General features: G+C 36.0%; 3 protein-coding genes across 3 annotated transcripts; all 3 read left to right on the top strand.

Annotated features, from left to right (window-relative positions):
* The first annotated feature begins 14,426 nt into the window (after nt 1-14,426).
* LOC140150457 (uncharacterized) lies at nt 14,427-21,121 on the top strand. Its single transcript, XM_072172475.1, has 5 exons — nt 14,427-14,679; nt 15,246-15,419; nt 16,447-16,753; nt 17,099-17,251; nt 17,796-21,121. The coding sequence occupies exons 1-5, from the start codon at nt 14,614-14,616 to the stop codon at nt 21,044-21,046; spliced, it is 3,951 nt and encodes a 1,316-aa protein (XP_072028576.1). The 5' UTR covers nt 14,427-14,613; the 3' UTR covers nt 21,047-21,121.
* Nucleotides 21,122-56,442: 35,321 nt separating this feature from the next.
* LOC140149617 (bombesin receptor subtype-3-like) lies at nt 56,443-57,653 on the top strand. The gene has a single exon (XM_072171697.1). It carries the CDS (start codon nt 56,443-56,445, stop codon nt 57,637-57,639), a length of 1,197 nt encoding a protein of 398 aa, XP_072027798.1. The 3' UTR covers nt 57,640-57,653.
* A 7,725-nt stretch (nt 57,654-65,378) lies between these two features.
* LOC140149616 (polycystin-1-like protein 2) lies at nt 65,379-100,783 on the top strand. Its single transcript, XM_072171696.1, has 30 exons — nt 65,379-65,555; nt 66,684-66,741; nt 67,656-67,683; nt 69,218-69,747; nt 70,389-70,479; nt 70,633-70,804; nt 71,672-71,859; nt 72,998-73,255; nt 73,731-73,888; nt 76,074-76,196; nt 76,888-77,013; nt 77,804-77,836; nt 81,996-82,256; nt 83,584-83,876; nt 85,117-85,414; nt 86,263-86,490; nt 86,982-87,083; nt 87,301-87,416; nt 87,844-88,009; nt 88,331-88,609; nt 89,211-89,405; nt 90,045-90,314; nt 90,915-91,044; nt 91,487-91,731; nt 92,498-92,675; nt 93,434-93,762; nt 94,226-94,558; nt 94,915-95,242; nt 96,691-96,803; nt 98,371-100,783. The coding sequence occupies exons 2-30, from the start codon at nt 66,700-66,702 to the stop codon at nt 98,647-98,649; spliced, it is 5,892 nt and encodes a 1,963-aa protein (XP_072027797.1). The 5' UTR covers nt 65,379-65,555; nt 66,684-66,699; the 3' UTR covers nt 98,650-100,783.
* The last annotated feature ends 9,469 nt before the right edge of the window (nt 100,784-110,252 follow it).

Here is a 110,252-nt window from a genome sequence, read left to right as displayed (position 1 = left end):
TACCTTAAAATATCCACAATTTTGGTCAAAATTAAAAAAAAAAGTTAAATTTTGATTCATTTTGAAAAGTAGAAAAACTGTATGATATAAATCGCCACAGTCTTAGGTGACCTGTTCAGTGATTCTTCCCGTTTTAGTGATCGCTCCCGTTTATATTATACGGCTGATTGTTTTCCTTATAAACATGATAAATAAACGTTTCTGGGCAAAAATTATGTTATAACGTCCAATTAATGTCAGATTTGCATTTCTTGAGGTCGACTTACCCGAAAAAGTTTCTTTGTACACGATTTTAGGTACTCTGGTTCAAAACTTATTTTTTCAAGATTGCGCCGGCGGCCACCATCTTGGATTTCTGGGTAAAAATGAGGTCGTAATGTTAAAGTAATGTCAGATTTGAAATCCTTGTGGTCGATTTATCCAAAAAAGTGTCTTTGTACACGATTTTAGGTCCTCTGGTTCAAAACTAAATTTTTCAAGATGGGGCCGGCCACCATCTTGGATTTCTGGGTGAAAATGATGCCGTAATGTCAAACTAATGTCAGAATCGGAATCCTTGTGCTCGACACACCCGAAAAGTGTCTTTCTACATGATTATAGGTGCTCTGGTTCAAAACTTAATTTTTTTTTTTTTTTGGCGGCGGCCATTTTGTATTTTGGCCTCTAGCGAAAAATGCCGGGATTTTCGCGAGGGACATGGGGGCTAATTTTTTTCTAAATAGTCCATAGAAGTCAAATCAATCGTCAAACCTTACTAGTCAGAATGGTCACGGAATTGAGATTTTTGACTACACTATTCTATTTTACTTTTGATTTTATTTTAACTCGGTTTTATTTGTTATTTTTTCTTAATCCTAGGTTTTATAATTTCGTTAAAGCCTTAGTATTTCAATTTTGTTATTTTGTGCCATGAAGTTTTTCTGGTCATTTGAAGCAGATAAAATGAAAGAAAAAGAAAACACCAATTATGTTGACCACTGCAGCTGTTCTACGGGGAATTTAATGTCTTAATAAGACATCAAAGAGGCTCTCAAATTTGGCTGATTCCAAGAAATGACAAATATGCCATAAAATCAGATTTGAAAGGAAAAATCATTCGTGCATTTATGGCTGAATCTCATGATTTGATAAAAGCATAGTAAAAATTGAAGGGAAGACAGTGTTAAAAAATGTATTGCATTGATATTGCAAAATAATTATAAATGACACCCACCCACCCTCAACCCATTAACAAAACAAGAGAGAAAAAAGATTCCAAACCAAAACGGTAGGGGTTCGAACCTTCAACCTCTGGCACTAAAGGCAAAAGTGTCAACCACTTCACCACAACAGCCTGCTACAAAATATTGGTGCTTTTTTGCAACCCTGTTTCTTATTCAGAGTCTCACACAATAACAATCCTTTTAAAACTGATTTCACTTCCGTGTAATGAGGTGATATAATTTTTGCTTTTTATATTGACTTCAATATTTTGCAAGACAAAGCAGTGTTTTGCATTAATAGATAAACATCACTAGATGATTATTATTCGATACATGGACAGGGCCGGCTGCTAATATTAGCTAATTTTCCTGGTGACATGACACTGCACTGGTCACCAATGATCACGCATGATTACGACACGAAGCCTCTTTGAAAGCAACTTTTCAGACTACGACTCGATTATACCATGATTACAGCAATAATTTTCGCTGAAAATTTAGTACAAGCTGAAGTTAGAAAAGTTACAGAAAAGCGTTTGCCCGCGTTTGCGCACAGTTGTAGATATAACCATTTTAGTGATCGTGACATACATTTTTCTCAGTTTTAAGCTATTCGCGCACCATTAACATTAATGTTTTCCGCAATAATTCAACTTTTATAAGTTATTGTTAGGTTTATACTCATGTTTCAAATTTTATCTATGGGCTCAATACGGGAATTAAGCGAGAAATGACTCGCGTATTCCATTTTGTGAGGTCAACCGGTAAAAAATACCGGAAGTGAGCTAAGTTGACGTTGTACTGGTATACATGCCAAATAAAACTAGAGCCACATATATCGTAGGTTTTTTCTGTGATGGCTGTTGTAACTCTGGATGGGGCGGGGATGAGGTGGGGTTGGGGCTTGGTTGTTAGGATGTTGGTGGTTAGTTGTGCCTAATGCCCTACCAAAGGCTGATATCCTTCCCAAAACCTTTCCTATTGCACCACCAACTGCAAATTAGTGTGTTTAGACGGTAGCCTACTTACAAGCAAGCCGGCAATTAAATTATGTCAGGGAAGTCAGACTAGGCTGCAAGGGAGTGTGTGTCCACACGGGACTTACTTGTAAGCCAACATGGTATATGAGCCAACTCAAAAGTAAGAGTGACCTTCACTGGTAAATTATGCCATGATTATGCACAATCAGAATAGAATTGGGTCATCAAGGTCATGCTTACATGCGAGTTTACAAGCAAGTCTTGTTCACACTGGCCTTACATTCGAATGTACTTCGCTACCCCGGGGGGGCACTTCAATATGAAATGGATATAGGTGTAGGGCTGGCACTTTCGCAGTAAGGGGCATTCGGTGAGAGCAAAATGTAAACAATATGGGGTCATTGGGTGAGAACATGACTTTTGGAACCTTTGGGTGAGAGCCAAAACAGTGTCAAAAAACCCTCAAAAATCAAATTTTTAGTTCAAAAAGGCTTCAAATTTCTTTGTTTTGTCAAATAATAGGTAACAAAATCAGTGATAAATGAAAATTGCTGTTCAAATTGAAAAATAAGGGTCTTTGGGTGACAGATCAAATGGAAAAATAAGGGCCTTCGGGTGACAGAACATGTGTTCGTAAAAAATATGGGGTTTTTGGGTAGAGCGACGCTGAAAAATGGGGTCTTAACAGCCCTACATACACGTGACCTCCAAAGTGGGAGTGCCCCCCGGGCTCGTTACATGTAAGATATCATACATGTAAAATCGTCACTTGTAACTTGCATCATAGACTCTGAATGCTTGCATGTAGCTACATGCGAGTGCGTTTAGACGGGCACTACATGCAAGTTTACATTTGAATGTAGTTACAAGCGACTTTACAAGCGATCGTCTGAACAAGCATATAGATGGGCAGTCGAGTGCCACAATAGCTTTGTTATTATATGGTTTACTTAGGGGCCAGAAACCAATCACTCCAGTGATGACCTATTATTAACTTGTTGCTTGTTTATAAATACCATTTTTTGTGGCTATATGCCCAAACCTGAGATATTTTCCCCAATATTCAGAACTTATGACTCTTATGAGTTCGTTCTGTCAATAAGAACTAGCGATCTTGATTGTACTTATCATTTCCCCCATTTCATTCTGATCAATAGGCCTACTGCTGAAAATTCTGATCAATTGACAATTTTTAGAATGATTCCCTCAATTCATACTACATGTTCCATTGGGGCAGCACACCACTAAGGGGCTGTGCAATAATTATGAGCCCTGGGGAGGGTAAAATTGGGGGGGCAAGAAATTTTGGCGAGCCGAAAGGGGGGGGCAAGCAATTTTGGCCAGCCGAGAGGGGGGGGCAAGCGATTTTTGGCACACATTCATGGGGCGCCTTTTAGATAAAACGCTCTAAAAAGGCTTAGGAAAACAGTACGGAAACGCTTTAATATGCAAATTTTCCTGCTCGCTACGCTCGCAACATATATCTAGACCATTTCCCCTTGGAGTTGAAGTCAAGCCAAAAACTTGGTTCCGCAAGCTGATTTGGTGTACGTCATGAGCACACACACATTTATATATCAAGTGTGACGTTTTGAACAAAATTTATTTTGATTTAATTCAATCAGTAATTTTCAGCAACATGTAGCATGTTTTTTACCCAAACCAAATTAGATTTCCAATAATTGGTCTATTAACTAGATAATACATAAGTGGTAATTATGTAGTCTATGAGGAAATAGGCAAACTATTGTTCTAAAGTATGACGTATTTCATCATAATTTACGGCACACTATAGATTCTCGCGTTAACTTTAACTTCAAGCGGCTTTAATGGCAGAGTGGTTTTGAATACATAATCCTCTATAATCCTCTAGACGTTAAAGTTAAAGTTAAAGTAACTTCATTCCGCAAGCTCTCTATTAAGAAGTTGTCCCGGGACGTTGTAAGCTCCAGTAAGTTTATGGGTCCTTGTTTAAGTCACCAGCAAACACAGAACGTTTTATACAGAAAACGTGTAAATGTTGAGTTATATAAAGGGTATGAAACGTTTTAATAACATTCAGGAAACCTAGTGCAAAACATTCTAACATTATGTTATTAAGATTTGACAAAACATTTTCCAAAAAGGTTTACCAAAAACTATTTTGCTATGATATTTTGACAACATTTTTAAAAAGTTGTTGCAGTGGGTTTTTTTTAAGTTTCAAACGTTTTTAAAAATGCTTTCACTTCTTCTTCAATTTCACTGTATATGCCTATCTACCATGCTACATCCTGATAGTGTCGCTTTAAATTGAACTGTTGAAGTACATGAACTTTAAACTATGACTCAGGCTGAATAGAACATCCTAACGTACATGTATCGTGCACATGATTCGTATCATAATTAATTTCATATACGCAATAGTCGTGATCATATAGGAATCGTCAATCAAGTGCCATGGAAATAATTACATGTTCATTGTCATGATATATATTACCATAACCGAGCAATTTTGAACATTTTAATTAAAACAAGGTAAGTGTCTAGTCAGAGAAGATTAGAATATTCGCATCATCTCTGGTTTAGTATATGCTACGTTACACAACGGTAGTTCTATACTGCAATGCTTTAGGCCAATGAAAGTCAATTCCGAGTTTATCGTCACTTTTTTTTTTCCAGGTTGGTGAGGTGACTTTTTCATTTTTCATTTTTCATTATTTCATCAGATTTCATTATTGACCTAAAATGCGTGTTGATTTAAAGCCAGACTCATACATGTGATTTATAAACATGTTTTTTATATGGGTAAGGACTAGAAAAGTTAAAAAGAGCCTGGTTTTGCTTCCAAGTTATGAATATATGTGACCCGGCAGCACAAACGAGCCGTAAATTCCCTAAATTGTATTCTGAGTTATGGTGCAAAATGTGTACGAAGGTCGTATTCATCGGTCACTTAAGCTGACGCGACATCTGTCTTATTTTGATAGTCACAACACCAATCAATAATCCTATTATTGAAGTGGATAATAAGCTTCTACCTTAGATGGCTATAGAACTTTTAATAGCTCTGGTCTTTGTTTGCTTTTGCTAAATCCTTTTCAAGTGGTGGGTTATTTGTATAGGCATGCATAACCAACAATTAACAATGAGAGAACCCTTAAACCTCGTTGACTTGTGGATGATTTGAAATGACCGCCAATTATGACTGTTTGATATTTATTGCCAGTAATGTGGAAAAAGAGACACACATAGAAACGAAAAAACTATAATTTTGTTGAAGGAGCAAAGTTTAACTAACCATAACTCCGCTTCTGGATATCGTTTGAAGTCAAATTATATACCATTTTTAAGTTTATGATGTTTATTTTTTAAACACGAAATAAAACAAAATTGACCGGGGAGGAATTTACGGCTCATTCGCCGTGGACGGTCACATATGTTTTACAAAGAAAAATATTATATGTTTCCAATTGCTAAAACTGGAGAAAATACTGATACCTTGAAAATAATGAATTATTTTGGCATTTTTGAACATTTGACGCGGGTATTTTTGGTTTCCAAAAAGTGACGCGGGCGGGGGACGATAAACTCGGAATCGACTTTCACGCGCCTTATCAAAGGGAGAAAGGGTAAGATTTGGCAAAATGAACGAGAACAAATAGCCCCGGGGGGGCACTCACATTTCCCAGCTATACGGGTATGTGCCGCGGCGACGACCCCCTTTTTCAGAGCCACTGGCCGTTCCTTAGACCCTCTGAATTCATTGTTTGCCCGCTCTGAAGCCCCAAAATTTTTCTAGCCGTTCCATAGACCCTCAGATCGTTGATTTCCGCTCTCATCGGCATCTTGAGAGACGTGTTTTCTGTCCTACTATTTCAAGCCCAAAAGCAGACCCAAAAGCTACTTTTGCGAGCCCAAAAACTTCAAAGGGAATTTTCCATTAATTTCTTCCCCATTGAAGCACATTGTAAGGAATAAGGTGAACTTTGGGTGGGATTTTGGGCTCCTTTAGTAGTGGCAACACTGGTTGACTGATAATAAATAAACATTGCAGCAATGCCGATCGCGAGAGTCCAGCTGGTGAACATTTAGCTAGAAATAAATGATTTTGAGATCTCTTTTTGGAATAAAATTGCCAAATATGAGGAAAAGTACCTTAATAATTATGTACACATCCTTGCAGCTCTCCATAAACAATGAATTAAAAGGTAATTTACGATCTACTGGTCTAGTAAAATCGGGAGTGGAATGGCTGTCAAATTCTGCACACTTCACTCAATCATCTCATGGTATAAAGCATGACAGTTCAATGTAGTCTAAATGTTTTTCTATTCGGCACTGAAAAAAATAATTCTTGTGGGTTTGTTTTTATGGTGGGCTTTTGTAATGCTGCTATAATTATCAGTAGGCTAATAGCATAGATTGTAGGTCTACAGGGTCTAGTAATTTTGATTTGAATGCTGTTTTGCTTTGTTGAGGTTTCCATCGTATGGGCCAAACCAGACCTATTTTGCATTAATGATTTTCCTGATTAATAATTTAATGCACAATTCAAAGTGAAATCGATTCCTTCAAAAATCTGTGGCAAAACGCAACAAAATTGAACCCTGGTTTGGCCTGCGGGTTTAGTTTCCGAGATTTTTTAGATTTTGGCGGCCGATCAGTTCCCAAGACCCCCCTTTTGGCCAGTCAATCAGTTCCCAAGACCCCCCTTTTTGACCGGCCAATCAGTTCCCTAGACCCTCCTTTTTGGCTGGCCGATCAGTTCCTTAGACCTCAAGTTCGAAACTGGCGGTGGCACACCCTACCAAAAAAATTCAGTGCCCCCCCCCGGGCAAATAGCCTACGTACGAGGGTGGTTCAGTATGTAATAAGAGTTTACCTTTTACCCCATATATTGAATATTTGGATGGAATTTCTTTTTGATCACATAAAGACTGTACCTTTGTCTTTCAAACCATTACGTGTAAGTGTAAATGATACCGTATACTTGATTACGTAATGGCATTGGCATACAATCAATAGACTCGGGACATTGCCAAATCACGCAAAAAGGCGGACCTTTTAAATTACATCAAAGGCACGTATTTAAAATGTCCGAGAACAGCAAAAATACAAGGTGCATATGGCTAGTTTTTGGCAGGAATAAACACTAGGTCCCCTGCAGTTTGTTTATGGTAAAATATGAGACTTGCCATTAAACTTGGGTGGAAATGGGACGTCTGGGAACTTCAACAACTTTAGGGCTTGAATGACATTAATTATCTCCAAAATGAAACAGATTAAAATATAATGACCTGACTTGTACCCGAGTCCAGCTTGTCAGAGTCCGAGCCGAGCCGAGTCCATTTGTATCCGAGTCCGAGCCAAGTCCGAATCCTTTTGTGTCCGAGTCCGGACTCGAGTCCAAGTCCAGGGGTGCCGAGTCCGAGCCAAGTCCGAGTCCAACAAAAATAAGACCCGTGTCCGGACTCGAGTCCGGACTCGGTCAGAGTCCATGCCCGGAGGTAGGGGGTGTGATGTGACAGGTATCTGCCTACTGGCATTGCTTTAAGGAGCCTATTTATATAAAAATGGGTCGTTGGGTATAATTTTATGGCATGTTGATGATACAATTGTAGAAAGTGAAGGTCAATGGTCAAAGTTCACTCACTACACTACACCACACACCGCTCTCCCTATACACACCCACCCTACCAAACCCCACCCCACACAGTTGACATTTCAAAGACTCAACCCAACTCAACCAACCAACCGTACACTTTACTGCAAAGACCCATACCCCATGAACATGTAACTCCTGAAGGTAAAAACTACATGTATCAGACCACCTGTATCAGACAGCAGTCATGTGGGGGTATTTGTGTGTGTGTGACACACTACATGTAAACCCGGAATGTAAACTCACAGTTAACTTGCGCCACTAGAGAAGTGTCACTAGTGTAACGGGATTTCCCCTCTATAAATAGCGTGTTTTTCCATTATTTTGCAAGCCAAATTATCACGTGTTTTGCGGCCACATCAAGGTATTTTTTGTACCACACTTAAGTTGTTATTGTAAAGTTCTCCATTGTATTCAGCGCGTATAAGCACCGTCAGTCAGGAAGCTGATTGGTTCGGAAAGTCAACTGATCAGGATTTTCAGGTGCGCGGTTTGAGAAACTTGTCCGACGGAGAGACCGACCGACTGAGTGCAGACCGTGTGACGTGATGGACAGGGGAGTGGAGGACGACAAAGATGAAGACCTTTTCGACAAATGGACAGATAATTTGCCTTTGTGTGCTTTTCTGAAAGAAAGACGAGAGTTTAGAAGAGATGGAAATTACTGGCAATATTTTCGTGTGGAATTGGAAAAGACCAAGTAAATTGACAGCAGCGAATGGACGATACAAATTACCCAGTTGACGAGTTTTAATTATGACGACATTTCACTTCAAAGTATGCTGAGAAATGGAGAAAGATTCACATATTTGAGTGGATATTATCGCCTAGATTGGAGTTATATCTTCAATGGAGTTTTGGCAGCTCATGACGTACGCAATGGACATGATGTTTTCAAGTGATTTAGCGAAGACGCCATTTTTCTTCCATCGCATGTATTTCTGCAATGGACATTTCGCAATTAAAAAGCTGGCCAGCAAAATGTCGGATTTTATTCAGTGCACTGCGCGACAACGGCAGACAAGCAAGATCGACAGGCGACGACATGGGACATTGTGTGTATATTTTTAATGTGAGTTTATGATTTTGATATGCATATCTAAATGTAAACAAACAATTTGTGCTTCTTGAGGGGGGATGAGTGAAACAAATGTTTGCCAAATTGGGATGTGTTTTGTGCAATGTTTTGGGTTGTATTTGTTTTGAACATTGTTTTGAGAGTCAAAATATCTGAAATTGGGTCAGAGTTCAAGTTTAGGTCATTGTTTGACAGGGATTGGGACAAAACCTTGTGGAAAGTAAATTGCATTAAAATATTATGTTTTGTAAAACAAGCAGCACAGATGATTGGAAATTGTCATGACATTTTGTGTACAGGAAGTCAAACTTTATGTAAATAAATATTTGAAGCTATTTCATCATGTTGATTGACATTTGTGGCAAAAGTATGGTGCGCCAAAAGCGTCATAATTGCGATTGTGAGCATGGTTCAGATATTGTGCACTTTGCGTAAAAGTAGGCCAGTGGCGTAACTTTGGGTCAGGGTGCCCGGGGGCGAAAGTAGTTCGGGTGCCCCTGACCAACATGGTGCAGAGCTAATCAATTTTAGTATCGAAATAACTTACCTACCGAATAACTTACATGAAGTGTTTCAGATTAAATTTATATCATGTTTCAATGCAGTTCATGTTAATAAAACAAAATGTTTTCATATTCTCTAATGTCTTTACTTTGGAGACTCGTCACTCGCTGCAGTGACGCAGCACACAGCACCCAGGGGCAAGAATACAAAATGCCCCCTCTTCCTAAAACAATTGCGTGCGGGCGCGCGAAAATGTGCATAAATACCACTAATTTGGTATTTAATAAAGTTGAATTTAGGTCTTTAAAATGACAATTTATATGTTGCAATGCGCGCGAAGCGCGCGAAACATTTTGTGTTGAAGGGGCACCCAAATGAAGAGTAATTCAATGCATGGTGGGTAAAGGTTTCCACTTCTTTCCTATAACAAAGTACTATCGTGTCAAAGGCTATCCAGGCTTGGGTGCCCCTTAGCCCGGGTGCCCGGGGGCACGCCCCCCCAGAGCCCATAGGAGTTACGCCACTGAAGTAGGCCAGGGTAAAATAATGTGTGACTTTAAATAACATGTAGTTGCATAATTTACCAAATTTGTGCATGCTGATTGCGTAATCATATTTCAGGTTTGGCTAAATGCTTTGTGTAGAGGTATATAGTGCACCAGAAGATTTGTAGGCCTATAAAAATGTTTTGATAAAAATGTGTATTCATGCTTTGTAAATAACTTGTGTACAAGTAAGAAACCATGTGTACTTTGGCAAAACACTGGTAAATACAATTGTGTATTTATAACTTGGTTATGGCAAGCCATTGCTGACAAAATTAGCATTGAAATTGATGATTGGTGTGTGACAAAAATAGATCATTAAAACTGTGATAAATGATGCAGCCATTGTTGAAATATTGTACAAGTGTGTGTTATATTAAAAAGATTGTCTTTCAAGTGAAATCTGCGCAGTGGTGCAGAATGTGTTGATGTGGCTCCCAGCATCAACTCCCGAAGGTTGTGCGCAACATAGATTTCCATGAGGACATTCGCTAAACATGTGTTCAGTGTGTAGGCGTAATATGGTTTCAAAAATAATGCTTGCAGTGTGCATTCATGTCATTTTTGTGAAATAATTGTAAAATGTAATATTAATGTTGGCAATTGCGCTTTTGTGGTTTATGCATTTAGGAGTTGCAGATTAGGCGAGTTGTGAGAGAGCTTTAGTGAGAGTTTAGAGACGCGAAGGTTTGAGGCCCTCCAATTGCGAGTTAACATGTACGTGAAAGAGTCGTAATGTTATTGCATGGATTGTGTGGTATTAAAGGATTTTACATGTACGTGAAAGAGTCGTAATGTAAATGTATTGCATGGGATTGTGGATTAAAACAGTTATCGCGGGTACGGATTTAATAAGTGAAAAATGGTTTGATTCATGTGTTCGGCAAACTTTCGGGTCATGTGACCATTAAAATGATTCAACCTACGTGTTTTAATTAACTTTCAGGTGTGACATTAAACATGGTTCGACCCATGTATTTTTGCCAACTTTCGGGTGAGACCATTAAAATAGTTTAGGCCCAGGTGTTGCGGGTAAAATTATTTAAGGAAAGAAAGGTGATGAAGTTTCGAAACAAGGGTTTCGGGCGAGAATATTGGGAAACGAGAAGTACAGTTGTAGTGAAGCCATATTGAGTATAAGAGCAAGGTAAAAATCAATTGTGAGGTTTGGCATTTTAAATAGTTTGTGCATGAAGTTAATAGTGCAGTGACCTTTGTTTATGTATTTACTTGTGTCAGATGCTTTGATGAATCCTAAAAAAAAGGTACCATGTATTACTTGTCATTGTGTGGGATGCTTTGATGAAACTCAAATAAAAAGTATTCTTTGTAATGTTAATTGTGAAACTGTATGTAAAATGATGTAATGTGTCATAAAAGAGCTCATAAAATAAAGTATGGCAGGCCATTTGCATCATAACAAAGTATGGTAGGCCATTTGCGTCATAACAGCAGATAAAAACACACTGTTGCTAATTGTTTAATTAAACAGCTGTGCATTGAAAAATCAAATCATTTCTTTCAGTCAGGTATGGTAAGCCATTAGTGACATAACTGATGTTGTTCATGTAGTAGATTAAGATGCATTTTGTAGAGTAAGAACTTCAATAAAACTTGTTAACAAATTAATAATATTCATTGTTGTTGTCTTTATAAGCCTGACCAGGATTCCTTTGACGGATACCTCGGTGTGTTCTGCCACACCAACTTACCCTGATGGTGGCAGTATTTCTGTTCGCATAAATCTGCGCTTTTAGAAACCAGTTTTCGCTACTTTATATTTTTCCCCTAAAAGGAGGGGTGGCGCTGCTCCAATTAATTTGGCAAATCCGCTCGGCCATAAAAAAAATGGGTCAGCCAGCGACCAACCCCCCGTTCCTTTCACACTAGGCTGCATGCAGCATACAATTAAATGAATTGTAATGTATTCAAATACATAGAAAAATAACATCATCATCATAGTTATCATCATCGTCGTCATCATTATCATCATCGTCATAATAATAATAATACTAACAGAAATTCACCTTTATAATTCTAAACATCTTTTCAAAATTGTCCCACACAAATGTGCATTGAGTAGTGAGCACACACAAACTACAGACACCCTGTAGCCGTATGGATGAGTACCAATTTACTGAGTGGGAGCTGAGATGTATGGTCCAGTGTGCATATTTGTCTCTTTCAAGAGTTTAATGAATTGGAAGAACTCTCAGATATTTTTATATAGTCCAAATACTTTAATAAAATTATGAACTGTATTAAAATTATTATAAACTGTTTCATTAATGATAACAATAATATGATTATGCTAGTGACAGATAGATCTAAATAATTTGGTGGATATGTGGGATATATGACAGATTACAAATTTGACAGCCCCCAATTAATTTGGAAAATGGCCAAATAAGTAAAGTCAACAAATCTGATATCTATTTTGACATTATAAGATACTCATTTTACATGGATTTAATTGGACTGGACTCGGTCGACCGGACTCGGCTTCGAGTCCGAGACCTTTTGTGTCCGAGTCCGAGCCGAGCCGAGTCTTTTTGTGTCCGAGTCCGAGCCAAGTCCGAGTCCAACAAAAAGTGGACTCGAGTCAGGACTGATACATCACTGATAATGACTGGTCACGCGTGAGAGCTGGTACTCAGTACGATGATAACTGGTGCAAATCAAACAACAATCTGCACATGCGTAGGTGGGATGACCGCTACAACATGCTAGAAATGCACGAAAATTGCAAAATTCCATGTAAATAGGGCATAAAATATTACAAAATATTCATATGAATTTTTATGGATGATCTCAACCTCAAATGAACAGAAAAAATAAATTTCTCCTTCAAACGATGGCCTCTCTCTCTCTCTGTACCACTACTTTTTGTATAAATGTAACAATAGTAGAATTAACAGTTATATTTTAATCACGGATTAAAATATTTTCTAGGGAAACTCTCGTTTTAATGTTTGGGGATTAGTCAACAGAACTGGCAAAAAACCTTAAATTTCCACGTTTGCTATTGTTGGCAATATCAAAATGTTTATAGAAAGAAAAGCCTTGTTTTTGTTTAAAAAAATAAAACATATTTGACCACGCATTTTAAATAAACTAAAACCTTTACGAAATTACAGCCCAACAAACAAGGTTCAATGAACTGGAAGTTTGTGTTCTATTACTGTTCCAAAAGGCAGCATTCTTCGTACTTTAATTCTTGAGAAAATAAGCCCAATCGCCATTGTGACTTCCGGTTTTTGAGAGCACTTTTAGGACACTTTGACCTCTGACATTTCGGGAAAATTACTCTAATTATTATTTATTTTTTTATTATTCTAATAATGTTACAATTAAAAATATTTAAATAATTAATTTATATAATAAATATATTTTTCGGATTTGTTTTTATTCAAGTAAAACTTTTTTGATTATATTTTGTATGTACAAAAACAATTTTTGTGAAAGGTCAAAGGACAAAGTGTCCTAAAAATGCAAAAACTGTCCCACAATGCATTGCAAACTTCTAATGCCGATTTGGCTTATATACAACAATACCTCTTATTTCCCTTAACAAAAACGACTAATTTTCAGACAGTGCCTCTGGACCATTGATTTTATGCTAATACTGTTACGTAATTATGTGTATGATATAATTTTTACATGTGTTGTTTAAAAGACAAAGGTACAGTGTTTATGTGATCATTGAGAAATGCCACGAAAACAATCCATACGGTATATGGCGTCACAAGTCAACTCTTATCATATACCGTACTGATCGACCCTCGTGAGTTATTTTGGACGATTCAAGGCTGATATGACTGGTTGTACAACACGGTATTATTATTATTATTATTTATTATTATTATTATTATTTATTATTATTATTATTATTATTATTATTATTATTATTATTATTATTATTATTATTATTATTATTATTATTATTATTATTATTATTATTATTATTATTATTATTATTAGTAGTAGTAGTAGTAGTAGTAGTAGGCCTAGTAGTAGTAGTAGTAGTAGTAGTAGTAGTAGTAGTAGTAGTAGTAGTAGTAGTAGTAGTAGTAGTAGTAGTAGTAGTAGTAGTAGTAGTAGTAGTAGTATCATCGTTATTATTATTGTTATGTTCTTGTTATTGCAGCTACTTTCTAGAACTGACGCAATCATGGCAATGGCGGCCAATATTCCAGTGACTGTTGATCCTCAAGCATATTGCCGGTGTTTTAAAGCTCTGCACTTAGTTGTCAACGCGGTTTTACCGTGTGTAGATTCTTGTCTCAAAAACTGGCATGCTACTAAAAGGCAGTCAATACCCCTTTGTACTGGCAATTGTCCTTCTGGAAAAAAACCAAAGATAACGAAAGCTGGCGTGTCATCATGTCAGAGCTGTGTTGATTGGGCGAATGAAATAGAAGCAGTATTTTTCCAAACTCCATTTCCACTTGCAAGTGGTTTGTCAGCGTCAGCGAGTACCCGTGGTCTAGTAGCTACAACAAGCCCACAACAAAAACCGATTCCTTGGGCAAATGTAAATCCATCTGTACTAGGTAAAAGTCATGTAGAGGTTGCAAAGGCTTTTATCTTAAGACTTCAAAAGGGGCAGTCAGTTCAGAACTACACCACACTTTCGGATTTTGATTCTGCTGGAATTTTCATGATTATGGCGAGATTTTCTGAGTTCCACAAAGGAGACAAAACTTGTTATCACCTGGTTGAAAAGGTAGGACTAAGTTTATTGCTGTTAATGATACCAATAGACCTTTGACCCCGCCTTTGACTAAATGAAGGGGACAATATGGGAATGGTGGCCCAATGGTTAGGGCGCGAGCTTCATGATCGGAAGGTTGCGGGTTCGAGCCCCACCACGGCCAGTGTGTTGCGTCCCTGAGCAAGATAGCTTAATTCCCAATTGCCTCACTCCACCCAGGTGTAAAATGGGGAGCTGCTGGGGTAATCACAATCTAAGTCGCTGAGAGTACCTGCGCATCAGTTGCGGACTTGGTGAAGCGGAAATGATTCTGATATATCCTAATGGCAGCGGAATAATTGTTGAAGTGTGCTGATAATTAGGCCATGCCTAGCTGAAGCGCACGTTAAATCAAACAACATTTATTTATTTTTTTTTTTTATTTTTAATATTATACAGCAGACGTTTCGAACTTTAATTCTAAAGCAAATTTAATACTTTGTTTGTTAAACCGTATGTAATTGAAGACATACCATACTGTTTATCTTATTTTATTTGAATTTAGACAAGGGTTACTGATCAAACTAATATTTATTTAGCTTGCAGCTATCAGAAATGACCTCTGTCACATGGCAGTGAAAAGCAGCCTGAACATTGATCCTGCTACACTTGATGACTATTTCAAGAAAATCAACGATTTCGTGAGTTGGCTTCAGAAAGCATACTCTAACTTTTTCTCATCAAGTCCGGATTTGCCACAAGAGTTACGAAAGGTAAGAAATAAATTGTGTCGGGTGCATCAATTATTGTTGTAAAATGCTAGTTCTTTGGTGCTACGTTTGGAATTTGAGAGATGCTACTTACCCATGCGGCTTATGCCATGCAATTAATTTGAGTTTAGGAGGGTGCTGTCGCGTGTCGTAATGCCAAATCTTAATCTCTGCACTACACAATCTTAATCTCTGCACTACACTACTGATGTAACAGTATGCTTATATTTATAAATACGTATTTACAGTGGCGTAGCCATGATTTTTGAACCGAGGGGGGCACAACTTGACCCAAACTTTTTTTGCATGGTTTGAAAAAGTGAAGATCAAAAATATGCGGTACCAACGTAAAAAAACAAAAAAAGTTATGTCAAATTCAATTTCATTCACAATTTTTCATCATTTTTTTTATAATTCTCCCCTTTTTTCTGTCACCCTGGGTAAAAAATAGTCTATTGTTAACCCAATTTTTTTTTCACCAACGCCTTCCGCGAGATACATGTACAGGTATGGCTTTCTGCACACGGGACCGACGGTTTAACGTCCCCTCCGAAGGACGGAGTACTTTCATGATTCATTTACCCAATTCTAAATGACCCATGGGGAGAGCGGATGTCTGAATTTAATCTACAGGGGTTGCCAATTAAATTCAGACTTTTTTCCAAGTCAATATCCCAGCAAATCGCCACTGCCGGGAATTGAACCAGGACCTCATGCACTAAAGGCAAGTACCCTAACCATTCCGCCACGCTCCCCCTGTGTGTAATCATTTTGCTATTCAATTATTAGTAATACTTACATTTGATGATATTTATCTACAGAGTTCCTATCCTTTTCTGTATAGTGGCCAGTTGCATGACGAGTTGGTCACACTTGCTTGTCTTGGTATGTCGTGCCCATGGGTCACGTGCGTATTTATAAATACGTATTTATAAATATGGTTGAAGGTAGCTGTGTTATATGTTTGCCAGACTTTGGACCCTATTGGTAGCGGCAATTACACACAATTGCTGTTTTTTAATTGTTACAGATACAACTTGAACCTGTCACAGAAAACATGTGGAAAGAAATTTTGAAGGACATTTCAGAAGAATTTGAAACGATTGCAGAAGATGTCATGGTAATTGCAGAAAAAGTTACGCACGTTGATGAAAAATTAGACGAAATCACTCAAGACGCTCAACATACAGAGGAAAGATTGGATGCTGTTGAAAAAAATATCATTCAGCTTGATAGAGAACAGCTTGGTGAGAAGGTAGAAGAAATATCTACTGCAACAAAGGTTTTTCAGGAAGATCTAGCTACATTGAAACTTGAAGCTGCAAGAAGTACTGATGGTAATTCATTTTTTATAGAATTTCTTGTTTATAATATTGATTATAACTTTGTGAGTTGTTTTCCAAGCGCTCCACAAAATGGCAGGATTATTGGTTTTGATTAGTTACAGCACACATATTTATATTTAAACACGTGTATTACTATAGGTAGAAAAGCTTATATGGTACACAATGTTTAACCAATTTTAACCAAAAACGGTTAAATGTGTTTGAAATGTTGATATTTGACACACCGTTGGGCGCAGTTCAATTTGTAGCGAAGAGCGCTGGACTTGATACATTAAGTATAACTGGTTCGACTCCGGAATTAATTTCTCCTTTCTTTCTTCTATTGTTCTTCTATAGTTGTGAAAGTAGAGGAAAAGGTGAAAGAATTATCAAGGACACAAGAAGGTGCTTGTGGAAAACTGGAAGCTGTCGAAGAAGTCGTTGAAAAGTTATTTGAGGTTTCTAGAGAGTTTGAGGAATTGAAAGTGGACAGAACAGAAAAAGAAGATGGTAAATATTGTTGTTCTTTTTATTATGAATTGCTGGTGATAAATACGTGTACGGTTCTGCATAATATGAGAGATGAATGAGTGTTGAGAATTATCATGATTAACGTGTACGGTATTGTACTAGCTCTATTGAACAATTTCCCCCCAAAGGTGACAATTTTTTGTATCACCCAAGAATAATAAATATCTGAAATAAGTGCCAACTGGCAAAACCATACCATTAAGAATAAGCTATTAGAATTCGGTAATATTGTGACTTAATGGTCCTCTTCTAATACATTGGTGGTGTCAAAAAGACTTTTGGTTTGTGAATACAAATTCGAATATAATTTGTCCGCTTTTAATTCCAGTTCACAAATATTGTTTTCTTTATTGGTGTGTTTCATTTACTTACGACAAAGCCTGAACATGCAGGAAGTTTCAAAACAATGCAATTGTGATCCACTTCATAATCGTACCTGAATTTTCAAAACGAAACTTATAGTTGATATTTAATATCAATAATCTAATGACGCAAATATATCAATACTGTTTTATTTTGCCAGATGAACTCCCATTTAACGAGGATGACTGCAGAGATCAACTAATGAACTATTATAGAGATTCGCGTGGGAAAATACCATTACTTCCAGGTATGCCAGAAAAGTTCAGACAAATTAAGGACCTCTTTGTTAATCTTCAAATGTTATACGAAGACAAGTCATCAAGGGAGATTAAGAAGAGAAGATTGGAATCATATATTGACCTACTTTCACTTAAAGATAATGATAAACACGAGTTAAACCGTGTTCTAATACGAGGAGACCCAGGAGGAGGGAAAACAATTACCTTATCCAAGATTGCATATGATTGGGCAAGTCCAGATCAGAACAATGAAAGTCTATCAAAGTACCGTTTGTTATTTTTTCTCGAGTTACGCAAAGTTCAGCCACAAATGACATTAGCTGATGCAATTCAAGCTCAGCTGCTGCCACGTGTATCAAAAAAGAAACTGCTGGCCTATATTGAATCGAATGCAAGTTCGATTGTTTTTCTCCTTGACGGATTTGACGAAGCGCTTTGGCTTGGAGAAAGATCACTCGCAGAACAAAATCAATTCAAGATTTTGCTGAGTAACAGGTGGCTCTATAAAAGCTGTGTGTTGGTCACGACCCGACGGCATAGAGTCTCTAATTACCTTGACCATTTTGGTTCTTGCGCTCAAGTGGAACTTATGCAATTTTCTTTTTGGGATGTTCAAAAATTTATAGCGAGGTTTTTTGAGTTTGATGAGAAATATTTGTACGGAGCCGAACTAAATGAATTTACCAGAATTGATGATAAAGTTGAGGCATATTTTACAAGATATATGCTTTCGGAATCAGTTTTATCGCAATTATCACCAGTAGACTATTTTTATCGTGGACTCTGTCTTGGTGGTCATGAGCTAACTGTCCAGAGATTAAACGTATTGGTTTTCCCGTTTTTACGAGAGTTACTAAATAAACCGGTTATGAAAGGAATGTCGAAACGACCAATCTTACTAACTATGATGTGCATGTTGTGGGATGAATCCCGATATTTGCCAGATAAAACAACTGATGTTTTTGAGGAAGCGATGCGATATCTTGACCTTAATTCTATCATGCGCCTATTTGAAGGAGACATAAAAAATCGAAGTCATGAAATGAACGAAATCGTAGTCGCAGTTGGCGAAGTTGCACTTACAGGTTTGCTAGCAGATACTTCAGAGCCAAGATTATTGTTTGAAAAAGATGACTTTCCAAAAGAAATTTTAAATGAAGCATTGCACATTGGAATCTTAGTGATGGAAAGAATTTACTATAATCGTCGAGTTCAGTACAGAGTGACGTTTGTACACAGAGATTTTCAGGAATTTTGTGCGGCAAAATACATGATCGGATTATTGAAAAGTAATACGGACAAGTTTAGAAGCTTTCTGGACTTAATAACAGGTTCAAATATCAAAGACATGTGCTGTCTTATGCAGTATTGCTGTGGTTTAAGCGCTAAAGCGGCAGAAATGATTATACCTCATTGTGTTGACACGATCCTTAGATGTTATCCGAAATCAGATTTACATCCATGCTTGGACTTTACTGTAAGCAGTACTGATCCTTGGATTTTGTGTCTTTTATTATTGGCGGAGTCGCGATCAGAAACCTTATGCAAACATACGAAGCCACTTTTTCAAAGAAGACCATTTTGGATCAAGTTAGGCGAGAATAAGGACTATTTACCTGCACTTGATTTCTTTATTAACTGTCAGAAGACGTTGGGAGATGATGGTATACTTTGCGATATTGAAACAGCAAAAATCACCGTCAAAATACTTGCGACAAATGTCCACTCTGTTCTTATTAATTTATTGCAAAATGTGCCGAAGTTATATTCCCTTGACCTAGAGCTACCTGTTGGTACCTTAAAAATGAGGATTGGAGGAAGTATATCACGGCTTAAACATTTGAAACATTTAATTCTTAGAGGACCAGGAGGATACACCGAAATATTTCGTTGTTTATATACGCCAAATATCACACATCTAACACTAGCATGCACAAATGGTCGTGCCGATAAACTGCGAGGATATTTACATAAAATGACTAAAATATCGCATTTCTCACTAGTTGGAGATGGGGAATTTGACTGGCCTAACATGCGTAGGTTTGACGATCATTGGTCTAAGATAAAAGTATTGCCCTTTTTCGCTGACAATGTATTGAGCTGCTTAAAATCAAAGGAACTGAGGAATCTGTCAATTGTCAACTATAATATTTCTCCTTACTATTTGCGACCGCATCTTTCAATTTTGAATACATTACATCTGGAATTACTTGCAGTCAAAGATGCCAAAGAGGTAATTTCAGTACTTTATGATGAGGCTAGAAAAGCATCAAAGATTTCCACGAAACACAAGCAAAAATCACCACTGCCATTGAAACATTTACGACTGAATTCTATGACATCTGAGGTGTCAGTAGGAAGCGTTAGGTTGTTGATAAATGCGTTCAAATATCTGCCACACCTTACAGTTCTGAATCTTCGTGAGTCACAAATAACTGAAGATGGTTTTATGCTGTTAGGAAAAGGTCTGTATCATCTTTCAAAATTGAAAGAGTTAAATCTGTCGAACAATAGGATTGGCAGAGCTACTAAGGATATCTGCGAAAACCTTCTCCAACTTCCTTGGTTAGAAAAACTGCTTCTTCGAAGAGTAAGTCTTGAGAAAGAAGGGATTGCGATATTGAGCATCTCATTGAATAATTTAAAGAAACTTCAGGTGCTAAATCTGCATGGGAATCATATAGGAAATGCAATGGTCAAACTTTGCCCTTCTATTCAAAGTTGTGAGCATCTACGAGAGCTCAATCTGAATGATAGTGAGCTTTCGGATAATGGAATATCGAAATTGCCGTTCAAACACATGAAAAATCTCACAACTTTGCTAATAAGTGGAAAACATATGATGCGAACTTATGATGACAATAATGATGATAATGGTGCAGATATACCCAAATGGGCTGAAGGCGTATCACAATGTTATGGTCCGCGCGGTATCAAGACGCTATTTGAAAATCTTCATCATTTACAGAAATTAGCGAACTTGGAAATCAAATACAACGGAGGATGGAACAGAAATGACGACTTTCTTCAAATGTGCTGTAATAATTGCTTGGTTGACTTTGAAAAATTTCAACACATGCATTTGAGAAAACTTAGTTTGAAACGAAAAGAAATCGACGCTATTATTGCGTTTGTTGATAATTACACAAAGAACTGTGATCAACCACCGTAGGTGCGAGAGATGTAAAAATGACTGTCTTTCAAACATTTTCCACACTGACATGACTGAAGCGCTAGCGTACATATGCCCCGGACATACGCACAAGATATCAAGATGGAAAATGCTTCAGATGAAATAGCTTCAGCAATGGTTCGCTAGTAAATAGTAAACACTATTGATTGCAGTTGTTTCTGTCGATCATTACACTACAATATTTACTCCAAGGGCTCTTTGATTTCTTCAAATAATTTTTCATAATGACAGAGTGACAGATGACCCCTTACAATTACGCAGAAATGATCCGGGGAAATGATCCGGTAACCAGTTTGCAATCATTTTAAATTATATACAGCATACTAAAACATAATAATTGTATCAAAGGAAGGCACATTATAAATTGTTACTGTATTTCAATTTCTACTTTTAATGATTTATTGTTGTTATATGTAATGTTTACTGGAATTATTTTTAAATGTTATAGTTGATGTATGTGTATTATAAGGGTTCCATATAGTATACAGACTGTAAAAACAAAACAAATAGGGCACCAGTTATGTTCACCCTGTCTTCAACAAAGACAAATATGTCACAATCAAAACCAGCAGCTATTACCTGTACCACAATAGCTCTGCTTTAAGATCTGCAACTTTTGAATCCACTTCATTCTTTGGCATTCATTTCTTTGTCCATTGTCTTCATTTCTTTTCCGATTTCAACGAATGAGGTTTTAAATCCGAACTATAAATTATATTGACTGGCTGCTGGTTCTTATTATCACATGTCTGTCATTGTGTAGAATATACAGGCATGACAGGGGTGAAAATAACTGGTACCTTAATTCTTTTGTGGTCTGTAACGCCTAATACTATATTTTGCTATGGCACCTATGTTTGCTCCGAACTAAATACACTAATTGGGCTATCCTGGCTAAAGAAGACTGAATAAATAAACCACTTCTTATTATATACGAGTGGATATTCATACGTAGTGGTAGATAATATAATAGAAGAGTTTAACTTCAACACTACACTATTTTTCGCTCACCTGGATCGTTTTCACTAGTTCGACTAGCGTCTTCATCAGATGGTGATGCTGTGATGATATCTTGTGACAAAGGACTAGAAATAGACCCTATCTGGGATAACCTGCTGATGCCCAGGGGGCGGCACTATATCGTAACATCCTATGACGTCATTCTGTCAATCAAATGGCGTCATCAGGGAGGGATATCCCGATTGTAGACAAGATATCATCACAGCATCACCATCTGTTGAAGACGCTAGTCGAACTATTGAAAACGTTCCAGGTGAGCGAAAGATAGTGTAGTGTTGAGGTTAAAATTGGTACCAATCAATTTTGATGTTTACTGAAACGGCTGCCTCTTCCAAATACAACATTGGATACTCTTAAAATATCCAGAATGTATAGTTTATGACTTGTTACACAATTTATTATACAAATTATTTGGATCTTATATTGAATCTGATGTGTCAGGCTCATCCATTTAATATCAATGAAAACTGATGGGTACCAATCATTTTGATACAGCTTGTATTACTTATTGTTGAGGATACGTACAATATTGAACTTGTCAACTTTATGTTTAAAGAAAGAACAGGTCTTTTACTGAATATATTTTGATTACCATTTCAAGACAATCTGATAGCCACTCCCTAAACACAACTTCATGGCAACACAATAACTTGCGAAGAAGCTTTCTGCCAGAAAGCGATTACCTATTTTGGTTTTAAAATTCGAATGATATTGATGATTATTATTAAAGGACAACCACTTTTCCAATCATAATATGTGACGTGTCATGTCAAAAGGAGACACTTTTGGGCAGGTTATCAATTTTGAGGTTTTTACATATCTAAGAGATATTGTGCTCCACAACGCCGTTGAAATCGGACATTCCTAAGTTCGTAAGTTACATGGTATTACAGAATTTGAAATTGAGATATCGGCCTATTATTGACAATGTTGAGAGTAGGAATTACCTTGAAAATGTCTCAAAAAGTACAAAATGCCACTTATATTCCGATCAGAAACTATCAGACAATATTTTAAACATTAATAACATCACAAATTCGCAACAAACCCAAATTGTGAAAAAATCACCCCGGCAGATTTTTGGCTATTTCTCCATTTACTATACTGCCCAAAAGTGTCTGCATTTGACAAGGGACGTCACGAGGAATATCTCATAATATCTCATATAAATATTTTCCCTTCTCATTTGGTATTCACAAAGCAGCTTTTGCTTACTTAGCCATGAACTTAGCATACTCGACTTCTTTGACGTTTTGATTGTATTATTTATTTGCATTTATAGTTTTGATTGTATTATTTATTTGCATTTATCATCCATAAAATTTGTGTAGTTGTTTAAAGGATACTAATCAGTAATCAGCTTCCATTATATTTATAAGAATGTATTTATAAATACACACGTGACCACCTTCGCGCTGCCATCACAGCTAGACAATAAGTCTCGAAGTGGCCTTCTACATAGTGGATGGTCTTCAGGTACACTTAAACAACGCGAGACTGTGCAGCAAAATTGTCTATTTTGTTCAAATTTGTGATTATTTATAAACGTTTGCATCGATAAATATCTTTTCCGTCGGCATATATTTTCAAAATGTTATTTTAATAACATATTAAATGCAAAATGTGTAATAATTTTGCTATTCGATTAATACTTAGAGGTAGCCTCTAATGAATATGATGTGTTAATAACGTTGCTTTCGTTCTTACTAATGTCCATTATATTCCCCCGTATTAGGTTTACAGAAACTGCCTCACTCACGTTGCATCTATATTAATTTACGATTATTATTTTTTTTTTGTATTCGTTGAGTGAAAATACAATAAATCTGAATCTGAAACAGAAATGAATGAAGTTATTACTGACTCAAAGAGTATCTCCACCGAGTTCAACCATTTGTCAATAAACATTGGGCCAAAGCTTGCCTCAAAATACAACATGACTACTAAAATTCTGTTGATTACCTCACTGATAGTCCAGTCAATGTATGGTTTGACCTGAACATAATTGCGACAGAAATATGTTTTGTTGTACATGTACAAACTCTCTTGAACAAAATATGCCCATCAAAGTTTAAACCCATTCCAATGCATTTCTCTCATCATAAGTATTCAGAAAATGTATAGTTTGACCTGTATATTCGCAGTACAGTTCTTAAGCTATAAGGGAAAGGTCAAAGGTCAAATGTTGGTTTCCACAGGGTCAAAAATTGAGACATGCTCTGATTTTGATTGGTCTGAAATTGTTCAGCTTGAAAAAAAAATAAGCAAAGAATACCCCAGTTCGTTTGTTATCAGTGTAACAGGGCAAAGGAGCCCATTGAACCCTGTTGACCCATTTGTGATGTTGCCTATGTAACAATACATTTAAAACAACGCAAACTAAAGTAATATTCAGATTTCCTTTTACAAATTAAGCGTACTGCTAGCCGTCCAGCGCGTATTATTTTGCACAAGGTCCAATGCACGCGCTTGACGTCGCGCGCGTATACGCGATGGTTATGCTGTCAAAGGAAATCTGAATATGTGTATAATCTTGTTTTGATTTAATTTTGCCAAAGGAACAATTTGAGACCATTTTATTTAAAATAATATAAGTTTTGACCCTTGTGGTGCTCAAAATTTTACCTTCGGTGTAAATATCCAGCAACAATGTAACAAACCAGAACTCTACCATGCAGATCTAAATGATCTAAAATGATTAGGAAGCAGTGTCAGTTGCCTGTCATCAGCCTCATCCAAGATTGGATCAACTCATTCTCAGAAAAGCAGGACCTCACAAGGATCTCTACAGCAATGAAAGCCCCAGATAATTGACTCTGATCTGATGATGGCGTATGAGATTGGAGAGCAAATCTATTCCACCTTCAAGGATGAGAGAGATTAGCGAAAGACCCGCCAGCAAAGAAATTCCATCAGCTGAAGACCAATATGAGTAAGAAGAAAGTTTTTTAATCACGTGGGAAGGAAATCATCTACAAAACAGATAGATCTCCGTTTGGCAGCAAGATAGTTATGGTATAACGGCGCAGTTTGCAAGTGGAAGAAATTCTCTCTCTTCCACTGGGGTTATTGCCTTGGTGGTTCCTGTCAATACCAGACAAATTACACAGGGAGACTAACAAAACTGCCTGAGCCATAAATTTGCAGAAGATTATGACAGTGTTATGTCAATTCCCAGAACATTCTGCTTTTGTGACCGATGGAGTAAAGGGTCAAAGAGTAAAGGGTTACCAAACAACTTTTTGAGATATTTCCAGTACAATTTTGTCTATGGCAATGACTGAAGGAAGTCAGAGTTGATTTTGTGGTTGATACATTACATATCGAGGGAACCCTATCAGAACAGTGAAAGATCAGCACAAGGTGGAGAGACCGGGCAGAGTCCATGTAAAGACGACACAAAAAGTAACGCAGCTGTCATAAAAACACCTATAGCTTTAGAACTAATAATTGTTTCCACAATATTTCAACATAGAGGGATGGATGATTTATTTACGCTCATTTGTCATTCAACATTAACAACACAGAAGTGCTTTTAAAGAAAAATACCCGGGTTTAAAAGTTGCAGTTTACATCGATCAATGGTTATTATGCAAGCAATGATTATTTTACGTGCTACAATGCTTGCATAATAACCATTGATCGATGTAAACTGCAACTTTTAAACCCGGGTATTTTTCTTTAAAAGCACTTCTGTGTTGTTAATGTTGAATGACAATAGACAAATGGGGTATCAAAATGCGCGTAAATACACCATCCTTCTTTCTATGTTGTAATATTGTGAAAACAACTACTAATTCCTAAACTATAGGTGTATTTATAACAGCTGCGTTACTTTTTGTGTAGACTTTAGTTAGTGCACTTGAAGTTTGAAGTTGCTGAGGTAAGTCAATATCACTGAGAATGTTGATACAACATGGATTCATATCCAAGTCATTAGTATTACTAGTATTCAAATTAATCAAAAACCCCGAATAGACACGTCATGCTACACTGTACATGGCAATTGACCATTTCGTGACACAGTAACGAAATGTGCAAATGGCGAACGATAGTCGTTAAGCATATACAATGCAAAAAAAAAAAAAAAACAATTCTAGGCAAATTGACAAGGAATCTTCGACAAAGAAATATTCTAAGAAATTTACATTTACATTTGACCTTAAGGAGGATTGAGGTCAATTAGCCTGCCAATCTGTTTTTAATTGCACTTCCTCTCTTTTAAATTTATTTATTTTCATATTTATTTTCCTCATTCTACAGTTGGTGAAAATAACATGGGGAAATTGTCCTCTTGTCTTTGTCATTGTTGTTTTGTGTTGTTTGTGTTCGTTCTGTTTTGTCCTTTTGGTTTAAAAAGTTTTGTCAGAAAATCAGCCATCTGTCTTTTGTGTGGAAATGTTGAATAAATAATAGACAGTAACACCATGGCTGTCGAAAGATAAAAAAAAGTTTCATAATGCGTAAAGGAGAATTTTGTGATCCTAGCATCCTCTTTTTATGACATTTTTCAGTAGATATCCACGAAAAAGCTTACTCCCAAAATTTCAGTTGATTCCGATTTTGCGTTCGCGAGTTATGCATGATCATGTGTATTACACTGCCCCATAGGCCAGTGTTGTAATTTCGTTCTGGTATACCCACAGAATTACAAATGGGGACTTTGCCTTTAAAATTAGGTTATAGTGATCAAATTTCGCAATCGTAGTGCATTGTAGGAATGCCTTTAAGCCTCATCAGAACGAAATTCAATTTTGGCGATATTTTTGCTAAAGGAATTAATCTGCAAAAAATTTTTGGTACATAAACATTATGTAGCCAGAGTTATCCAGTGGTATAAAAATCTCAACTTTTTTTGAGAAAAGTGGGGGGGATGAGGCTGTGGATCACGAAATGCCCTTTTAACACAATGTTTAACCTAACTTTTAATCCGTTTTGTGACCCGAAAGTGCAACACTATAACTACCAGGCACGCAGTTTTAATATCACTGCCGCATTCAATTCGAAAAAAAGATCGTAAACAGATGTTTTAAATCGCTCCACTGCAGTATATCGCTAGTGCTTTCAAGATTTATTACATATTTGTTATGTAACATCGACGCATGTTGTGGAATCAGTACACCATGATCGCAAAGACCGCATGGTGATGATCAGTTGCACACTATTTACGAGGTTAATATACTTCCTCATACACTAGAAAAGTGCAAGATGAATAATATGCAAAGTACATTCAATTAACATTAACAAAACATTAACAAAATGTTTTATAACAAAACATTAACAGAAAATTCAAAGTACTTTAACAAAACATATGAGGGACGGTCATATACTCATCTCCGCTCAAGCTGTTACGATAAATACAAGTTCGTACCTTTGTCTTTCAGAACAAAATGTGTATTAGCGAAGTTGAATCCTTGATAAGGTAATGACATTAGCATAAACAAAACAGTGTATGGACACTGGCTGAAAAATAGTTTAGAAATTAAGGAACCGAATTGAGGTATCGTTACAGAATTCCAGATATCCCGAGAATAAAAGTATGGAATCTGGTGAGGTTTCGCAATTTGGTAGACCGATAACACAAGGCTGATGTTAAACTCTTTTTAGACTTATACCATTTTTATTAGAGATAAGGGATCATCACAGCAAACACAAAACGTTTTCGACATCATTCGCAAAAGGTTATAAAAGGTTGTCAGAAAACGTTTAAATGTCGGGTTATATAAAGGGTATATTAAGAGTATAAAACGGTTTCATAACCTTAAAAAACATTTTTGATAATCTACTGCTCAGCAAACAAAAATGTTTTACAGACAATGTTTAAATGTCGGGTTATATAAAGGGTATAAAACGTTTTGATAACATTCCAAAAACATTCTTCAAAACTTGATACAAAACATTCTAAACAGAATGTTATTTTAGGGTTGACAAAATATTTGGCGAAAAATGTTTGCCCAAAATATTTGCAATAACATTTTAAAAACATTTTCATGACCTTTATATAACCCGACATTTAAATGTTATTAAAATGTTTTGAGAAAAAACATTTTAAAAACATTTCTGTGTTTGCTGGGTTCAAATATTTTAACATTATGTTATTTAAGTATTGACAAAATATTTTAATGTGTTAAAATGTTTAAAAAATAGTTTACAATAACATTTTTGAAAACATTTAAAAATATTGTTGTAGTGTGTTTTCATACAAAACGTTTTAAAACGTTATCATGACCTTTATATAATCCGGCATTTTAATGTTATTAAAACGTTTTTACCTAAACCAAAAGCCAAAATATAACTTATTTAAAACGTTTTTAAAACGTTTTTCTGTTTGCTGGGCTGTTGAATAGGCTTTATCATCCATTGTTCTTTACATAATAAGAGATAGCAAGATTAGTTCGATTAGGTAATTACTGATTATTAAAAAGGGAGGTCCCGGTGGTGAATTCGCAAACATTTCTTCCTATTTGAGCTCTTTGTACAATGGCTTTATGCAAATGAGATTACGTAATGCAAGGTACTCTAATAATAACTGTTGGGTGTTTTGAAAGAAAAAGATACATATCAATTTGTAAGCGCTCTTTAGCAAAGCCATAGTTGATTGAAGTTACAACCGTATGACAAAACAGGCGAAAATAGTCACTTTTTGCACAAGATTTAAAGAGAACTGGCCATTGACCATTCTAGTGACGCAGTGTATGGACAATATAAGTGTGATGTTTCATTTAATGACATAAAATTTGACAAATATTGTAAGGAACACCTGAGATTTTGACTTTTAAAACCTACATTTTGGTCAAAAATGTGCTTGGATAGGTAGTTTTCAACAGATTTACCACATTCGCCTTGCTATAACATTGAATTGCGTTATCTGTTGACCTAGTGACGAAAAGTGTTTTTAGGGGGAAGTGTTAGCTTTCGTTTGATATAAAAAAATTCTGATTGTATGAAGGGAACATTTGAGGTTTCGACAAAAACCAATTATATAACCCGGCATTTTAATGTTATTAACACGTTTTTACCTAAACCAAAAGCCAAAATATAACTTATTTAAAACGTTTTTAAAACGTTTTTCTGTTTGCTGGGCTGTTGTTTTTAGGGGGAAGTGTTAGCTTTCGTTTGATATAAAAAAAATTCTGATTGTATGAAGGGAACATTTGAGGTTTCGACAAAAACCAATTACAGAGGCCCATTTCCAGCTAGAAGCTCCACAGCTCATATGCTATGCATTCTAGTGTAATCAAAGACTGTGATGGAGACAATTCACTGCTTGCTGTTCTCTGCTTGGAAGGTCTTGGACGAAAATGTGTGCTCAGGTGTATCGAGGTGGAAACTGTGCGTAGATGGTTTATAAGAGAATCGTTTTTGTATATAAACCTTTCAATATGCAAACTTGTGTTTGTCATATAAGTAACAGTCATCAAAGTCATGCTTGAGCGGAGATCAATAATAGTTGCGGGAATATATTGACTGTGCCTCGTATGTCATGATTTCTACATACTTTGAATTTCTATAGCATAGCTTATATGCTAATTAACAAGATTCGTTTTTTCTTTTAATGCTGCCCCTGTAGCTTGGAATTCCCTTCCCAACAACATCCGCAATATCACTTCTCTTGCTCAATTCAAATGTAGTCTAAAAACTCATTTTTTCCAACATGCCTTCCCTGATTCCTAAGGGTTTTTGTGTTTCACTGTGTTTCACTGTGTTTCACTGTGTGTCCTTTGGTTCTTTTTTTCTTTTCGCGCCCTGAGATCTCTGGGCCTCAAGGAAGAACAGATGATTAATTGTGGTTTCAACTGATTGAGTGTCCCAGGTTAAAGAAGAAATAAAACGAACAAACAAACAAACAAAAAAGATATTTTTGATGATTTTTGCGCGGTATAAATACGCTACATTATTATTATTATTATTATTATTATTGTTATTATTATTATTTATGTTTCTCATGTGCTGACATTTGGAACCAAATATGTGTCATAACTTCTGCATATTTCTAGCAAAGCTTATATCAACTAACGAGACTCATTTGTCTTTTAATGAATGTGGTGACATTTGGAACCAAACTCAATTAAATCTCTCTAATCATATCAACCTCTAATCGCACGTTTTCATTTTATGCCCTCAAATCTGAAAACTGATTTTGCACTTCATACAGACATTCCTCGTCACCCCAAAGGTTATTTCATAAAACAATAGATCAGATTATACCATAAAAACAAAAGAATACTTTCTAGTGGGAATATCCCGGTAACTCAATCTCCTAACGTTTTCAAAAAGTATAAAAATTGAAAAAGCAGTTATATCCACTGTACTGTAATATATATTCACGTGACATGCCTCTTCTGCGAGCAAAACACTTAGCATTTTTGCCCAAATTTGACCTCAAGAATTAGATTATACTAGATTTAGGATGTGGTCGCATCCCTTTAAAGCAATATTATAACATTATCATACAAAATAGATTAGCATTTCTTTGACATAAAATGTTAGTTTTTACTGTCAGATATATCCCCTTTATTTTTGAGCCGAACAACTACGGCAAAGCAAAGAAAATTGGAATTTACTACCAGCGCGTATGTCGCCAATACGTACCACTCCTTCGGTCATGTTGTGGTACGACCCTTTGTTAATGTAGATCACCGTCCCGCATGCCATGTAACGTACTGGCATGACTGTGTGTTATGAACATCGTGTATGCGTTCGACTAATAATTCCATCGTAATAATAAGACGCCGGTTCCGGCGCTTTATTCAAAATCTCGGATTTTCACAAAACTACAGCACCTAGAGTCTTGATTTTTGCAGGGTATATTGGTTTAATAAAGTACAATATAATCGTGTAAAAAATGAATTTTAAAAAATCAGTGAGGGCGTCCTCAATAGCAAATGTTATAATATGGCTTTAATTTAGCAATAATTACATAAAATGAGGATATACACTGGAAAATGTTAATGCGTATAAATACAGAAATTGCTCAACTATGTATCTATGCACAAAAGAGTAGATCTCTTGGCTAATTTGATAATTGTGGTGCGCTTTTGGAACCGTGTTTTATTTCATAGCGGGCAATTCATGGTTTGATTTATAAAGAACCGGCAAGAAGCAACCTTGAGCAGACGACTCATCGGTTCGGCGAGCAGGGCGCTCTACCTTTATTTATTGTATATACATGATACGTCACAAAACAACACGCAACATATAGACTTTCCATTTTGGAAAAATCGCGTTCCTAGCGGCAAGTTTGCGTAACAGTTGGCAACCAGCTTATTTTTGTTAATTTGGGTAAGCTGAACTCGAATATGTTGTCTGCCAAACAATATTTTGAGACTATGATCCTCAAAAAGCTCCCTCAATGACCCCATAGGATTGTATAAGGGGCAAAAGTCAATTTTATTCCAATGACACCATAAGGGATCTGGAATGAGCGTTTTGAGCGTTAGGACAGTATTTTTTTGTGGGGCATGAGAGCACATCAGACATATCGAATTGCATTCTGAATACGCAGAATGTCTTTCTGATATCAAATAATTTATATTTTTTGATATTCACGATATAATACAAATTTTATGACAAATTATTAAAATTTGATATTTTTCACATTTTTGATATATAACAGTCCTCGAAGTAAATTCTATAAATCTAATGATACATTCTTAAAGTGTATGTAGCTGGGAGGAAAAGCCGACGATCAATTGAAAATTTGGACCTTTCATATTGAAGATATGGATTTTTTCCCCCAAAAGACCTAATACGAAAGGTCAAAATTTTCAATTGATCGTCGGCTTTTCATCCCACCTACATACACTTCAAGTATAAATCATCAGTTGTATAAAGTTTACTTCGAGTACTGTTAAATATCAAAAATATCAATTTTTAATGATTTGCCATAAAATGTGTAATGTGTGTCAAAATTATTTGATATCAGAAGGACATTCTTCGTATTCAGAATTCAATTCGATATGTCTGATGTGCTCTAATGTCCCACAATAAATACTGTCCAAACATTCATACCCCGTCCCTTAAACACGTCAAATTATAGTTCTGGCCTAACGTGGATCCTATCGTTAAGAAGTTATGGGGCACAACAGGTCACAGGTCGATTTGCTTATTGTGTATGGGTCAAAAGTCACAGTTGCTCCAAGTTTTGTAAAAGTTGAGGCAAATTGTTCGCCTAGCTTAGAGGTTTCAGAAAAAGAATAGTTTGCACTATCTGCGATGTCTAGTTAGCATAGTGTCACGGCAATGAGTCAAAGATATGTTGGATTCCATATGATTCAATGGAATTTTTATTTATTTATCATCTATGTTCTGAAATAACATCGCAGATAGTAAAAACTAGTCTTTTCTGAATTTTTGACCTTGAGGAACAGATTGCACCAATTTTTACGAAAATCGGAGCACCTTACATTTTTCACCCCTGTATAACATGCAAATTGACCTTGGACCTTTTGAGCCTCAAAGCTTGGTAACTATGTGTCCTACGCGCAAATATGTTACATTTTTGTGAACCTTAGATAAAAACAAATAATTTGACATGTTTTTAATGAATTTGGAGTATGTTTAATTTTTGCCCCCTGTATGAGTATGTAGGGGGTTTGGGGTCTTTTTTAGGGTCACGGGGTTCCAATATAAATTTAGCTTGGCAGACAAATGTTTGAATTCAGCATACCCGGATTAACCAAAATAGTTTGGTTGCCAGCTTTTGCGCAAACTTGCCGCTTGATGCTTAAATAAGCACATTATTTCCAAAATAGAACCAGTCTAATATATACTCCATACAATAACGGCAATGACGCTGTGCTAAGAATAATTGATATGATAGCAATATACATTCTCCGCCTCCACCAAACCAACATAGTAGGTGACATTTAAATGTATAATCATGTTAAATTTGATGAAGCTACCATTTACATAACCAAAGTTATTATGAACGACCCTGGTATATTATCGAGACTGTAATGTTATCAACATCTAAAACGTACCTGCACACACAGAGCTTTTGCACTCATTCACTCGCTGGCTATTGTAATACAAGGCTCACTCATTCATTTAATTTTTGCATTGGAACCCGATCGAATTCGGTGTTGAAATGAGCAAAATTGTGTGCTACACCTCTTCACGTTAAGATAAATTTTCTCTGCCAAATGAAAAGCAATGATTTTCATTTTTCAACAAATATCAGGAGAAAACCACAATGCTTGATACTATATTATATCTTGTCTTAATCTGGGTGTTAAACGTAGGCGCGAAATTGAGTCTTCTAGTGTAAAATTTTCGATTTTGGCAGGCTTCAACTTCGTCAGTGAGTCTTTTTGGGTCAACTTTTTATGTAGTTTGCTGATGAAAGATTTTCCCCAACGTGTGATCCCATACTGCAAATGAATGAGAAAAACAACTTTCAGCTCTGCTATAGTACAATATCATCGGTTGGCGAAAAAAAAATCTGATATGTACCTTTAAAAATAACAATGGACTTTAAGAGGAAGGAGACTGATTTGGTACCTTAAGTGTTTTGAAATATTGGATTGGATTACGTACGAAACTGAAGTAATGTCGGTTTGAAAGTAGAAAAGTCAGATATAATTGTTATGCGACACAAAAAGAACGTATTGTTGAACAAAACTGTTGATATCTGCAACTATTTGTATCCCATGCTCTACACGTATTATTATCATCAATGGTAAAATCTGATTTCACAAGGATTCTGTCATAATTGTGTGACAAGCAGAATCATTACGCCTATACCATTGTGTCTTTTACTTTACTTGATGTGTTAAGGGCTGGGGTATGAACGTTTGGACAGTATTTATTGTGGGACATTAGAGCACATCAGACATATCGAATTGCATTCTGAATACGAAGAATGTCATTCTGATATCAAATAATTTTGATTTTTGAAATTCGCAATTTAATACACATTTTATGGCAAATCATTAAAATTGATATTTTGATATTTAACAGTACTTGAAGTGAACATTATAAATCTGATGATTTATACTTAAAGTGTATGTAGGTGGGATGAAAAGCCGACGATCAGTTGAAAATTTTGACCTTTCGTATTGAAGATATGGATTTTTTTTCCCCAAAACACCAAAAAAAATTAGGTCTTTTTGGGAAAAAACCCATATCTTCAATATGAAAGGTCAAAATTTTCAATTGACCGTCGGCTTTTTCCTCCTGCTACATACACTTTAAAATATGTCATTAGATTTATATAATTTACTTCGAGGACTGTTATATATCAAAATTTGAAAAATATCAAATTTTTATAATTTATCATAACATTTGTATTATATTGTGATTTTCAAAAAATGAAAATTATTTGATATCAGAAAGACATGCTTCGTATTCAGAATGCAATTCGATAGGTCTAAGGTGCTCTCATGTCCCACAAAAAATACTGTCGAAACGCAATAAACGCTCAGTTTAGATCCCTTAAAGTAAGGCATTATTGGACAGAACTGTAGGTATCCGGAATTATTTTATTATACACTATGGAAGACTCGAAGTCGTGACAGGAATGGTTATCATTTCATCAGTGGCACGTCTGATTTCATGAAACGGATAAATGGATCCTTATTGATATTGATAGAGTTAACTACTGTTTTGTCATAAACTTACTTTTTCTGATTTCTTTATCAGAGCAAACGCATTTTTGTTACTCAGTTAAGTATAGGTTATACGTATCGTCAAAGATCACATTTAAAAAGAAATGATGATATACATTTTGTTCTGCCTCAGTGGACCATCGTTTTAATAATGGAGGTATTTTATAACACCACATTCGATGACAACATTTCCGAATATAGTTACGAGTTGGACAACACAAGTTATAACGACCTCACGAACGATATCTTAAAACACATCTGCGCTATTCGAGAAGACTCTATTTGGCGACTAGTAATGTTTGTAATTTTTAGTGCATTTGGATTTGTTGGAAATGTAGCCCTGTTGATCATAATATTGAAGAACACAACTCTGCGGAATGCTCCAAACATTCTAATCAGTAACCTTGCAATCGCAGACCTTTTGTATATAGTGGTAACCGGGCCAATCAAATTTGAGCATGAAATACACCCTTGCTGGTTGAGTGGTAGGATACCATGCGCCCTAAGAAATTATGTTCCGGTAGTTTGTCAATGTGCTTACGCATATTCATTAGTCGCTTTGAGTCGCGAGCGATATTCAGCGATAGTTCACGGGGTGCATTCCCGTAAGTCTGGTAACATACGTGTATCGTTATGCTGGGCAATACTTGCATGGGTTTTAGGGTTTATAGTTGCTTCACCGATTTTGACGACATATTTCACAACGGTAAAAGAGATTTTTAACATCACCATTAGCTGCCAAACAGTAGAGCGAGCCAGTAGGAGAGCTCAAATATTTGAATGTTGTAAATTGCTCATTGTCTTCATAATTCCTTTAATGTTAGTTACCATACATTATACCAAAATGGCATACTTTCTCATATCAAGCACAAACATATTTAGACAGCGAAATGAAACCTATAAGAAACAAAGGAAAGCGCGTAAGAGGCTGGCTTACATAGCCATCACAATTACAATATTTTTCTGTCTATTCTCGCTTCCAAGTTTTATATACAGTTTGATGTTTCATTTCAAACCAATGAATGAATTTCACGGTGAGCCCGTTACCAAGTTTCGACATTTTTGTTATTTTATGTCTTTAGCAAATTCAACTTTGAACCCATGGTTGGTGTTTGTCCTTAGTTCGACACACCGTGAACGCCTAGCGCAATGCTTCGGTTGTCTAAAACGTTCTAGCAACTCCGACCCTAGCAATACGCAGCGCACCTATCTAAAAAGATATCCTACACCTCATTATTCTCAACATCTAACCGCTCACAGCCAGAATTATGTGTCAGTGATACAGAGACAGACAGTAGACACACGTTCAACCCTATGTAAAAGTGTGATGGAACATCAACTCTAGTGATATTCAAGAAAATAGTGAAAGAAGCACAAGTTGAATTGTGACTTATAGTAGTACAGGAGCAGCAACCTCAAAAAAATGACTTCGTTCACCCTCCACTACATACAAGGTTTGACACCATAGGTAGTTAGTATGGACCCTCTAGATCACTGCTAGGTAGGTAGTGGACTCAAATTGTGGTATCACTTTTTTTTACAGGTCATTTTATGTGTGGACAAAATTAGGGGTAGGGGAGATATAAATTCTCATAACTCAACTTTTACTCATAATAATGAATTTATTTTGGTATGAATATGTAGCTAATTGATTGTTCTAACTGCCTAGTATTATTTGAAAGCAAACCTAGGTTTCATTTGATCATGATTGGAAGTGGCCAGTCCATACACTAGTGAAAAATCAGATTTTTCACAACAATGCGTAGGGTGGGTGTTTTTGTGACATCGGCTTCAAATTTTACTATTGTGCCAATTTCTATTTTCAAAATTAATTAAGTTTCCTTTTTTAATTTTGTTTTTGTTTTAATATCAAGCATATCTAGGCAAACTTTGATGTTCTGGTTCAAATATTTATGTATGTGCATGTTTGCTTCCATGTTGGTTTGTGTTGTGTGGGTTTGGGGTAGGTGTGTGTGGGGGTGTGTTTTAATATGTCACTCGGCTGAACTATATAAGTTCTATTAACAAAATTTGTTTTTAAGTTGCCATTCATGTAATATTTTGAATATTTATATGTGTGGGGTGAGATCAACCGCTGTTTGTCAGGAAAATAGACTGAAATGTAAAAAAAAAAGTTACTTTTCCACATGTAGCAGCGTGTGTAACAATATTAAGGGGTAGGGGAAATATAAACCATCATAACTCAACTTCAACTCATGATAATGAATTCATTTTGGAATTAATTAATTGTTCAAATGTGTTAGTATTATTTTAAAGCAAAGCAAACATTAATTGTCAGGTAGATAGCCATAAAATGTGAGAAAAGGTTACTTTTCTATGTATAACCATGTCAAATATGGCATTATTAAGGGTAGGGGAAATAAAAACCACCATAACTCAACCTTTACTCATAATAATTAATTCATTTTGGTATCAACATGTAGCTAATTGATTGTTCTAACTTTCCAGTATTATTTTTAACAGAAAAACCATAAGATAGACATAAAATATGATAAAATGTTAATTTTCCAATGTGTAACAGCGTAAAATTTGACAATATTAAAGGTTAGGGGACGTACAAACCAACGTAACTCGACATTTATTCATTATAATTCATTCATTTTGGCATTAATATATAGCTATTTGGTTGTTGTAATCTTTTAAAGCAAAATAACCATTAATTGTTAGCTGGAAAGACATAAAATGTTAAAAAAATGTCAATTTTTCATGTGTAGTACCGTAAAATATGACAATATTAAGGTGTAGGGGACATTCAAATCACCAAAACTCAAGTTTTACTGATGAAAATGAATTCATTTTGGTAACAATATGTAGTTAACTGTTAGTTCTAACTTTCTAAAATTATTTAAAAGCAATTAAACCATTAGTTGTGAGGTAGATAGACATAAAATGTACGAATATGTTAATATTCAATGTCTAACAGCGTAAAATATGACAATATTAAGGGGTAAGGGGACATACAAATCACCAAAACACAGGTTTCACTGACGAAAATGAATTCCATTTTGGTATCAATATGTAGCTATTTGATTGTTCTCATTTTCTGGCATTATTTTAAAAACAATTAAACCATTAGTTATCAGGTAGTTAAACATACAATATGAGAAAAATGTTAATATTCAATGTCTAACAGCGTAAAATATGACAATATTAAGGGGTAGGGGACATACAAATCACCAAAACTCAAGTTTAACCAATGAAAATGAATTCATTTTGGCATCAATATGTAGCTATTTGATAGTTCTAACCTTTAGTATTATTTTAAAAGCAATTAAGCCATTAGTTGTCCGGTAGATAGACATAAAATGTATGAAAATGTTAATATTCAATGTCTAACAGCGTAAAATATGACAATTATTAAGGGGTAAGGGGACATACAAATCACCAAAACTCAAGTTTTACTGATGAAAAGGAATTCATTTTGATATCAATATGTAGCTATTTGATAGTTCTAACCTTCTAGTATTATTTTAAAAGCAATTAAGCTATTAGTTGTCCGGTAGATAGACATAAAATGTATGAAAATGTTAATATTCAATGTCTAACAGCGTAAAATATGACAATTATTAAGGGGTAAGGGGACATACAAATCACCAAAACTCAAGTTTTACTGATGAAAAGGAATTCATTTTGATATCAATATGTAGCTATTTGATAGTTCTAACCTTCTAGTATTATTTTAAAAGCAATTAAGCTATTAGTTGTCCGGTAGATAGACATAAAATGTATGAAAATGTTAATATTCAATGTCTAACAGCGTAAAATATGACACTATTAAGGGGTAATGGAACATACAAATTACCCAAACTCAAGTTTTACTGATGAAAATGAATTCATTTTGGTATCAATATGTAGCTATTTGATAGTTCTAACTTTCTAGTATTATTTTAAAAAGCAATTAAGCCATTAGTTGTCCGGTAGATAGACATAAAATGTATGAAAATGTTAATATTCAATGTCTAACAGCGTAAAATATGACAATTATTAAGGGGTAAGGACATACAAATCACCAAAACTCAAGTTTTACTGATGAAAAGGAATTCATTTTGATATCAATATGTAGCTATTTGATAGTTCTAACCTTCTAGTATTATTTTAAAAGCAATTAAGCTATTAGTTGTCCGGTAGATAGACATAAAATGTATGAAAATGTTAATATTCAATGTCTAACAGCGTAAAATATGACAATTATTAAGGGTAAGGGGACATACAAATCACCAAAACTCAAGTTTTACTGATGAAAAGGAATTCATTTTGATATCAATATGTAGCTATTTGATAGTTCTAACCTTCTAGTATTATTTTAAAAGCAATTAAGCTATTAGTTGTCCGGTAGATAGACATAAAATGTATGAAAATGTTAATATTCAATGTCTAACAGCGTAAAATATGACACTATTAAGGGGTAATGGAACATACAAATTACCCAAACTCAAGTTTTACTGATGAAAATGAATTCATTTTGGTATCAATATGTAGCTATTTGATAGTTCTAACTTTCTAGTATTATTTTAAAAAGCAATTAAGCCATTAGTTGTCCGGTAGATAGACATAAAATGTATGAAAATGTTAATATTCAATGTCTAACAGCGTAAAATATGACAATTATTAAGGGGTAAGGGGACATACAAATCACCAAAACTCAAGTTTTACTGATGAAAATGAATTCATTTTGGTATCAATATGTAGCTATTCGATAGTTCTAACCTTCTAGTATTATTTTAAAAGCAATTAAGCCATTAGTTGTCCGGTAGATAGACATAAAATGTATGAAAATGTTAATATTCAATGTCTAACAGCGTAAAATATGACAATATTAAGGGTAAGGGACATACAAATCACCCAAACTCAAGTTTTACTGATGAAAATGAATTCATTTTGGTATCAATATGTAGCTATTTGATAGTTCTAACCTTCTAGTATTATTTTAAAAGCAATTAAGCCATTAGGTGTCCTGTAGATAGACATAAAATGTAAGAAAATGTTAATATTCAATGTCTAACAGCGTAAAATATGACAATATTAAGGGGTAAGGGGACATACAAATCACCCAAACTCAAGTTTTACTGATGAAAATGAATTCATTTTGGTATCAATATGTAGCTATTTGATAGTTCTAACCTTCTAGTATTATTTTAAAAGCAATTAAGCTATTAGTTGTCCGGTAGATAGACATAAAATGTATGAAAATGTAATATTCAATGTCTAACAGCGTAAAATATGACAATATTAAGGGGTAAGGGAACATACAAATCACCAAAACACAGGTTTCACTGACGAAAATTAATTCCATTTTGGCATCAATATGTAGCTATTTGATAGTTCTAACTTTCTAGTATTATTTTAAAAAGCAACTTAAAATTCATTAGTTGTCAGGTAGATAGACATAAAATGTATGAAAATGTTAATATTCAATGTCTAACAGCGTAAAATATGACAATATTAAGGGTAAGGGGACATACAAATCACCAAAACACAAGTTTCATTGACGAAAATGAATTCCATTTTGGCATCAATATGTAGCTATTTGATTGTTCTCATTTTCTGGCATTATTTTAAAAGCAATTAAGTTTCCCACGAGGGGTTGAAGGTCATAATGGGGCCAATACTAAAAATTATCCTATCATGTTGTAATGTTGTAATCTCAAATTGTTCCTCTCATCGCTAAGAATTTAAAAAGACAATTGTCATAGTTCTACGAAGCTTAGTTCAGGGGTTATAACGTCGAATATATCAATATCATAAATAAAGGTCAAATTTTTAAAATGGTCCAATTGCACCAAGTAACGTAAGAAACCTCAATCGTATACTACATTCAAATTTTGGTGCAACGATTTGTATTCCTGTGTTCCCCTTCACAGTTAATGCAGCCAAAGTTGAGTTATGGTAATATTTCCCCTACCCTTAATATTATCATATTTGACACTGTTACACATGGAAGTTTTTCTCACATTTCCTTTGTATCTACATAACAACTAATGATACCAGAACGTTCGATGAATTCATTATCAAGAGTAAAAGTTGAGTTATGGGAGTTTCCCTACCTTGATATTGTCATATTTAGGGACCGTTCACAAACACTTGTAAGGGGGCCTGATGCAAAAGGGGAGTTTGAAATTTTTGACCCTCCTAACGGGGGGGCTGAAAAAATGATCAAAAATTTTCCTGGAAAAATTGAGTTTATATGATTTTCTATGGGGTTGACCCATAATTTTCATGTCAAAAAGGGGCCCTACAATTGTTGAGGTCTGTAAAGGGGGGGGGGGCTTGAAAGAATATTTTGCGATGAAATTTTTTTGCATCAGGCCCCTCCCCCTTACAAGTGTTTGTGAACGGTCTAATACGCTGCTAGATATAGAAAATGACTTCTTCTGACAGTTTCTGTGTATCTACCTGACAACTAATGATCGCTTTGTTTATAGAAAGTTAGAACAGCCAATCAGATACATTTTGATACCAAGATGAATTCATTTTCATGAGTAAAAGTTGAGTTATGGCAGTTATATATTTCCCCTACCCCTTAATATTGTCATTTTACGCTGTTAGACATAGAAAAATTACCTTTTCCCCACAGTTTCTGTATATACTGCCTGACAAATAATGGTCGCTTTGCTTTAAAATAATACTAGAAATCTAGACCAATCACTTGGATATATTTTGATACCAAGATGAATTCATTTTCATGAGTAAAAGTTGAGTTGTGGCAGTTTATATTTCCCTACCCCTTAATATTGTCATATTTATTTATGCTGTTAGACATAGAATAGTTACCTTTTCCTCACAAATACTGTGTATCTACCTGACAAATAATGGTCGCTTTGCTTTAAATAATACTAGAAAGTTAGAACAATCACTTAGATACATTTTGATACCAAGATTAATTCATTTTCATGAGTAAAAGTTGAGTTATGGCAGTTATAAATTTCCCCTACCCCCTTAATATTGTCATTTTACGCTGTTAGACATAGAAAATTTACCTTTTCCTCACAGTTTCTGTATATCTGCCTGACAAATAATGGTCGCTTTGCTTTAAGATAATACTAGAAAGCTAGACCAATAACTTGGATATATTTTGATACCAAGATGAATTCATTTTCATGAGTAAAAGTTGAGTTATGACAGTTTACATTTCCCCTACCCCGTAATACTGTCATCTTCACGCTGTTAGACATAGAAAAGTTACCTTTTCCTCACAGTTTCTGTATATCTGTCTGACAACTAATGGTTGCTGTGCTTTAAAATGATACTAGAAAGTTAGAACAATCACTTAGATACATTTTGATACCAAGATGAATTCATTTTCATGAGTAAAAGTTGAGTTATGGCAGTTTATATTTCCCCTACCCCTTAATATTGTCATATTACGCTGTTAGACATAGAAAACGTACCCTTTTCTCACAGTTTCTGTGTATCTACCTGACAACTAATGGTCGCTTTGCTTTAAAATAATACAAAAAAGTTAGAACAATCAATTAGATATACATATTAAATTGAATTGAATAGAATGAATACCAAGATGAAGTCAATATCATGAGTAAAATATTGAGTTCTGATGATTTATTTTCCCCTACCCCTTAATATTTTTCTATGTTATGCTGATATACGAGGGAAATCAACATCAGTTTTTGTTGGGTTTTTTGGTTTTTTAAACATTTTTTGTCTTTTTCCCAGTGGTTACTCACGTCCTACACATAAATATTCACATCAATGGAAACTTAACGGATTTTGTAAATGGAAGTTGGTGCAGTGAAGTGACATATTAAGACATGTACACACACATTCATCCCTCACCCCCACACATACCCTATGTACACCCCGCCCCCCCCACACACACACACCCCCACCTCGTCCCACAGACACCCCAACGAACTCATACATATTATAATGATTGGAACTGTTACAATAATGTTTCCCTTGATATGCTTAACATTAAAAACAAAATTAAACATTAAAATTTAAATTAAAAAATTAAAAATGGAAACTGAATCAATTTTGAAAATATAAAGTGGTATAGTTGTGAGATTTGAGGCCAATGTCAAACTTTACGTATATGGTTTAAAAAATCAGATGAGCACTCATTTATGGACTATATACTTCCAAATATGCTCAAATGAAACCTGTTTTTGTTTAAAAATAATACTAGAAAGTTAGGAAAATCATTTAGCTACATATTGATACCAAAATGAATTCAAAATCACGAGTAAAAGTTGAGTTATGGGAATTTATATCTCCCCTACCCCTTAATTTTGTCCTATTTTTGGTGATTTTATGCGATTATACGTCCATACATAAAATGACCTGTAAAAAAAAGTGATACCACAATTTGAGTCCACTACCTACCTAGCAGTGATCTAGAGGGTCCATACTAACTACCTATGGTGTCAAACCTTGTATGTAGTGGAGGGTGAACCAAGTCCTTATTTAGGCCCCCTGTGGGATCTTGCTCCTGGACTATAGGAAATTCAGAACCATTCACGAAAGACATACTGCAGAATACTGTCCGTTTTCCTATACACAATACACAGTGCTCTTTCCCATTGACGCGTGACCTCCACAAATAGCCCTACGTTAAAAGTATGGGGATATGACTAGTTAACGTCGCTGTGTGAAAATAACCGGCCAATATTAAAAGTACTCTTCTAAAGTTCTAGAAAATATAGTTTTTTAAGATGTCCTAAATTTTTAGCTAATTTAGATGTTTGGAAATATTCGTACTTTGGTGTTTTAGTTAATGTTATAGGTAATAGTACATTGCCTAGTTAACGTCGCTGTGTGAAAAATAACCGGCCAATATTAAAAGTACTCTTCTAAAATTCTAGACAATATAGTTTTGTAACATGTCCTAAATTTTTAGCTAATTTAGGTGTTTGGAGAGGGTCGTACTTTTGTGTTTTAGGAAGGACATGTAAACGACAGATAACACCAAAAATATGAAGAAATTATTTCCAAACCGTGTTAAGTCAACAATCATTATGTTGCTCATTTTCAAGAATGCTGGTTTACAAAAAGCACGCCATTGTCTCATTTCGTGAACAAAGGTACACATACCATTGTTTCCTTTCGTTTCCTTTATAATCGGTTACCCAACTGAAGCTATGAATACCAGCTTTATTGCGATATCGCACATGAAAACAGACATTTGTGCACAACCAGAGAAGATCCGATTTAATCAGTTGAGCTGTTTCAATGAGTGTTATCTTGGTTTAATAGCTTTTAATGGGGTTAAGTCCTGCAAAGGTCGAGATGAATTCTACTGTAGACATGACTGCATCATGAGTAAAATAAATAAGTGACAAAAGATAAACAACTGTGAAAACATTCTGACATTTTAAATAACCCAGACAACGGCGAGGACGAGAAATGAATAAACAAAATAAGGGATGAAATCAAACCTCGACCGGCGGTAGGCCGGCGGTTCCGTCCGGTTCCGCCCGGTTGCCATTGTTTAGACCCGCCGGTCAACCGCCGGTTGAGGTTTGATTTCATCCCTAAGTAAACAGTAATAATAATGCAGTCAGAGTTTTATCTTATAGACGAATCCAACGAGCCAAGTCATGGTCAGGATTTGGCCATTACTGGGTCCCCGCAGCACCAAACTGGTGTTGTGACTGCCCAATCGGGTGGAATAAAGCCGCTTAAAAATCGATATTAGATTCTTTTGTGTTGCAAACTGTCATCACTCTTTTGTCTGACGTGTAACACGGGTGATAGAATGCAGTTTAAAATACCCTCCAATGCCGCATCATTTCACATTTTAGGTGAAATGGAGCCGACGGGGACCCAGCTATGGCTGCCATTGAGGTGTAGGAATGCGTGAAATTGGATTCGTCTATAGCAGAGAAGCAGATAGGAAAGAGATCGGGAAATCAACACGGACGCTTACACAAATAAATCAATGCGATTGAATGGTGACAAGTAGACATTTTAGATATATTTTGTCAGAATGACAAAAGTTAAATTTTCGTCAACTGTTACTCAAAGGAATTTGGTCTTATTCACCCTTTCTAGAAATTACCGTGTGTTATTATTGGTAACATTGTATAATACTTATACGTAATGTTGTATTATTTGTACCAAGCACCATATAATTTGTCTTGCTTGCATTCCTGGATAGCTTATTAGCTTTAAGGGTAGACTAGGTATTGTTGGTCGAATATATATCTAAATATATTATCTAAATATTATCTAAATATATTATTGAAAAATAACACTTTGATGTTTTGTAAATTTATTTATTCTACAAATCACAAACTTTGAAAACTTACTTGTTTATTGTTGTTGATGAGTTATGTGCGTCTTACAAAAGTGTTGTTGTTTCAGTCCTCTTTACAACATAACTCAAGAAACTACAAAAGTATATCTATGAAATATTTGACAAAGCTCACTACCATTCGCATGATGCTGTGAAATACCAAATCGCAACATTTTAAAATAGTTGCTAACCTTAAACCAATTATTAACTTCTTTCAATTCATTGTTGACAAGATCATCAGGATTGCAACGAGTCACAAAAAATCGGGTCGAGTCAAGTCATCTGAGATTCGGGTAACACTTAAGGAATTGGATAGCAACGTTTGCACAGTACTTTTGTGGGACTTGAGAGTATATCAGACATATCAAATTGCATTCTGAATACAAGGAATATCCTTCTGATATCAAATACATGTAATTTTGATTTTGTTTGATATTCGCGATATAATACAAATTTTATGGCAAATTATTAAAATTTGATATTTATTTATATGTGCCTGGACACCTCGAATAAGCCGTAAAGTCCCCCTCTGGTCATTTTTACTTTTTTACATATTTGCAAAGATAATGTTTCAGGGATTAAAATGACACCTCAATAAACTTCATATGACAATCCGAAGCGAAGTTATGGCTTGTTATAGGTTGTCATGAATCAAAACGCGAAACCGAGAAAAACGCGTTCAAAGTTAGGGAAGCATAATGACCATTCATCAGATGGGCCTCAGAAAATGTAGATTATTTCATATTTCCACTTATTTCTTTAAAATAAAACTTTGTATGTGTTTAGAAGAAAGCTTAAACATTTCAAATCTGCAAAATCTCAACTTCGCCAAAATACGAGATTTGCATATATTTTCACCTGTAGCTCGAAATGAAGTTTGCCGAGTTTACGGCTCATTCGCCGCGTCCAGCCACATATTTCTGATATTTAACACACGCAAACAACACAACATTTATTAAGCAAACTTTATAAACGTGATGATATGTACTTAAAGTGTATGTAGCTGGGATGAAATTCAAAATTCAAAATTTTACCTTTCATATTGAAGACATACATTTTTTCCCCAAAATTGTTTGGTGTTTTAGGGGGAAAATCTATATCTTCAATACGAATGGTCATATAATGGCTTTTCATCCCAGCTACATACACTTTTTAAGTATATATTATTAGATTTATAAAGTTTACTTCGAAGACTGTTAAATTTTAAAATATACGTTTTTAATCATTTGCCATAGAAAATGATTTACATCGCAAATTTCAAATTCAAAATTATTTGATATCAGAAGGACATTCGTTTTCAAAATGCAATTCGATATTTATTTATTTTACCACTAAAGCAACAATATAAGGGAGGACGGTTTTTATGGTCTACTTAGCTCAGCAATGCTTTGCTGTCTTCGATAATGGTTCATGTACGCTAGAGCGTTCGATAGGAACAAGCGAACACTATACGAGTTTGCTGATATCTATCGGAGCGTTCAGCAGAGCAGCAGGATTCCCGGGGCAGGATTATAAACACGGTCGATGGTAAAACCAAAATCAATTTCCTTAAGTAAGTACATAACGACCCACTTATCAACTACTCAAGTGGTCATTAAATAAGCATGTCTCTGGTCGTGTCTGCGCTCAATAGAAAGTAAATAATGTGTGTAAGTTTATGTTTACATAAAGTGGTGTAATTAGGTTAAAGACCACTAATAGGCCTGGGCGATACATTGAAATACGACGAGGAACTATTTGTTTTCATGGCATTCGAAAAGACTGCATTAAAATCGCTGAAATTGATCAAGTTATATAGCCAACAAAGTACTTTTTAGAGTTTGATGCTTCAAAATGGTACATTTTCTCTCATTATATGACATTTTTGTTGTAATAGTACCAAAATTCATACGCACGGCTTCGGTTTTTAGTAAACATTCGCCCTATCATATTGTAACTATCAGCTCCGAGGGCGCACTGTCATTTTAAGGTGTTTACGGTTCAGTGCGTTAAAACAAGAAAAGTCTCAGGTCAACCTATGTTGAATTTTTGATCATTTGGCATCTAAATCATATAGTTTCACCTGATATTAGTGGCATTGAACTGTGAGAGTTCTGAATATGAGAAAATTCCACCCGAAATTAGGCATTTTCCCATTGAAACCCGTGTAATACATAATTAGTGGTCTTTAACCATTAGGTTTCAAGGGGTTGTTAATTCAAGCATGGTCGTAAAATTGATTCGATCGATATTTTGGTCAATGCTTTGTATCGGAGCAGAGTTGTCAATTGAGCGGAGCCTAAAAGAGTTTGCTACAGGCTTTAATGGGTTTGGGCTTTGATAAAAGCCAGGTACCTCTCCGATACAATGCGCTATCGAAGACAGCAGAGCATTGCTGAGCTCAGTAGACCATAAAAACTGTCCTCCCTAAATAAAGACATGAAAAACAAAGTCATGTTGATGTGATTTGTTCCTTTTATGATATTGTGTAATATTTGATGTAACTTATGTGCAATATTATATGTTTGTTATTCTGTGCCAGTGATAAAGTGTAATAAATAAATATCTAAAAACATCGACACAATGGTCTTGTGTGAATAAGTAATAGTGGTGTCATCTGCAAAGCAGACGAATTTTATAATGGTGGATGTATTCATGATGCCATTAACAATGAATAATAATGGGCCTCGGATGCAACCTTTCCCTTGACTACTATACTTGCATGGGTTTTAGGGCTCTCCGATTTTTACAACTCATTTCACGACAGTAAAAGAGATTTTTAACATCACCATTAGCTGCCAATCAGCAGAGCGAGCCAGTAGGAGAGCTCAAATATTCGAATGTTGTAAATTGCTCATTGTCTACATCATGCCTTTAATGTTAGTTACCCTACAAAATAGGATACTTTCTCATTTCAAGCACAAACATATTTAGAGAGCAAAATGAAACATTTAGGAAGCAAACGAAAGCGCGTAAAAGGCTGGCTTACATAACCATTACAATATTTTTCTGTCTATTCTCGCTTCCAAGTTTTATATACAGTTTGATGTTCCATTTCAAACCAATGAATGAATTTCACGGTGAGCCCGTTACCAAGTTGCGACATTTTTGTTATTTTATGTCTTTAGCAAATTCAAGTTTGAACCCATGATTGATGTTTATTCTTAGTTCGACACACCGTGAACGCCTAGCGCAGTGCTTCGGATGTCTAAAACGTTCTAGCAACTCCGACCCTAGAAATTCGCACCGCATCGATCTCTAAAAATAATCAACAACTTATCAGTGTCAACATATAACCGCTCACAGACAGAATTATGTGTTTACAGAGACAGTAGACACACATCCAAACCTCTATAAAAGTGTGATAGAACATCAATTCTAGCGATATTCAAGTTACTGGTGAAAGAAACACAAGTTGAATCGTGACTTACAGGAAATTCAGAATCAATCACGAAAGAGTGAAATAAAGTAGTGACAAAAGAGAGATAAACAACGGTGAAACAATATCTGACACGTTAAATAACCCAGAAAACGGCTATGACTAGAACCCAGTAAACACACAAAACGTTTTCGACATTATTCGCAAAAGGTTGCCAGAAAAATGTCGGGTTATATAAAGGGTATAAAACGTTTTCATAACATTCAAAAACGCATTTTGACATAAAGTTATGTGTTGTCAAAATATTTGGCAAAAATGTTTGCAACAAATATTTTACAATAACATTTTGACATAATTTTAAAAATGTTGTTGTAGAGTGTTGTCATACAAAACATTTTAAAACGTTTACCATTATATAACCCGACATTTAATGTTATTTATCAAAGCTAAAACCCAAAATATATATCCTGTTTAAAACGTTTTTAAAACGTGCTATGTTTACTGTGAAATAAATAGACAAACAGTAAACAGAGATAATAATACAGTCAGGGTTTATAGCAGAGAAACAGTTAAGACAGGGAGCGGGAAATCAACACCGACGCTTACACAAACAAATCAATATGATTTAAGGTTATTAATTATTTTAAACTGTTGTGATTTGGTAGTTCACAGCATCTTACGAATGGTAGTGAGCTATGGCAAAAACTGCATTGCTCAATTCATAGCGAGCGTGTAGAAGAATTAAAATATCACAGATATACTTTTATAGGTGCTGCGGTTCTTGAGTTACGTTGTAAAGAGGTCTGAAACAACAACACTTTTGTAAAACGTACATAACTCATTAACAACAATAAATTAAGCAAGTTTGCAAAGTATACGATTTGTAGAAGGAACTTTTGCAAAGCATCAAGGTGTTAATTTTCAATAATATATTGATCTAGATAATGAAAATCGATTTTTAGGTTGCTTCGACCAACAATACCTCGTCTACCCTTAATGGTGACAAGTAAACATTTTCGATATATTTTGTCAGTACTGTATGTGAATAAGTAATAGTAGTGTCATCTGCAAAGCAGGCAAATTTGATAATGGTTGAAGTATTCATGATGTCATTAACAATGAATAATATTATGGCCCTATGATTTAACAGTTACCTTGCCCTTTTTGTATTCACACAGCTGTTGTTGCTGGGTTTCCATTTCGTGTTCTCAGTTTATAGCAGTTATTAATGCTCTGCGTGCTAGCCATGCGTTTTAACGGAAAAAGTTCAAGTTTTGAAATATTTTCTCAAAATATCAAGAGCTATCTTAAGAACTACTGAATCAATACTAGGCTTGTTTGTACTCATTTTAATGCATTTTTCATGCTGATTCCAAATATGGTCATGAAAATTTACATTTCTGAAATTTTTGAATTTCTAAACTTTTTTTGAAACTTGTCGTCTGCAGTCGACACCCGCGTGAAGAGAGTTAAGGGTTGGTCGAAACAGCCAAAAACTCGATTTTCATGATCTAAATCGATATAACATTGAAAAATAACACTTTGATGTTGTGCAAATATTCATTCTACAAATCATATACTTTGAAAACTTCCTTGATTTATTGTTATTATTATGAGTTTTGTACGTTATACAAAAGTGTTATTGTTTCAGCCCTAATACAACATAACTGAAGAACCACAGGACCTACAATAGTATTTCTGTGATATTTAAATACTTCTCGCTATGAAATGATCAATGCAATTTTTGCAAAAGCTCACTACCATTCGCAAAATAGTTGCTAATCTTAAGAGAAGTTTAAACCATGAACATCCCAGTAGAAGGTTAGAAAACAGTTAATGTCGGGTTATATGTATTAAGGATATGACGTTTTCATAACGTTCAAAAACACTTTTTAATTACAAAATACAAACTACAATTATTCTAACATAATGTTATTGGTGTTGACAAACTATTAGGCAAAAATATTACATTTTACAATATAACATTTTGACAACATTTAAAACATTATTGTTGCAGTGTATTTTTATGCAAAACATTCTAAAAACGTTTTCAAGACGTTTATATAGCCCAACATATTATTAAAACGTTTTTACCAAAACCAAAGCCCAAAATATAACCTGGAATGTGATACTCGATTATATGTGATTTGATTGTATTATTCATTTGCATTTATCATTATGCAAATGAATAATACAATCAAATCACAAATGGTCGAGTATGACATATTTGTATTCGGCGATAGTTATGTTTGGTAACTGGCCGCATTTGACACAACTTCATATTTAAAAAAAGAAAAGGTCTTTTCTACGTGTGGACGGACTTTTCAAGTAATAATAATAAAACAAATTCTCCAAAACACAAATTCCGGGGTGTCGGGCCCGTAGATCAGGGTTTTTGATTTTTGATGATTTTTTTTAACAATCTACTCCCTAAACATATAAAGCCAACACAATAACCTGCGGCTCCCTCAGGATAAAAGGCTTTCTGCCAGAAATCGAATACCTGTATCAAACTTTCGAATTCGGGCTATATCTGATATTAAAAGGGCAACCACTATTCCGAGCACAATAAGAAATATCATGGAGAGGGTTCTCCCTGGTTGAAGGTGTACGGAGATGTGCCACGGTTTTGAGGCAGCTTGTCAGCGATTTTGGTATTTCGATGGGTGGGTTGTCAATAAAGACCGGGCGCATTTGGGCAAAAGTTTCCTTTAAAGCACAACATTTTGGGCAGATTTGGATGAGTTTTTTTCAGAAAAATGTGTATACTGATGGGTTGCAAAAACAGCAAAGAACACTACTCCGACGAGCCAAGTGATGGTCAGAATTCATTCCGCAATTTCAGAGGGTATCCGCACCAAACTATTGTAACTGCCCATTTGGGTGGAAAAGCGCTGCTTCAAAATCAATCTTATATTGTATTGCATTGTAACTTTCAGCATGCACGGGTGATGGAACACAGTTTAAAATTCCTGCAAAGCCTGCATCATTTCACATTTCAGGTGGGATGGCCCACTTCAATGGCTGCAGCCTGCCATTAAGGTGTAGGAATGAGTGGAATCGGATATGTCTATAGGTAAAGGGGGAGAGTAGGGGTAAATGGTCCGTGGGGTAAGCGGTCCGTGGGGTGAGTGGTCCATGGGGTAAGCCGTCCACTTTTTCATATTATTGCCTCAAGTAAGTATTATATAGAACGTGAGGGTAGCATATACTATGGCTGCTCTTGCTAATACTAATACTGGCACATTACCTTGTCTCTAATTTCTTGTAGTGTATTGGGTCTAACGTTGCATTGGAGTTACAGGGTGTGACAAAATCAAATTTGAACCCAATTAATACCCATTTGCTATAAAATAATTTGCCATAAAATTTGTATGATAGGCCTATTGCAAATTTCAAAAAATTAAAATTATTTGATATCAGCAGGATATTCCTCGTATTCAGAATGCAATATGGTGCGTCTGGTGTGCTCTTATGTCCCACAAAAAATCTGTACAAAGGTGGTTGACCGAGCCCGTTCTATTGATTGCTTCTCTTTCCCTTCCTTTCCTTCCCGGGTTTTGTTTACTTTAATAGCCATGGGCATATCCATATCAGACTCGACTATCTTCGTGATTTGATTGTATTATTGCATTTATCATCCATATATGTGATGCGATCAAGCAAAATCAGTCGGAACTCGGAAATATTAAATTTTCAGTTTCTTATAGGATAGTAAAAAGCATTTAGAAAGCTGCATTTTGCTGAAAACTACATTGGAATTGAACAACCGGTTTCAAAGGTGTGAGCAATTAAAGATTTTCCAAAACAACAGAAAACAAAAGGAAATATTTCATTTGTTTGGCTATATCTCCAAATCAATATTTCCGAGTTCCGACTGATTTTGATTACATATGTGATGCGATCAAACAAAATAAGTCGGAACTCACAAATATTGATTTTGAGATATAGTCAAACAAAGGAAATATTTCCTTTTGTTTCCTATTGTTTTGGAAACTCTTTAATTGCTCATATCTTTGGAACTGGTTGTTCAATGTCAATGGGGTTTTCGTAAAATGCTTTTTACTATCCTTTAACATGTTTAAGAAACTGAAAATTTGATATTTCCGAGTTCCGACTGATTTTGCTTGATCGCATCACATATTTGTGTAGTGTTTGAAAGGTTACTGGTGAATATGACGTTTTAATTCTGGACAATTATGTGGCTTGCCTTGCTTGTATTTTTATGGCCATAATTTCTTTCCTTAGATCGGATCTGTATAATGATCAGATGCTTACAGACTATCATTAGCCTTATCTATAAACTCCCTTAACACTGTAATGATGTTGGAAGCGTTGATACATTAGTTACTAAGTTAAAGCCATGTGTGATTTGCTTCACAGCTACGCCCTCAATTTTACTCGGATTTCTACTTTTTGCATAATTATAATGCCCAGTGGTATACTAAAATACCACGTAAAAGACTAAGCCTGAAGTGCTTTAATAACAGTAAAATTTAACTTTTTGTTTTAAAAAGGGATCGACCCGGTTTTATTCAGAGTTCAACGATCGAGTGCTTGCTAACATGTACCGTGGATGTCAGCTTGCATGTACACACGTCGAGCGCGATGCTCCGTGCAGTTACATGTAATACGATCGGCGAGCGAAGTACACGCATTGTAGGCGTTGGAATGAAATCTTCGTTTCTTCGTTATACCTCATTTGTTTGGCTCGAAATTAAAAGGGGATAATGCAATCAGTGAAAACAAACATTTAAATAAGAATCTATTCTTTTTGCAAATCACACATTATTACTTTAATTATTTAGACATCGGAATGATCGGATCTTCGATTTTAAGTAAGGCAACCGACACACATGCAAGACAATGAACTTAAAAAGAGGTCAGGTATAGATTGTGGCCGTGACCGTCTCACCATCATGGCGATTCCACGCACTGCAGGGGTTTATTCGCAGCTGTTATGTAATACATTTGAAGTAAATAAAAATCATGTTATTATCGCGATCGGGTATTATCCTATCGTGTCTGTAATGTCGTCAAAATCTAAAACGCAGCTGCATACAGAGTGGTTCTGGTTAGTTTAATAGTGAAAAATCATTAAAAACACGAAGCGTATTAAACATGGAGACTTTGGTTGGCGACGAAGAAAGTCTGATTATGTGCCGTACATGGACTCTAAGGACGACTGATTTGGTAACTTTATCTAAAGTACACATACAACTTTAAAAGTGATTTATAATACGTACTAAACTGAAGTAATGTTGGTTTTGAATGTCTTCAAGCATTTATCTAAAGTGTTTGCGAATTTATAATTGCAAGTTGTTGAGAAAGTGATGCCATATGCAAATGTAGAGAAAGGCACAGCTTTGCTATTGAACAATTTCATTACAAATAAACACAGCATAACATGCAAGAAGCAAACAAATGTGGTAAGTTTGTTACGGATTTTCACTGGGGAAATTAATATAATTGCACGCTCTCTATACATGTAGTGTAATGTTTTATCACGCATTTAGGTATCTAAGTAAGGTTTTACAGCCATGGATATTGCACCGCTACAAGTCTATTGAATACCATTACGTAATATGTATTGTAACATCTTCCGTCCACAAAAGAAGTAACTATGCTTTCATCTAAAATTATCATGTGTGCCGCCAAAGTTACCTGTTGATTTAGCTAATTCAAATCAAGGCGTCAAAATAAATATTACTTAACTTAAGAATGTATAGTATAGGCCTAATCATCAGTTACTTGACAGAAATAAATTATGCATTATAATGCGAAAAACAGATAACAAGCAACAAACTAAAAATTTACATTATTTGCTGAAAATACACTATTCTAAATAAAACTTCCTAAAATATATTTTACACCGTAAAGCGTTAATCAGGGTAGTCAAAATAGTATTGTTTCATGGAGATAGAATACCAAATTAACGAAATTCACTGATAATATAATTGCCCGGAATCGCCCGAATTTTCTATCTAATAACAAAATATATGAAATATTCTTCCCATTAATCTATTATAGATGACAAACCATTTATATCTTTTGAACGTTCGTGAGAAGCCAGAATCATCAGAAAATTCCCCAATATTATTCAATGGACTTGAATTTCTACCATTTAATAATTTTGAAGTTTTTCTATTAACATATTTATAAGGATTTTCAAACAAGAAAGTATGTGGGTATTGTGAGGCAACGGGAATAGAGATACTAGTCATACATGATGAATTGATAATACGCGGCGTATTCAATTGTTAGTTTGAGACACATGTTGAAAAGAATGATCCTTTGTGAAGTAAGGCCTCATGATAAGGCAAACAAAATATTTGCTTACCCTCCACCGACCGACCCAAAATTGGCCAAAATCAGGGTCGGCCCTTTTTTTATTTATTTTTTTACTTTTTCTGTGTGCAAATTTCATTTCAAAGCTAAATTTGGCCAACAGCATTTTGTTAAGAAGAAAATCGCTACTGTAAACGCACAAAACATTTCATAACTGTCCATTCCTGTATCCATGTTTCCGATAAACTTTGCGTCCTGTGCCTACCCTAATCGGATCTATTTCTATGGTGTGTCATGCGTATTGACGGTGTGAAGTATTGATCTATCTTACCACATGACCAATACTCATTGCCTAGGGCTATACAGTAGTGTGCCATTAAAACAATTATAAAAACAATCCGACCTACCTAGCTTTGTTTTCATATGTTTTCCTGATTACTTTTTATTTATCTCTTTTTTTACTGTTGAACTTATTGCACAGAAGAAACATGTGTTGCATTATGTCATGTAAACACCTTGCTCAGGAATGCGGGCTAAGTGTCAAAATTATGAACTTGACATTCACAGAGATACTAGTAGAGGGTACATAGATTATGTCATGAAAAGGACATTATTTTATATTTATTAACATTTATCTTTTTGGGACACCCGGTACAAATCAATGAAAGAAACACGCATGCGTGATGTTATCTTTCTGCAGACGTTGTTCGTTTCAAACCACAATCTTCCGATTCTACAGTTTGCAGCATTTTTGTTCAACGTAATCTGCTCTGACTTTTCATCTGTCACACGGCAATATCTCGTTGGAGTATAGACGAATCCAACGAGCCAAGTCATGGTCAGGATTTGGTCGGACATATTTGGGTCCCCGCATGCACCAAACAGGTGTTGTGAGTGCCCAATTGAGTGGATTAAACCCGCTTAAAATTCGATGTTAGATTCTTTTGTGTTGTAAACTGTCAACATTCTTTTGTCTACGTGTAACACGGGTGATAGAATGCAGTTTAAAATACCCTCCAAGGCCGCATCATTTCACATTTTAGGTGAGATAGAGCCGACGGCTGCCATTGAGGTGTAGGAATGCGTGAAATTGGATTCGTCTATAGATACACACAAGTAAAGATAAGAAGTTTAAACTAAAGGAAACTTACCACTTTATTACTCACGGCAACATTTCGTTGGAGTATAGATACACGTAAGTAAAGATTAAGGAACGGAGTACACATACGGCTTTATTACTTACGAAAATGACATAATGCCGCCTTGGAAGTGGAAGTGCCAGTACGGATTCATGCGACACGAAAAGAAGGTATCGGTGACACAACTTGATATCTGAAACTATGTATTGTGCCCAATGCTTTACACGTATTCGTGATAGTTATCATCAATGGTAAAGTGTGATTTTACAAGGATTCTGTCATTATATGAAAAGCAGAATATTATTATACCATTTTGTCTTTTGCCTTACTCAGGCATTGGTGGACACAACTGTCGATATCCGGAATTATTCTATTACAATATGATGATGATGGACTCGTTGTCCTGCATGACATTAATGCTTATTACTAATCCTTTCATCAGTCTGATTTCATGAGGCTGATATGGATCCTAATTAATAAGGAGAATTAACTACTATTTTGTCATAAACTTACTTTCTGATTTCTTTATCAGAGCAAACGCATTTTTGTTATTCAATTGAATTGATATATGTATCGACTAAAATCACATTGAAGAAACTTGATGATACAACTTTGATGATACTAAAATCACATTGAAGAAACTTGATGATACAACTTTTGTTCTGCTCCAGTGGACCATCGTTTTAATAATGGAGGCAATATATAACACCACATTCGATGTTAACTTTTCTGAATACAGTTACGAGTTGGACAAGACAAGTCAACTGAGTTACAATGACATCATAAACGTCTTAAAAGACATTTGTGCTATTCGAGACGACTCTATTTGGCGACTAGTTATGTTTGTAATTTTTATTGCATTTGGGTTTGTTGGAAATGTAGCTCTGTTAATAATAATCTTGAAGAACAAAAATCTGCGCAATGCTCCAAACATTCTAATCGGTAACCTTACAGTCGCGGACCTTTTGTATATAGTGGTGACTGGGCCAATCAAATTTGAGCATGAGTTACACCCTTGCTGGTTAAGTGGTAGAATGCCATGCGCCCTAAGAAACTATGCGCCTGTGGTTTGTCAATGCGCTTGCGCATATTCATTAGTCGCGTTGAGTCGCGAGCGATATTCGGCGATAGTTCATGGGGTGCATTCCCGTAAGTCTCGTACTAAACGTGATTCGTTATGCTTTGCAATAATTGCATGGGTTCTAGGGTTTATAGTTGCTTCACCAATTTTGACGACGTATTTCACGACAGTAAAAGAAATCTTTAACATCACCATTAGCTGCCAATCAGTAGAGCGAGGTAGTAGGAGAGCTCAAATATTTGAATGTTGTAAATTGCTCATTGTGTACATAATTCCTTTCATGTTAGTTACCATACATTATACCAAAATGGCATACTTTCTCATATCAAGCACAAACACATTTAGAGAGCAAAATGAAACATTTAAGAAGCAAACAAAAGCCCGTAAGAGGCTGGCTTACATAACCATTACAATTACAATATTTTTCTGTCTCTTCTCGCTTCCAAGTTTTATATACAGTTTCATGTTCCATTTCAAACCAATTAATGAATTTCACGGTGAGCCCGTTACCAAGTTTCGACATTTTTATTATTTTATGTCTTTAGCTAATTCAAGTTTGAACCCATGGTTGGTGTTTGTTCTTAGTTCGGCACACCGTGAATGCCTAGCGCAGTGCTTCGGATGTCTTAAATGTTCTAGTAACTCCAACCTCGGGAATTCGCAGCGCACTAAATTGTTGACAATATTCAACAACTCATCAGGTTCCACATCTATCCGCTCTCGGCCAGAATTATGTGTCAGTGATACAGAGACAGTAGACACACGTTCGAGCATCAGTAAAAGTGTGATAGAATATCAACTCTAGCGATATTCAAGATGATGTTGAAAAAAAAAACACAAGTTGAATCGTGACTTAGTAAAGGATATTCAGAATCAATCACGAAAGAGTAAAATAAATTAGTGGCAAACAACGGTAAAACAATTCTGATAGGTTAAATAACCTAGAGAACGGCTAGGACTAGAAATAACTAAACATAATTAATAATCCAGGTAGAGTTTAGGGATACTGGAATCAACACGGACGTTAATTCAATTGAATAGTATACAAATATTAACTGTCTATGAGTGTGATGGTCGAAATATACCGGCTCGTGGAATGGAACAATACATCTTTCACCGAGTGATTATATTTCGACCATTACACGAATTTAAGACAGCTAATATTTGTTTTATATCACTTCTACTACTAAAATACTATTTAAGGTAGGAAATACATTTTTCATCAACATAACACCATGTTTTGCCGTGAAATACTTCACATTTTGGGGTCCACTCCATAACTAAATCGGCGAGTCTAAGAGTCAGCACACGGCTTGGCGCAGACGCACTACGGCGCAGCACTATGATGGTAAAGACTATCACACGGAGAGGCTGATGGTAAAAATGATAAATGATAATCAACCAATGAACTGTCTAGAATTTATGTATAAGTGATAATAATAACAACTAGACATTTAAGGGGTGGTGCAATAATTATGTGTACCCGGGGGTGAATTCTCAAAATGGTCTGCCAAAAATCGCTTGCCCCCCCTTTGGCCGTGCCAAAAACCTTTGCCCCCCCTTTCGACGTGCCAAAAACCTTTGCCCCCCTTTGACGTGCCAAAAATCTTTGCCCCCCCTACACATGCCAGATTTTGGGGAACCCGAATTTAAAACCTTAAATTGTCTTAACATATAATGCGAGCGCAGCGAGCAGGAAATTTTGCATATTTGAACGTGTTCGTAACGTTTTCCTACGCCTTTTTAGGGCGTAATATAGAAACGGTGCCCAAAATATCTGTGCCAAAAATTGCTTGCCCTCCTTTCGACCTGCCAAAATCGCTTGACCCCCCTTTCGACCTGCCAAAAATGCTTGCCCCCCTTTTGGCCTGCCAAAAATCTTTGCCCCCCTATAATTCACCCCGGGGTACACATAATTATTGCACCACCCCTAAGATGTTTTGTTAATATGAAATATCCAAGTTAGATTTTCGTCAATTATTACTCCAAGGAATGGTCTATATTCGTCCTTTCCAGAACTACATTAATATCCAATATGATTATGATACTATCGATAACATTGTGTGATGCGATCAAGCAAAATCAGTCGGAACTCGGAAATATTAAATTTTCAGTTTCTTATAGCATAGTAAAAAGCATTTACAAGGCTGCATTTTGCAGTAAACCACAATGAAATTGAAACGGGAGAGAAAAACTGGATTTTCCTACTTAGAACTAATTTGGGACTACACCAGAAGTAATAGAGAGATTGCGATTTCCCTCGTGCAAGCACGTTTGGTAGTTGTTGTGATTTTGCATGTCGTTTTTCTCTGAATTTTGCTGTGTTGTAACTAATCTTGCTTGACTTTATCTTGTCTTACTCTACTGCGTTTTTAAATTTGTAGTATATCTTGGGAGTTATATTTTTCTATTTGTGAAGCGAAATGAGAAACTGTTTTGCTTGTAACGCGCTCTAAAAGTGGTTATTATTATTATTATTATTATTATTATTATTATTATTATTATTATTATTATTATTATTATTATCATTAGTGTTATTATTATTATTATTATTATTATTATTATTATTATTATTATTATTATTAATGGAATGGATCTACGATTAGCTTAGGTCGTTTGGGCGTAAAACGCGTTTTTTATGACAGATAAAAATCTTAGGGGTGGTACAACCCCGCCTTCGTAGTTCTAGGGTTAAGGAGTAAAAACGTCAATGGACATATATCTCTAGAATGCCTAATTAATGAGATATATAAATGTCAAAATAGGTCAAAGGGTAAAAACAAAATTGTACCTTGGTAACATTTTCAAAATGCTCCAATTGCAATGAAAATGGTCTCAACTTATCCGTCTTTACCAAATAAAATCCAAAATATATTAAATTTGCCATATTATACTGTACTGTATAGGATATAATTTATTGGAGCCATGATTCTAGAATAAGACGACTTCTCAGATATAGCTATGCCTTTTTTGTATTAATTTGTGAACACGAATAATTTAAGGTGGTATTACACATCTTGATAAATTTGTGACTATTTTTGCATTTTTCTCAAAACATAATAACACACTGGTAACAAACGTTATGTACATTATAGCGGCAAGGAATCCAGTTACTACACTGGAATTTCAGTGACTCAAGACAAGCGGAACGTTATTAATGATAAGAAAACAGGTACCGCTAGAATGTACCTCATTTCTTAACATAGATAATGAACCACTTGTCTTGAATCACTGACATTTCAGTGATGAAAGTTGATTCCTTGCCCCTATAATACATATACTTTTGTTACCAGTGTGTAGTTATTTTTTGAGAAAAACGCCAAAATAGTCACAACGTTTATCTGGGGGTGTAGAACCACCTTAATACAATTTTTATTCAATTTGGAGCATTTTGAAAATTTGATCTATGTATAAACATTAAACGTTTACATTGTATTTAGTCATATTTTAGCGCTGCTTTGATGCAATTTTCTTTTTATATACATTTATGATTTTTAATCATGCATGCCACCAACACATGGGCACATTTCTCCTTTCATACTTAAATATACCTCATACCAAACATAAGGTCCATAAGGTCTTTAAACTGTGTTTGCACTTACTTCTGCTTATTCGTATTACTTGTGCATTACTGCAATTCAAATTTCCCGCAAATTTTGACAATTTTCAGTGTACATATATTAATGGTTTTATGCAAATGAGATTCGTACTTTAAGGTATTATGGTTGTTATTATTGTAAATAAATGTCACTAGAGTCACGCCTGAGTCGAAATACATATATAATTGTTCCGGGAATTGTTGTCCACCCCTCGTATGCATAATTTTTATAATGTCCTCATACAGGTATTTGGTTTCATCTACGTGCTTAATGGGTTTTTTAATAATCATTTGTTGTAGTCATGGAAGAAAATTTAAGTCCGCGATGGTACATTCATTTGAAATCATCCTCTGGGGGTTTGACACTGTTTCACCTTAGGCATTTTTAATAATAATTGAGCTTGCATATTTCTGTTATTATTACGTTCAATAATGCTATTTCTTATTTTCAAGTTTTTCGTAGATTGTGTTCAACAGATTCAAATATCCTTTTATATAATGTCCTTAACTTCCGTATTAATGTGTATAACTTATTAGTTCAAGTTTCTAATCACATGGATTTGTAATCGCTCAACATTGCTGAAATTCCCAACGTTGCTGAAATTCCCAACGTTGGGCAATGATCGATGTCATAAATTGTGCATTTGTTGAATTTACCAACACATTATCGCCCAATATAAAATCGCCCATATTTTGCAGTGAAGGAAACTTGGGTTCTGTTTTACATAGTAGTACACTTGCATTTTGTTATAGGCACACATTCATCATACACATTATTGATTATGTACAAATTTATTGTAACTATCAAACATTATCTTGTTACATGCATGATAATTCCTCTTATACTAGAAATGGTTTCTTTCATCAGGCGATGTTTTTCTTACTGTCTGATTCTCGATCAGTATTTAGATAAAATTGATGATCACTAACATAAGTAACGATTTATTTGTGATTTTACATCATTGCGGTTATTTGACAGTAATATATATGTGATGCGATCAAGCAAAATCAGTCGGAAATCGGAAATATTAAATTTTTCAGTTTCTTATAAGATAGCAAAAGCTGCATTTTGCATAAAACCATATTGAAATTGAACAACCAGTTCCAAAGATATGAGCAATTAAAGAGTTTTCAAAACAGCAGGAAACAAAAGGAAATATTGCCTTTGTTTTTCTTTATCTCAAAATCAACATTTCCGAGTTCCGACTGATTTTACTTGATCGCATCACATAATCAATAATAGTATATAGCACCCATGTTCATTAATTCTCGTTTTATTTGGAAAAAGTTGGCAAGAACGAATATGAATAAACAAGATACTCATGCGTTTGTTTGTTGCAGTCATCCTTTAACAAGTCTATGTTAAGTCTCCCGCTAGGTAGCATTCCTTAATTTCGTTTGTATTTTATTCAATATAGGACCAATGTCTTAAAGGGCTCTAGTAACAACGTTTGCACAGCATTTTTATGGGACATGAGAGCACATCAGACATAAATTATCAAATTGCATTTTGAATACGAGGACTGTCATTCGATATCAAATAATTTTTAAAAATTGATTTTTTTTATTTATCATATTTAACAGTCCTCGAAGTAAAATTTATAAACACAATGATATGTACTTAACGTATATGTAGCTAGGAGGAAACACCGACGATCATTTGAAAATTTTGACATTTCGTATTGATGAAACACATATTTTTTAGGTGTTTTGGGAAAAAAATATATATCTTCAATACAAAAGATCAATTTACTTCGACTGTTACCCAGCTAACAATTTTACGTTGTTAAAACGTCGTCTAAAAGTTATATAAAGTGGAATAAACGTAACATATGGACGTTGTAAGTACGTAAATCTGTGAACTCGTATTCGTGTAATAACAACGTTATTCACGGACGTTAATGTAACGTCATTTTGACGTTGTTTCGACGTCAAGTTGTGAACGTCGAAACAACGTCACTACGACGTTACAGCTACGTCCGATAATAACGTTATCACAACGCGAATACGAGTTCACAAATTAACGTAATTTTGACGTCCGTAGATTACGTTGTATCAGGGTCAGACCGTGACATTTATACGGCGTTGTAATTACGTGCTTTATACGTCGAAACAACGTCATAAATTTGCGTACTAACGACGTCCGTAGATGACGTTGTATCTGGGTCAGTTCATGACTTTTTAACCACGTTTTAACCACGTGCTTTATACGTCGAGACAACTTGATTATGATATTATATTACATCCGGCAACAATGATGCTCAATCCCAAAAATGTAGAGCTTATGAAAATTCAAGTTAAGAACTTCAGGAATAGAAGTCTTTACTCTGAGTTTCACGCCTAAAGGCAAATCGTCAGACGACACGATAGAGAAATTTTGGCTGGATAACCATCCCCTTGTAATGGAAGAATTTACATTCCATGGTGTCAACATCCAAACTATTCCATGTCGTTTCAGATACGTATTTTTGTAACGTTTTCTGAACGTATTATTCAAACGTTGTCACCAGGACTGGTCAAACACATTGCATCAACGTCGAAACAACGTCATTACAACGTAATAATGACGTTATATTAACGTTCAAAAGTCAACGTCGAAAATAACGTAGTCACAACACGAATACGAGTTCACATATTTACGTCTTTACAACGTTGATGAAAACCCAAGTGTATAAATATCAATTTTATTAATTTGCCATAAAATGTGTATTATATCGCGAATTTAAAAAAAAAATCAAAATCATTTGATATCAGAAGGACATTCAGGATGCAATTCCACTTAGTATGTCTGATCATGATGTGCTCTCATGTCCCACAAAAAATACTGCGCAAACGTATGTATTGTCATATTGCATATTGCGTATATATTTGCGATTTATTATGTTAAAAGGAGTAATTTGACACCAGTTTAGATGAAATCGGACCATTTTAAAATTTGACCTCATCGGCATATAGTCCGGCTGCCAGTGGATATGACGTTGTTTTGGTGTCCATAGTTTTGTTTGTGATGGATATTGCTTCTCAAGGCCACCAACCACAAAAATAGGTTTACTAGACCTAGTTCATACAGAGGTCAAAATTCAAACTGTTCGAAGGCTGTTGAAAATTTCTCCAAAGTATTAACTCTAAGGGAGACGTGACAATACAAATTGCACCAATATTTGGAGAATTGGGGAACGTTTCATTCAGCATTTGAGCAGTTTGAATTTTGACCTCTGTGTGAACTTTGACCCGCCATATCTCAAAATGCTCAATACTGACAGAGGTCCAGAAAACTTATTTTTGAAGTTGGTGCAATATCAATCAAAAACAAAACTATGGACACAAAAACAACGTCATACCCACTGGCAGCCGGACTATATGCCAATGAAGTCAAATTAAAAAATGGTCCGATCTCATCTAAACTGGTGTCAAATTACTCCTTTTAACATAATAAATCGCAAACATATATACTTCATTCACAATTTTGGTGCAAAATTGCGTTTGGCAACCGAACCAATACAATAACAATCTAAATATCGCACATGAAAAGTGATGTCCATATAATTCAAAGTAATAATTATTTAACATTTGTATTTCAAAAGAGATATTCACTCACACAAACGAATGCCAGTGTATTTTTACAGTATAGTGCATTGTATATTTCAAGGTACCCTTGCGCATGCAAAATCGGTCCCCTGCACTTGTTTTCATATCTTAATGGCATTATTTCTAATAACCACATAAAACCAATTAGGAGCATCTTTTGCAATTCATTACCTTGGTCGTTAGCTATACCCACATGAATTTGTTTTTCAAATAAATTGCCAGACGCAATGAAGGGATACTTCATTTGCGTTGGCAAAGTAGAGCCGACGAAATGTTATATCGACGACAAAACAGGAGTTGGTAATGGCTATAATTGTCTGGCGGCTTCATTTAAGGAAACTGACATATTTGCAAAGACGAAGGACGATTCTTTGTAATGACGGGTACACATTTGAAATATTTCAGATTTCTTTCTGCCGATTAGTAAACTTTGTCCATCATGAATCGCTGATATAGCTGACTTAGCTTTCAAAGCCCAAAATAATACAAGCTAATGCAGACGGGTAATCGCCAAATGCAACCATTTGATTGTTATGCTTTCTAATATTATACCCATGGCTGACATATTGAAACGAGAACAGCGTGTCACGTGCTTAAGGCCTTTGACTCCACTTTATTTGAATTATAGGGCAGATGCAGTTAATTAATGACAAATACCTCGCAACCAGTTCCAATCAGGGTAACGCATGGCTATTATTACACTACGCTGTGAGAACAGTGTTTAACATTGAATCCCAGGTTACATAAGGCCAAGATTACGGGGAGACGTATTTGGTTGATAATAAGTGTAAATCGCTCAGACAAAATGAGAAAGTGCGAAAACTCAATACCGTATATTAAATAATGTTATAAAAAAAGATAAATAATATAATCTTTTGCTTACAAATGTTTTTTTAGGTCTCAGGAGAATGAGATGAGTGAACTTAATGACATTATGTTCAACATGGTAACCTTTCAGTTGTATGACGTATTTCCAAAGACTGTAGCTATGATATGACTATGACTTCAGTTTTCCAAACATTGTTATGTTTCATGATTCATATGATTGTTATGATTCGTAATTGGTTCAGGTAATTTGTACGCTTAATTTAAGCAATTGAATCTATTATTGATTTTGTATCAAGCGAAGGAAAAAAGAAACAAAACATGACATATATATTAATTAGCTTGTTTATTACCACTTAGTGGCTAATTTAAGTATTTTAATTGACCCATTAAAGTATGTTTATTACGCTTCATTGCTTCACGCAACTTTGTCGGGAATACGACTATGACTCTATTTTGTACTAAAGAGCATAATTGAAAAACGAAAGTTTTCACAAAAGGCAACCTGTCAGCCAGTCAATCTTCAGCCTGCATAGTGTAAGGTTTCAGATAATCGAAGCGCGTGTGTTTCTGTTTATTCGTATACTTATTCGTATTCGTAACATTATTGGATTTCACAAGACAGTGATTCTGAAATCACAGGAAGGCAAGTCTCAAAATGGTAACTACGTTAGAAAGTATTGTTTATGGCGTTTGAAGTCGAACCTCCGGTAAGTTTTTATTTTAATTTTTAATTAATAAAAAACATGTAAAGAACTTGAAAAAAAGAAAAGGAAAAACGTTTGTATTTTACCTTGATACTTCCGTTTAGTTGTGTAAGAAGCGACAAAAACAGACTAATAACACCAGTAAATATGCGTCATACATTACATTGTTAATACAGTACCGTTACCATACGCTGTCGAAGTTACGTAATACTCGGATTAACTACCATAGCAATAGAGGAATTCAATTTTTGATTAGATTGCCCTGCACTACAAGCATATTGCACTAATCAACTGTGTATGTATGCAATGTTCAATGCATAGGTAGCGCGTGAACGTTGTAGTGCTGGGTGATCTATTCAAAAATTGTATTCCTCTATTGCTATGGTAATTAATCATATTATATCATCACTTCGACAGCGTATACTCAGCGGCTTCTTCCAAAAAGATCTCTGATCATACAGATCAAGTCGTATGCTGGCGAAGTTATGTAATAATCGAATTAACTACCATAGAAATAGGTGGACACAATTTTTGAATATATCGCGCTGCACTGGTACGTTCACGCGGTACCTCATTTAACCATATCACGCATTTAACCATATCATGCTGATCACTCGCACCTGTAAGATTAGTATCTTTAAAAAAGACCGGTATTGTATTCAATCTATGATTGTAGACATACATAGGTGATGAGTGCAACCTGCTTGTAGTGCAGCGCGATATATTCAAAATTGTTTTCACCTATTGCTATGGTAGGTAATCCGATTTATTACGTCACTTTGCCAGCGTATTGTGCCAACTAAGGTAACGCAGAAACGCACTTAAACAAAGAAACGTATTTTATACGTAGATTGATTTTGAGCCTTCAAATAGAGGTTGTGCATATGACGTATCATACCGTAAATATGGCGGACTACTCAAATGCATTCAACAAAAGCATGATTGCAATCGTCTCACATACATAACAAATACACTACGATCAAATAAGTTGATGACAAGATTTGTTTGAATGGACTGCACTGCGCCATGATTACGGTGAAGGACACCGGTTCAAATCCTTTGTTTCAATAGTTTCACGCACAACCTATATTTACTGTGGCAACAATAATGGTTATTATGATTCTTTACCAGAAGTAAATCAACCATCATGGCTAACAAGGATTCTATCCGAATAATTGGAGTCTTCCTGGTAAGTCAATTGTTTTTACGTGAACTCTAACATGGACCACGTTTACACAGAGCCTGAATTCGACTTTGGTTGAATTTGAAAAATTTCGTGTGTAAACAGGGTTCAGGGGCGTAGCCAGCTTTTTTTGTCAGGGGGGGGGCAAAATAAAATTTCGGGGCACAGACAAAAAAATTACAGATGCATCATACAATACATGGACGATGTTGGTATTTTACACTATTTTTGTCCATTATCAGGATGGAAATGGACTTTATTTTTACACTGATTTGCGCGCGTAAAAATGTTTGCATTTTACACTATAATTTGGCCCATGATCGGGCTGAAAAGGGGCTCCTAGTGCCCCTTTTCTTTTCTTTTGCCCTTCTGATTTTCTCTTTTATTTTTTGTCACAGGGGCACTTTTTTCTTTCATTTTTGTCAGGGCTGCCCCCCCTGCCCCCCTGGCTACGTTACTGACAGGGTTGCCACGTTTTGAACTCGATTTCTAATGACGACTCGGAGCAACTTTTGTCGAATTCAAACTTGACGCTTGCTGTGTAAACGAACACGCAATTAGAAGTCTATACTTCATAATGGTTATTTGAAGCATGAGCAAATGATGGCGTAAAAGTCGAATTCACAATTTGTTTTTAAATCGACTACCGTGTAAACACCCCGTAAACAAATAATTAAATTAATCTGAATTCGATGACGCAATTGAAGTCGACTTCTTCCTGTGTAAACGGGTCCTAATTTATACAGTCTATCAAAATTTAGTTTCATTTGATGGGAATGGGCAAACAAGTCTTTGATTCTGTAGTTCCATTTCAAAATCATTGCCAAAGGTTAAAATGGTACAATTCAAATATTTGTAAAAAGTAGATCAAATTCAACAACAATAGTAATAATTGTTATGTTTTTTAATTTTTGCTGTAGATGTTGTTGACATTCATCAAGGCACAGAGTGAGTGTATGTTTTGTTCTTTATTGATTCACCTTACAAATTAAATGTGACGTGTCATGTCAAAAGGAGACACTTTTGGGCAGGTTATCAATTTTGAGGTTTTTACATAGCTTTTAAAAATATAGAGATATTTTGCTCCACAATGCCGTTTTCCCCAATGAAATCGGACATTCCTAAGCGAAGATATTGAGTTGGTAAGTTGTGGTATTATAAAATTGGAAATTGAGATATCGGCCTTTAAAAATATTATTGACAATGTTGAGAGTAGGATTTATCTTGAAAACTGTCTCAAAAAATACAAGATGCCAGTTATATTCCGGTCTGTAACTATTAGACAATATTTTTAACATTAATAACATCACAAATTCGCAACAAACCCAAATTGTGAAAAAAATACTCTCCGGGCAGCTTTTTAGGTTTTTCTCCATTTACGATCCTGCCCAAAAGTGTCTCCTTTGACATGACACGTCACAAATAACAAGATAAAATACAAACTTATTATTATGTCATATACTTCTAGTGCCTATTTTTATTCACCGTTATTATATGTATTCATCTCCCGTGAATTATATTTTACGAACTACCCTTCATAGCGTAGTCGTAGTGCGAAGTCAAAAGCGATCGTTACCATGTCAACTGGTTCACACTCTCTGTGTTCGGAACCACGATCAAAATGATCACAAAAAGTCAATTGGTTGCTGACAGGTATGCAAATCAAGCGTGAACCAGTTACAAAGGTATGATGTATGACAATCGATATCATTGATATACACTGTAGTTAACTTATACAGTGATTGGTTTTGCGGACCAGGTCAATGGCCTGACAGTGCTTTAATTCAAAATATTTTCTTAAATGTTCAAAGTAAAATAATGAATGCAGAAATTAATATTGCCTATTATTATTTTAAAATATAACTGATATCATCGAAGTATATGACGCATAATGCACTCGTGCAAATACATTCGTCAGGATAATCGCACTCGCGTTTAGCTCTCGAGCCTAACGGCTCCACAGCGCGTGCAATTATCTAGTATCTATTAACATTATTATGCAACTATCAAATTCTAAATAAAATATATTTTTTGTGTCTTACTGCTTAATTTCATACTTAAAAATTCTGGCAATTTCATTAAAAAATCGAAACTTTTTTAATTTCTACTTTTGTTTTCAAATAATTATACAACAAAAAAATTTCATCTTGGCCGGATTGGTTGGGAGCGCGACCAGGGGTGTTCTCAATATAAGACAAATAAAGCTGACACACAGGAGGAATGCTTTGGTTTCTATAAAGAAGATCCCAACGCTTGATATCAGGGGTGTCATATCCACCCCTTGTGCATAATTTGTCTCAGGAGGGAGAAAACGCCCGAAATTTTAGTTTAATCGTTTTGATACATTATTGGCCATAATTTAACTATTTAATGTACCCCTTACTTCTGTTTGTACGTACTATGGACCCCATTGAACTATTTGAACACTTATTACAATAACATATACAGCCAACGTTTCATGACGCTACTGTGTTATTTGCAGCCACATCTATTCCGTGCAACGAACCAGATATATCAATCTACGGCAACAGTTCATATTGGTGGGAGCCTCGGATTTTAAACCGAGACAATGCGATCGCGATCCGCGGACTGATCAATGAGTTTCGATGTCCTGATGCAACCGGACATTCGACCATTTGGATTTTAGAAAAGTATGATTGCCTTAATGAGGCAATATTAAGTGAATCTAAAATAACTCTGACAGATCTTGACCTTAACCATGCTTTGTATATCTCTGCCTTAAGTTCAAACTTAATGTTGAAGCCGTATGCTCTTGAAATCGGCTGCTATAGGTTCACTTACGGTGTCCTAATGGATGTGAGCAAAACAGATGAAGACGAAATAAAGTCCGAAGTTTATGAGTACATCAAGATAACATCGGTTGATTTAAGGCTGGCGATTGTTGAAGGACATACAACATCTTTGAAGAAAGGTTTCGGTCAGACATTACTACTTCAGCCGTCTGCGTTTAGCGTGGACTTGGACCAACCAACGCAACGATTAACCGACGCGGTAAGAAGTAATTATTAGTCTATGCATATTCCTAGTGTTTGTACGATTGAACACAAAATGTCACATAATGACTGAAATTTGTCTCAGGTCCCAAGACAGTTTTTTTTGTATCAAATAGCCAAGGAAAGTATAAGATTCAGTTGTGGAATGAGTTACCTTACCCTTGGGCGTTATAGCTTGAAAGAGAGAGTGATATGATTAAATCGCCAATACACATTCAACTGAGACAATTGAAAGACTCAATATATTCTTTTTGCATCTGTTTTACCGTTGCAACAACGCTGACATGTCAGCTGCTGTGTTTTCGGTTCTCTATTCTCTCCGCTGCGATGTTCTGCTCAAATGATTTACCTGCAGGGGTTTCTTCTTCTTCTGAACGTTTTGTATAAATCGAAAAAAAGGCGAATTATACTGCCCTAACGTTGGCCGACAGCTAACTTGGTTAGTATTTCGCTAGGGGGAACTGCTTGACTACAGTATAATGTTCTGATAATGAAATGAGCTGTATTACCACATTTATGTGCCCGTTACGAAGTGAATTACCGTAACGTGCGCTAGTGTATCATGTCTGCTCGAGTAATAATATTTCAACTTCAGTATACTCTGTATATTAATGATCATTATGTTTTGATTTTCTCTAGACCTATTACTATTTTTGTCGACACAAATATGATACCTTGTTTGAGCCGTGGCCAACAGCAGATGATGGAAGCCTTGGATGCTTTGGAACTGGTAATATTATCATGAGTGTAATTAGTCTGTAATTATTGTGCAAAGGATCTCAAAACTGTCACCTGGTCGTAGTCCCGGATCGCAATGCGTTACCAAGTTTTTGAATTTCATTGAAGTCCGAATGTCATTGTAACCACCGTTTAATTCCTGCAGGTCCTGTGCAACTTGACCATAAAGGTGATGAATATCTTCTGGATACTTCGCTTATGGATATAGATACAACCTACGAGATCATGGTAAAGGCAGTGTCTGGCGAACGGAGTGGAAATGTCTCCTTATTGCTTATGATAGTCGATGAGGGCGCCCTGCCGGAACCTGTTATTATGTGAGTTTACCATGCATTCTTGAGATGAAGCAATAGTGGTCCCCGTAAAAGTATTGAAAAGAAATTTAATAATGAATGAGTACTATTTTAATTAATTGAAAGTGATCTAAACACAAAATTAAGACGTACCTCAAACTTTCGGTCACAACTTTGACCTTCATCTGGAGACTGGCAACCCAAGTTCGGGATCAGTTACCTTGTGGACATTTGACCCCCAAAACTCGGTCTTTCACTCTTGGTAACTTGTATTGGCCCCGTCGCGGTTGACTGATGGTTAGTCTTGACTCTGATGTAAAGATGTCTCCAGATGAAGGTCAGATGAACCTGTGACCGGAAATTTAAGGTACTTCTTAATTTTGTGTTGATATCAAAAGTTTAAACCTTCAATTATGAAGTTTACCAACACAGATGAACTTTCATGCTAGAATCCATACTTGTTTTTTTATTGAATATTTGAGAGCTTAATAGTGTTATTTTAGTTCCATTCAATTACGCGGAACTAGCTGTAGGGACACTTAAATATCACCTTACACTTCCGGTCTTTTTTCACTTGCAAACGGGGGTAGTGGTTGTGATTGTAGTGGAGGTGGGGATGTTAGTAGGTGGTGGTTGTGGAGAGTGGTGAGATTTTGAATTTAAGTATAAAAGCAATTGACCTTTTCGGTAAATCCCATAAGCCTTTGCGAGTACACCTGAGAACTCGCCGACTTGCAATGCGCAGTAACGATGTACGATAAACGATGTGCGCATCGGCGCAGATCGGCGGCGTGACGTCAAATGGCGAGTTTTCAGGTGTACTCGCAAAGGCTTATGGGATTTACCGAAAAGGAAAATTCAAAATTGTTGTTTCTATAAACAATTTTGTAGATTGAGTAGTGGATCTGATTTCTATCCGGATTATCTTGCTCATATCTTTAATCCAACGGAGGATATCCGAGCTATAGGATCCTGTAGACAAAACTGCGATGGAGTGACATATAAATGGACTCTGAAATACTTTGATGGATCTGACTTTGTCGAATTTCCTGAGTACGAGTGGCAACCATTTGTTACAGGTGAGATATGAGATAATGCACATGTGATTTGAATCACCACGCATGTCAAAATTAAAGTTAATCTGTTTTTGATTATTGTCGGTGTCTATGTTTTCATATATCTATGAAAATGACACGATCTTAATGCCCAGTGCTCAATCTCGCCGATTAACTCTGCGGCGTCTCGGAGCATTTCGATGGCTCTCCTGGGACTTGCAGTTTCAAGTTTCTTGTTCTGCGGTTTGTCATTCATTACTCGAAACCTTTTTTCCTTCAACCACTTGGCGTGTTTTTCTAATGTTTCCGGGTTTTCGCGGCCTGCTGTTTGCGTTGTTTTTGCCTTTCCCCCATTCAACACTGCGAAAGCACGTCTGGTGGTGGTTGTGATTTCGTTGTTCTCGGAATTAGCATTTATGCTGTGTTGTAATAATCTTGCTTGATTTTATCTTGTTTTTGCTCTATTGGGCTTTTTTAATTTGTAGTATATCTTGTAGTTAAGATTTTTCTGTCAAGCGCATTGAGAACTGTTTTGTTTATAACGCGCTCTATAAGTGTATATTATTATTATTATTATTATATTAATGTTTATTGTAGTACATGGCTTTTCATCGAGCAGACACACATTTTGTTAGTATATTATCGCAACAGTATTTTATTTCTCAGCATATGTACATCGTCGTGGGTCTGCGGCTTAGGTTCCGGGTACGCCAAAGAGTTAGTCGGCGAGATTGAGCACCCAGGCCTAACACAAAAGTAATGTTAAGACATATGTAAGGTTTTATTCGCGACATTGTCTTGATCAATATTGGTATAGAGGTTGTGCATATGACGTATCATACCGTATATATGAGGAACTACTCAAATGCATTCAACAAAAGCATGATTGCAATGTACCGCGACAGTTCGTCTCACACACATAACAAATGCACTACGATCAAATAAGTTGATGACAACATTTGATTGAACGAACTGCACTGCGCCATGATTACGGTGAAGGACACCGGTTCAAATCCTTTGTTTGGAGTCAATCAATAATTTCACGCACAACCTCTATAGAAAACTATCAGCCCATGTTAATATTTGAGATGAGCAAATCACTGAATAGGCATTTTGTTTAACAATATGTCTCATAATGTCTTTTATTTGTGTTAATTAACAGGAGAGGAAAGTAACGCAATGTATGTCAGCAAGGAAATATTGGAACAGGTTCCAGGAACAACTCGACTAGAATTTACTCTACAAGTAACCAATAGCTTTGGTCTTGTTGGCCAAGCAAAAGTGTCCCTACGAATCAATCCACCACCGGAAGGAGGCTACTGTACAGCAGATAATGATACTGTGTTCTTTCTTCAACCCACTGCCATCGAATGCTTTGATTGGTCAGACGACGACGGGGTCATGAACTACGAATATTTTGGTAAATTATTATTGTGTTAATCCTCATCTAACGAAGTGTGTGTGCGGTTATAAGTTGTAACCACTTAAGGGTTTTCCGATCCAGCCGGGAATGCTGAAACTCTTAAATTACCACCAAATGACTTAGCCTGATTGTGGGGCCATCCTTCGCATTCATTTTAGCCATATTTTGACATACCGCGGTTAACGCTATTGGTGAAATCACGAGGGCTGGGGGGATTGGGTGAATCCCAGCTAGTTTTAAATTAGCTCTTTTGGTAATAGGCATATGGAATAATTATTTATATTGTAACGGTAATTTTCTTTCGAATTTCTCAAAACCTTTTGTAAAATTGCATTTTTGTACAATTTAAAAAAAAACTTATGTTCAATTTTGGACAATATTATTGAGTAAAGCCAAACGTAGAGGGTGGTGTGCTTTGAAGGGTGGGTATGTTTGAGTGATAACCTAATAATGAATTATTCGTTTTGCGTAGTTTCGGTGAATGACGATGCCTACTATTGGCCGGTGTCATCATCAAGGTATCCATCCGCCACTATCTATCCACCCGTTGGCAATGGATCGATGATAATCCGCGTTAAAATTCGAGATACGCTTGGTTCTTACACTATGTACGATACAGAGGATATTACGGTAAGCCATGCTATCTTTGCTGTGTAACATTTGCAATCAAATGTTCTTCACATGTGAAAGCACTTCTATCGTATTTAAAACCACAGACTAAGATCTTTAAGCAGTAAGCGGAAATTTTAGAAGTTACGAATGGTTGTAATAATAACTACGAGAATTGACCTTTTCGGTAAATCCCATGATTCTTTGCGGTTAGACCTGAGATGTGGTCACGCCGATGCGCACATCGTTACTGCACATTTCACGGCGGCTTCAAATGCGCAGTAACGATGATGATCGCTAAACGATGTACACATCAGGGTGACGTCAAATGTCGACATCCCAGGGCTAACCGCAAAGAATTATGGGATTAAGGTCAATAAGCCGTTCGATGGAATCTACATAGGTTAAGTGACATCACTGATGCAAGTAATAATCATAAATGCGTTTCAATGGTGGTTTTTAGTTTAAAACATATGCTGTAGTAGACTATGCCATAGTCGATTTTTGATAAATAAAAATATGTTATTAAATCATTATGAACGCATTCAGTTGCACTTGAAATTATACTGATATTATTTTATTACATCAAAATACTAGTAAATGGTTATGAAAAAGTTTATATAATTATATCAGTGACAGTAACAGTAAAGTATACGTAGGCTTATTGAATGCAACATATTATAATACTTATAGCACTTCAATACTGAACAGTTCTGATTTTAGAATCTACCAGTTTGATAATCGCGAAAGCCCGAGTTAAAAATCGACTAACACACACTGTCAATCATATTTGTTTATCAATCCAATTAACCGCAAGCTCAAAGCCTGTACGTACAAGACGCGCTCATGCACCTAGTACACAAAGCGCCGCATAGTTGTGTATAATGTAGTTATCAATGGTAATGCCACATGCCCGGAGGATTTAAACCATAACGAGATATGGGCGACCAATCACAAGCCAGATCCATTTAAAGATGAATTACATAATGGCCAATTTTAGTAGGCTAGAAATCTCATCCATAGACAACCATGTTAAACTTGTTAACCGCAATCGAAAGTAAGTAGTCCACTTGGTAAGCCAACAAACAGAGGGAGTAAGGTGACTAAAAAGATCAGATGTGAAAATCGATGTGCACAAATTAATTAAATCATAGTTTTAAGACTATGCGTAATGGGCAAGTGGACTACGGAGAAGTCTAATGCTGTAGTTACCATGTGCTTCCTGGTGTTGCTGTATAAGTGACATCGGGAATGAACCATTCGATGGAATCTGTATAGATTAATTGACATCATTAATGTAAGTAATGATCATAAAAATGGTGCTTTAGTGCCCTTTTAACACACTTCATGGGAACATTACAGTATAATCAATACAATTTTATCTTTACCATTCAAAGTTGTACCACAACATCTTTGAGGTGAGAGATGTTTCTTCTCCCGAATGGACTCCAACTTATGCAGATCTGGAGTTGACTGGTAACCCATCGGAAATTACACAGAGAATCTTTCTTGATGAATCTAGTTACCAATGTCTGAAGTGTCTTCTAGTTGGTATGTTATAATGTTATTGCAGACATTTAGGTTATGTTATTGCTATATGATTTCTTCACTATTTTGTTTCTTGCAATTAGTGTTATGTTCTAGACTTGCTGACTCTACATTGATAGAATATTACCCCTCGTATCAGTTATGCTATTGTAACACTTGTAACATCTTATAGCGTGTTTCTGGAAGACAGGGGTTTGTTGTATCATCTGATCATCATATCCTTTACCATTATCCTGGTTGTTTCCAAAGTACTTACCAGTAAACTTGCAGGTCCTTTAGTGACTAATTAATATTGAAACTAATTATAGCTTTGTCTAATTTTTAATCAGAGTGGAATTATAACGGAACCAATGGAACATATGAAGGTGTGAAACTGGAACCAATAAAAGTAAGGACATGTAATGTACGTTAGTTACAGAATTAGAGAAAACAATGACGTAGAAAACAGTATTTTTGAAATAATCTAAATATGTAGCATACAAGAGCAACTGCTTGTTTCGCATTCGCACGCACTTTGATCATTATCATCGTCATCGTCGTCGTTGCCATCGTCATGGAAGTAAGAGACTTTTAGTTTTACGTAAGAAACTGACTTTTAGTTCCATGCATCGTTGTAGTTGTAATATTGTTGACGTTACTTTGACTTTAATATTTGCAGAAAAAGGAGATGCTGTCCTTGTTGAAATCGGTTACAGCTTTGTCAATTGAGGACGTTCATCTCATTGCGAGTGTATCTAGCATGATGACGAGAACCATTGAAGATCTGTTCTTAACAGAATTGGTATGATATCTGTATATTACGTGTTTATTCCGAAAGTTTATGGGGTTTGCATCTTTCTGGCGTTGGTGACACAATGATAATATCCCCCTATTTAGCTTATTCTATTGATTGGGCTGTATGTCAGTGTTTATGGTGGTGTATGATGGGAATGTTGCAGAGGTAGGGTGTTGGTACTGATAAGGGTGTGACGGACTATAATGGGGAAGACAGTGTGCGTGAATGTACATTTGGATGGACCGATAATAGAATATAATATAATAGGAAAATACTGAGGAATATAAAAGGAAACATCTGAACACGCATGCATCCTGGAAATTTAATTAAAACAAATACTTGTCGAAGCCTCATTCATATGCAAATGAAAAAAAACACGGATTTATACAGCGTATTTACATATGATCATTGCGCTTTGTAGCTGAACACTATGGCCAAAGACAAACCTTATAAACCATTTAGTATCATTCAAGGACGCAGCTCTATAGGCCTACATGAACAGAACCCTAATCAGCCTTCATATATAATAACCATCGCAGCCCGGTTCAGCTCCTCGAGTTTCGTACGGGTAGACCGGGACAATTAGCAGGAAGTTCTTTGTCCAGGGGAATTTCAAGCTATAGCTAACTTTTCCAGGGGGCACGAACGAGTTCCTTGCCAATTGAACTATTCATACTGACATCTTTTGGTTCTATAGGAGAGTCTCCGATCAATCGTAGAATCTACCTGGGAATTTGTACAAGATAGTGCTCACCTTCTGGAACAAGGAGTTATTGTCAATGTCGCTGATGCCAAAATGACTGTACTAGGAGTTTTGCTTGAAGTGAGTATTGCCATATGGCTGTATCTTTTATACATCAGCCTTGATTGTAAGTCTTGATACATAAGTCTAAAATACCCAACCTTGTACTCTTAGAAAAAAGGTTCCAAGTAGAACTAAAACGGTTCGTAAGCTGTCCTGTATGTAGAACCTAAAATAGTTCTTCAAAGAACTAAAAAGGTTCTGCAAAGGCCAGAATGAACCAATTTAGACATGAAAATGTCTTAAACCCTAGCTGTCATGTATGTAGAACCAGAACTCTATATTACTAAGCGTGAAACGTGTAATAATTTCACAGAGCTGCTTTTTAACTATACGCCGATTACAACAGTGGCGTAGCCAGTGGGGGCGCCAGGGGCCGATGCCCCCCCGCTCGTCATGGCCGTCGGTTCATGTAAGGCCGTCGGTAGACGGAAAAGGTTGATGAAAAAAAATTGGGTTAACAATAGACTATTTTTTACCCAGGGTGACAGAAAAAAGGGGAGAATTATACAAAAAAATTGTGAATTATGTATAAAAATTATGTGTTTTTTTGTTGGTACCGCCTAATATTCTTTTTTTTTTTTTTTTTTTTTTTTTCTCTTCACTTTTTCAAACTATTCAAAACAAATTTGGGTCAACAAATCACAACTTCCGTCGGCCAAAAATATTTCCGTCGGTACATTTACAAGTTGTGCCCCTCCGGTTTCCAAATCCTGGCTACGCCACTGGATTACAATAATTAATTTGATTTGTTTTGGAAGCATATGAAGTTTGCTTATTACTACTTGGATTTGTTTTAACATCTATGCAGGCTTTTGCACGTTTAGAGACAACTGCCGATCAGGTAATGTACTATTTTATCAAAACAGTTATTTTATTTATATCATAGTTACCATGGATATAAAAGGATGTGCACCAAAGTGGTTTCATCTCTAATTGCATAATTCAATGACTACTATTCAACAATTATAGCTCAAAAGTTGAACTGTGACAGAAGTATGATATTTTTGATAAAATAAATTCAGATGTCGTTTTTATAGTACAGTTGGCTTCCTCGAGAGAGTGACGTCAGTACTTTGTCGGAGCTACTTCGCTTGTGTACATGTAGGGGTGTACTGTCTTTGATCGTGTATGTAAACACGCAAAGCCTATTAGAGTCAACGCGCGCTATTTAATAATACGCACACTGGAGCTAGCACTGACGTCATTCTCTCGAGGAAGCCAAATGAACTATAGGAGTAGCATAGAAGAACTGTACCCAGTCAGATGGGGGTAGTTCATACTGCAGTTACTGTTCATTTTCCTATATACAGTACTATCACCATTGACGCGTGACCTCTACAAACAGTGTATGTTATAGGTATAGGGCATTGCCTAGTTACCGTCACTGTGTGAAAAATAAAGGCCAATTTTTAAAGTACTCTCTGAAATTCTAGAAAATATAGTTTTGTAACATGTCCTAAATTTTTAGCTAATTTAGGTGTTTGGAAATATTCGCACTTTGGTGTTTTAGGTAGGAAGGGCACGGCACGGCCTGCAAAATTTTCTGTGTAAATCTTTTACTGACTATCACTCACTTGTGTACCGCTCTCTTGCGAAGGGCATTAAAGCTACACCACTTGGCGGATATTTTTTGTACTTGATGTCAATCAAGAATAATGAATACATTACGTGTAGGTCCACACAGTATTGTTACCTTGCGTTTGCTTTATAATCGTTCACCCAACTGAAACTATAATACCAGCTCATTGCAATATCGCACAGGTAAAACAGAAACATGTGTAGTGTGGATTTGACCAGAGAAGATCTGATTTAACATAGTTTTCAATTAGTGTTATCTTGGTTTAATAGCTTTTAATGGGGTTTAAGTCGTGGTGAATTCTACTGTAGATATAACTGCATCATGTTGAGATCATAGTGTATGGCACAAAGAGCTATTTCAGTTGAAATCCATACACCTCCTATGTAAGACATGACCTTAATCTACAAAGAGGGTGTAGATTTCAAATGGTGTCACTCATTCGGTAAACCAATTTGAAATTCACACTCCCTGTGTGGAAGATTAAGGTCATGTCTTGCATAGCCCAAATTGTACATGGTATTAATATAACTTTACAATACCTCACATTCTCAATATTATAAATTGGTGTCACATTGATTGGAGCATTATTCATTTGTATATTTTTGTGGAGGGGATGTTGTCGATTGAGAGGCCCATTAACTCTAAATTATTCAGTTGTTCTCAGTGTTGTGATGACTCGAATCAATGACTCGACTCGAGTCCGTCTCTAGTCACTCACGACTGTGAAGTGACTTGACTTAACTGGGCAAATGACTCGAATTGACTCGAGTCACTTTCTGCAATTTGTTAAAATGACTCGACTTGACTCGATTCCAAAGCCCAACTGACCACTGCTGACATAAGTATTCAAATAATTATTAAAAGAAATGATTTTTTTTGTGTCAGTTCCTGCAGAACTGACACCTTTAGTACAGGTTTGACGATCACGTGACAATTCGAATCATCATATCGAAATATCACGTGGGTAAAAATATCAATATCGATATCAATACTATTCGTCAATTCAGCCCCAAACCAATTCGCCCACATGCTAATTCGAACCCTGTATATTGATGTACAAAAAAAGTTGGCCAAAACTATTTCGTGATTTTCTCCATAACCGTTGTTTTTACACCAAATCTGTATTTATTTAGATGCCTTGATGTGTTGCATTCGGTCACAAACCAATTCGTTGTACTTTGTGCACTTAACCCTCTATCTTTTAAACCAAATATCCTAAAGAGTCGTGTGATATGTCGAACTTTTCCTCAGGTCATAAAGAACAAAAAAGTCAGCGTTCGCGTATCTATACGTAGCCCGGGTACGTAGCCGCAGTTATTGTGGCCCTCACAACACGGGCTTCCGGTGAGCTGCCGGTCCTAGGAAATGGAATATTACTGATTAATATATAAAGATGGCAAAATCAGTAAACCAGTTTAAGTTACAAATAAAGAAAAGTCTAATAAAAAATTACATCTAATATTTAGGCATTATTTAATGACCTCACCCATCCCCACCCATCTCCACCCCAACTATCAATTTCTTCTGTGAACTGTGGAATGTCTATATAAAATGTTATAAATATTTATATTGCTTCTTTCTTTGCATGTTCTTCTCCTCTTTCTTTTATTTGTTAGCTTTGTGTAATTGTATGTTGTAACTTAAGGCAGTGAAAGGGGGCGCTCGCTTCAGGCCTTTTGAGCATCTCCTCATTCAAATGTTGTGTCTTTTATATATATTTTGTATGTCGATTTGTATGAAAATGAAATGATGATGTATGATGATGATGATGTACATCATTTCCTACAGAGTCGTGAGATATGTCAAACTTTTCCCTTAGTCATAAGGAACAAAAAAAAGTCAGTGATCGCATATCTGTAGGATCATTGGTTAATAAGATATAGTCACTTTTTTTAAATTTTTAACCAAATATCTTAGAGAGTCGTGCCATATGTCAAAAAGGAACAGAAAAGGAACAAAAAAAAAGTCAGTGGTCGCATATCTGTAGGATCATCGGTTAATGAGATATAGTCACTTTTTTGTACGTTGTGCACTTAACCCCCTTGTTTTTTACTTCTGGATATCGTTTGAGTCAAATGATTTTTCATTTTAAAGCTTATGATATATTTTCTAAACACGAAATAAAACAAAATTGACCGCCAGCCGACTTTACAACTGTTTCGTGATGGACGGTCACATATATTCATTAACATATTAAATCGTTTATCCCTTTTGGTCGATATCGAATTGGTTTGTGGCGGACTTAGCTTGGGGCCAATGCATGAATTGGCATATGGCCAAGTCAACTGTGGACGAATTGGTTTGGGCCGAATCGACCTGATACCAGGAAATGCCGAAAAATTACGTACTTTACAAGGCAAAAAGCAACTTTTCTAGGCATTGTTGACATGGTGCCCCCCCGCTAAAGAAAGTTTCCTACTATAAAGACCTAACTTTTGAGATGGTTTGTACGGTTTGAAGGTGCAAAATTAACAATAAGCTTAAAATAAGACGCCGTTACCGCCGGTTCATCATAAACGACTTTGACAGATGACGTCATCAGACGCAATCTCTGTCTTGATAATATCGACATGGACTAATATATAGAGCACGTAGTGTGATGGACTGGAAACTTCACGCATCGATCTGAGGACAGCTTTCAAACATAAGTCTTGATAGTAATACGCTGTTTTAATTAGCCTATATCTGGTGGCAACAGCATTTTTCTACAGTCACGTGATAATGGCACCGGCCGATAATACACGGGGAAGCCGACGGTGTCCACATCTTTTTTTTTTTTTTTCCTTTTTCAGCTTTTTGTATTTTATCTGTACTTGGAGCTGATGGGGGAGAGAAAGCATAAAATACATTCAGGAAAAAATACAACTCGAACCAAAGATCAAGGCTCCATTTCAAATTTAAACCTAAAAAATCACTCATTTTTGAAACCGGACGTTGTTCAAATTTGCGCCAAAACTTCACCTCTGAAATAAAATATTGGGATTTTTTCTCAGATTCCTTCATGTAAACACTTGCCAGAAGCAAATGAGCTGAAAACGGGCGAATTTTGACAATTATCTTTTGAAAATAAAGCCACAACAAGCTCAAATAAGCGGTGGACTATTTTAACCGAATTTCACTGGTACATAAATCGTGGAGTGATTTGGTGGTGCGCCCTCTGAAAAGATTTGAAGAATAGAAGGCTGACGTTGCGCCAAAACATGTGGGCCTATTTAATGATATATGAACTACCCACTCATGTTCTTGTCAGCGCTACAGTGCAAAACTTCTCTTTAACATTACATTCAAATAATAATTACATTGTAAATTGGAACTGACACCAATTTTTTTCAGGAATACTTGTTTATCCACATTTCAGGCGATGATCGATCATGTACGTGAAATGTATAACGATTTTATACAATTTTGGTGTTCTATTTAGAAAGCAGCGTTTTCTGCTTCAGTGATGACAATAATGGACACCATAAGCGCTACCTTACTAACAAACAAACTCCCAGAGGAACCCGCTACCGAAGTAACTACACCATACTTAACCAAGTCTTGGCAAACGATACGAAATGATGGACTTCAGGACAGGACGTTTCGAAATAGCAAAACTGAGGTTGCTGTTCCGAAAAATATCAAATTCCTATTTAAAGATGAGTCACCATGCGATGAAAATTGTGCTACCGTCAGTGTTAATGTAAGTTGAATAGATTGATTATATTTATCATATAATGTTATTGAATGTGGAAATACAGCATCTTTTTCTAAAACGTGCCGTAATGTCATCAGAGATCAGTAGCGTAGAAAGAAAAAGTGCCCCTCTGACAAAAAATGAAAGAGAAAATCAAGAGGGCAAAGGAAAAGAAAAAGGGCAAGGAGCCCCATTTCTAGCAAAATTCAGGGCCAAAATAGTGTAAAATACAAAAATTTTCCGAGCTACGCGCGCACATTGTAACAATAAAGCCCTTTTTAGCCGGATAATGGGCGAAAATAGTGTAAAATACCTTTTTTTTTCGCGCTACGCGCGCACATCATCCCAATAAGGCCCTTTTCGGGAAGCTCGAAGACATACAGTCTCTCTGTATTGTATGATGCAACTGCAAGTTTTTTCGTCTGTGCCCAAAAAATTTTATTTTGCCCCCCCTGACCAAGAAAGCTGGCTACGCCCCTGTCAGAGATGCTCGAAGTTCCTGCAATGTGTCGTTGGGTGTAAGGGTGTTATTGTTTTGTATCACGGGGAACACAAAGACAGTAGTTAAGCTGATGAATGTAACCTACAAAGACATTCGAAATTTAAGAAACTTTCTCTATAGTAGTACACCATTTTTCAATGGTAGACAGGTCGTCTTTGAAATGTTGCACAGATCATGAGATGTGTTGTTGGAAATCGGTTTGTTATATATACATTGCTGCGTTGTTCAGGAAGAGCTGATACCGACATTCCAAGTAAAGAACAACACAGGATAAGAAACGAACACATCCGAAAACACTTGACTTGGATACATCAATTCTTAGCTAAATTCACACCAGGTGACTATCATACTATATAGCCACATCACACGCATGAATGACACCGGCTTCCCAAAACTTTAATTGTTTAATGGCTATACGTGCCTACGTCGCAGGCAACAGACCGAAATGAAGACCATCTAAGCGTTGGACCGACTTTCTCATGGAAAACTGCCTGACGAAGGGAGCGGGAACACTTTGAAGCCCAGAGACTTGCCTAAGACCGGAATCTGTGGAGAACTTTGATTCGTGGCTGGCTGCCACCTTGGCAGATCCTATATTCACAAGAAAGAAATATTAAGGGAATAATTTAAAACTCGACCGCCGGTTGACCGACGGTTGTACCGCGTTCCATTGTTTAGAACTACAGAAACCGGAACCGCCCGGAACCGGCGGCCGATTGCCGGTAGAGTTTTGCTTTCATCCCTAAGTCGAAGAAACTTGGTCGGTGGTGTAAAATAAATATGATTGGTTTTATTTCTAGTGTGAGTTTTTCTTTTCAAATACTTCTATAGATATTATACACACATTCTAACACGTTTAACTATGGAGTTCAGAGTGATCGTTTGGAGGTACAGGCTTCGATAATTACCATAACCTTTACCACCGATGACAACACGCCACTTATTGTGACAGATACACCAGATATGATACTACGAATGCCGAGAGAAACATCAGATACGTCAGATGTGGATAACGTATTCACTCCCACATATAACAGCACTATGATGCACACTGTGAACAATACGCATGGTGATCAAATTATCTTTGTTTCACTGACATCATCATCATCAGAGAGGAACATGTCGTACGTAGTATTGGTTGGCTTTGATGTTTATCCAACTGCAGATAAATACGATGAAGTTGTGGTGTTTTCTGGCGATATATCATGTACAGGTGTGTAACAGTTTAATTTCCTATTGAGTCCCATTTAAAACACAGATTTATTCACCATTTGCACGCTCCACTTAGAGCCTAGAATCGACAACAGACGTGAAAGGAAAGAATTACGTAACTATACACAATGTCAAGTGACTGGTTCAATTTTTCCATTCACGTGTGCTCCCAGTTCGAAAACCGTCTAACTTAGGCAATATAATCAAATTTGTTCGATCTGTCGATCGACCTTCGATGCTTGGTCGATCGTTGTTATTTTTCAAATCAATTAGTTACTTATTATTAATTGTGATTATGAATCTGTGTATGTTGCCCAATACACGTTGCTTAATAAATATTTACCAGTAATTCTGATTACTTAGTCGATAGTTCATCGATGCAGCATAGACGGTTGATCCAAAGATCGAATAAATTTGATTCTGGTGCCTTAATAGGGAGTTTTCGATTTCCACGACGGATGGCTCTGCGACGGTAAAACACCAAACATTGTCGTTGTCGTCACCACGACGGTTGTCAGACTCTTGGAATCTCAGAATTTGGACGACGACGCATTGCGAAGTCGACGACGACAACATTTGGTGTTTTACCGTCGCAGAACCAACCGTCATGGAAATCGAAAACTTCCGAATGACCGTGGAAGGAACGAAGTTATGACAATTTGTCTCAAGTTGAAGTTACATCAGTATGTGTTTGGCCCAGAATATAGTTTGACATTTGCCGTTGCAACAAACGCAGCAGCTTTGTTCCTGCCGCTACAACAATGTGCCGACATTTGTCGAAGATATAAATGAAGTTCCGAACAAAGCTATTCACTTGAGCGCAGAGGAATTCTAACCAAAATTGAGCCCGGAAATGCGACGGAGAAAGGAACGTCGGATTATGGACTGGTCCTCTGTACTACTAAGATTGTTACTGAAATCATCATAACTTATTTCACAAAGAGTCACATTTTGGTGGCATGGTGTCCAATATTTAATGAAGCAAAGTGATCTGGTGGGTTTCCATACAAAATTAACCACATAACGCGCCGCGCCGAAGGCTTTATATTGGAATGTCATAGAAGTGAGGTGAAAGAGTGTATAGAACTATAGCAGGTCAACTATCAACAAGGATTATCGTAATTATTATTGAAATGTGTTTTTTTCTCCAAGATGCCCCTCTCCTAATCTTGAGGCCACAGTGACACCAGGAGACAGAGCAATAATAACCGGACGAAAAGGAATGGTATACCTTCGAATATTGGAACTAAGTGAAGACGTAGAGGCAACGTACTTGTGTGATCCAACTGATGAAGCTTTGTTTGGCGATGACGACAAATTATCACCAGATATTCTCACTAATTATGTTGCTAATTTTAGCGGTGGTTATATTCTTGATGTGGCTATGTCCAGCTGTTTGTTTTGGGACTTTTATCTGGACAGTGATGAATGGAGTTCTGAAGGGTGTAGAGTAAGTCTTTGACAATGATTGATCTTTAATGTTGTGCCGCTCACTAATAATGCTAATGTTGCACTGGAGGACTACACATTATGCAGTATACCCGGGTGTATTCCCAGCATCCTGTCCAATAGAACATTTAGGCGTAAGATGAGGTAGCCGATGTTCTTGGTACTCTGTTGGGCACACTGTATACTGGGTGTAGGCTCCTACTTATTGACTTCTATGCGATGAGTTAAGTGGTTGATATTTTTGTGGAACATCATTACCATATTAATGAATATTACTATAATTATTATTTACAAATAATTGTACCTACGTTTCTCTGGCATAGTATCTATAGGGTGGGAGCATAAGACATGTAAGCGGACTAACACTGTAGTTTCTTTTATAACTGCTTCATTATGTTGCGCTAATCGGTCCGACCGACTCAGATTTTGCGTTTTGGGAGAATTTTTTTTCTAAAATCATGTAAAACCAGCCGTTTGGGGGCCAATATTTATTGATTTTGACTGAAAAGATTTGAAAAACATTCAGATCGAACATTTTAAAAATATATTTGCAAAAAAAATCATCAATTTTTGCCAACATTTCAAGCTTTCGGTGATGTTTGACGGTCATTTTAGCCTACAGAAAGAAATAAGAAAAATCCCGACAGACCGACCCCACTTGAAAAGTCCATCCGCACGTAAAATAGGGTATGTTTGTTCGTCGCCTAATGCGGAGACCCATTTCAACTTAAATATGTTCTTAAGAATATATCAAATATGCATGAAATCAGACGGTATGTTGAATTCATTAACCTAGAATTACTTTTTTCAAATACTTAGTAAGAGGCAATGCAATTTTATCTTGTGCAGCCTGGGCCAGGTTCGACTTCAAGTGTCACAGAGATCCTGACAAACCACATGACATCATTTGCTAGTACATGGATAGTGCCACCTGCACCTCTGGATTTCGATTACATTTGGGCTAATGCGAGCTTCTATCAGAACCCGACCATCTATATATCAACTATCGTCATTTATGTCGTATTCTTTATGTTGTTTCTTTGGGCAAGAAGGAAGGACAAAAAGGATTTATTCCGGGTATGAAAATTAACTCTAATTAAATCAAAGTAGACCGATTCTTAGGCATATAGTTTACTTAATTGCCTGTGTCAAAAGCTATTTTCCTCCTTTTTCTAAAATTGTCTCTTATTTTATTAGGAGCCATAGTTTATTCCATATAGCCCAATACCCAACCACTTTATACGTATGCAACGTATATTTTTCAACATGGTCGACACCAAATGCCCTAATATATACCTTTGTACATTTAATTATACCATGATTAGAAAGAAAGAATAGTTTACCAACCCAAAGTGTTACAATTAAACAAAGACAACAAATAAACACAAATCCCGACCGCCACACATCCCACATCCCAAAAAAAAGCAAGGGAATGTGCCGGCATGGGAATCAAACCCACGACCTCACGGAAGGGTATGAAACATAAGTAATAGTATAGGTATCTCGGTAAATTTAACAAAGCCATGTTCTTAAAAGACGATACCCGTATTATCTTTTTCTTATTACAGTTAGGTGTGACAGCATTGAAAGGTAACAACCCGAGACACAACTACTTGTACGAAGTGGTGGTGGTAACTGGGAAAAGATCACATTCAGGAACAAAGTCGAAGGTAACAAATAATTTGAATCTGAAACACTATTTGTACGTTATTTGGTAGGTCTATGGCTTTCTATACCAAAATTGATTAGCTCTGCACCATGCACACTCTTGGTCAGGAGCACCCGGTCTACTTTCGCCCCCGGGAACCCTGACCCAAAGTTACGCCACTGAATAGTATATCAAACTTAACAATCCTCTATCTAACACACCATATTATTCTGTACCAGGTTAGTTTTATTTTGTCTGGAGATGAAGACGAGACAGATCCAAGGACATTTGAAGACGACAAGCGACCAATTCTTGAGCGTGGTACTGCAGATAGATTTCTATTGGCAGTTCCAAGGTAAATATCTAGTTATCTTGGAAGGGAAGATCAGTAATAACCAAATATCAGAACTCCTATTTGAATATTCACATCCATGCAATAACAAAGCGCGGTGATTTACGGTGCGCTACGCACGGCCTAGGCATAAGCTGTGATCATGATCACTGAGGCACAAGACACATCATAATTTTTATAAATCATTCAGCAACTATCAGGGAGTTACAGCTAAGAAGCTCACACACCGTACATACCACAATAAACCATCGCAGCCATGACCAGTTCCCCACGTTTTCGTACGGGTAACCGCGAGCATCAGCTATAGGTCCTTGCAAAAAGGAATTTTTTCAAGTTAGCTCAATTAGCTCAGGACCAATGAGGCTCAAAAGTTTCCATAATTCCATGTTAAGATAAACTTTAATTTGTTTGCAATACTTTTTGTTTACAGATCTTTGGGCGTATTAAACTACATGCGCATATGGCATGACAATTCTGGAAAAGGTAACAAACAGAGTTGGTACCTGCAGTACATTGCTATTCGGGATATTCAGACGAGACAGCGGTTCTTTTTCATCTCTAATCAGTGGTTTTCACTCGTGGATGGAGATGGGCAGGTAAAGCTTTGTTGAAATAAGATTTGCAAGTGTATAATACATTATGTTTCAGTAAGAATGTATATTTTTTTAATAAAAAATATATTTGAATTATAGTTCAAATGGATGAACGTTACTGCACAATTTACAGACAAACACACTTCACACACACCCCCACACACCCCAGTTGCATAATAATAATGATTTTAAGCGAAAGATTACGGTTTAGTACATCTCAGCGGCGCTTGTAATAAGTGACGTCAACGTCGTCAATTGCTAAATTTACACTTTTTCTGAATAGAAAACTTATAATAAGCTTACGGATTTTCTTCTTCTGTGCAGGTGGACCGATTGTTACCTGTCGCCGGCAAAGAACAGATGCAGGATTACAGTCTTATATTTGAATCCACGGCCGGCAAAAATCTACGCGATGGACATTTGTGGTTCTCAATATTTTCCCGCCCAGCTGGAAGTCGATTTACATGCGTACAACGAGTTGCCTGTGGTCTGCTAATACTTTGGCTGGAGCTACTTGTTAACATCATGTGGTATAAAGTTGCGGCTCCTCCAGCCTCGACGGCTATGATCTTGATTGGACCGTTCGCTATTTCCCCAGCTCAAGTAAGGCAACATGTCATAACGACAATATTTCGTGAACATTTATGACGCATCCATTGTATGTATAACAAAAATAGATACGTTAAAAGCCTAATTTGTACCTAAAGGCCAAACTAGCTGTGAAGCTTTGAAAAGTATTTAATTCCTAATAAGTCATAATAAATAAGAAACAATGCTGTAACGAGCACAGGGACATGGAGAAACTTATCCCCATTAGCTCAGAATACTGTGACGAAATCAAATTTGTTTGTTTGTTAGGCCTGTTAAAGACATAAATTTACCTTAATCATGTATCAGAGTAGTGCAATTGCTGCAAATGCAAATATACTGGAGCTGCTCATCCGTCCTAAATTTTGTTTAGCAAGATACAGCTTTCGAAATAAGCGGATACGTGCAGTTGGCCTACACCCTTAAGTGTGTGATTATTACGTAGTCAATTCACCACACACGGGTGAATGGGAGATGTCCACCAACTTTTTCTAATGTTGTGCTCGGTACGCCATGCACTGATAACAGTTTAACTTATTCCTTAATTGTGTACTATAAATCATTAAGAGTGTTAGTAAATTAACGACTTGTTTTAACGAGTTTGGTTTATTTTCAGATAAGTATTGGCGTTCAAACCACAATTATCATATTACCTGTGACAATCTTTGTAATGCAACTTTTCCGTAAATCCCGACTTCGACGCAAGCGACCGTCGCGATATGCTGTCGCTCAGCGAGACAATCGAAAACGTGATAATCCGTATGTCGTGAAGAGCAGCGCATCCATCAATGAAGATCAACGTACTGAAGAGGCAAGTATATCGCACATAGATGATAAGCTAATGAGAGATTGGCATATTTCATCAACTATATCGTAGTCAGTGTCGGGGTGTTCAGAGATTTTGAGCCAAAGGTCATTAAGGGGTATTTTCCGGCCTGAGGCCAAATATCTTTAAAATGCCTCTTGTGAAAATGTGTAAGTTGCGTTCGTCACGATTTTGGGTTTAGTCGTCCTGGTAGCGTCCTTTTTTAGATTATCTGAGTGGATGCATTTTTTTACATAATAAAGTAATTGGTGACATAATAAAAGTCAGAGAAAAATAAACTAGTTCTCGTCTGACACCACGTGTCAATCAAACTCAGGAACGACATGTATACGATTTGACGTGATGAATTAAATTTCTAATAATAGCGTGCCCTAGGATTAGTTTTTCACTTTCAAACATAACCGTCTCAAAAGTTCCTTATCACTGTTGACGGTTGAAACGTTGGTGGGTAATATGTACCAAATGTTGGACCAACTGTGAAGAATTCAACTGTTGGGTTGGATAGTGTGTGTTACTTGCAATGTGTTTTACCCAAACAGCTGTTCTTAGTTGACCAAATGTTGGGTAAATATTACTCAGCATATCGTTTTAACAGTATATATTTATACACATCATATCACTTAGATTGTACGATCTAAAACACCAATGGGCACATCAGCGGTAACTCTCACAATTGAATCCAAACAAAGAAAGAAACCAAGAAAGAAACAGCCATATTTGTTACCCTGGTGGTGTATCATTATAGCATGGATAGTGTCCATATTATCAACGCTAGCTGCGACTTTGTTCACTGTATTCTACGGGATACAACTGGGAGACATGGAGACTAGGGAATGGTTAACCTCAACAATGGTGTGTTTCTTAACTGACATCCTTTTCGCACAACCGATAAAGGTAAAATTTATTATCATTGCATTGTGGTAACTCATTTTGTATTGTCAAAATGTATCTGTGTCAAAATGTACAGGTGTGCGGCTAACAAAGAGCATCCACTAAGTAAGCAAGGATGTCTCGAAAATTGCGACTTTACGCTCATTTCGTGTCACAATTGTTGACAATCTCAATACGATAAGTGGATTGACCTCTTCGGTAAATCCTAGGCCTTTACAAGTACACCTGAGATGTCGTCATTTGACATCACGCCGATCTGCGCTGATGTGCACATCGTTTATCAAACATCGTTACTGCGAATTACAAGTCGGTGTTACGTCAAATGACGACATCTCAGGTGTACTGGCAAAGGCTTATGGGATTTACCGAAAAGGTCAATTACCATACGTCGGGTATGATATGCACAGGCACTGTTTGACTAAATACATCATAACTACTAATTTGGCGGGGATATATTATTACTCTTCAGGGCCTTTGTAACTTAACTTTATGTGACCAATTGCCACTCTTGAATGACTTTGAATGATTTGCATGCATACTGCAAAGAGAATGATGTCAACTAGTACAAATAATAATTTTATTATAATAATCATGTTTCCATAGGTCATTGTTCTAGCGATTGTATTATCATTCCTATTCAAACGGCCAGATGTTGATGACGAAGCAGATCTTGAACAGGACGAAGAAGACTACGGGTTGAAACCAGATGAAGAATGGCTGCACGATTTTCAAGGTATACGGTAGTAATGCTAAAAAAGAGTGCGATCAATTAGATTAGTTTTTGATGTCCCTTTTTAGTAATAATCAATGAATAACCGCTTTAAAATATTATGTTATCATCAATATTTTCCGCCAATTTTTACTAAAATTTCACCGCAAAAGACAGTGAAAACATGGAGGTACCGTAATATCATAATTGACCTTTTCGGTAAATCCCATAAGCCTTTGCGAGAAGACCTGAGATGTCGTCATTTGACATCACGTCGATGCGCACATGTGTGCAGTAATGTAGTGTGCGCATCGGCGTGACTTCAAATGACGTCATCTCAGGTCTACTCGCAAAGGCTTATGGGATTTACCGAATAGGTCAATTATTAGTCAAAGAGGAAATCCTGCCATCAGTACTTGCTTTTCAATCATTAAGATTTTTTACTATTCCTCCTTTCTTTTTCCAGCGTTTTCAAAACCTACCAGGTCAACTTTAAAACCACCAAATCCAATCAATACGGAAGAGATCCGATCGCAACAGCTCAAAGTTATACAAATGCATTCTATTTTGAGAGAGATAATCATGTACATCATATTTGTGGTGGTTTTAATGACGATTGGATATGCTGGTCAAGATAAACACAACTTTCTTATGAAAGATCAGTATGCACAGTTATTGGAAACTGGCAATAGGAATTACACGTTTTCAAAGGTGAGATGATAATAATTATTGACTCGCGCGTGCTACTTTTTGTAAATCAAACTTTGAGATGGGGGTCGGGGTTGCAACCCATAATTTTCTATGTTAAACGTCACATACTGTTATTACGAAATTCTTTCTATGTTCTCTTGGACGAAAATAAAATCATATATTTTACTGTACAAACATATATGCTGGCCCCATATACATAATTTTGTTGAAGGTCCTCTCTACCCTCGTGTATATGGATGTTAAGGTAATGGGGTGAAAAAATTATCACTAAAATGCAAGGGATGGATCTACGATTTGCTAGAGACGTTTGGGCGTAAATAGTTGCACATTTATGCTGGATGAAGACCCCTTCGTAGTACTAGGGTTAAGGGGCATTCAGCCTCATCCACACACTTTTCGAAAAAGTTGAGATGTACAAAATATTTCTTGCAGATTAATTCATTTAGCAAAAGTACCACCAATTTTGAATTACGTTCTTACAACACAGTGGCCTATGGAGCAGTGTAATACATAATAATGCATAACTCGCAAACGTAACATCGAAATCAACTAAAAAATTGGGAATAAGTTTTTTTCTTGGATATCTACCGAAAAATGTCATACAAAGATGCGCGGATCACGAAATACACCTTTAAAGATTATTCAGTTATTTCAAGAGTACTACAAAATTAATGAAACTAAAATCGTTTTGAATCTGGTTATACTTCAGTAATGTATTTTCTGTCTGATGTAATAACGATGTCCTTTTATTTATGATGTACTTCAGGTTCGAAGTGTTTACCATTTTTGGCGTTGGATGCGTACAGGATTTATCCCAGCAGCGTATCCAGAGCGTTTGTACAATGGCGATTTAGACATAGAGGTAGCGGAGGAAAACTTATTTGGTGATCGCCAGTCTTATCTTTTTGGGCATGCAATCATCCGGCAGTTGAGAATTAAACCAGGTAGGGAACATTATTCTCCTCTTAGATATTTGCATTGTTGTTTTAAAGAGGGTCATAGCTCATTTCTACGCTCCGAAGTTCATTTCTCCGACTCAAGCAAGCATTTTATTACGACAATGTAAACTCAGAATAAAGTAAATTTGAAATAATGAAATGAAGGGTAACGCCTATTTGAGATTACGTGGAGCCTTTTGGTTAACAGTTCGACGAGCCTACTCAATTTAACTTCGCAAAGCCATTTATAATTTCATGTCATTTTCAAAATCAAATAAACAGTAGTCTACTACTGACAAGGACATTGACTGAATAGAGTTATCACTAGTTATTATATGTGACATGGTCCATGGGGGCCAAAGGCGGCAAATTTGAAATTGAGATAAAGGCAAAAATATGGAGTAAAAACAATAAAATACATAAGAAAATACACATCACAAAGCTTCAGAACTTACGAACCAAGTATGCTAGACCTTTGGTGTTTTCAGTATCTGATAGCCTATTGTTTGTATATGGTAATAATTATAGTAACTCAATTTCCAAAAAATGACTCCTTTGGCTCCCATGGAGCAGACCGTGTCACATATTGGTGTTGTCTATACATCATTTTTCTGTTATTCAAAAATACGTTACGTTTAGACCCTACATCGCCAATGAAGCTGCCAACTGTAAGGCCAAAATAACTACTTACTTGGATCCAAAAATAATGGGTATTCTTGTGTGACTTCTCCTCCTGTACTTATATTTCTGTTGGTAAATTTCAGATTCTTGTAGCGCGCCACCTAAGATTAAAAGTGTTATCCCAGAATGTAATGTGGAGTATTCATATAGTGATGAAGACAGAGACGATTACAATGTAAGCTGGACAAACAGTTCAATGACTCGTATTGAATACCAATACAAAACCTCCGATGACATCGACAGCTATCCGTATTTAGGACGGCACGCGTTGTACAGGGGAGGGGGTTATGTGACGGTACTGAAAGACAACTACAATGACACAATGGAGCAGATAAATCAATTATACGAAGAGGCTTGGATTGATCAATACACCAGAGCTGTCTTTGTGGAAATGTCTTGCTATAATACACAGGTAAGAAGATAGTTCCACTTCCGATCCAGTTCAAGGTACACACAGCTATTTGGGCTTCAACCAATGCGTATCAAGCTAATGGTTAGCCTTACTCTGTAGAGGTATGTCAACAGAAAAGGATTACAAACGGGCAAATCCTGTATGATTGGTGAGATATTTATTGTAGAGAGTTGTTTACCAGGAATAATTATTCATTCAAAGGAGTGTAATAACGACGATTTTATTTCACATATTTTTGATCATCATACATTTGCGATGATGCTGCCTATCAGTTGAGGTCCGAATCTTATTTCAACGAATCTGTCATTATGTTTTCATGGTTGTAGGTGGGGACGAAACAGTAACCTTTCTGTCAAAAAGAGGCCACAATTATCAGCATTTGATTTTTGATTTCGGTAAGCTACTTTAACAGAGTACTTTATAAGAAAAGTATGAGATGGTTAAGTCTTGTCTTTCCTCACAGGTGAATTTATTTGCTGCTGTCACGTTTCTCCTGGAATTTCTGCCAGCCGGGGGTGGTCACCCAGTTTACCGCGTCGACGCGTTTCGTCTTCTTACGTACTCCGCAGGAATGGATCATATTCGTCTTACATGTGAGATCATCTACTTCATATTCATTATGTATTTCATTATCAAAGAATGTATCGCTATTCGGAAGGAAAAGAGGATGTATTGGAAAAAGTTTTGGAACTGGGCAGAATGGTGCATCATTGGGTTTTCTATTGCGACTGCCGGTGTGTATTTCACCCGTCTGTATGTTACTGATCAAGTATTGGACAAGCTGAGCGCAGCAAGAGTAAGTTTTGATCCCTGTTTTTAGTTGTATGTATTTCTTAGAGGTAGTCCAATTTTGAAATCTTTGTTATGATGAAAAGCCTATCAGTAGTTATATTCCGTGCTTATCATTCTTATTATAACAGACCATGAAAGAAGTCCAATATGAACTAACATTAATTAGAACATAAAGCTGTACTGATAGGACTAAAGCTTTTAAACAGTCAGGGGGCATTTCGCTGTTACTCCTGGCATGTCAATAGAGCAATCAAACACTGAACCAACATAACACTTACTTTACGAACGAAAAAACCCTAACACATTTATGTATAATCATCTTCCATCATAGCTCATATATATTATGTCCATTCTTTACAGAAATCTCGTGATACCGTCTATGTCAGTTTGCAATACATCGCTTATCTGACGGAAATTTACAATTATTTCCTGGGGTGGGTTGTGTTTATGGCTTCTCTCAAATTCATCAAACTTCTGCGCTTCAATCGTCGTATCGGGCTTCTCTCGGCTACCATCTGTAACGCGGCGTCGGATCTGATGCAATTTGGCGTCATGTTTACCATTGCATTTCTTGGATTCACAACTGTGTTCTATCTGGTGTTTAATGGGAAACTCTACGATTACGCGACGTATATTAACACATTCGAAACTCTGCTGACGACAATGTTGAACAAGTTTTCATACCGTGGTATGTAAATTTAAAAAATAATTATGATGATAATGGTTAGCATATGGACCTTTATAACCCACTTTGTTTTCAAACACAAAGAGTCATTTGAGCATTGATGCTTGCATGTTTTAATACACAGATCAGGGCTCAAAATTAGATCTTCTATAGAGAACATTACAAGTTGCGATAATAGCTGACAAGTTCTGACATAATAATAGTTATACTTGCCCAGATGTAAAGTTGTAAATTTCTAAACACTTACATCAATTAAAGGCACTATGAATGATTATTAAATCAGAAAATCTAAATAAAATATTCGATTTTTGAATGTTTGTAAAGCATAATAGATGAGCCAACATACTCGGCAAATGATAAAACCAAACACGACTTAATAAGGGTAAAAAGTCACAGTCAATGGTGAAGGAATCTAAATATTAGAAAATATACTTAATGGCAATTTATTGACTTAGTTTTCACTGTTATGCTGGTTTCATACTTTCTGCTGCGGCATGCTGCTTGCCGTTAAGCGGCGTGACGCTTCATTATGCCGCTTGCACTTGTCTGCAAGCGGTGCGGCACACCGCTGAACGGCAGCGGCATGACTCTGAAAGCTAATGTTGCCGCTCAGCACCGCTCCAAAATCGTATCATGTTGTCATACGTCAGAGCGGCACCGCACCGAGTTGACTTGAATTGAACTTCCAGCGGTGCTGCCGCGTGGGCAAAACGGTGGAGTGATCGATATTATATTAGCTTGCCGCTGGTCACCGCTAGCGTTTCTGGTGCGACTGCGCAGTGAAGCAAAATCATCTTCAGAGCGGCAAAACGGCAAGCGGCAGGAAAGTATGAAACCACCATTTGTGTTAATCAATTCCTTAAAAATTTAATATTCCTTGCAGGGATGAATCACTGACTTTCTTCGTCGGGGTGGTGGGGTTGTCAAAATAAAATTTTCTGGGGCAAAAACGAAAAAAATTCATAATGCATAATTTTGACCCACTATTATCGGAGGGTATTATACACATACCGGTTTCTTTTAGAGAGAACGTACAGTAAAGTCTTTGAGCTTCCAGGCAAGGTTTTATTAGGACAATGTGCGCGAGTAGCGCGAAAAAATTTTGTATTTTACACTATTTTGGCCCATGATCTGCTTGAAAAGGGCCAAATTTGTACCCAATGTGCGCGCTTAGCGTGGAAATTGTTTGTATTTTACACTATTTTGGCCCATGATTGGGTGGAAAATGGGCTCCATGCCCCTTTTCTTTTCCTTTGCCTTCCCGATTTTCTTTTTCATATAAATAATCAACAACAAACAATCATGAATAATAATAATCAATAAGAACAAACAACAACTTTAACGACAAGAACAAGAAGAACAACATCAACAATAACAATAACTTTCTCAGTGCACAATCTTACAACATTGACCAAATATTTATAATTATAAATAAATCTCTTTGTTTCAAGATATCTACCAGGAGGACCGAATCATGGGACCGTTGCTGTTTTTCTTCTTCATGATCTTTGTCTCATTTATGTTGATCAACGTATTCCTTACCATAATCAATTTGTCATTCACGGTAAGAGTTCAAGGTCAACGATGTTAAAGACCTATTCAGTGATTTGCTCATCCAGAGGATCGTAAAAATCCTTTGTTATAGCCTACTAGTGGATAAGCCGAAAGCCATGCATTACGACAAAGGACATTTTACATGTATTTGTAATTTCTCTACTTAAGGGAAGGGGTATGAACGTTTGGACAGTATTTATTTTGGGACATTAGAGCACATCAGATATATCGAATTGCATTTTGAATACGAAGAATGTCCTTCTGATATCAAATAATTTTGATTTTTTGAAATTCGCAATTTAATACACATTTTATGGCAAATAATTAAAAATTGATATTTTTGATATTTAACAGTAGGCCTACTCGAAGTAAACTTTATAAATCTGATGATATATACTTAAAGTGTATGTAGGTGGGATGAAAAGCCGACGATCAATTGAAAATTTTGACCTTTCGTATTGAATATATGGATTTTTTTCCCAAAACACCAAAAAAATAGGTCTTTTTTGGGAAAAAAAGTCCATATCTTCAATATGAAAGGTCAAAATTTTCAATTGACCGTCGGCTTTTCCTCCCAGCTACATACACTTTAAGAATATATCATTAGATTTATATAATTTACTTCGAGGACTGTTATATATCAAAATTTGAAAAATATCAAATTTTTATAATTTGCCATAAAATTTGTATTATATTGTGATTTTCAAAAAATGAAAATTATTTGATATCAGAAAGACATGCTTCGTATTCAGAATGCAATTCGATAGGTCTGAGGTGCTCTCATGTCCCACAAAAAATACTGTCGAAACGCCATATACGCTCATTCTAGATCCCTTAAGTAGAGAAATTAGCTACATACATGTAGGCATATTTAGATGGTGTTTCAACTTTGTCATTATCGCTGTTTCCCTCGTATTGTGCTAAATATTTAATTCAAAAATACCAAATAAGAATTTTAATGACTTTCATTCACATTTAGGAAATTTACACAATTTTTTTTGTACACTTTTGCCAGGATCACTGAATAAGCCTTTAATAATTAGGCATATAGCAATATCAATACTTGCAACACACTATCAGATGGGTCAAAATCTATATGACACTTTTATAGGTATCTGCAACGATCGGAAATGTTTAATACATTTATATTCCAATCAAAACAATATTGTGGCACAGTGTCGTGCACAGGTTTTCAAAAGTGTGAATGACGGGTTGATTCCCCCGACTGGGGGATAATTCCCCCCGATTGACTGACTAAGGTGTAAGGGAGGGGGAGTGATTCAATTGTGTTTCTACTTGACGTTTGTTGTAAAGTAACAAAAAACATTTTCAAGTAGGCCTAACTCTAAATCTTACTTGTTGAAAATACAAGTTCACCAGACGACCAACCTAAAGTATCTCGCCCTATCCAAGTAAGGTATTGTAATGACATCAAGTAACTTTGAAAGTAAAAATAAAGCACCTTAATGATGAGGGAAACAAGTTGCGCTGAAGACCCATTGTTATGTGTCTCGGCCTATCCAAAGAAATATCAGGTCAAATCGTTATTTATAATAATTTTTATGTTTTAATTTAAGGTGGTACAACATAACATGATGCAGAAACAGAACGATTATGAAATTTTAGATTTCATGATCCAACATGTCAAAACAATGGTTGGATTACAAAAACCCGACTTGAAGAAAACTCAACAACCAATTCAAGATGACACACTGAATGATCCTGTTGACGATCTTCCTTACAAGGTCAATGAGCTATTGAGTTATATGGCCGCAGTGTACAACCCGACGTTCCTGGAAGATCTTCAAAGAAACCAACACTGGAAGCGAAAGACCGATGAAATAATATCGGTGTAAAACAGAATATTGCCAAGCTAAAGTTTGACAATGGTATAATTGTCAATTATCTAAATGTAATTTATCGAACTAATTTAAATTGACTGTGATCAATAGAAGATGTTCTAAAGAACAAGTAGTAAACTTGGTAGAGCAAGTGCTGTAACACTACAGTCTATTTCAAAAACGATGTACATAATAATTGTTAAATATGATTTAAATGCTCATGCTGCATATCATAATATTACTGTAATTTATAATGCGCTACGCACAGGCATAACCCACAAGCCCCAGCACACTTGTCAAAAATAAGGTCAATGATCATTTGATTTTGCGAATTCAGATGCAGCCAAATCTTATTGATAATTTTGTTGTGATTTTGTCAACTTGTCAATATGTTTATCATAGCGAACAAATACATGTAGTTAATTTAGGGCTGCAGGTCGATTGTCCGAAGGCATAGACATAACCCACAAGCCCCAGCACACTTTTCAAAAGAAGGTCAATAATCATTTGATTTTGCGAAATGAGATGCAGCCAAATCATATTGATAGTTTTGTTGTTGTGATTTTGTCAACTTGTCAATATATTAACCATAGTGAACAAATAGTTAATTTAGGGCTGCAGGTCGATTGTCCGAAGGCATAGACATAACCCACAAGCCCCAGCACACTTTTCAAAAGAAGGTCAATAATCATTTGATTTTGCGAAATGAGATGCAGCCAAATCATATTGATAGTTTTGTTGTTGTGATTTTGTCAACTTGTCAATATATTAACCATAGTGAACAAATAGTTATTTTAGGGTTATAGGTCGATTGTTTGAAGGGTCATCAGTCCGAAAACCCTTTTTGGACTAAATACCCTTCGGACAACAGGGCTATTCCCTTTTTTAGTAGTTTCTGTTGAGATATTAATACAGTATAAGTAAAACGTGATTCATGTTTCTAGATACTGACACTATATTAAGGTTTCTTGTGTTCGTAAAAGAACTGTATCGTCGGCAACTTTTGGCATTTTAATGCCAAAATCAAACACAACTAAATAATTTGCAGAATAGTTAAAATAAATTGGCTATCATATACTTTTTGCGTTTTGACAATTTACCACACCGTTCTTAAAATACTGCGCATGCGGCGGCTATGTCATCGATTGATATTGGACTTCGTGGAACGGATTGAAACTGAGTTAGTTTCGTAAACTTCTTATAGCAAGAACGGAGCGGTCAACCAAAATTCAAACAGTATGTGATAGCTAATTTATTCCTCAAACATATCAACTATTTAATTCTGGATGTTTCGGGCATTAAATACCCAAAAAATAAAGTTTCCGACGACACAGTTCTTTCAGGGACACCCTGTATTAGGCCTTAATAAATCTAGTTCTTATTGCCATTAAGAACAAGGTGTTATTATCTTTTGTAGCAAAAATCAAGTGGGATAATTAATGGAATAAATTGGGCATCGATCAGGGCATTGATATTATTCACGTATTGTTGTACAACAAGATAAGTATCTGTAGAGGCGGCATTAAAACTCGACCGCCAATTGACCGGCGAATGATGGCGGTTGAACCGCGTTCCATTGATTAGAACAATATATCGGCCCAAACAGGGCGGAACCGGCTGGCAACCGGCGGTTTAGTTTTGAAGCCATAAGTACGCGTGTATTATGAAAGATGTTAGTGTAAATATGACTTTTGGTGCGATATCTTAAAATTAAAATCTTAAAATTAACTTTGGTGAAGGCATATTTTTTGATAATGGCACATTTGGCTTAATATAAATCACAATGTATTTTTAATCACGTTGTTTTATATAAAAATGTTTCATTGTAATTCTATTTACAACAACTTTTGGGCTCCATATGGAAGCAAGAGATACAGAAGACGGTGAAAAATAATGCTAGTTTGTTAGGAGTTTTTAATATTATAAAAGAATGAAACATATAAACACTGGCACAATACAAGTGTGAATATAAAAACTGATATAATACAATTATACGTATGTAGTAGTTATCAAAGTAATGTTGAAATATACAAAAATAACAACCCAGCAAACACAAAACGTTTTCGACATCATTCGCAAAAGGTTATATAAGGTCAGATAACGTTTAAATGTCGGGTTATATAAAGGGTACAATAATGGTACGAAACGTTTTCATAACATTAAAAAACATTTGTTGGTAATTTACTGCACAGCTAAACTTCTCCGTAGTCCACTTGCCAATTGTGCATTATTCTGGCTATTAAATTTAAGCTTAAAACTCTGATTTAATTAATGAGTGCACAATTGATAGATTTTCACAACTGATCTTTTCAGTCACCGTACGCCCTCTGTTTGTTAGCTTCCCAAGTGGACTACTGACTTTGTTTTGAGAGTTAGGCCAATTTCTGGCCTAACTAAAATTGGTGATGATGTAATGCATCTTTAAAAATGAATCTGGCTTGTGATTGGTCGCCCAGATCTCGTTATTGTTTAAATCCTCCCGACGCGTACTGGTACCATTATAACTATACATGGTACACAACTATCTAGGGAATGCGGCGCTTTTGTGCTGGTGGATGAACGTATGCATCTAGCGCGTATTGTACCACCATGCTTCGTCTTGTGGTTAGATTTTATTGATAAACAAGTATGATTGACAGTGTGTGAGTCCCGGGGTAAAGTTCTGCTTAAAAGTGAAAGTCCATAGTCGGTTTTTCGGATAATAAACTGGCAGATTCTAAAATTAGAATTGTTCAGTATTGAAGTGTCATTATAATTATGCCATTATGATATGTTGCATTCAATAATATAAGCCTACGTAGGGCCTATACTTTACTTTTACTGTCACAAATATAATTATATAGCCTAAACTTTTTCATAACCATTTTATACTAGTGTTTTGATGTACTAAATATCAGTATAATTTCGAGTTCAACTGAATGCGTTCATCATGATTAATAACATTTTTATTTATCAAAAATCGACTATGGCATAGTCTAACTGCACAGCAAAATTTGTGTTACAGAAAACATTTAAATGTCGGATTATATAAATGGTATAAAAACGTTTTAATAACATTCCAAAAACATTTTTGAAAACTTGGTACAAATCATTCTAAACAGAATGTTATTTGGGGTTGAAAAATATTTTGCAAAAATGTTTGCCCAAAATATTTACAATAACGTTTTTAAAATGTTTTCATGACCTTTATATAACCCGACATTTAAATGTTTTTAAAACGTTTTGTAAAAAACATTTTAAGAACATTTCTGTGTTTGCCTGGTGCAAATATTTTAACATAATGTTATTTAAGTGTTGACAAAATATTTGGCCAAAACATTTCGAAAACATTTTAAAAATATTGTTGTAGTGTGTTTTTATACAAAACGTTTTAAAACGATTTTATGACCTTTATATAACCCGACATTTTAATGTTATTAAAACGTTTTTACCTAAACCAAAACCCAAAATATAACTTATTTAAAACGTTTTAAAAACGTTTTTGTGTTTGCTGGGAATAAATTTTTCAAGCACACATCACTGAATGTCAGTAGCGTAATTGCAAATAAATATATAGATATATAAAATATATTTTCCTGATTTTGTGTATCCTTTGATTAGCACAATAGGTATACTAACAACGATTCAGATGAGCTAATCGAAATATGCTTTATATGAGGAGGCATGGAAGACAGAGAGTACTGTACCACCAGTACATCGCAGACTTAATCAACAGGGCTCTAACTCTTTCCCCAGCTGAGATCAGAAATGCAGGTAAAAGGGCAAATCGTATTGGAGGAAGCTTATGACCGACTACTTCGCAGTCGACCCCTGATGATAGCTGATGATGATGATGATGTAAAAACCATCTCACTCGATGTTGACCTCGTTTGTTGTTTTGGTCAACTGTAATGTTCCAATGTGTCGATGTCATCGCTATTTTCATATGTCCATCATAAAAGTTTTGAGCTTTGTATAATTCGAAGAATTTCAAGATATGAACACTAAAAATTTAATCAGATTTGTACAACCCGAAATGAGGTGTAGACCGACATGTTATGAGCACTTATGAAACGTCTTGCAATAGCTGTTAATAAATCTCTGACGTATTCCTTTATTGTATCAATGCGTCCAAGCGAAAAAGTAACACGTTTTCTTTTTACCTTCGTAACGATCAGAAGAACAATAATCATCCACCTTTGTAGTACAATGCATGTGATCAAGTATCTCGAAGTAAATCCAAATAAGGCCAGAAAAAAGTGTTTGTTTGCCCAGACACGACCGACTCAAAAAATCAAAAAACATCAAACACTTTTTTTTAAACAATGATAAAAAAAATAAAGAAAATTACGTTTTTTCCTATAAAAATGCCAAATGCCACTTGAAAGTTAATATTTCTGGGAATCACAGCTTTCATTTTTCCCATTTAGACCTCCCCAACAATATTTTACCATCAATCAACATCAATATAGAGAGCCAAACATGACAAGTATGGTCTGGGATTTTGTACTCCAACTCATCACCCTTGCAACAAGCATGCATTTTTACTGAATTTATACTGAATCTTTATCAAGATTTTGTTGCTAAAGAGATTAAACTTTATATGGTAAGGTTGAAATACATTCACTCCTATATCAAATCAGCCAATCAGAAAAGCGGTTAGAAAAGTACGCGGAGTGCACTGATTGTGTATAATGTGCACTCCGCGTACTACGCGCAGTGCTTTCGCACATGTTAGCGTCGCGGATGATTGATTCATTTTTCGGGCGTGTTGATGCATTTATATTTGGTCCTATTTTCCAACATCTTTAGTGATAATTTTGTCATAAAAACAGCAAAAAATATGTGTTTATTCTTCTCGTGTATGAAATAGGTTAATGAACGTGCAGTACTTGTTGCTCAATTAATTCAAGATAATGTGAAGACTCACTGAATTTTACCAAGATTTGTATTGACCGATATGTCGTGCAGACCAACATGTTAGCAATCTGTAACGTCTTAAAATAGCTGCTAATGCGATGACAAATCTCTGATGTACTCTTTTATTGCATCAATTTCCTTTCGCCCAAGCGGTAGAGTAACACGGTCTCTTTTATCTTCGGATACGCATTTTGTGTAACAATCTGTCAAGAACAACAGTTCATCGTCATCGTCTTCGTTTTCATAAAGGATAGCAGGATGCAGGTGATTAGTTATCTCCAAGTATGTTAAACTTTCTAGATATATGAGATTCTCGAGAATGATTCTGGCACCTGTAGTGTGATAGGATTGAAATGATAACTCATCCAGATCAATACAATCCCCCTCCCTATATTCAATATGTGGACCACGATAATTCCCTATATAGAGATGTGTTAGTTTTTTCATACTTGCAAACGGTATCAAAGCAACACATTTATCGGTAAGGTTACAGTTTTTTAGAGTTAGTTCTCGAAGACAACTGGATTGCTTAATTCCTTGACACAAATCTGACATAGCATTGCCAATATCGTTCCCACCAATGTTAAGTATTTTGACATTATGGTGACGTTGTAAAGACTTCCCAAGTTCGGATATTCCCTGCTCGTTCAAATAGGCTTTGCGTAGAATCACCTTTTCTAACTTGTGTACCGATGAAAGGCTCTGGCAAATATTCTGCGACGCATCCAAGATCTTGTTATCTGACAAGTTGATCTCTATGAGGCACGGCAGATTGTGTAGCGCTCTTGCTATCAGTTTGAAGCCATCTTCTGAAATCCTTGCGTTGCGTAGATTTAAAACTGAAAGACGTGGTAAATATTTGAAAGATTTTGTTAGCAACCTAATTGACCCCGTAGAAATATCTTCTGACATGTTGTTAAGCCTCAAGTACCTACACGGTAGCGGGCTTCTACATCGCTTCCTCTTAAAGTCTTGAAGCTTCTTTTTACTTTCATCAAAAAGTGCTGCAAATAATCCTTTGCACTCATCATTGTCTAAGTTTTCCAGCTGTAGCATTAATAGTGTTGGTAATCGAGATCGAATGCTACTTGCAGGTACATGGTAGTTAGTTATCGTGAGCCTTCTAATCGTTTCTGACACAAGAGAGTCTAGCAAAGTACGAATCAAGTTCCGTGTCTTTGGTTTATCCTCTAATTTACTTCCATGTATATAAAGGTTGGTCAAATCTGGTAGCTGTGACAATAACGTCTGAAATTTGCAAGTAGGGGTTGATAGTGTCAACTTGGTTACCCGTGGATTACAACGACTGGCAGAATAATCTTTGCAGTCTATTTCGAAGTTGCTTGTGTCGCCGCTTATCCATAAATGTTTCAAGGAAGAGAGTTTCCCTAATTTTATAGATTGTGTAACGTCGGAAGAGTTGTCGAGTTTTGAGACAATGTAGGGCTTATTCATCAACTCTTTAGAATCCGCATTATCATACGCTAAGAATTGTTTGGCCGTCCTTTCAATCCACACCTCTAAGCCAGTATAACGAGAATGTTGTCTTTCCGTCTCATATGGCAAATGAAGTTGTAGATTATATAGTCGAGGCATACAGTGCAATAAATTCTGGCAAATTGTGATAATCCTCTTCGCAGCACTTTCGATTTCAATATTGACATAGGTTATCATCTCAAGGATGCTACCTTCTGATGAGTGCATCTGGCAAGTGATAAAGTATTCAAGGGCTAGAAGTGCCTCCAAGTTATTGCCGAGTTTGAAATTCATTTCTGGGTAGGGAGTATAATCCTTACATTTTTTCACAACATGAAATAAATTCGCCGGTAAGTCAAATAAAGGTTTTAGATGCTTACAAAGGTCTGGAGATTGCGCTTCGAACAATAGAAGTAATGGCAAAATCCATGGATCATTCTGGATAATTGGATCGGAACAATCCAAACACATTTTCAGATAATATTCTTTAAAAGGCGATTTCTGAATTCTTTCAACTATCAACAAACGTGACTTTTCTATGCATTCAGGCAATATAATTTCTGCCGCAGATGTGCTAAGACCACATGTAAATTGCAAAATATAACCCAAATCAGCAAATTTATGCAACGTTATCTTTTTCACTATATTTACTAAGAGTCCCGTGTCTGTCTTTCCTAAGTCGGCCAAATATTTAGCAGCGCAGAATTCTTGGAACGTTTTGTGTAAGAAAGATATGTTGTATTGAACTCTTAAGCGTTTTGACTTTGTTCTCTCTCGTACAAGTATCCCAAGTTTTGTTGCTTTGTCAAGAATATCCTTTTCGAACTCACTTTCTACGAACACTAGCTTTTCTTCCTGGCGGTCTTCGAGTAACCCATTCAAGGCAACTTTGCCTAAGCCTACAAGTATATCGTTTACTTCATTTTCCAATTGTTCATAAGCAATTTCAAACTTTCCAAATTTTATCCAGTTGTGTTTCGCTATATGCAATAAAGCCTCATTGTAAAGCTCTGTTGTTCTGTCTGGCAAAGAATCGTGTTTGTCTTTCCATATCATGCATATCATTGTCAGCAATATCGGAATCTTAGAGATGACCCATTCTTTCGGTTTCCCCAATAACCGATGAAGCAGTGAATTTGCTTTATCAACGTCCTCTCTCATATGCTTAGGTGGTTTCAACATCTTGTCTCTAATAACACCGGTGTCTGTATTCGATATCAGAGAGGGCTCATAAAAATTCAAAAGATATTTTTCAGGAATGTTGTTGAAAAATTTGGCAACAAATTCTTTTACTGCGCTACCAGAAAATTGTAGTAGGTCAACTTGTTTACACGGTCCGAAAGAGTCTACATATTTGTATACTTTATGTGGCCTTGTTGTTACAATTACATAACTCTCTTGTAACCATTTCTTACGCAATAATATTTTAAACTGATTGGAGTTGGGTAAGGACGCATCTTGTAACCATGGTGCCTCATCAAAACCATCAAGCAGAAATATTACTGAATCAGCATGCGAGGATATGTAATCAAATAACTCCTTGCTAGATACATATGGTAAACACTGATCTTGTATTGCTTCTATCAAACTCATAACTGGTTTAATATCACGTAAATCTAGCGCAAAGAGTAGCTTACATTTTGAGAACCATTTCGTCTCCTGCGTTACAGAATCCTGGACCACTTCTACTTGTGTGTGACACCTAGTAGTTGAAAGCAGCTTGTCCTGGAGAAAACATACACATGGCCCACACGCAAACACCAACATATACACACAAAAGTTATATAAAAATGTTTGATCAGCCCATTTAAGACAAGGAAGTAAAATGAAAAATATGATGAGGACTAAAAGAGCAAAGATTTGTAGCTGGTACCTCTTGAAATCAGACTTTGTTTCTTTCATCGGCACCTGTGGTCTTTGGCTCTTTGACCAATCGTATGCAATTTTTGATATAGTCGTTGTTTTCCCACCACCTGGCCCTGCTCTGATAAGAATACGTTTGAGATCTTTACCAGCTTCATCTTTGAGATCAAATAACTCATCATATACTTTCAATTCCTTTCCAGCCTCCAGCTTTAGTTTTACGTAGAGTTCATCCATTCCGGCGAAATCTTCTGGCATACCTGGAAACAGAGGCAACTTCCCTCGTGACTCCCTATAGTCCGCCACAAGATGATCTCTGCATTTGTCCAAGTCAAAAGGAATTTCTCCTATGAAATAAAAAACAAGAGAGTCACGATCATTATTACGACTTGACACGCAAGCGCTTGTTTCAAATTCAGAATTAGCAGGGGTACAAAATGGTAGTACCTTTTACTAAATACGACCGTTGACATCATGTAAAACGCATCAAAAAGATGGAATCGGTAAACGTTACAGGTTAAATACCACTAATTATGTATTACACGTGTTTCAATGGGAAAATGCCTAATTTCGGGTGGAATTTTCTCATATTCAGAACTCTCACAGTTCAATGCCACTAATATCAGTTGAAACTGTATGATTTAGATGCCAAATGATCAAAAAAATTCAACATAGGTTGACCTGAGACTTTTCTTGTTTTAACGCACTGAACCGTAAACACCTTAAAATGACAGTGCGCCCTCGAAGCTGAAAGTTACAATATGATATTTACTAAAAACCGAAGCCGTGCGTATGAATTTTGGTACTATTACAACAAAAATGTTATATAATGAGAGAAAATGTACCATTTTGAAGCATCAAACTCTAAAAAGTACTTTTTTGTTTATATAACTTGATCAATTTCAGCGATTTTAATGCAGTCTTTTCGAATGCCATGAAAACAAATAGTTACCAGTCGTATTTCAATGTATCGCCCTGGCCTATTAGTGGTATTTAACCTACAGGCGATTTTACTCTTCTTAAAAAAACAGCAGCAACGTAATAACGTTCATTCTATATCTTATTGTAAAAGCTTCTAGACATTGTATATTATACAAACGAACCCTAAATAACCAGCGGAACAAGCTAATTAATAAAAGTTGTCTTACGGATTTCATGAGATTGGTCAAAATACAAAAGGTCTTTTTCAAGGGCAATAGATCGTGACTGGTACCTTTTCCAAACTACTTCAAAGGCTATAACCGAAAAGAACCAAACCAAAGTGTAAAATGTATTTGTAAGGCGATATCTCTACAGTAATTACTATGATTACCCACCGTATTTTTGTTCTGCCATTTTATCCTTGAATACTTTCACCTGTTGCTTGACGTCTTTCGTTGCACAAGAAACCTCTTCCACTCTTGATTCAAGATGCTTCGTTGTTATATCGACCTCTTCTATCTTTGTGGCAATACATGTACTGGTTAAATGATCCTTAGCTAGATCTAGTTCAATGTCTTTGCTTTTCTCCAATAACCTTTCTAGCTTGCTCTCAGCACTATGTAATCTTTCTCGATCTTGAGTTGTTTTCGTGTGAACATCCAGAGCTGTTTGTTCTACTTGGTACAGGCCTTTTGATATAATTTGTACTTCGCCTTTCATCACCTGGAACTCTTTATTGATATCTCGTAGAAGAGATTCTTTCATCATGTTAGTCACTGGTTCAGATTGAATCTATATAGATTAAAAGTACGAAAAATATAACATCTGTGGCTACATATACTCTAGGCAAAGTTTGTTTAGTATCAAGTGGCCCAAATTATGTTACCATTTTTAGTTTGGTATAACTTTTTGTAGTTGATGTGATACACACCTAATGTTAGTACTAAATGAAAGGTAAAGCTTGGAAATGTATAGTGCTTACTGTGATAACATTTAAGGCAAACTAGCTATTACGAGTTTATTTAAAAGTACTATTTCAATGTTCACATAATAAGAAGCTTGGCTAAACAGTTTTGCTCAACAAATTAAATTAAATGTAGGCCTACTTATCCTATGAGAATAGCATAACTTTTTATCCCATGTTTTCTTTTTCTTACTTTTTCTGTAGCCTTATGTGCTCTTCTCAGACCGGGTCACGTTTAGTTTATTGCAAAAAACCATAACATAACCATTCAACTTTCTGATATACGTTACAATTCCACTGATGTTGTGGCAAAGAAAACCAAAAACGATAACAGCAAATTACAACGTTTCCTACCTCTTTGAGTCGAGTGATGATATCTTGGGACACTAGATGTGGATACATCTTTGTAAGCCAACTCATAAAATCTTCAATTGTCTTAAAGATTTCTTTCACTTTCTGCGTGTCCACTGTCAGATTGTCTATGATAGCCATGTGGGATAATTCATTTCTGATTGAACTTATCTGTATTGATTAAAAACATCAATTAAACAGAGAAGTGAACAAATTTAACTAAATGAATCCACACTGTCAAGATAGCGTAATCGATAAGGCGCTATAGATTCTGTTGCGTGAGCGTACTAGTGTACGAGTTTGAGTCCCGGTAATGTCGTAAGTTATCGCTCGAGAAAGATTGAGTTAGTTTGAGATTCCTCTGCTCTAAGGACTTACTGCTATAATTGTCCTAGTAGTAACCCGTATGAAACTTGGAGAGCTGATCCTGGCTGTAAAGGTTTATTATGGTATGTCTAGGGTGTGTGCGTCTTAGATGCGAGTCCATGAGTAGTTGTAAATCATTTTTGGAATGTTTGGGCCACAGTGGTCAGCGACAAAGTTTGTTTGTTTTTCTGTAACCTATTTATTATGTATAAAGACTATAATTATTTATTATTTTGCCATTAGTTGAGTCGGTAGACATATATTATCAACAGAACACAACATGATAACTAAACAGGTTGAAAGATATTACATAATTTTAATTTATATTCATATTATCTTCCATTAAATAATGAAAAGACGCACCTTTTCGACTAGTTCATAAGCCTTTTGGTCTCCTTTGTGAAATTCTGAGAAGTGTGCCATAATCATCAACAAACACGCTGCATCGAAGTCTGATATCTTGGTATATCGGGTGGGAGCTGAATGAGTTGAAGACGAGGTGGAATAAGTCAATGGAGTTGACGCTACTGCTGCTGCTGATGCCGAACACGATGTGACAGATGTTGCTGTTGCCGAGGATGATGTTGATACTGATGCTGATGATGACATTGATACTGATGCAGCTGAAGTTGCCAAGGCTGCTTGCTTTTGCTGTGTTGATGTTGAAGTGACTTTTGGTAGTCGCAGAACAAATGCCTTGGCAACTTCAATATGGCTTTTACCGAAATCAGATGAGTGAACATTTTGCCATGTGATTTGCTTATGCGTCTTTTGAGGT

The sequence above is a fragment of the Amphiura filiformis genome, chromosome 4, assembly GCF_039555335.1.
Source record: "Amphiura filiformis chromosome 4, Afil_fr2py, whole genome shotgun sequence".
In the NCBI taxonomy this organism is placed as follows: domain Eukaryota; kingdom Metazoa; phylum Echinodermata; class Ophiuroidea; order Amphilepidida; family Amphiuridae; genus Amphiura; species Amphiura filiformis.
This window is presented reverse-complemented; position numbering and strand designations above follow the sequence as displayed.

Excerpts from the sequence above, each read along its gene's own strand:
- LOC140150457 (XM_072172475.1), top strand. The coding sequence starts at position 14,614 with ATGATTATGGCGAGATTTTCTGAGTTCCACAAAGGAGACAAAACTTGT. Across the intron at positions 14,680-15,245 it reads GTTATCACCTGGTTGAAAAG|CTTGCAGCTATCAGAAATGA; the intron begins GTAGGACTAAGT and ends ATATTTATTTAG. Across the intron at positions 17,252-17,795 it reads CAGAACAGAAAAAGAAGATG|ATGAACTCCCATTTAACGAG; the intron begins GTAAATATTGTT and ends TTATTTTGCCAG.
- LOC140149617 (XM_072171697.1), top strand. The coding sequence starts at position 56,443 with ATGGAGGCAATATATAACACCACATTCGATGTTAACTTTTCTGAATAC.
- LOC140149616 (XM_072171696.1), top strand. The coding sequence starts at position 66,700 with ATGGCTAACAAGGATTCTATCCGAATAATTGGAGTCTTCCTG. Across the intron at positions 66,742-67,655 it reads GAATAATTGGAGTCTTCCTG|ATGTTGTTGACATTCATCAA; the intron begins GTAAGTCAATTG and ends TTTTTGCTGTAG. Across the intron at positions 94,559-94,914 it reads ACAAGCTGAGCGCAGCAAGA|AAATCTCGTGATACCGTCTA; the intron begins GTAAGTTTTGAT and ends CATTCTTTACAG.